Raw genomic sequence first — 144,179 nt, 5'->3', positions numbered from 1 at the left:
TGCCGCCCACTGCATCACACATAGCGCCATGAAACCGCTTGGTAAAAGAGCGCTGAATAAATGTTTTTAAATTCAAATTTAAATTCAAATACTAATGCTCCGAGTATTTGAGAAAATGTCAGGAACCACACCCCACTGCCCTCGCATGCTGTGCATATGGGGTCTATAGCTCACGGTCACTGCTTGCAAGCATAAGGTTCGCTAGCGCACCTTAATCTCTGCATTAATATAGCTTTGCCTGACTTGATGGTGTTTGTTGCTTTGGTACACATTTATCATAATGTTTTCCTTTATTGTAAAAGAGACATTTTTGGGGGAGGTTTCAGTACAAAGAAACTATTGGGTCTCCAGAGGTGCCGAAGCACATTTCCCAATCATATGCAGATATAATGAGCGTTATAGGAACTTAGGCCTTCGCAGTGGTCAACTACATTTCCAAAAGGCACATATATATATATATATATATATATATATATATATATATATATATATATATATTCACTGAAAAAAACCATAGGTTATAGGCCATATATAGTTAGGAATTAGCATTTACAAAACCATGAAAATTCACTGAAAAAACCATTGGTTATAGACCATATATAGTTAGGAATTAGCATTTACAAAACCTTATTTTACTCACACAAAACCATTGAAATTCGCATATAGTTAGTTGCACTAACTATATATCGCGCACCCGCAATCCACTGCTGATCTTGTCACATATTACATCATTCATGACATGGTCAGTGACATCACTGATGACATCACTGATGACATCTCAAATGACATCACTGATGACATCACTGATGACATCTCAAATGACATCACTGATGACATCACTGATGACATCTCAAATGACATCCCTGATGACATCACTGATGACATCTCATTTGACATTACTGATCACATCACTGATGACATCATTCATGTGATAATACGATGAACCTCTTCAGACTCTAATATAACCTTAGATACACTCAGTGTAAACAGACACTCACAGACTGTCACTCATCCATGGAGTTACTCACACACCTAGTCAGTCATGCAAAGAATCAATCACACCTCAATTTCCTCAACTATACAGTTATACACACCTTACTTATTCAAACATATACTAACACATATTTACTCTCTTATACAATCCCTGATACAAGTTAACAATGATCCATACAGCCACTCACACATTCACTGGCTCTTATGCACAGTTATTTATATATGTCAACTCTCACATGTACTGTGTTTTACATATGTACTTACTTTGACATGTAGCACTGAGATATCCATTCACTCACCAATACACTCATGCACACAGTCAACCGCCCATACAGCTGTTTACACATGCACTTTTGAACCCATACATCTAGTGAATCAACTGCTCACACATCTATGCACAGAGTCATACACCTCCCAGCCACCCACACACACACTCAGTCTCCCATACAAATACTTGGGCAACCAATCAATAACCCATATAGTTACTCATATAGCTACTGATCAACACATGCAGCAGTTTACAGAACAACAGACATAATGATGCACAAATTAAGACAGTTTAGTCACTAACCCATGCACTCAGTGAGACACATTTAATCACTCACTCATACAGTCAGTCATGCACCTACTAAATCCTTCATCCAGACACTTATACATCCACTCATTCTTCAATATGTAAGACATATTTTAACTTTACAGAAACATACAGTCACTGGATGTTGTCGTCAGTGATGTCATCAGTGATGTCATTTGAGATGTCATCAGTGATGTCACTGACCATGTCATGAATGATGTAATATGTGACATGATCAGCAGTGGATTGCGGGTGCGCGATATATAGTTAGTGCAACTAACTATATATGCGAATTTCAATGGTTTTGTGTGAGTAAAATAAGGTTTTGTAAATGCTCATTCCTAACTATATATGGTCTATAACCTATGGTTTTTTCAGTGAATTTTCAAGGTTTTGTAAATGCTGATTCCTAACTATATATGGTCTATAACCTATGGTTTTTTCAGTGAATTTCAATGGTTTTTTAATAGCAAATATCAAAAGCTGTAAAATGTATTCTTCTTTTAAAGGAAAAATATATTTTATATGTATTTAATATAATTTTTTTATGTATATAAATTTTTTGAGGGAACGAATTTATCAACTATCATGCTGAAGAAGATTGTGGGGAAAAAAAACAAAGAGGAGGACTAAGAGGAAAGAACAATTTTAGACTCTTCATTGGTACCTACATGTTGGTACTTACATCACCCACACAACACAACAGCTCTATTCAGAGTTACCCTACCTCAAAGCACTCTAAAATACTATTTTACTATTTCCCTTGGTTTTCCCCTTGTTACGCTTTCCGGAACGCTACCCGGTGCGCGGACCGGGCGCTAACCGTGCGAAAATTTGAAAAAGAAAGTTGTTTTTTTTTACATATATGGGCCTCCTCAGCCACCCTCAGAAAACCTAGGGGGTCAGGATATGTCTCCCGTGCCCCCTTATACCCATTCCCAACATTGTTTATCCTCCATCTTGTGACTAAATTAGTCCGAAACACAAGATGGCGGACTCACGTTACGCTACCGGTGAGCTACCCGGTTCGCTACCCGGTTTGCGTACCGGGTAGCGCTTCCACCGCGAAAAATCGAAAAAAAAATGTATTTTATTTTTTTGCCCCGCGGGGCCCTTTAATAGCCCCCACATCAATCCTAGGGGGTCAGGAGGGGTCTACCTTGCCCCTTTCATTCATTTCCCCCTTTGTTTATTTCCACCTCTTGTCTCTCGATCCTACTGAGAGACAAGATGGCGGCCGCTCCGGACTGTTTAGAATGTTGAGAGTCACCGGAGAGCCAATCCGCTTCTCCTCGCGAAGTTCCATTACGCGTCTGGTACGCGAATCGGGGCGCTAACCGGGACGCTGTCACAGATATATATATTTTTTTGAAAGTTAATTTCTCAAAATCCACTGGAGCACATATCTTGAGACCTAGCAGAGGCACATCGGGCAAACAGTCTCTACAATTTTGCCAAGTTTCATAGAAATCCATTCAGCCGTTCGAGCTAAAAGTGAGTCCAACCGCCCTATGGAAAACTCAATGCTAAAAACACGTTTTGGGACCCCCCTTTTTTCTCGGACCCCACTTGACGAAACCCCCCCAAACTTTCAGGAGACGCTCAGAAACAATATGTGCCATTTTCCTGAAAATTTCAGCCAATTCCGTCCATCAACGCCAAAGTTATTCAACATAGAATTTTCAGAAATCCCTATTCAAAAAAATCCTAACTATGTATACCTACTGGCGACCGCCAGTAGGTAATATATATATATATATATTTTTTTTTTTTTCACGAAAACAACTTTACCATCAAAGAAGTTGACTCGAGCCCAGATCCTTTTAGCGTGCAGTTTATTTTTCACACAGAATGTCAATCAACACCCGACGCGTTTCGGTGCAGCCGCACCTTGGTCACGGGTAACGGTGTTTACTCGCATCACAGTTTTTAAAGTAAAGTAACATGTAAACATAAACGTAGGACTACTCGTCCTTACCCCAGTGTTTGCTATACCACTGTATGGTGGCCATATTTAAATGTGTAGCTGGCCACAGGCGTAATATACATCGTATATAAATAAAACTGTTTAAGGACAACTCAAAAAATTCTTGTAACATTTAAATCAATTTGTTACATGTGGGTGCCCAAAAGCGTTCCAGATTTTACCAAGTCACTAGTTCCCAAAATTTTGCCCATGTGGGCGAATGTACCAATGCTCAGATACATATAACGTGACAATTCCGCCCCAGTGGGCATAACAATTTCGTACGCTGGATTTAGCTCCAGTGGGCATGAATGCCTCATTACATTCTCATTACAGTGTCCTTGAACTCAAAAAGTTTTTCAAATCAACAAATGTATAGTCCTGTGATTCCATCCAATCAAATCAGCAGCAACCAGTGGTTTTACATCCTCCCTGTGCGGCGACATATGTGTCTCCTACAAACATAAAAAATATAATCACTTTAAAATATACACAAATAATTAGACATCCAAGACAGCTTCAAATTCATGTTTTTAAGGGATTCCATCACTAGAGTATTTACAGTACGGTGAATGCATTACATGGGCTCCTAAATTAAGTGGACAGCTAGCTCCTCATCCTTATTCAACCCCAGAGGTTGCACAGTGTCATATTTGATTATGAACCTTGATTCAAACTGTCGTAATTGTCTTAGTCTATCGCCACCTCGTTCTGATGGTGGGACCCTGTCCAGAGCACAAAACTTGAATACACTTAGATTCTTTCCATGAAAGTCTTTAAAATGTTTGGCTATGGGATAATTTTTGTCCTCATTAGTTATGGCCCTCATGTGTTCTAGTACACGTTTTTTACAGGGATGTTTTGTACTTCCAATATATGTCAATGGACATGGACACCGAATTGCATAGACACAGTAGTCAGATTTGCACGTCAGATGTTTTTGGATCCTGAAAGGTTTGTTATTTTTGGACAGAGTTATTTCCTTCCTATTGACACTGTTCTTACAGGCTTTGCATGAGCGACAGGTAAAGAAACCTTCTACCCTCCTGGTATCTTCTTTATCCTTTACCATGTTGCTGCAGAGCACATCTTTCAAAGCTGGACACTTCCTGTAGGTAATCATAGGTTGATTCCCCACAGCATTTTTTAGTGTTTCGTCCAACTGGAGTACATGCCAAAATTTTTTCAGACTTTTTCTGACCTGCCATGTTTGGTCAGAATATGTGGTGATAAATCTAAGTGGTCCCTCTTCACTGTCACCTGGTGGTTTGGATACGAGAAGATCTTTCCTATTTACGTCTCTGACTTTGTTACAGGCTTGTTCGACCACTTTGGCCGAGTAGCCCCTCTCCCTGAATCTCTCCTTCATGATATTCATTTCCTTGTAATAGTCTGCGTTGGTTGCACAGTTCCTCTTCGCACGTAGCAACTCGCCAAAAGGTATACTGTGAATCAAGTTTTTGGGATGACAGCTCGACGCATGTAGTATGCTGTTGCCTGCTGTAGGCTTACGGTACAGCTTACTAATGAGTCGTCCATTATTAACTGACACCAAAACATCCAGAAATTCAATTGATTGCTTATCTATAGTACTGGTAAACTGTAGGTTGCATTCATTCTGATTCAATTCCTTGACAAATTGCAAAGCTGCATCTTTGCTGCCTTTCCACAGACAAAACACGTCGTCTATATACCTGGCCCAGAGGACCACGTTCTGGGTAAAGGCCAAGATGTTTCTGGCCACCTGCTCCTCCCACCAGCCCAGGTACAACTCCGCGTAACTGGGGGCAAAGCAGGTCCCCATCGCAGTCCCCCTGGCCTGGCAATAGACAACATGATTGAACAAGAAATAATTACTTGAGAGGCAAGCACGCATCATTGACACAAGCATATTTGTATGCATCAGATACTTCACATCCCTTTTCTTCAGAAAGTGTTGGTTCGCCCCCACACCTAGATTGTGAAGTATACATGTATAAAGGCTGTTGACATCTAATGTCATAAGCCACATGTCTTTCTCCCACTGTATGGGTTCGATAATTCTCAAAAAATCACGTGTATCTTGCAGATACAATGGTAATTGTTCCACATAGGGTCTTACAAAGTGGTCTATGTATTTGGACGTGTTCTCATATGTACTGCCAATGGCGGAAACAATGGGTCTCCCTGGGGGTACTGTAGTGTTCTTATGTAACTTGGGTAAAAGATATAAAACCGCAAGTTTCGGGTGGTCATACTTCAGAAATTTATATTCCTCTTCTGATAAGAGTTTGTCATTCTTCCACTCATGTAACTGTTTTTGATAATCTAGATTATTTCTTTCATAAGCAGATCTAGAGCTTATTGTATAATTGTCCTTGTCATTAAGCTGTCTTTTGCCCTCAGCAAGGTACATTTCAGTGGGCCATACAACAACATTCCCGCCCTTGTCAGACATTTTTAATACAATGTTGTTGTTGTTTTTAAGATCAACCATGGCCCATCCAGCGTACGAAATTGTTATGCCCACTGGGGCGGAATTGTCACGTTATATGTATCTGAGCATTGGTACATTCGCCCACTTGGGCAAAATTTTGGGAACTAGTGACTTGGTAAAATCTGGAACGCTTTTGGGCACCCACATGTAACAAATTGATTTAAATGTTACAAGAATTTTTTGAGTTGTCCTTAAACAGTTTTATTTATATACGATGTATATTACGCCTGTGGCCAGCTACACATTTAAATATGGCCGCCATACAGTGGTATAGCAAACACTGGTGTGAGGACGAGTAGTCCTACGTTTATGTTTACATGTTACTTTACTTTAAAAACTGTGATGCGAGTAAACACCGTTACCCGTGACCAAGGTGCGGCTGCACCGAAATGCGTCGGGTGTTGATTGACATTCTGTGTGAAAAATAAACTGCATGCTAAAAGGATCTGGGCTCGAGTCAACTTCTTTGATGGTAAAGTTGTTTTCGTGAAAAATTACGAGGGTCGCCTCCTCACTCGAGCCCACCGCCGTGTGAGGCTGGGAGATTGGCGGACATCTGTTGATCAAATATATATATATATATATATATATATATATATATATATATATATATATATATATTTTTTTTTTTGTTTTCTCACCAAGGATGCGGCACTCAGCGTTTGTAAGTTTTAAACAGCTTGTACTTTATTTCTCCAGCTCGGACCAACGTGTTTCAGCCATCACAGGCTTTGTTCACGGTAAGTGAGCTTTATTCTATGTCCACTATTTATCCCAATTTAGACAGTTATGGTGCATTATGGGACTAGTAGTTAGTTATGTTGCAATTGAAATTTGAAAATTGCAGATTGCAACGTATAATCTTAATATTTACAGTTCTTAATACACACGCTCTGCTTTACGCGCACATCATGTTTCAGGTCTCATATTATCATCATATGTAGACATTATCTCGTGTGTTGGGTGTAGTACCCATTTCCAACATAGCATTGTTCTCATTAACAATTGATAATCTCCCGACATATATCATCTCTCGCTACTCCTAGCGTGAATAACAATTCTAATGGAAATTTGTGTCAGTATATCAAATTGTCAAACATTAGTCTTTTATCTGGGTATAGTACCCTATGGTACAATGTTCAATATACAGTCTGCATATTGATTGAGTCAATGTTCTTGATTATTCCAGATGTACATAAAGTTCCTCATCGAAATTCATCCCTCTGGGCATCTTGGTTTTTAGTCTGATGATGAATTTGGATTCGCTTTGACGTAGTTTGCGTAATCTATTGCCTCCTCGTTCTCCCAGGTTGACCATGTGTATCCCAAAATACGACATTGCTTTCCAGTCTCCTTTCTGACATGATATCATGTGTTTTGCTGTCGCATAGGCCAAGTCTTTATTCTTCACTGCTCTAAGGTGCTCTAATATTCGTTTTTTTAAAGCACAAGTTGTACTTCCAATGTAACATGATCCACATTTGCACTGTATCACATAGACCACATATGTGGAGGAGCAAGTGATTTGTCCTTCAATAGGCGTTTTTTTGCCATCTGGTTCATCGTAGGCATTTTTGTTCAAGCCAATTTTGCATGCTTTACAAGCATTACATTTTCGGAATTCATTTTGTTGATCTGTTAGCCAATTATTAGTTTTAGCAGGTTTCTTGGATTTAAAATGGCTATTTACCAATTGATCCTTCAGAGATGAAGGTTTTTTTATAACTCATCTTTGGTCCAGTACCTACAATTTTTCTCAGATCCGGGTCTCCAGACATTAGATGCCAGTATTTTTGAATCTTACTCTTAATGATGCCACTCTCTTTACTGAATGTTGTCACAAATCTTGGTGCTTCATCTGACTTGTCTGTTACTCTTTTTGTAGACATAATCATAGATCTTGTTTTTAGTTCAACTTTTTTCTTGCTTTTTTCAAGTATTCTCTTACTATATCCTCTCGATCTCAGTCTTTCTGTGGTTTCCATGATTTTGTTTTCAGCATCCTGTTCTTTGGAGCAATTTCTTTTCATGCGAATGAATTCGCCATATGGGATACTAGCTAATAAAGGTTGTGGATGAAAGCTAGACCCATGGAGGATACTGTTGGTGGCTGTATGCTTCCTGAAAAGTGTAGTTTGTAATTGTTCATTTTCTACATACACCTTGATATCAAGGAAGTCAATTTCTTTTCCACTGATGGTATGAGTGAACTGTAGCCCAATATCATTTTTGCACAGCTTTTCAAAGTATACCTCAAAGTCATTTTCCGTGCCATTCCAAATTAAAAACAGGTCGTCAATATATCGAACCCACAGTATTATTTTCTCCAGATCTGTTTGGTTTGTGGGATCCCATGCAATGGTTTTCTCCCACCACCCCATAGTCACATTAGGGTAGTTGGGTGAAAATGAAATCCCCATTGCAGTTCCACATTCTTGTTTGTACAATTGACTGTCAAAAAAGAATACGTTGTTCGTTAAACATAACTCAATCATATTCATCAGCATCTCTGTGTGTCTACGTTCTCCAATGTTCCGCTGCTTTAGAAAATAGCTGCATGCCCCTAAGCCAATGTCATGTTTTATCGAAGTATACAGTGAAACTGCATCAATTGTAATCAATAGGTAGTTCTCATTCCATGCAATATCATTCAGTATCCTTAAAAAGTCCCCAGTGTCTTTGATGTACGAACTCATACTTTTTGCAATAGGTGCTAGGAAGAGATCTACGTATTGTGAAATGTTTTCGTAGAGGCTTTGACATGATGCCACAATTGGTCTGCCAGGTGGATTTATAAGAGTTTTATGAATTTTCGGCAGAAAATAAATTGTGGGGATTACTGGGTGCTCATTCATTAGAAATTTCTTTTCTTCTTCATCTAGTAATCCGTCTTGTTGCCATTTGTGTATCAATCCATTTAGTGCAGCTTCATTTGATTAATCGGATTCGTTTGTAATTTGGAGTAATTGTCTCGGTTGTCCAGTTGTCTTTTGGCTTCTTGTACATAGTCTGTGGTGTTCATTAGGACGATGTTTCCCCCTTTGTCCGCCGGCTTTATCGTGAGGTTGATGTCATCATTCAAAGTTTTGATAGCTTGTCTTTCTCTTTGAGTGAGATTTTCTCTTTTGTTTCCTTTTCTTTTTACCGTGAGTTTTTCAATCTCCTCAACTACGGCTTCTGAGAACATATCAATCCTGTTGCCAGGAGACAAAATAGGACAAAATCTTGATTTTCTCTTTAGACCGCTTTTGACTCTTCGGTCAGTTCTGATGTTTAAATCTTCTAACAGCTGTGTACCCGAGATTTCAGATGTTTCTGATGTTTCTGGTTCATAGAGGAGTCCGAAAATATTCTGGAGATCAGGTAATTCTTCAATCTGCCAGTTCGGATTTGTGTCTGATGATTCTCCATTCTCTGTGTTCAACATCACTTTAGGGCGCTTTGCATGAAATTTCGCCAATTTGAGTTTGCGAATATATTTGTATAGGTCTATTCTAGTTTCTGTTGGGTTGAAGTGTTTTTCGGGGCAAAATGAAAGACCTTTATTTAACAGTGTTTTTTCTTCTTCTGTTAGTCTATGCTCCGATAAATTTATTATCAGGTTTTCTATTTCCGATTTCTCAGAGGATATGTCTTTTTCTCCTTTTCTTTTGGCTCGTCTGGTTTTCCTTGTGGTCCCGTAGCGGGGTTTTTTCCTCTTCCTCTAGGCTGGTATGATCCTCTTCCGCGGCCTCCTCCTCTGGACATGGATTTGTCCATGTTCCACAGGAGGACCTCGTCTAAAAAATCGAAACCCTGGATACTTGCTCCACTGTCAGAACCTCCGTCTTCACTTAGTTCAGATCCACTGACACTGGCTGGTGCATTAGGTACGGCTTGACGTTGATAGTTCTTTTTAAGATGATCAAATCTTCTTGCAAATGTAAGAATTCTTCCTACTGAATAGTCTTTTTCATCTCTTTTGAATTTTCGCTCTTTGCGTTCCTCTATTTCAGTTTCATATTTTTCAAGTCTGTCGTCCATCTCTTTCCTCATTTTAGTTGCTTCATCCTTATTTATTTGTTGTTTTATATTTTCTTCTAGTTCATTTATCTTGACAGTAATGTCATCTATGTCAATTTTGGCGTGTTTGATTAGGATTCGCATCATATTCAATGAGCATGCAGTGTTGTTTTCTAGCCATTCCATAATTAGTTCTTTTTTTGTTTCAGGATGTGTCGGCATGGTGAAGATTCGGAGTCCTCTGGGAATTCTCTTAACTTCAATATACTTTTCAAGAGCAAGTACCTCCCAACTTTTGTTGATTTCTTTTTTATACAGTTTTTCAATTTGGTTAAACATTTGTTTTCCAGTACTCATTTGGGTCGTATTCGCCGTACTCGATGTTTGTGGCACATTGCTTTCTTTTGAGGAACTTTGGAATATCAAATTTGCCTTATCTGCGCGTTTCGCTACTCGCGCTTCCATTTTCAATGTTTATTTTCTTTTCTAAAGAGCGTTTGTATATATTTGGTTTGTTCCGTTGCATAAACGTATCTTCTCACAACCGAGCATAAGGAGTTTATAGCAGATCGCAGTTGTGTTTTCAAACAAACATTTCTCCCCTCCGCAGGCCCTTTCGAAGACGCCGTACAGTTACGGCTCGGCTTCACTTATTGGTCTGCAAGGGACACATCGCTCGACACAGCTCTTTTGTCAATGGCAGACATTGCCACTCACCTCCGGGAGACTCCCTCTTTGGCGGCGTCCTCCGACCCCGTTTTCGAGACGCTCAACCTTCGGTGACAATTCCAGAGTTTTTTTCTCCACGCTGTGAGGGCGGGCGCACCAGAGCCACTTGAATTCTCCACCAAAGCGATCCTCAGGCTCTATGCGCTCAACTGTGGGTGCTCTGCAAAGGGGCTGGATCAGGGCCCAATCAACAATTTTCTCACCAAGGATGCGGCACTCAGCGTTTGTAAGTTTTCAACAGCTTGTACTTTATTTCTCCAGCTCGGACCAACGCATTTCAGCCATCACAGGCTTTGTTCACGGTAAGTGAGCTTTTTTCTATGTCCACTATTTATCCCAATTTAGACAGTTATGGTGCATTATGGGACTAGTAGTTAGTTATGTTACAATTGAAATTTGCAAATTGCAGATTGCAACGTATAATCTTAATATTTACAGTTCTTAATACACACGCTCTGCTTTACGCGCACATCATGTTTCAGGTCTCATATTATCATCATATGTAGACATTATCTCGTGTGTTGGGTGTAGTACCCATTTCCAACATAGCATTGTTCTCATTACCAATTGATAATCTCCCGACATATATCATCTCTCGCTACTCCTAGCGTGAATAACAATTCTAATGGAGATTTGTGTCAGTATATCAAATTGTCAAACATTAGTTGAGGAGATTGAAAAACTCACGGTAAAAAGAAAAGGAAACAAAAGAGAAAATCTCACGCAAAGAGAAAGACAAGCTATCAAAACTTTGAATGATGACATCAACCTCACGATAAAGCCGGCGGACAAAGGGGGAAATATCGTCCTAATGAACACCACAGACTATGTACAAGAAGCCAAAAGACAACTGGACAACCGAGACAATTACTCCAAATTACAAACGAATCCGATTAATCAAATGACGCTGCAACTAAATGGATTGATACACAAATGGCAACAAGACGGATTACTAGATGAAGAAGAAAAGAAATTTCTAATGAATGAGCACCCAGTAATCCCCACAATTTATTTTCTGCCGAAAATTCATAAAACTCTTATAAATCCACCTGGCAGACCAATTGTGGCATCATGTCAAAGCCTCTACGAAAACATTTCACAATACGTAGATCTCTTCCTAGCACCTATTGCAAAAAGTATGAGTTTGTACATCAAAGACACTGGGGACTTTTTAAGGATACTGAATGATATTGCATGGAATGAGAACTACCTATTGATTACGATTGATGCAGTTTCACTGTATACTTCGATAAAACATGACATTGGCTTAGGGGCATGCAGCTATTTTCTAAAGCAGCGGAACATTGGAGAACGTAGACACACAGAGATGCTGATGAATATGATTGAGTTATGTTTAACGAACAACGTATTCTTATTTGACTGTCAATTGTACAAACAAGAGTGTGGAACTGCAATGGGGATTTCATTTTCACCCAACTACGCTAATGTGACTATGGGGTGGTGGAAGAAAACCATTGCATGGGATCCCACAAACCAAACAGATCTGGAGAAAATAATACTGTGGGTTCGATATATTGACGACCTGTTTTTAATTTGGAATGGCACGGAAAATGACTTTGAGGTATACTTTGAAAAGCTGTGCAAAAATGATATTGGGCTACAGTTCACTCATACCATCAGTGGAAAAGAAATTGACTTCCTTGATATCAAGGTGTATGTAGAAAATGAACAATTACAAACTACACTTTTCAGGAAGCATACAGCCACCAACAGTTTCCTCCATGGGTCTAGCTTTCATCCACAACCTTTATTAGCTAGTATCCCGTATGGCGAATTCATTCGCATGAAAAGAAATTGCTCCAAAGAACAGGATGCTGAAAACAAAATCATGGAAACCACAGAAAGACTGAGATCGAGAGGATATAGTAAGAGAATACTTGAAAAAAGCAAGAAAAAAGTTGAACTAAAAACAAGATCTATGATTATGTCTACAAAAAGAGTAACAGACAAGTCAGATGAAGCACCAAGATTTGTGACAACATTCAGTAAAGAGAGTGGCATCATTAAGAGTATGATTCAAAAATACTGGCATCTAATCTCTGGAGACCCGGATCTGAGAAAAATTGTAGGTACTGGACCAAAGATGAGTTATAAAAAACCTTCATCTCTGAAGGATCAATTGGTAAATAGCCATTTTAAATCCAAGAAACCTGCTAAAACTAATAATTGGCTAACAGATCAACGAAATGGATTCCGAAAATGTAATGCTTGTAAAGCATGCAAAATTGGCTTGAACAAAAATGCCTACGATGAACCAGATGACAAAAAAACGCCTATTGAAGGACAAATCACTTGCTCCTCCACATATGTGGTCTATGTGATACAGTGCAAATGTGGATCATGTTACATTGGAAGTACAACTTGTGCTTTAAAAAAACGAATATTAGAGCACATTAGAGCAGTGAAGAATAAAGACTTGGCCTATGCGACAGCAAAACACATGATATCATGTCAGAAAGGAGACTGGAAAGCAATGTCGTATTTTGGGATACACATGGTCAACCTGGGAGAACGAGGAGGCAATAGATTACGCAAACTACGTCAAATCGAATCCAAATTCATCATCAGACTAAAAACCAAGATGCCCAGAGGGATGAATTTCGATGAGGAACTTTATGTACATCTGGAATAATCAAGACATTGACTCAATCAATATGCAGACTGTATATTGAACATTGTACCATAGGGTACTATACCCAGATAAAAGACTAATGTTTGACAATTTGATATACTGACACAAATCTCCATTAGAATTGTTATTCACGCTAGGAGTAGCGAGAGATGATATATGTCGGGAGATTATCAATTGTTAATGAGAACAATTCTATGTTGGAAATGGGTACTACACCCAACACACGTGATAATGACTACATATGATGATAATATGAGACCTGAAACATGATGTGCGCGTAAAGCAGAGCGTGTGTATTAAGAACTGTAAATATTAAGATTATACGTTGCAATCTGCAATTTGCAAATTTCAATTGTAACATAACTAACTACTAGTCCCATAATGCACCATAACTGTCTAAATTGGGATAAATAGTGGACATAGAAAAAAGCTCACTTACCGTGAACAAAGCCTGTGATGGCTGAAACGCGTTGGTCCGAGCTGGAGAAATAAAGTACAAGCTGTTTAAAACTTACAAACACTGAGTGCCACATCCTTGGGGAGAAAATTGTTGATTGGGCCCTGATCCGGCCCCTTTGCAGAGCACCCACAGTTGAGCGCATAGAGCCTGAGGATCGCTTTGGTGGAGAATATATATATATATATTCTGTAGCAAAAGCCCTTGAGCTTATATTGGAAAAATAGCCTTTACCATCTTGGGTGATTTTAACTTTCACCTAGATGAGACCAACTCAAAGGACACAATCTCTCTTGTTGAAACCCTCAAAGCATTTGACCTCATCCAGCATGTGAAAAGTTCCACTCACAAGGCAGGACATATTCTTGATGGACTATTCTCTAATGATGACAGGGTTTAAACCGGTTCTCCAATACAGGTGGTTTGGTCTGATCACTCTGCTGTGCCATTTGAACTTCGCATTCCTGTCACCTGCACCACCAATCAGACAACCCCTCCTTTTATTCTCAGGAGAAACCTAAGGAATCTCTCTGATGAGGCCCTTGCCCCTTTGATCTCCACTCCGGAACTTTTAGCTGTTAGTGATGCAGCAGAGGCAGCCCAAACTCTGACTGACTCCATCTCTAACGCAGTGGAACATCTTGCTCCCTCATCCTTGTGCTATGTAGCATGCCGGAAACCTACGGCACCTTGGTTCTCCGATCAGCTGAGACTGCTGAGACGTGGCTGCAGGAGTAGTGAGAGAAAATGGAGGAAATCCTGGGATATAGAGGACAGAGAGGCTCACAAATCTGCATTACGGGCTTATAAACAGCGAGTGATAATTGAGAAACAGGAATATTTTTCTAATCTGACCAGCTCTCTCTCTTCTTCAAGGGAGCTTTTTAAAATTGCTGACACCTTATGCTCCTTGCAACTCCCCGATCCCGTAGTCAGCTCTCAACAACTTTGCAATGATATTTCTGATTTCTTTCATAAAAAAAATACACGATATACATGTCTCTCTTGAAGCCCACTGTCTTGCTCTTGATCGAAACACTCCTCCTTTCATATCCAATCTTGATTCGCTAGGCCATGATCCTGCCTGCCTACTCACGACTTTTCCTTCTTTATCCCTTGAATCACTGAACTCACTACTGGATAGGACTAAATCGGCCTCCCCCCTCGATCCGATACCACTTAAAAAACTGAAAGAGTGCAGAAATTGCCTTCTTCCCTCCATGCTTGAGGTTCTAAACAAGGCTATCACTCAAGGATCTTTTCCTCCGATATGGAAGAAGGCAATTGTGAAACCTCTGCTTAAGAAGCCGTCTCTTGATCCGGCCATGCTGAAAAATTTCAGGCCAATCTCCCTCCTTCCAGCGCCCGCGAAGATGCTCGAGACACATCTGAACTTCCATCTGTCCGCCTTCCTCGATTCTTCTGAATACCTTGACAACACCCAACATGGTTTCAGAAAACACCACAGCACAGAGTCCGCCCTTACCTATGTGGTCGACAACATCCGACGCAAGGTGGACTCTGGCCAAACCACGGTTCTGGTTCTGTTAGACCTCACGGCCGCGTTCGACACCCTGTCCCCTGCCATTCTGTCATCTCGGCTGAGGGAAGCTGGTGTCACAGGACCGGCCCTGAGCCTCCTAAACTCCTTTTTGACTGGAAGGGAACAGAGAGTGATGCTTGGGAACCACCTCTCCCCTGCCAAGTCTTTGCAATGTGGGGTGCCACAAGGGTCGGCCTTAAGCCCGACCCTGTTCAACATCTATGTGGCCCCCCTTGCAAGACTAGTTTAAATCTCAGGGGATGGAGGTGGTATCCTACGCAGATGATACCCAGATTATGGTATCTCTAGCTCACACCTCCGTGAGTACATCGGCCGCTAGTTTCAGGGTATGCATGCAGTGCGTGGCAGACTGGATGACTATAAACTCCCTTAAACTAAATGGCGAAAAAACGGAGGTGTTGATCTTTGGGAAGAATCAAAATCTATGGTCGAGTGAGTGGTGGCCTTCTTCTCTTGGCATCTGCCCCACTCCCTCTCCATCTGCCAGAAATCTTGGAGTGGTATTTGACACCTCGCTCTCAATGTCCCTTCAAGTCAACAGGACCGTGGCCACTTGCTGTGGTGTGATCCGGGTACTCAATAAAATCCGTGGGTACCTGTCCCCCCAGGCGCGGAAACAGGTTGCAGTCGCCCTGGTAGGCTCGAGGCTGGATTATTGCAACTCCCTATACATGGAAGCCAACAAAGGTCTGATTCACCGTCTACAGATTCTTCAGAACGCTGCAGCGCGTTTTGTTTTGGATCTTCCTAAAGCCTCTTCTGCCACCTTAGCCAGGAAGGAGCTTCATTGGCTCCCTGTGCAGCACAGAATCGCCTTCAAAATTCTATGCCTGACTCACAGAGCATTGATGGATGGTCCTGCTAGTGCTATTGGTTCCCTTCTTTTCCATTACGTCCCCACAAGAAGTCTTCGCTCTGCGGGACTCTGCCAACTGGTTGTCCCCCGTGTTAAACTTGCCAGATGGGGAGCCAGAGCCTTCTCCGTGGTTGCTCCGCAGCTGTGGAACTCCATCCCCACGGAAATAAAAACTCTCCCCTCCATCGACTCTTTTAAAAAGGCTCTAAAAACCTACTTCTTTAAGAAGGCCTACTTATGACAGAATAGGACTCGGTAGGGTGTAAGCTTCTGTATTTGATTTAGGCGCCTTGACGCCCACTGGGCAAAGTTTGCGCGATATAAGAAACCCCTCATTCATTCATTCATTCAGAGGGCACACGATGCTCACTCCGGCGCTGCTGGCCTCGCAGTAGCTTGGCTGCTGAAAACCCTTTTTAAAATGATTACCATCCAGGGCGTTTCGAGGCTTGGAACGCCCCGTAGTCATGGAAAAGCTTCACTAAGGGAAAGGCGACTCTGTGCCTTGTATTCGTTTTTATTTTGACGAATAGAAACACCCAGACTGGGTGTGGCTTCATAGATAACTCCAGGAATGCTGGTACATATAGTTCATGTTGCACAAAGTAAATTCAAACCTTAAGTAGGCTCCGTCCCTCAGTGTTCATTTGCGCTTATTAACATCCTTGAGTAGAAAAAGAGTTCTGCAGCCTCGCATATATATATATATATATATATATATATATATATATAACCTACTGGCGGTCGCCAGTAGGTATATATAGTTAGGATTTTTTCTCTATGGAACTTTTGAAAATTCTATGTCTAATAACTTTGGCTTTTGTGGACGGAATCGGCTGAAATTTTCAGGAAAATGGCACATTTTGTTTCTGAGGAGCCCCTGAAAATTTGGGGGCGTTTCGTCAAGGGGGGGCCGAGAAAAAAGGGGGTCCCAAAACGCGTTTTTCCCATTCATTTTTCCATAGGGCGTTTGGCCTCACTTTTAACTCGAACGGCTGAATGGATTTGCACGAAACTTGGCAAAATTGTAGGGACTGTTAGCCCGATGTGCCTTTGCTGGGTCTCAATATATGTGCTCCAGTGGATTTTGAGAAATTAACATTTAAAAAAACAGATATATCTGTGACAGCGTCCCGGGTAGCGCACCAGTTCGCGTACTTTTCGCGTAACGGAGCTTTGCGAAGCGAAGCTGATTGGCTCTCCGGTGTCTGTCAACATTCTAAACAGTCCTGAGCGGCCGCCATCTTGTCTCTCGGTAGGATCGAGAGACAAGAGGAACCCAAAACGAAGGGGAAAATGACCATAAGGGGGCATAGTAGATCCTCCCTGACCCCCTAGGTTCGATGTGGAGGCTTTAAAAGGGCCCCGCGGGGCAAAAAGAAAAAGAAAAAATCGTTTTTTTCGTGGGGTGTGCCCGGTACGCGCACTGGAAAGCGGTCCGGGGAGCGTACTATAAGGAAACAAGAATGATTGACTTCTAGAATTCTAGAAATTTTTCATAAAGGGAAGGTAGTTCTTAAAAGAACTTTTTTATTATTTTTGTTGTTTTTTATTTTTTTAATTATTTTTCTGAACACTTTTTATACTTTTTTTGTATTTTTTGAACGGTTTTATATTTTTTTGGGTTTTTTTCAGGGGAAAGAACGAAAAAAAGGGATTAGAAACGGCTCAACAGGAGCAACAACAAAAAAATCACTTTCTGGGGCGTTTTGAGCACTTGTGATTTTCAAATGCTCTGTTCATTAATGGAAAGCTCATTTCGCCATAACAAAGCAAACCCCCACAATAAATGCACACCAGCTTGATATGTTGAAAATTAGTTTGAATAGCGGGGACCATCTCTCTCGCCTCTGGTCCCGAAAGACTTTTATGGGATGAGGTGTGGCCACAAGAGTTGGTGGATTTTCACTTAGGTTACGCACCTCCACCATACTATAATTTATAGGATGCCACCTTTGCATGTGGCGATGCATTGTATAGTTTCCAAAGCTATACTTTTTATCCGTGCCTCGAGACAGAGGTTCTTTACATATCAGACATGTAACATAACGTGCATTCACTTTTTTTTGGCCTGCAGGAAATGAAAAAAACTGCCAAATAAAATTGGCCTTGCGGTGTGATTTCCGGGGCTCTTCAGGGAAAAATTTTATTTGATGTACATCTTGTTCTTCTTCTTCCTCCTCTTCTTCAGGGTTGGGAATAAACTGGGGAGGCGGTCCATCCTTCCTAGGAGGTTGTGATGGTGGTGGGGGTCCACCAGCTGCAGCTACAATTGAAGCCATCTTCCAATAATGAAAATAGTTCTTACTCTCACAAAGTTGAAAGTCAGAGTGAGAAAAATAGAAGGGGGCTTTCATCATTTTGGAAAAAAAAATGTTCTAAACCAATGAAAAGTGTAATTTTTAGGTCACATGACCTAGCTTTACATCATTCAGAAATAAAAAATGAAATCAACCAATAAAAAGTGTTATTTTCAAGTCACATGACCCGTTATGCTTACGTTACGCGTCCCGTAACGCGACCCGGATCGCTTCCGAGTAGCTGCGCTTCGCGCCTTGGTTTGCGTTCCAGAACGCTTCCGGGTGCGCTAACGCGGCGCGTCATAAGACGTATTACGCGGTAACGCAATACGTCGCGCTTACGCGACGCCTCACGATATCGTTTTCTAACGCGGTGGTTGCGCTAATGGAACGTTTACCGGTTCGCCGAGTGGGTCGCGGAACCTTATTAAGCTAACAAATAAATATAAAGATAATATTACAAAAATATAAAATATATTTTTGAATTAGAATAAGAATACATTTTACATCTTTTGATATTTGCTATTAAAAAACCATTGAAATTCACTGAAAAAACCATAGGTTATAGACCATATATAGTTAGGAATTAGCATTTACAAAACCTTGAAAATTCACTGAAAAAACCATAGGTTATAGACCATATATAGTTAGGGATTAGCATTTTCAAAACCTTAATTTACTCACACAAAACCATTGAAATTCGCATATATAGTTAGTTGCACTAACTATATATCGCGCACCCGCAATCCACTGCTGATGATGTCACATATTACATCATTCATGACATGGTCAGTGACATCACTGATGACATCAATGATGACATCTCAAATGACATCACTGATGACATCACTGATGACAACATCCAGTGACTGTATGTTTCTGTAAAGTTAAAATATGTCTTACATATTGAAGAATGAGTGGATGTATAAGTGTCTGGATGAAGGATTTAGTAGGTGCATGACTGACTGTATGAGTGAGTGATTAAATGTGTCTCACTGAGTGCATGGGTTAGTGACTAAACTGTCTTAATTTGTGCATCATTATGTCTGTTGTTCTGTAAACTGCTGCATGTGTTGATCAGTAGCTATATGAGTAACTATATGGGTTATTGATTGGTTGCTGAAGTATTTGTATGGGAGACTGAGTGTGTGTGGGTGGCTGGGAGGTGTATGGCTCTGTGCATAGATGTGTTTGCAGTTGATTCACTAGATGTCTGGGTTCAAAAGTGCATGTGGAAACAGCTGTATGGGCGGTTGACTGTGTGCATGAGTGTATTGGTGAGTGAATGGATATCTCAGTGCTACATGTCAAAGTAAGTACATATGTAAAACACAGTACATGTGAGAGTTGACATATATAAATAACTGTGCATAAGAGCCAGTGAATGTGTGAGTGGCTGTATGGATCATTGTGAACTTGTATCAGGGATTGTATAAGAGAGTAAATATGTGTTAGTATATGTTTGAATAAGTAAGGTGTGTATAACTGTATAGTTGAGGAAATGGAGGTGTGATTGATTCTTTGCATGACTGACTAGGTGTGTGAGTAACTCCATGGATGAGTGACAGTCTGTGAGTGTCTGTTTACACTAAGTGTATCTAAGGTTATATTAGAGTCTGAAGAGGTTCATAGTATTATCACATGAATGATATCATCAGTGATGTGATCAGTAATGTCAAATGAGATGTCATCAGTGATGTCATCAGTGATGTCATTTGAGATGTCATCAATGATGTCATCAGTGATGTCACTGACCATGTCATGAATGATGTAATATGTGACATCATCAGCAGTGGATTGCGGGTGCGCGATATATAGTTAGTGCAACTAACTATATATGCGAATTTCAATGTTTTTGTGCGAGTAAATTAAGGTTTTGAAAATGCTAATCCCTAACTATATATGGTCTATAACCTATGGTTTTTTCAGTGAATATATATATATATATATAAACATCTATACACAGCATGGCAGGAAGTTGGAGTCATTTGCTATTCAAACACACCTCACACTTGTTTGCACCACAGGGCTTCCTGCTCTTTGGTGCATTGTATCCTGACAATTATATTCTGGTTTTCCTAGTTCCAGACCTTTCATATATCTTTAAATTGCTTGTGGTTTGAAAGCTTGGTTGACAGTAGACTGTTGCACTAACAGGAATTCACTTTTCCGAGGATTGATGCATATAGGGTAGGAAAGAAAAGCAGGGAGTTTATGGATGGAAATTTTTAATATTTATTAAAATCTTAATCGCTACCATTGTAATTGGAAACTGATAAAAGTAAAAAGGGGAAGGACTCAAACTCACCTCCGGGATAATTCTTTACAGACTTAGTGGAATGGCAGAGGGAAATATGACATCTCTTTCTTAATGTAATAACTGCAATTTCACTATTGCTTCTTGCTTCTCAAATTTGCTTGAAAATGCACCATTTACCCACTCTTTTTCAAAATTTTCTCAGGGGAGAAGCTTAAGACGTTCGGGCTCGCTCGCTGCACTCGCTCGCTGCGGTGCACTCTGACAAAGTTTACGCCTAACCACTTTCAAATGTCACCAGCCACCACTGACACCTTGGACAGTAAAGACCGGAGAGTAGCAGAGACTGCAGTGGTTCATGGTGGCATGGGGCATGCTGCAATAGGACACTGCACATGGTGGAGTGTGTGAATGTTCTTCCACACCATAGATCCTTGTATCCTCAGAGTATGCATACCGGAATGGGGTCTCACAGGGAGGGTGATGCTTGTATCGTAGTAGTACAGACATTCCATGACATGGGCTCCAGCCAGCTCCACCTGGTGATGGCGTAGGAGTAATGGGATTTTTTTTAGAACAGAGAAAGCTGTTGAAGTGCACCGCAGTAGACGAGTAACATGAAGTTTGCAGTGCAGTAGTAAAACGCAAAGTGTGTTCTAGCCGGAGGGTAACACAAAGCAAATTGCATCAAAGGAGTAAGTAACTTCGAGTACATCTCGGTAATGGAGTTATTTGAAAAACTTTGCACCAGGGGCCTAACAGACCTGCTAATACATACGGCCCCACCGTGTGTCACAGGTTATGAGCTCTGCTCATGGTCTCCTAGTGAGGAGCTGAAATCACACACTCTGTGTTAACGTGAGTGTGAACCCCCTGTGCAGTGTGATCTTCCAGTTAATGTTTGGAGGCTGGGGACAGCTGACGTCCATAAAAGGGGGTGCAAGCTTCTCAGGACATTAACAGCAGCCTCTGAAGCTTTCAATTTGAGGTGGGGTCGGGGATACGTTCCAAACCCAGCCCCCTCCATTATCCCACCTGCTCATACCTCATTAAAGTAATGGGCTTAAGGTCCCGCCCCACCACAAGCTTGACCCCTCTAAGTTTAGTAACATAAGGATGTGTGTTGCAGTGGGGGTATAACAAGAAAAACGCTTTTAGTGGCGGGCAGCTCTGGCTTGAAGTTAGTTTGACCGGTGCGGCCGCACTGGGCACTGACCTCAGGGGTGGGCGTTCTGTTTAGCTATATCTTATGATTGTAGAGATGAGGGTGACTTTTGCCCAGTGTTAGTGAGACAATCAGAGGTGGCCGGCAGGTGGCATTGGGCCGCCAAAAGTGATTGTTGCACCTGATGACACCAGTGCTAAAGCCGGCCCTGGTAGCGGGTTAATGATGTGAAATGCATTGCAAGAGTGGAGCTTAATGGAAATTTATGGAGCTGCTTCAACGTAAAAAAAAACGCTTTTAAGTAATGGAGTAACATGAAATGTAGCATTTAAGAATCAAGTTTGCAACTTACAATAAATGCCCTACTCTTGTAAACTACTGCACGAACAAGTCACATACCGAACGGATTGATTCACAAGCTATCAATTTCTCTTGAGGGCTCCTGGAAATGACAGTTTCTTGAAATTCCTATATTCAAGGAATGTGCGCTGAACTGACCATGGAGAAACAGAAAGGACGTGGAAAGACAAATGCTTCTCCAGAAATCTGCTGAGACAGCTTCTACCAAATGCTGTTGTAAGAGAAAATGAAGCAAGGGCGCATCTGTGAAAATACCTACATCCAACTGCCTTATATTTCTCCAGCGTATAAATTAGGTAAGTGTGAAACTGCTCACGATGTCCTGGAGGCGTGTTCACAACAGTGAAAAAATGGAATGCTGCAATTTCACTTGTGTTTCAAAAACAGCAGTATATTTTTTCCGGGTTGCTCTTGCATCCTTTGCTGCTCAACACAACAAAATGTCTTTCAAAATAACTGCTCAAAATACCACCGACTGCGTGGCTGCTCCTCCTGAAGTAGCTATAGACAGGCCCCACCAGGCCCGGGCCTTGTTCAAAGCCGGTGGAAAGCAGGCAACTTAAATCTTCTATTGATGCATCTACCCTGCTGAAAGGCACGAGCACGCACTTTGTAGCTAAAGTTAAGGGGCTGGAGAGTTGGGGAGGACGACACATAGGAACGCGTCACTACACCAAGGTATTTCAACTGCAGCTAGCAGGGTATTTCGAAATGTTTTACTTGTGCAGGGCATTGTAATGTGGAATGTCGGTAACGTTCTGGTATGTATGTCTGTGGTGCAGCGAAATGTACTCAATCATGTCATTGTGTTCTTGAGGATGGAGTGAAGGAGAACTCTTCAGTCTGTCTACCACCCTGTGGCCTACATAGAGCCGCATGTTTACCACCCGAGATGTACCGTTCTACACACAGCCGAGGAGTGCAGCTGCGTCTGTCACACCTCATGGATGGCCTGTTACATGTGCGTCAAATTGGTCTAAAGCCCCAAACTCCCTTGGTGTGACATGTAGGTAACAACTGGAGTCTGAATCAGACGGGTCCAAGTACAAAAGCGTGTGCGGTGATTGGTATTCTGGGGCCTAGTGTACAGCATTGTTGGAGATTGTTTGGACCGCAGGTGGGGGCCAGGACTTCAAGCCCCAGCTAACAACGCGGCTTGCACGCCGTGGTCGCATTCTGCCACACCAGGAGGCACGTAAAAGCAGCCTAGGGCTCCCGCAGCGTGGGATCAGGGGCAGCTCTAGGCTCATGGTGGCCCTGGGCAGGGAGTGTAGGTAGGGGGCCAAGGAAGAGGGGGTCAGGCGGGGCGGAGCCCTCCGGAAGCTCAGGAAGGTGTTTTAATAAAACATCCAGAAAAGGAGTTAGATGACCAGTACCTGCGGCAGCTCCTACCCTTCCGAATTCGTCTCAGAACGATAAAATTTAGGAGGAGGAGACAGATTGCTTCTTCCTCTGACGCTACGAAAGCCTGCTGAGCCGCTTTTCTCATTTGTTTCGAATAACCAGATTTGTGTACTCGAATTATCTTCATTTTGCTTGCAATGTTCTATACGCCTGCACCAGTGGGCCAGCAGTGGGTAGGGAAAAAAAGAAGCCAATCAGGAACCAGGATGAACGCAGGCGCGGAGGCCAGTGAAGAGGGGGGGTCAGGGTGTTAGGAAGTGGAACAGAGCCGGAGGCCACCAAATCCCTGCAAGGGGCCGCCACGCAAATATGTATCCATCCTCAGAGGATTATTATATTAACGATATATATATTGGCGTGGTGGCCCCTGGGGTTTGGAGGCCCTGCGCAGGTGCACAGCTTGCACATGCCTAAGGCCGCCCCTGGTGGGATGCGTTTTAGCTTGCCCGGGCCAAGGGCGGGCCCGTTTGCGCCCATCCGTGGCTGATCATAGCCGGACTGGGCCTACCCTATTGGCTGGCTATTTTTTCGAAGCAGAGGCAGAACACGCAACAGAGTATTTGCATTTTTTGCCAAGGAGCAATGCTACAGGTCAGTAAAAACTGGAACATCTAACCTTTGGTAAGTACTAGCTTTATTGTTCAGTTGTTGTAATTGTGGAGGTCTAGGAAGATATCTACATCGTGTTCTACCCTGTCCTAGAAGTATCTTACTTAGCCAGGGGGTCCTTGTTTTCTTAAGTAATTGTGGAGGTCCCCTTGCTCAGAAATGGTCCATATCGATGCTAGGATTCTTCTGTATCTACCTAAGAGGGAAATAGAAAAGCTGCTATTAATGAACCTCTGACTTAAATAAAAGGGCTAATATTGACTCGTATCTAGTGAAAGGGGTCGGGCCATTTGTAAGGAGATTGACAAAGCGGAGAGGACGCTTTCGATGGGTTCAGTCGGGCCCTCAGTGTCTGGACTTTTGCCTGTTGACGTAGCAATGTGACAATTATGAGTCCCTGGATAATTACCCTGGTGCTCTCACAGGCTTTTGCTACAGGGGCTGCAATGCCAGGGGGAGGTGAGCAATGTCCCAATACCCCTGCACCAAGAACCGAGTGAGGGGCCAAGGGGAACCCACAAAAAAGGCATGGAGCCAGAGGTTTCCCCAGTTCCTAGGAGATTGCACAAAGCAAAGCCGAGAAATGAGCCCTTACGGAGAGTGGATGAACTAAAACAATCAATTAGCCTAACAGACATGGGGGAATTTTGAAACACCTTGAGGGAAATAGTTACGAATTTGTTGACAGACCTGCTCTCGAAGCTTTGGGACAAATTGGACAAAGTGTTAGCAAACTCCAGAGAAACATCTAGTAAAGTGGAGAGTATGTTGAAGATCATCCCGAAAGGTGCCTCCCCTCCAAGTGCCCAGTCACAGGCAGCATGTCCCTGTTTGCCCGTGCAAAATAACGCAGAAAGTAGACCTCCACATAATAACCGACCGCTAGGAAACGAGTCTCAAAGGCATGTAATGGCCCAGTGTAAGGCAGTTGGCAATAGGCCTAACCCTCAAACACTTGGCATGGATAAAGAAGTTAGGGGTGATGGGGACCAATATTCCTCTTCACAGTGAGGGCTTGTTCTGATAATATAAAGGAAGTCTTCCAGTAATTGCTGCCATCGGAATGTTGTCCCTATACTATGCTTCTGAGTGATATTCAAAGCATTGGATCAGGCATTGAGGAATCTACAGTCAATTTGATTAATAAGGTGTCACATTGGTTAGGGAAACATAGCAGATTCGATGTGATAGATGATATGATTCTCACATCTTGATGGCAAGAAGTGTTTCTTGGATTGGACACTCCAGGAAATCCTTCAAGGGTGATGCTGTGATTGTCAATTTCAGATTCACAAAATTGGCATCTAACATCCTGCGACATTCTGCTGAGTTCCCTTTTTATGCACCAGGAATCACGCCACTCCCACTGGGAGTCTTTTATAGACCAAGCTCTATAGCAGAAGCAAATAACAACACCCCTGAGGTAAAGGGGTATTTACATACCTGGGAGGGACTGGAGTTGTCACCAAATATCTATGCACCCATGTCGGACCTTAATGCTCTGGACTGATGGGTTGACTGAACACAGCCTTGCACAGACAACATTGACTGATTTACAAACGCAGGTTGTCTCGCTTAGTGAGTCCCGGCAGAGAGTGAATGTTGTTCACCCTCTCGACTATCTCAATGTGAACTGATAAACAGGTTACCAGGGGGAAGCGATTACATCAGCTATTCTAGCGAATACCCAAGGGGGGAGAGAGGTTTTTATGATCTCATATGGAATATGGAAGGTTTAGCTTCAAAATTTGAAGATGAAAGATGGATCCAATTTCCCATAAGATCATTTGTCTGCAAGAGACTTGGGAGGTGGAAAATAAATTCTTTTTAGAAAGGTACAAGACGTTCTTCCTTCCAGTGGAAGGGTCGATGGTTTAGCTATATTTATTGCACTGGAGCTCAGCGGGTCAGTAAAACATTTGCAGCTAGATTCATCAAGCATTGTTGCGAGCGCAAACGGTGCGAATCGCTAAATTCGGCCGTTTGCGCCCGCAAAAATGGCATTTGGAATTCATCAATGGGTCATGAACTCGCAATTTGAAAAATCGCAAATAATTGCGATTTTTCATATTGCGATCGCATTTAAGGAATCTCAATTTGAGATTCCTTAAATGCTATTCATGAACCTTAGAAAAATTGCGAATTCGCTATTTTTTGCCGCTATTTACAGCGAAGTCTGACCTCGTGGTAAATAGTGAAAACTGAGAAAAATGCACTTTTGTGTCACTTTTTTGAATCCCGTTTTGCAAGTCCTTAATAGGGATTCCTTAATAATCGCTATTAAGGACTCGTAAAACGGGACAATGATGAATCTGGCTGTAGGCCTGGAATATTTCAGTGTCACAATGCTTAAAGCTTGTGATCGGTAGAATGTTGCGGTTCACAATAATTAATTTTTATAATGCCAAAAATAGGAATTGTGGCCCACCAAGTTTGCAGGAGCTAGCTGGGCTCCTGGAACATCTTCATGGGGATGATCTTCCACAGGAAAACCTCATTTTGTTAGGTGACTTTAATTGTCATCTGTGTTCAGACATTGGACAAAGTAAGAGGGATACCCCCATATTCCCAACAGCAGATGAGTGGCATATGGAGCATTCCTCAGATGGCCGTGTTTTAAATGGCGGTTTAAATGCCCATGATTTAATGTTTACTTTACAAAATGCAATAAAGCTCTCTGATAAACTCTATCCCCCCTTTACAAAGGAATGGGTAGTGTCACTACTATCGATTTTATTTTTGTCTCATCATCGATGAGTTCAATCATATAATTCTTTATGGCTTTACACAGCCCCTTCAGTGATCACAATCCTTTGATTTTTGGGGCTGAGGTTACAGGGTCCTAAGTTAGCACTAGGTAGCAGGATGGCAGGGACAATTTCGCCAACCAAACAGGGGAGGCGCCTGCGGTGGTCTCAGATGGATATTTATGTTTTTAGCATAGCTTTCTTCAAATCAAGACAACAGGAGATTTTGAACTAACTAGATATATCATCTTCTGAGGAGGATGTCATTAGTTCTTTTGTTGATATTGCAAAGTTAGTGACTGTTCTTTTAACTGCCCCAGAGGCCACTCTTCATTTGAACAATCCAAAATGGTTTGATAGCAGGTGCTCTCAGTCGCTGAGGAACCTCAAAGCAGCTATGAAAGAGATTCCGCGCAACAGATAGAAGCCACCCGCCGCAACAATTATAAAAAAGCACTTAGGAAACGGAGGTCTTCAATACAGAAACAGGCCTGGGATGAGTTGGTTCAAGCTGGCGAATTAAAAGATAGGTCTCTTTTTTAAAAAGTCATCAACAGACCTTGTTTCTCAGAACAAGATAAACTGACCACTGGTCATCATATCACCCAGGACCAGTGGAAGAATCATTTCCGGGTGTTTTATAACTATGGAGAAGATGATTAACATAACAAGGATGTGGTGTTCCTCCCAGGTGACTCCCAGATCAACATTCTTCTAGAAGAGGTAAAAATTGACATAGAGGGACTGTCCCAGAATAAAGCCCCTGGCCCAGATGGGATCCCTCCAGACCTGTTTTGGAATAATATAGATGTGTGGGCTCCAATCCTGACAAGGGTCCTTAATGTTGCAGCACGATCTGACATCCTCCAGTCATGGTCCACTGCTATATATTGTCCCTATACACAAAAATGGTGATAGAGATGACCCACAGTGTTATCGACCCATATCCCTGATAGATTCTACTATAAAGGTTATGGGCCGAATCTTATTAAATAGACTAACCGAATGGGTAGACAGAAACCAAGTTATTTTGTAGGTCAAATATGGCTTCCGAATAGGCAAATCTACAGAGGGCCAATGCCTGAACCTCTACTTGCTGATATCAAAATATACAATCGCCAAAGCAGGCACCCTATATCTAGATTTCATAGATCTCCCTGCAGTATTTGATAGAGTGAACTACAGGAAACTGTGGTCGCTATTAGATGAATTAGGTGTGGATTGAGCACTAATAATAATAAACGTTTGATGACTTTATATGCCCATATCTCAGCTGCAGTCCGATTCACACAAGAGGGGGGACTCACTGAATATTTTAAATGCTCAAGAGGTGTCCGCCAAGTCTGTATTCTTGCTCCTTTTTTATTTACACTATACATCAATGGACTAGAATCTGTCCTAATATCACTGAAGGTGGATACTCCGACAATAGGCAGTAGACCAGTACCAGTTCTGTTGTATGCAGATGACATGGTGCTTATAGCACATACCCTAAGGGAGTTGCAAGTCTTAATTGATGGGTTTGTTTCCTTCATGAATAGGCTGGATTTGTCCCCCAATTTTACCAAGTCATCTGGGATGGAAGTAGGTTGTCGAGGGAACAGCACACCATTTCACAAAGCCGGTACTACTAGTTTAGCCAAAGTCTCAGCCTTTACATACCTCAATGTTTTATTTGACACTAAATTAAATTGGAATAACCTGAAGGTAAAGAAGGTAACAGATATTAAGAAAGCCCTGTGAGCTATTGCAAATTATGCACAATGTTGCCTGGGGTTATTTTAAAACTATATCAGTCATTCTGTATCTCTAAGGGTTTATACGGGAGCGAGATCTGGGGTTACAAGACAGTTGTTGAATTACAGACCACGCATAATAAATTCCTGAGACACCTATTAAAGTTCCTCAGGGTACTCCGGCATACTCAGTTCATGAGGAACTCGAGGTAAGGTATCTCACTGATTTAGTGGCATTCAAACCCCTGCTTTGCTGGGTGAATATTTGGTCCAATGAGGAGGCTCCTTTAATAAAGCAGTAATTCAGGATTGCCTCTCATTAAATCATGCTTTTAAAATTCCTTGGCTAAGATATATCAAGGAAACATTCTGGGCGATAGGTAGGTCAGATTTTTTTGTGAATTATAATGCGGTGAAGAGAGAGGGTACAAAATGAATTAATGACCTGTTCTTTAAAAAAGCTAGTGCTGAGAGAGAAGAAAAGGAACTGATTAAGCCGTTGATTAGAGCACATGCATTAGTTAAAACAGTGCTGGGAACAGAGTTTTATCTTACCCTCGTAACTAGTGCACACATTGTTTTTTAATTACCCGTTTTAGATTTAATGTTTCATTGTTGGACTTGGCCCTTCTGGCAGGTTCACCCCTGAAACTTTCTGCTTATGAATGTGAATTGGTGGAGAGACTTTTGGTTTCTGCTCACTTTCACTGTGTCCCAGTGGAAAGTGCGTGCGCACTCTGAGTGCATGTGGTGAGATAGGCCTGCCCTCCCATAGGAATGCATGCGGAATGTATGTGTCCCTGGTAGTTCCTGATGCGTGGGGTGTACAGGCTTGAGTCTGGTATGTGCGGACTCGTGTGATTGAATGCTGCGAAATAATGTATGCGGCGTGTGTGTGTCTAGTGTGGAAGTGCCACTTCTAGACATGGGTGTGCCTGTGTAGTGAGTGTGCTGACACGTGATTGGCTGGAGCCTGGCTCCAGGAAGTCTGGATGGGTCTGCCCAGGAGTGAGTGGAGAGATCAGCATGAGTGATGTGAGGGAGGGCTACACCTGGTTCCTGAATGGGGCTGGGCTTTCCCCACACAATGCTGGCTCCGCCCCCTGTGGTGCGTCTAATGACCCTAGCCTCCCTAGTGAATCAAAGGGGTGGTTGAGCCATCAAGGGTGCTCCAAAACCAGCTGCGACTGGTTTCTCCCCCACCCTGCACACACAGACAAAGGATTTATTAGTATAAAAAGGGGCTGTGTCCCCTTGCAAGTGGTTCTCTGCCAGGATCCTGAGGGGACTGCTGCTGTTGCTGGGCAGGAGGACCGCCACTTGGATTGCCTCCCTGCCTGGAGGCTCAGTGAGCTGGCTCTGGGCCCAGCCTAGCCCCCCGCCTTGCTGTATTCCTGGAAGGACTTTCTGCTGGACTATGGCACCCCTCCAGTGCCTGGGAGCGCTGGTACTTTGTCCTAAAGCGCTTGGGAGCGCTGGCTTTATCTCTAGTGCCAGGAATCGCTTTATCTGTGCCTATAGCGCTTAGGAGCGCTTTATTGTCCAGCAGCGCCTGGGAGCGCTGTTCATCGTCTTAGAGCGCTTGGGAGCGCTTTTGTAAGGCAAGTGCCCACCCTGCATTTTGCTGCTCTAGCGGCTGCCCACGCCGCATATTTGTTTGATTTATTCAAATTATCGGGAGCTTACCCCGGATTGTGCCACCAGCCGCTTTTTCCGGGCCGCCGCACTGCCTGCGACGACCCGGAAGTGCCCTCCAGAGACCCGGAAGCGGAGTGAACTGCCCAATTGCAGCGCGTCCAGAAGCCCCGGAAGCCGAAGAAGGCCCGCCCCCGGGCTATAGAGACCGGCGGGATCGTCCCGGTGACCCTGGAAACCGGAAGACCCAGGCGGGTGCCTACTCCGCACTGGGACGCGCTGGAGGAGAGGTCCGGAGCCTCGAAGGCTCCACGCAGAAGTCGGCATCTCCCAGCGGGGCTCCCGAGACGGAGGGAGAGCCCCGCAGCCCAGGAGCCGAGAGGAGACGCCGCCTACTAATCCACTGGTGAGTACAGGCGTCCCTCCTCCGCTCCGTGAAGCGCGCCCTCGTCTGCAGAGCCACAAAGGGCTCCAGGTACCATTACTGCTAGAGGGGGCGTCGGGGCACATTGCCGGTGCCCGACCCCCTCCTGCTAAGTCCTACCTTTGTTTTTGGGGGCATAAGTGTATTTCGAGTCCCCCACGAGGGACTCCAACAACGGGGCAAGTGGTCTTAGAGCCCCGAGGCTCCAAAAGTCGGCATGTCATTGTGAAGAGCCCTGAGAGGCTCTTGGGGGCCATAGTTGCTTCGAGCCCCCAGGAGGGGGGCTCCAACGCGGGGCATATTCTTAATTGGAGCCAGAGAGGCTTGTAGCGGCATCACGTTGTTTTCGAGCCTAAGAGAGGCTCGTGGGGGCAGATTGGTTTCATTTGAGCCCTGAGAGGCTCTAGGGGACATTTCCTTTGTTCAGAGCCTGGGAGGCTCCAACGCTGGCCCCATCAATTGCTACACAGCTGCCCAGCACTTAGTGGGCAGCTGCCACTTTTAGGCCCCTGACTTTGGGACACAGGGCGTCCTAGCCCCAACAAGGCCAGTTGGCCTAGGGACAGTCACAGGTGGTGACTTATGTGAGTTGGCGCAATTGTTCTTTAATACACCACTGAATGTGTTATTTATGCATCATGTGTTTTCCTTCCCTACACCTCTGAATGTATGTTATGCATCATGTGTTATGTGCTTATACCCCTACAGATATTGTGATACTTAGGTGGTTGTTCTTGCTAGTACAGGTGGTGCTAGTGAGGTCCTGGTTCCCTGCGTGACCTGTTCCCAAGGTGGTTAGGGTTGCGTAGGTGGTACTTACCTGGTTACCCAATAGTTACTGGTTGTGTGCTAATTTGTGCTACAGTGATTTTCTATGCTATGTTCCAAGTGATATTCCAAGTGCTAGTTCTAAAAGTGCTGATTCCTGACAGTGGTCCATGTGGCCCTGTCTTGTGCATATCCCCTGTAAATTCTGCCCGTGCCTGTTGGCACATTGTAAAGTGTGTGTTTTCATCTAATGTGTTTTGGTGTAATACAAAGGCTATTTTTATATATAACCTTGTGTGGAGTTTCCTTTGTGGTGGGCCTTGGGTGTTGTTGCTGGGTACGCGCGCAAACACTTAACCTACATAGCCTCCAAGTTTAGCCTTGCTGCTTGCGCCACGTTACCTAGAGGGTGAGCAGGGGTTATCTTGGCTTGTAACTCCCTTGCCCTGACTTAGGAGTGGTGGTCTCTGACTGACTTTGGCGCAAGCCCTGGCCAGCCAGGGATCCCATATCTAACATTGGTGGCAAGTGGTGCGGATCCGGATTTGTGTTTGCGTTGTACCACAGTGGCAACTGGCCGCACTACAAAACTCTGCATTTTAGATGACCACATTTTGGGGATTATTGTTTTTTTGAAGTTCCATTATTTCTTCTCCTAAGAGTGTCATTTTCAAATAGTGTCCAGTGCATTTGTTCCCCCGCCCCGCGCCCAGAGTTTGGTACCTGTGTCACGTGTGGTCAGGTTGAGAAATCAGGGGTGGTAGAAACTGCATTACCAGTCCGAGGGGGGGGGGTTTGTGTGGATGAATGGGGTGTGTTGCCTTGGACAAATGAGTGTGAGTTCTCTTTGATAGGGAGCTTGCTGAAGACTTTGAATTGTGTACTCTTACTTCAGACTGTTAGGTCCCCTGTGTTGCACGTGTCTGTGAGCATCCTGCCAAGATGGAATCTTCTTTTAACCTCTGTGGCCTGTTTAGGTACAGTATGCATGAGTTGGTGCAGTTTTGTGAGGAGGGAGACATCACAGTGAATGAGTCAGACACCCAGTCCAAGCTTAGGCATAACCTGATCCTATGGCAGACGGATGACTGGGAATGTGAGCACAGTGAGAAAGAGAGGACCTGGGCCGCACGCCCTGAGGGTGGTGGGTCTGAGGGGAGCCCTGAAGAGTCTGAAGCAGAGGATGAGGATGACAGTGAATGGGCACCAGCAGAGAGCAAGGACCCCATAGATAGGCAGTCCCTTGCTGGGTCCAGTGTCCGATGCAGCACCCCATCCCTTTCCCTGTCCCCAGAGGAGTGGTTGGATAGGAGGGAAGAGAGGGAGCACCAGCTGGCTATGGAGAAGCTCAGGTTAGAGCATGCCAGAGAGATGGCGCAGCTGGGTGTGCAGGAGCGGATGGCGGAGGCTGAGAGGGCCTTTTCCAGAGAGATATTAGCTCAGGAGGGTAGATTGTCCCCTGAGCGCAGTTTTAATTTTCTGGATTCACCAGTGAGGGTTGAGTCCAGTGGTGGCAGCTATTTAAATCCCAGTATAGAAAGTCCCACTCCCAGTTCCCCAAGTATGGTACCTGTTTCCCGAGAAGAGGAGCATCGGTTGAAGTTCAGGAACCTTAGGAAACCACCTCACCAGTCTTGGGAAGATTTTGAGGATGACTGTTGTGGGGCACTGTCTGATTGGGTAGAAGGTCCCACGGAGTGTGATTGGGGCTTATTGTTCGAGATGATTGTCAAAGAGCACCTGCTCAGTGGTTGTTCGCTAGAATTGCGCCAACACCTGTTAGGGTGTGGATTGTCTACACCATGTGGGCTTGCAAGTGAAGCAGACCGCTGGGAAAGTGCCAGAGGTTCTGTAGAGTCCTTGGAGAGTGAGTCCAACAGCAGTGGTACAGGTATCTTCCAGCCCAGCGTGGTGGAAGAGGCTCAGTGTAGCCCAGCTAGGTCCCAGTATAGTGAGAGGGGTCGAGAGGCTGACTACCTGGCTCAGTGGAGCAGGAGTCAGTGGGTGGCTGAGAGTCCCCAGATGCCCAAAGCCCTATCTCAGAACCTGGGTGGTTTCTTGAGGGAACACCAGGTTGGGGACCTAGGCTGTCCTGTTAGTACACTTGAGGAGGATCTCCTAGTGTCTAGGGAACCTGGAGCATCTGTAACTAGAGCTCCAGGGGTTCCAGTGTCCGGCAGTGCTACTCCAGGAGGGAGGACACAGAAGTCCGAAGTGAGTAGTGATTGGGGGATGAGTTTCCCAGTGGATGCACCAGTGGACCAGGGACTAGCCAGTTGGGCTAGATCTTCTTGGGGGGACCCGGGTGGCGCCACTTCTGTTCTGGGGGATCTTCACGCACTGTCAGGTGGACAGGGGTCGGGAGATCCGCGCCAGACAGACAGTCACACGACACATGGGTCATGTGTCAGCCTCAGGGGGATGGTGTGTGAGTCCCCAGAAGTCCTGGAGTGCCAGGCAATTATCCCACCTAGGGGTTTAGACCGAAGGGTGGGAGACCAGGTTCAGGATCGGCCTGACCTGAAGGGTGGGGCATCTGTAACCAGCGTCCTGGCCAGTGCTTCTTCCAGGGGAACCCCTCCAGTTGGGAGGGTGCAGACCTCTGGAAGGGGGTGCAGAGGGTGGGAAAGCCCACCCCTGACCCCGGTGCAACCTGAGGGGTTAAACCCTGGGTTGGAATGGCGTGCTAGGTGTACCCCTCGCAGGAGGAGGAGGAACCCTCGAAGAAGAGGTAGGGGGAGGAGAGCCTTCCCTGAGACTCCTGGTCCGCCTGAGGTTGTAGACCCTAGGCTGGAGAACCAGTGGCAGTATAGCCCTGTCTTGCAGACAGGAAGAGTGGAGAGTGGCCACTATGTGCCTCGGGTAACTACCCCCCACTCTGCGAATAGGCAGGAACCAGTGGCACCTGGGTGGCCTAGGGCCTGGTCCTGGCCGAGGACAGCTGGAGAGTACCAGTGGGGTAGCCCAGTTAGTCCCTCCAGTAGTTTTAGAAAGAACCCCAGGGGTTCACCATGGCGTAGAACAGGAGGGTGTCCCTACAGTTGCCGGCCCGCGTCCGTGTTCTATCGCCCCAAGCAGGGAAGTCCAACACGGTGGTGATTGTTCTCCCCTGCGTTTTGGCTGGAAGGGGGTTGTGTTGGACTTGGCCCTTCTGGCAGGTTCACCCCTAAAACTTTTTGCTTATGAATGTGAATTGGTGGAGTGATTTTTGGTTTCTGCGCATTTTCACTGTGTCCCAGTGGAAAGTGCGTGCGCACTCTGAGTGCATGTGGTGAGATAGGCCTGCCCTCCCATAGGAATGCATGGGGAATGTATGTGTCCTTGGTAGTTCCTGATGCGTGGGGTGTACAGGCTCGAGTCTGGTATGTGCGGACTGGTGTGATTGAATGCTGCGAAATGATGAATGTGGCGTGTGTCTGTCTAGTGTGGAAGTGCCACTTCTAGACATGGGCGTACGTGTGTAGTGAGTGTGCTGACACATGATTGGCTGGAGCCTGGCTCCAGGAAGTCTGGATGGGTCTGCCCAGGAGTGAGTGGAGAAACCAGCATGAGTGATGTGAGGGAGGGCTGCACCTGGTTCCTGAATGGGGCTGGGCTTTCCCCACACAATGCTGGCTCCGCCCCCTGTGGTGCGTCTAATGACCCTAGCCTCCCTAGTGAATGAAAGGAGTGGTTGAGCCATCAAGGGTGCTCCAAAACCAGCTGCGACTGGTTTCTCCCCCACCCTGCACACACAGACAAAGGATTTATTAGTATAAAAAGGGGCTGTGTCCCCTTGCAAGGGGTTCTCTGCCAGGATCCTGAGGGGACTGCTGCTGTTGCTGGGCAGGAGGACCGCCACTTGGATTGCCTTCCTGCCTTGAGGCCCAGTGAGCTGGCTCTGGGCCCAGCCTTGCCCCCCCCCCCCCTGCCTTGCTGTGTTCCTGGAAGGACTTTCTGCTGGACTGTGGCACCCCTCCAGCGCCTGGGAGCGCTGGTACTTTGTCCTAAAGCGCTTGGGAGCGCTGGCTTCATCTCTAGCGCCAGGAATCGCTTTATCTGTGCCTATAGCGCTTGGGAGCGCTTTATTGTCCAGCGGCACCTGGGAGCGCTGTTCATCGTCTTAGAGCGCTTGGGAGCACTTTTGTAAGGCAGGTGCCCACCCTGCATTTTGCTGCTCTAGCGGCTGCCCACGCCGCATATTTGTTTGATTTATTTAAATTATCGGGAGCTTACCCCGGATTGTGCCACCAGCAGCTTTTTCGGGGCCGCCGCACTGCCTGCGACGACCCGAAGGTGCCCTCCAGAGACCCGGAAGCAGAGTGAACCGCCCAAATGCAGCGCGTCCAGAAGCCCCGGAAGCAGAGGAAGGCCCGCCCCGGGCCAAAGAGACCGGCGGGATCGTCCCGGTGTCCCTGGAAACCGGAAGACCCAGGTGGGTGCCTACTCCGCACTGGGACGCGCTGGAGGAGAGGTCCGGAGCCTCGGAGGCTCCACGCAGAAGTCGGCATCTCCCAGCGGGGCTCCCGAGATGGAGGGAGAGCCCCGCAGCCCAGGAGCTGAGAGGAGACGCCGCCTACTAATCCGCTGGTGAATACGGGCGTCCCTTCTCCGCTCCGTGAAGTGCTCCCTTGTCTGCAGAGCCACAAGGGGCTCCAGGGGCCATTACTGCTAGAGGGGGCGTCGGGGCACGTTGCCGGTGCCCGCCCCCCTCCTGCTAAGTCCTACCTTTGTTTTTGGGGGCATAAGTGTATTTCGAGTCCCCCACGAGGGACTCCAACGACGGGGCAAGTGGTCTTAGAGCCCAGAGGCTCCAAAAGGCGGCATGTCATTGTGAAGAGCCCTGAGAGGCTCTTGGGGGCCATAGTTGCTTCGAGTCCCCAGGAGGGGGGCTCCAAAGTGGGGCATATGCTTCATTGGAGCCAGAGAGGCTCGTAGCGGCATCACGTTGTTTTCGAGCCTAAGAGAGGCTCGTGGGGGCAGATTGGTTTCATTTGATCCCTGAGAGGCTTTAGGGGACATTTCCTTTGTTCAGAGCCTGGGAGGCTCCAACGCTGGCCCCATCAATTGCTACACAGCTGCCCAGCACTTTGTGGGCAGCTGCCACGTTTAGGCCCCTGACTTTGGGACACAGGGCGTCCTAGTCCCAACAAGGCCAGTTGGCCTAGGGACAGTCACAGGTGGTGACTTATGTGAGTTGGCGTAATTGTTCTTTAATACACCGCTGAATATGTTGTTTATGCATCATGTGTTTTCCTTCCCTACACCTCTGAATGTATGTTATGCATCATGTGTTATGTGCTTATACCCCTACAGGTATTGTGATACTTAGGTGGTTGTTCTTGCTAGTACAGGTGGTGCTAGTGAGGTCCTGGTTCCCTGCGTGACCTGTTCCTAAGGTGGTTAGGGTTGCGTAGGTGGTACTTACCTGGTTACCAGTAGTTACTGGTTGTGTGCTAATTTGTGCTACAGTGATTTTCTATGCTATGTTCTAAGTGATATTCCAAGTGCTAGTTCTAAAAGTGCTGATTCCTGACAGTGGTCCATGTGGCCCTGTCTTGTGCATATCCCCTGTAAATTCTGCCCGTGCCTGTTGGCACATTGTAAAGTGTGTGTTTTCATCTAATGTGTTTTGGTGTAATACAAAGGCTATTTTTATATATAACCTTGTGTGGAGTTTCCTTTGTGGTGGGCCTTGGGTGTTGTTGCTGGGTGCGCGCCCAAACACTTAACCTACATAGCCTCCAAGTTTAGCCTTGCTGCTCGCGCTCATTACCTAGAGAGTGAGCAGGGGTTATCTTGGCGTGTAACTCCCTTGCCCTGCCCTGACTTAGGAGTGGTGGTCTCTGACTGACTTTGGCGCAAGCCCTGGCCAGCCAGGGATCCCATTTCTAACATTCATCATTTAGTGACCTGGCTATGTTGTTCGAGCCAAGGACAGATGGCCCTGTGGCTGAGACAATAAGTCTCCTCAGGATATTTTAAAGTGTGTCTTTTTATGCAAATATTCTACGTACTCAAGGCGAATGTATCTTAAACCGTATTTAAAAGAAATGGGATTTAGACAGGCCCGGAAAACCTCTAGGAAAACCAGATATGATTGAATCTGAGGGAGGATTTGTGAACGGTTTTATGATGACAGAGTACATAGGGATTTGACAAGCATTTATACCTGTGTACATGTCAGATTTTTTTTTTAATGAGGATTGTGTATCGTCCGATGTCACTTTAATATAATTTATTATAATTAAATATGTTTCCTCCTAATGAATGTGATATTGTTTTAATGTATTGTATCTTTTATGGCTGTGTTCTTTGCTGAATAAATATTGTTTAATAATACAGCACTAATGATTAAGGGTAAAAGAAGTTGTTAACTAAACACAGCATGTCTCGAAGAGACAGCGCAATTTCTGCCTAGGTAAGACCTAAAAAAACATCCTCAGCTGTTTCTAACTAGACCCATTTCCCTCTCCCTGCTCCCTTTGCTTACAGTGGTCCTTATGGAAACTTCATAAATTATGATTGCTAATTTTCCAAGGACTTCTGTGGCCAGCCCCTTCATGTGTTATTAAACTTATAGGGCTGAACTACACCACAGTCTTACCTGCTTCACTGATTCAAGCCTCCACTCAGAATGACACATGATTCAGGTAGTATGCTATGTGAATTGGGTTTGCTTTATTTCATATATGTGTTTTTTTCTGTGCAACAGGCAGAAGTGACACAGGTGCATTAACATTTGGCAAGTACATATGATATTTTTGTCTCGCCTTCTTTACCGGGCTTAACTTTAAGACTTAAATCTGACTTTAACAAGGCAGCCAGTAAGCGCAGTGACGCTTTCATCTGGGAAGTTTAGACTTTAGAAATGGCATGGCATTAACTGGACCTTGAACAACGTCGACAATTTTGATTCTCTTGGGATCCCAGATGCAGCTTTCCTCCAGACCACTCGGTACCATGCCGCAGTTGGGTGGTACCCAGGCTGTGTCGTACCCATGTTGGTGCCACGTTAGCTGTAAGGGGTGGCCCTGCCTGTCAATCTTCTTCACTTTGCCGACACGGACTTTGAGCTTCAGAACGACCCTCTCATTAGCAGGTAAATTCAGTGGATATGCTTGTGCTTTTCTTATGTCCCGGCTAACGTAGACTCCGCGGCCGAGCATGCCGCCTTGAGAGGGCGTGAAACCATTGTTGAGGATGGAAAATGCTGCGGGCACTGATGTTCCATGGTACATGACGAACTCCTCTCCTCCTTTACTTCTTCTGGACCGGGACAGCAGTGGTACGGATTCATCTTGCGTGTTTAAACCTTCTAAATGATGTGAGGGACCGTCCTTCAAGTCCTCGGTAAGAGCAGCCGAGAAAAGCACTGCAGAGATTAAAAGAGAAGACAGGTTTCAGGAGTTTGACAAAGACACATCTCAAAATATGACATTTTGGCCGAAACCAGGGCTTACAATTGTGATAGTTGCTGGCACAATTATCACAGCGAGATTATCACAGAAAGATGATATTTTCTTAGTTTTTAATATTGGCATAGTACTGCATTACTACAGGCAACTATAGAAGCTGTGGGACATGGATGTACAACAGTCTCTAGTTTCAGTCACCAATCCATGCCACAGTGCCCACAGGGCTGAACATGATGCAAATTTCCTTTTGTCACCAATACTTTGGCTGGTTCTGTGTGGTTGAAGGCAGTGAAGCTGAGGGTTTAAACTATCATACATATATATCATCTCTGAGGTGTCGAGCAACACTTTGGAGTAAATGTTTAGTACCTTGAGGTCAGAGCACAGAATTATTCTCTCCACACATTTGCCATAAAAAGAAGGGGGCAATAATTGTATGCTATTGTAATACATGTTTGATAAAAGGTATCCCGTACTAAGAATGATCAGCATTCTAAGATGGCATTCTCCCCTGCTGCAGTCTCTTTTGGGGTGCATTACCAGGATAGAAGGCACAGTCCTCATTTCCCAGCCATGATCATTCCTTTAACTCTACTTTCACCTTTCTCTTCTTCTCGTCTCTCCCTCAATTTACCTTCCATTTGCTCGCAAGAGGAGAAAGACAATGGCTATGACTGTTGTGTGAGTGCATTGGAAGTGTTCGAAACAGCTAAAGTTGGCCACATATGTGCAGAATGATGATTTACTGTCTCTTTTACTGTGTGTGCTGCCCCTTAGAGAAAGGTTAAATATACAAACAAGTGATGGGTGGAATGCTTGAATCTGATACAGACTTCTATCCACAGATTCCTTACCTTGGAATAATTCCCCAGGCGATTAATTTTTTTTTTCATAAGCAGTACTTCTGCATACCCGTAGGTGACATTGTTCTGCTCTGCTTGGAGTCATTGACGCCGGAAGTGAGGTGCGGGGTTCCTATATAGGTGCCACCCCAGGAAGCACTAAGGAAGCAGGTGCCAGCTAAAAAAATATTCTGTGACACATTAATCAGCCCCAAATTAATTCAGGTCACTTGAGGCAGGGAAGGTGTGCTTTGCTTTGCCGAAAATAATGTACACTGGACAACCAGAGGGTGCGGTGATGAAACAGAGGGTGGCATGGGTGGGCCAGAGGGTGGCATGAGTAGTCAGAGAGTGGCAGTGGTGACAGAGAGTGGCAGTGATGAAGAAGAGTGTCCCAAACAGGCTGGACACGTAGAAACAACAAGTTCGCAAAACTTGCGACCCGACAGGCAAGTTTGCGTTTGCGAAATTGTACAAAACCCTCGCGAACTGGCAGAAACCCGCGCGAACACAAAAAAAAAAAAATTTGCGAGAATTCGCGGATTTTGCGGATTGCGAGTTCGCAAATCCGCAAAATTCGCGAACGCGAGATTCGCAAAATTCGCCCATGCTTATTTTTGACTGACCATTTTTCACCCTTTTGTGTAGCTTTTTAGGACTTTGTCTCCTGACGTGCAGGATGTCTACCAGAAAGGAAGGTTTTAAGCCATGAGGTGCCTGTCATTGACAGAGGTTGGTGAGGGACCCACATTTGGTCTGTCTATGGCATCTTGAGCATGACCATGACGCAAAGACATGCGATGACTGCTGCGCCATGCACCCCAAGGCACTGAGGAAGTGGTCCCTCAAACTCCCCACCCCCGACGGCGATCGACTCGGAGATGCTCCAGGCCTCAATCACGAGGGAGGTCCTGAGATGGCTTGCGGAGAGGGACCGGATGATTGTTGTCCTACTTCAAGTCGGCGGGGAAGTCAAGTTCCACAAAAAGAAGAAGAAATCGAAGCGGTCTTCGACTTTACTGCGCAAATCTTCGTAGCAGTTGCCGAGCCATCAGCACTTGAGGCCTAGCTCTGAAGTTGAGCCTGTACCTGGGCCGTCTCTCTACCTTGCTGACTTTCCAGGAGCCGGAGGGTCCTCCGTCCTACTTTAGGAATTTTTTGAGGCCATGCACCTTTCTTATTGGGGAACCCTACCAGTCTGGTGCGCCCTCGAGCCCCACGGGTCTGGGAGGGTCCCCTACTCATCTTCCGCCAGCGGGTTTGCCCTCTGCAGCAGTTGGGCCCCAAGGATCCATTGACAGATCTGGAACAGCGCCAGTCGAGTGACCTCAACCTTACCCAGCACTCGCTCCAGTGCTGACAATCCTGGCCATAGACTTCCAGTGGGGGCACAGCCACATCATCATTATCGGCCCCAATATGGAGACGGAAGGGCATTGTCTGATGCCAGCTCCAGCCCGGACTGGAGGCAGACTCCCCAAATCGGAATCAGTGGCTTATTTTTATGACAGGCCAGGAGTGGTTGATGAATGAGAGGGGTCATCAGGACCTTATGGATACCAGTTGGAAGAACCAGAGGACAACTGTTAAAAGGATTTAGTGGATGACAATGGACTGGACACCTCCCCAGATGCTGACCTGACCTCTCCCTCTACCGAGGCTATGGTGGAGGGTGCCTCAATCACAATCGTGGTGCGATCGGAAGCTAGACCGTAGGCTACTTTCAGTGATAGTCAAGACTTGACGGATGTGCTTCAGCCGGGATTTGCTCCCAACGATCCATTCCCCTTGGGCCAATACTCCCATGCCATCTGGGACTGGGTTGCGCAAGTGCTAGCCATGGTCTCAGAGGAGGGCCGAGCCATACTCTCTCAAGCAATTACTGTTGGGAAAAAAGGCAAGATGGCGCCCACGCGAGTGGACGTGTAGGCTGCTTGCTCCCTGCCTAACCCGCAGTCCGAGGCATACGCGGGAGGAAACTACAGGCGAGAGAGGAAAGGCTGCTGAAGTTTAAACACTTTTCCTCGCAAGTATTCACTAATAGAAAGTGCTTGCGGTAGTGGCCAGAGGTGGAGGTGCTGTGCCGTACCGCGGAGGGTGAATACGCCGTGAGCTTTGCCTAGGCCGCTGCCTCTGTGGAGCGTTGGAGTGGTGGAGCGTTGTGCCGTGCCGTGGAGGATTTCATCACAGGTGACTGAGCCGGATGGTGCAGCCGAGTGGTGATTGGAGTCACACGAGCGAACTTCAGCTGGGAGGGAAAAACGCTGACTGTTCGCTTTCCTGAATCACTTTTTTCGAACTGCAGTCTTGTTTGTGTGGCAAGTTGGCGTTTAGGCGACATGCCTCCCAAAGGAGCAAGGGGGAAGGCACGAACACCGGAGGAGCAAGTGGAGAATGGTGCCCCCTCAGAGGTGAGCAGAAAGGTGGCTACTCCTCAGACTAACACTAAAAATGTTAAAATCCAATAGGACAATACCAAAGTAAAAATAGGGGCAGGGGGTGTCGAAAAAAACAAGACAATACCAGCAATCTTCTCAGGTGTTAAGGATAAATCCAAAGGGGTCAAAAATCTGTCTAATGCGGCAATAGAACAAGCTACCCTAACCAGTACAACTGCTAGAGATGTAGGGATAGATGTGTCGGCAGTGGTAGATAAAGGGCTACAGAGTAATAATGCTGTAAATGCTCCAAAAGAAAAGGTGTGTTCTAAACCGGCTGTGATAGCTGAAGAAAATTCTCTTTCTTTTCTACCAACAACTATTAATGTAGACGCTCATTCTAAACAACCAAACAGCGACGAGGGGGACTCTGATGATAATGCACTTCAGACTCAGGTAGCTGGGCGGGAAGTTCAAAACACACAACAGGATGCGGAATCCAGAGACTTCTATTCCCTGTCGGAACAATCATTATCTTCATCTTGTGAGGACCTAGTTTCACAGTACGCTCAGCATATGAGCATGGAGGGGGGGAGCCCTTGTAGCAGTATCTTCAGGGATGAGTCGGTGGATATTGTGGAAAATAGTCCAGCTACGGTCCGCAAAAACATGGAAAAAAAAACAGACAAGGGGGAACATGCCATCCAGCATCAATCCCAGGAGGGTATCCCTGAGGTAATGGATGGTGGCGTATCTTTATCATTGATTTACGAATCTATAATGTCCCTACAGGATGAGACAAGGGAAGAAAGTCAGAGGGTTCAAACTCTTTGCCGCAAACTGCAGAATTCTGTGCGCAGATTAGTAAAATCACAGGCTGACTCTGCATCCAGATTTATTGATGCTGAGACCCGCATCTCAAATTTAGAGGACGAAGTTGGGCAACAGAAAGCTGTGAGAGATTCTCTGCAGGCGATTAAAGAGGATACGCAATGTAAATTTGCGGATTTTGAAAATAGAGCATGAAAAAATAACTTGAGGGTGTTACAAGTTCCAGAAGGAAAAGAGGGTCAGGACCCTCGTAAATTTGTAGTCGATTTATTTAAAAACGCTTTTCTTGAACTAAGTAAATGGGATTGGGACAGAGAAATTGAAAGGGCCCATTGTTTCCCTTTCAAAAATCGAGCGCGCACCGGACAATCTGTTGGAGCTTCAGGTGGTCAAAACATGGACAGACCCAGAGTTCTGCTAATTTCGTTCAACAGCTTCTTGGCCTACGAGGATGTTTTTAAACTTGCTCGCCCAGACAAGCGGAGAACTGGCTCAGGTTTTGAATTCTTCGTTAGACCCGATTTTTGTAAATATACTATGGAAACCCATTGGCAACTTCGCCAATTAATTACACTGATTCAAGCTAAAGGGGCGCAAGTTTATTTAATGAACCCCGCAAAATTCAAGATAATATATCAAGACCGTACTCAATTTTTTTCTACAGCGGGTCCTTCTACAGAGTTTTTGAACAGCATTTGAACTGTATTTAGTAGAATTTTTGGTTATGTGATTGACATGGTTAATTGGTCAAATGTTTGAAAAATGTTTCAGGGCTATATAATTTGCAATGCTGTTTATCAAATTTAGTCCTCTCTAGCCGTTTCTTTCACTTCCTTATTTAGGAGACTAGCAGCATGGTTGAAGATCATTACCTGTTTAGTTGATTTTCTTCTCCCTTTAGTGAATGAAGATTAGTCATGTTGCAGGCCTGTGGGCAAACGCAGGGAAGCTGGCAGCTGGCATCTGCAGGACCATAAGTCCTGAAGCCTTGTTAATGGGAAGGAGGGGGAGGGCGAGGGGGTTTTGGGTTTTTCGGTATGTGGGAGGTAGGGGAGGTCACGGTGGTGGGGAAAAAGTGGCTGGAAAATTCACAGTTTCAGCAAATAATAAAAATATTGAGGTAACTAAAAAGGTAATAAAAGCAACACATGTTTTTCTTTTTGCTGGGTACAAATGTATTGTTCAGTTGAGGGCGATTTTATGGGAATCCGCTATGTGGCTTGATGGCGGCTAGAGATATCCGAATATGTTCTATTAATGTCTCTGGCTTAAATAACATTAACAAAAGAAAGAGGGTAGCGTCTGAATTGACTTATATTCACCCTGACATTGTCTGTGTCCAAGAGACACATTTGCCATGGAGTAAACCTCATTTGTTAACAGACTTGGGGTTTTCTGTTCTGGCCTCTTCGCAACAATCAGTTACAATCCGGGGGGTGGCCATTTTAGAAAACAAAAACATGTTTTCCGTTCGCCGAACATTAGCAGATAAATTTGGCCGTTATAGTCAAACTTGGTGGGGGGCTCAGTATCTTTACTTTGTGTAATATTTATGGGTCCAACCTAGATGACCCTGTAATTATGGACGAACTACATACAGAGCTCGCAACGTGGCCCACCCCCTTAATTATATGTGGTGATATGAATATAAATCTTAGTAATCACAATTTTATGGGAGGGCCAAATAGCTATACAGGTCGTAAACCACAGGTGTTTAAAGCTCTGCTCAATATACTGAAGGATTATGGCTTAGTTGATGTATGGAGTACACTATGTTCAACTGATCCTGGTTATATGTTTTACTCCTTCCCCCATAAAAAGAAAGTGTGCTTAGACTATTTCTTTACGGGTATGGCATATTTGGCCAGGGCGAGAATGCAGATTTTTCCTAAAATTGCATCTGATCACTCTCCCATTCTATTAACACTTCCTGGTTGGGGAAATATCAGAGAGTGTAAAAAAAATTCTTTTGACCGAAAGCAGTGTGTGAATGATAATTTTAAGGAACATATGTCGGGTTGGATAAAGGAATTTTTTTAAACCAACAGGGGTTCTGCTAGTATTACCATTGTTTGGAATACCTTTAAAGCTTGTTTCAGGGAGGTGGTTCTAAGCTTTGGGCTACGCCATCAAAAAAAACTTAAAAGAGAGATGAAGAGGTATTATCGTGAGCTACAGCAGGCTGAGGAGAAATTGACTCAGGGTATTGTGAATCAGGGCATTATTTTTGACTTAGAGGATGAGGTTGCTAGAAAAAGGGCCAAAATAATGGGGGTTTGGGATGAGGAGATTGCAAGAAAGTATCTGACCCAGTGGAAAATATGTCATGAATATGGAGAATCTGTTGGAAGAAGCTTAGCTCTTAAATTACGGATGAACGAAGCTAGCCGCAATATTGCAGCATTAAAGGATAATGAAGGGGTCTCAAGGTCGGACCCAGAGGAGATTTTGGCTATTTTTCAACAATTTTATACTAAACTATATACTAGTCAACAAGTGAGGCCTGTGGAAATCATACCAAATGTGTTAGGTGAGTTGCCTAAATTAGACGTAGAAACGGTATACATTTTGGAAGCCCCAATAATGATGGAAGAATTAGAAAATGCAGATCAGACACCCTTCTCACTTGGAAATCACAGACACCCTCCTTTTGTGCTGCTGTGATCCTCAACCTGAGTGGGGAAATCAGCTGACTCCTCCTTGCAGATTGCCCACAGCTGCAGTCCGTTGTCTGAAGACTGCAGCCCCCAGAATGCATCTTGGTGGTGAGTACCAAAGGCGGAGTCCGTGCTCAATAAGCGCTGGAATATCGGGAAAAAGGGGGGGGTTTAAAATGTTGAAGGTGAGTCCATGGTCCTCAGGCTTCCTCGGGTCCCCATAACATTCTAGCTTTTCAGTCCAAATGTCCATCGGGAAGGGGAAGTGGTCGGAATTTACCCGACCCTTCGTGCAGTCACGAACTGCTGAGCAGCCGCCCCTGTGTAGTTTTAGCTTAGGAGGCGGGCCTGAACCATTCCGATACCTCGGAGCAAAAAAAACAGCTACAAGAGCAGATCCAGTGATGTTCAGGCCAGCTTGCAGAACAGGGCCACTGTACCGCGTCTCTGGCTGACGCGTAAAATATCCACCCAACCTCCACCGATTAGAAGAAGCAGAGACCACTCAGGGGAATCCTTGAGAAGCTCTTTATTGGACCAACAGGGAAATTTACACTACATTAACTGAAACAGTAGGGAAAATGTTAGATAGCGTAGGGGATAAAATTACTATTCCCTCTCCAGGTAGTGCAACAGTAGGGAAAGTGTTGTTTAGCGGAGAGGAATAATTTACTATTCCCACTCCAGCAAGTGCAACAATCACGAAAGTGTTGGATAGCAATTATTCCCACTCCACGGAGTGCAACAGTAGGGAAAGTGTTGGTTAGCAGAGGAGATAAAATTACTTTTCCCACTCCAGCAAGTGCAACAGTAGGGAAAATGTTGAATTGCGGAGGGGAATAATTTACTATTAAGCAAATAAAAGGAGATGAGAGATCGAGTGCTGAACATTGCAAACACTCACCCCCCAGTCACATGTCTGGGTTGGACTGTAAGCAAGCATCCTAGGACCGGTTTTGGGGGTAACACCCCTCATTAGCCAGGCTAGCTTGAATCCAGTGACAAAGTGAGCAAGGGACCCACGTCTGGGCATACCCTGCCAACTTAGGGCAAATAAAGCAAACGCAAATGGAGATGATGGACTGGGTGGTGAACATTGCAAACACTCACCCCCAGTCACAGATCTGGGTTGAATCCATCATCATTCTTTAGCTCACTTTGCCATCCCAGCTCAGACATAGCTATATGCAAATCAGTCTTGACCCTGTGCCTCATGGGAACAGTCCAGCCCAAACTGCCAAGCCATGTCTTCCCTGGACCGGAAACAGGCATCCTGGGACCTGTTTCGGGGTATCACCCAGGCTAGCTTGAATACAGTGGCAAAGTGAGCAAGGAACCCTGCCAATTTAGGGCAAATAATGCAAATGCAAAGGAGATGATGGACGGAGTGCTGAACATTGCAAACACTCACCCTCATCATAATATGGCTGGCGTTGCCTGCTAGGCACTGTCACCATATTAGTGCCCCAGCTCCGCCCGGCCGGCGAACATAACGATTGCCGACCGGCTGAAAAGCAGCAAACTCACTTTGCATCAGCCATGATACCCACCGCCATCAAGGTATGGCGGGGTATTCTTCGTTATGATGGCGTAACGGTCGCCACCGACGGCTCAGCGGTTACGATCATTACACCATCGTAATGACACCCTTCAGCTTGTGTCTGATGTTGAATGTTACAAAATGCTAATAGCAGTTTTAATTTAAATATATAGCTACCCCTGACAAAGGGCTGTCCAGCCCGAAAAGCATTTGGAAAAAGGGAAAATAAATGCCCAGAATGGATTTTGCATCCCACGTGCTACAGAAACAGACCTGGACAGGCATAACTGTGGCATTTGAAGAAATTGGGTATTATGCAGCTTTTACGTGAAAGGAAAGAGTAAAGAGAAAGTTATGGAGTGAAAGAAGGATTCAATGGGTTAAAATGGATTATTTAATTGTGAATGAAGTCTGTGAAATATATTTTGAATTGGCTGTGTGATTGATGAATGGAGCAACACGTCACTCCAAAGGTTATGAAGAAAGAACCTTTACCAGGTGAGGCATTACCTAAGGTCACCTCAGTTTCAACCCAGTTATATGCAAATAAGTCTTGGCACTGCTCCAATGGGAACTGTCCAGCCCGAACTGCCAAGCCAGGTTCTCCTTGAACCCGAACACAAGCAACCAATGACTGGTTTCACCCTTGTTATGGGCTCATCAACCAGGTTAAGCTTTGTTCCAGTGACATAGTGTCTTCAAGAACCACGTCTGGACATACTTGTCCCACTTAAGGCAGCACACTAAAGTATACAAAAAATTCATTAATCTCAGCCACCGGCAATCACTCTGGGCAGCATCACTGTCCATAAATATTTTGCACTCCACGACACCTCAGTTTGGACCCAGCTGTATGCAAATCAGTCTTGACCTTGAACCCAGCCAGGTCCTCCTTGAACCGGTTCAAGGTTGCTTGTATTCTTGTTCAGGTATGACCAGAATTGGCAGTTTGGGCTAGACTCTTACCATTTTAGCAGGGTGATTTGCATATGGCTGGTTCTAAACTGAGTAGACATCGTGGGCGAAAAAGCATGGATTGGGATGCAGCCCAAGCGATTGCCAGTGGCAGACATTATTTCAAGAATTCCACCCATCACTTTGTTGTTGTCCTAGAGAAAGGTGATATGGTATTGGCAACTTTGTGGCTTTATTGTGGCCAGCCAATAATAGTAACATAAGACATGTGACCATAGCACTTGAAATTGCAGTTTGAACTGCCGAAAATCCTATACATAGATAAGTCTCTTTCATCACCTGGCAATCTTGTGAGACATAAGAAATTCAAGCACTGCTCTGTCGGTTTTGACTATTCAATTCCTGAGCATGTTGAAATCTGTTAACTGTCTCTTTAGTTCTTTTTCCCTACCCTGTCCCTCCCCTCCTCTTTCCATATCTGGCTGTTAAGTAAGAGAAAGGAGAGGGGCAGGGGAGAGGAGTAGGACAGAGAAGTAAAGAGAATGGTGTATTGAGGGGTAAAGTCGAGGAGGAAAATGAGTTGGCAAAAAAGACTAGGTTGAGAGAGAGGTGAGATAGGGATAGATATAATTTAAAAAATGAACAGCGATATAGTCTGAAAGAAATATACAGATAGGTTGGAAGAGGCAAGCAAAAAAGAGTGGTAATAAGAAAATGGTGCAGTGAGTGGGAATAGAGGGGGGAAAGGAGTTAACGACAAAGAGTAGGTTGTGAGAGAGGTCAGGCAGGGATAGATATAATATAAAGAATGAACAGCAAGATACTCGGAAAGAAAGGTACAGATAGGGTGGAAAAGACAAGCAGAGAAAGAGTTGTAACGAGACAGATATTGTTTTAGAATTAGGTACAGAAGTAGAAAAAGCTAGACACAGTGACAAGGAAATGTAGAGAGAGTGTTAGGGTATATAGTACACGGGGTGAGGTTAGAAAGAGGTAAAATAGAAAGACATCGGAGTTAGACAGGTAGAAGCAGAGAAAGGCAGAGACAATCATGAAGATAGAGGAAAGGTTGAGAGAGGAATGTAGACAGTTTAAAAGTAAAGCGAGAGTGCTGAGCTAGAGATAGTGGAAAAATTAGAAGTGAGATACAGAAAACAAGACAGATAGCGTGAGTAGTCAGGGAGAGAAAGGTAGAGAGGGGTGAAGGGTAAACAGAGAGATGAGAGGGAATCCACACCACCATGTTCAAAACCTAGGGTTGACCACCCATATTTGCTTTCCAGCTGATTTCAATCTGAACTCAATTTTGCATCTTTTGAAGACAGGCAGCACATATTCCTAGGGGAAGACTGATGATGGAAGGCTTTTTGTATGTTTTCCTTGAATTCTCTGATACATAGAATTCTTCAAAAGATCAGCGATAGTCCAAGTGCTCTATGATTCTGGTGGTTCCAGTCTTCCCTCACTGGTTTAGTACTCTGATGTATTCGACCGATACCCCAGGGAAGAGACTTCCTATTGGGGAAAGAATGTAGCCTTTGACACCTCTTCCTATCTGGGAAGTTTGAATGGACTGAATGCAAAGCTAAAGCCCATGAGATTCCGGCTAGGCAATTTTCAATTTTGTAGTGACGCTCCTGCCTGGAAAAAAACAGGTAACACAATGTTATGCCGACTCTGTAATTATAACAGAGAAGACATCTATCTCATAATTTGCATTTGCCCAGCCTTAATGAAGGAACGTAGAAGCCTATTAAGACAGGATTTTAATCATTATGCTATACGTACACGCCGCCAAGCAGTAATTGCTTGCCTGCGGGAGAGAATTTACAATATACCAGAAGATTCCTAAAGTTTATAGGCATTGCAGAGGGATAGTTATCTAAATGTGCATAGTAAATTTTTTTTTTTAATCTTTCCTACTATTCAATCTAACACTCAGTCAGGAGGGGTAGTTAAGCACTGTAAGACACTTTGGGCAACATTACTATGGCGGGCGGACTTTGTCCGCCTGCCACCACAACGGCAAATGGGACCGCCTGCAAAAGGTGCGGCGGTCCAGCAATGGCAATTAGGATGCCACCGTGGCAGTGGCATCCCGCATATATTGCATTGTGGCGGGCAGTGCTGTACGCAGCACCAGCCACAATGCAATATATGCATGTTGTGCATTGGCATGCACAACGTGACAGGTACTGCGTGGTGCCTGCCACCTTGTGTATGCCAATGTTGGGGGGTACCATGGGTACCCCCCAAGTGCATTCCCCCACACCCCCGGGGGCCTGCTACGGGCCCCAAAAGTAAACACTGCATGCCTTTCAATGGCGGTGTCTCCGCCATGGAAAGGCATTAAACCACCAACATCATAATATGGATTGCAGGCACTGTCACCCTATTGCAGGCCTTTTCCGCCCGGTAGGCAAACGTGAGGATTGCCTGCCGGCAGAAAAGCAGTGGATGGTCTTTCCGTCTGCCACGGTACCCCCACCATGCTAATGAGGCGGGGTTAAAAAGGCCGTCCATTGGGGTGTTTTGGTGGGCGGATCGCCACCGCCCCACCGGCTGTGGTGATCCACCCGCCATGCTAAAGGGCCCCTAAGCTGTGTCCTTATTATAAGAACATCTAGAATATGTGAAACAATTACGGTTCAGTACTGTCAAGTATAGAGATTTTTTAAAAAGATATAATGTTATGTTATGTTATTTACTTTTCTATAGAGCACAAACGACCGGGAGGCATCTCGGCGCTTACCTAGTAAAGTGAGGGTGAAGTCCGGTACATTAGATGGATATATTAAAAAGGAAAATTTTCTGTGTTTCCTAAAAACAATGTAGGAAGTACATTTTCCCAGGGCAATGGGAAGCTGGTTCCAGTATCGCGGGTCGAGGTATGAAAAAGCTCTTCTCCCCAGTACGGCTTAAACAGATACGAGGAACCTTTAACAAAGCCAAAGAGTTAGATCTTAGGTTTCAGCCCGAAACCTGCTTTATACATTTCTTCTGCAGGTAAAGGGGGCCTTTGCCATTCACAGCATTAAAGGTGAGGCAGCAGATATTAGAGAAGGAATGCTTCTTTATTGGTAACCAGTGCAGCTGTTTCAGCAAGGGAGCCGAGGAAGAGCCTGGGGGACGGTTTAAGATCATCCTAGCCGCCGTATTTTGAATTGCCTGCAATTTGGCAAGCAATGTCTCATCCACTTCCGGCAACATTGCATTCCTGTAATCTAGGTGACTTGTCACCATCGCTTGATCCAAGGTACTTCGATAATCAATTGGCAGGTAGGGAAGTATCCTGTGTAAGAGGCGAAGGTTGTAATAGCAGGAACTAATCATGGCCGCCACATGATCCTTCATGGTTAGTGTTGAATCAAGTTTCAGTCCGAGGTTTTTCACAGCTTGTGCTGGGATGGGAGCAGTTCCCAGCTGGTCAGGCCACCACTCTTGAGTCCAGATGGTTGACACTTTGACCATAAGCATAATCTCAGTCTTACTGGGATTCAATTGGAGGCAGTTCTCTGTCGTCCAATTAGAAATTGCAAGCATGCCTGCTGAAAATCGGATTTTCTCATCCTCCAAGTCGGAGCCGATTGAAAACATCAGCTGAGTATCATCAGCATAAGAGATGATTTTGAATCCAAACTGTTTGCCAATTTTTGCTTGGGGGACCATATAAATATTAAATAATATAGGACTTAGGCAGGAACCCTGTGGGACGTCCTTGTCCAAGCAAGATTTCTGCGAAAGATAGGGTCCTAGCATTGTCCTTTGCCATCTATCGGAGAGGAAGTTTCTCAGCTATTTCAGGGCTGAACCTCGGATACCACATAGATATAGTCTCTCCGCAAGCAAAGTATGAGAGATGGTATCAAATGCAGCGGCAAGATCTAGGAGGATCAAACAACAAATCCCCGCCATCTATTTTCTGCCTCAAGGAGTCAGTAACTGCAAGGATGGCAGTCTCAGTGCTGAAGCCTGGCCAAAATCCCGACTGAGAGGGGTCTAAGATTGTATTAGACTCGAGGAATGCATTCAGCTGTCTGTTTATGATGATTTTCAGGTGCTTAGCCAACAAGGGTAAAAGAGATATAATGCTTTTTAAAACCTTGCAATGGGCAATGGGCAAGTTCAATTCACTTATCAGGGGCTAATTAACATTGCTAACATCAGGAATGTAGTGAAAGATTTAGTGTTCAGCAATGCCAAGCCTAGAAGTTTGTCTATAACAGAAATATGGTATTTTAAAGCTTATAGTGGGAAGCTCGATTTACTTTAAACCAGGGGCTAATAACACCGGGAATATCGTGAAATAATTAAGGCACTTTAAGCAAAGTGGAAATAAGAGGTGGAACATGTTTTTCTGGGAATGCACTTTAATAGGCTGTCTCCTAGCGGGCGTCTTCTTCATTTTAACTTAATGTATTAGTGGTTATAATATAGGAAGTATTTACATTTTAACTATGTTGTAATAAGTCATTTAACTGCAATATTATGTATAAAAAGTGTGCAAATGTGACTATTGCTAGTTTTTTAATTTACTGAACAATAAACTAAATTAAACTTCCTATCATTGCTTAGATTAAGGGTATATTGTTTCTTATGAGTTCACCTTACAATACTTTTGCTTTTCTGCAGAGAACTTGGAGGTTCTGGCTGCTGACAGGAAATCCTCAGTGTCCTTTTCATGCTTCCTGGTTGATCAGTAGTGCATGTGGTTACTGGGAAGGGCTAAGTTGCAGCTACTGGGGCCCACTGGAACAGGCCTGGATAATGTCTATCCTTGACTATCAAAGACAGCTGAAGGATCTAATGTTCCTAACACATGCCACCCAGGTATCTCAGAGAGCTATGTTGGTGTCTAAGTGGAATACCCTACATGCAGGGTTGGACTGGTCTCAAGGGCAATCAGGCAGTGCCCGACTTACTGGTCTGGCAAGTCAGTATCTGAGTTGTGTTTTTTGGCTGTTTGTGGGCAGATTATTGGTCTGCTGAGCTGGTTTCAACTGCTGATTTCCTTGATATTAAATCAAACATTGCCCACAACAAGCTCAAATACATATAGTCTTCCATACCGTGCAAAACATTTAGACTGCTTGTCTTTACAAGTTCAAAACTGCCCCAAATTGAAATCATGGACCACTTTTTTAGCTTTCTAATTTGCTAGTGTGGGTCACTTTTATTTTGGTGATTGGGCCTATTTTCTATCCCAGTCCGACTCTGCCACATGCACTGTGCTAAAACCATGATATTTCGTCTTCTACCCACATCAATGCAACGTTTAGCTGGGAAGTTCTGGAAAACATCTCTGCTTAAGCCCCTTTCAATTGTTGTAGAATTTGCCCACAGGTTGAGAAAGGGAACAAACCAGGACATGGATGAAAACGTTACCTTTATGGCGGTGCTGTTGCTCTTGGTCTGTAAGCTTTTGTCATTATCAAAGTCCTCTTCCCGACCCACTCAGTCATAAGTCAGAAAATACACATCAAATGGCTCATTTTGAAATGATATGGAACTGGCGAAGTTGCGCTTGCTCCTAAGGATGGGGGTGTTGCGTGAACGTCACGCTAATGCATAGGCAGTATTTGCATACTAAGTTGTGTATGTGTGTGAGAGGTGGTGTGCATTTGTCTTTCCAACCAGGACCATATTATGGCAACATGGTGGTTATCCTTTGCATATTGTGGGCAGTTTTCATATCTGCAGTGGCCTATTGTTGCCTATGGCACAACCGTGGTTTTTCATGATCATGTCTGGCATGATTGGGGCAGTTACAGCTTTTCTTATATTGGTGGCTATTCTTCACATATTATAGTATCCTTGGAAGATGATGCTCAGATCCTCAAAAATGCTCCCCGAGCATAGTGTTGGTAAGTCTTGACACATTTTGTGAACTCGTTGCATGGTGAAGCTCATCCATGACATACTGAAATGCTTGGTATAACAAGGATCGATCTTTGCGTATTGAGGGCCTTTCTTTCATGATTTTGCAGTTACTTCACATTATACTGTTCCTAGCACAAATGTGGTTATTTGTGGCCTTCTTTGGCAATTTCTCACATGATAAGGACATGGCATGGCATAATAGTGGCATTTAGAGCCATATTAAAGGCGGTGTAGAGCTCATTACTGGTATGATGTTGGGCTTGGTATAATGCTGTTTATTCTTGGCATATTTCTGGTATTTACAACATAATGCTTGGCAATCTTAGCATATTATGGGCATGCTTGAAATGATGGAGCCCACTCCTGATCTTTTGGGGGCCTTAAATGATATTTGGTGGGAATCTTTGGCACTATGGAATGAAATTCTGGCATCTGGTTCAATCTGGCTAATGGTGCCTGTAGAAGACATTTTGGGGGGCATGCTTGACATACTGTAGCCATTCTGTCATAAGAATAGTGGAAAACCAGGTCATTTGATTGGTACTGCATGTAAGGCAGAATATGACGATGAATAGATCATTATTGGTCCACTGAAGGGGAAAACAATCTCCCACATACACAAAATCCAAACAAACAATGGCCCAGACAGGAATGTGATACTTTGGTCTGTATGGGAGTCATTCATAGGGACATTAGAATAGGTTAATTGGCATGAAAGCAAGATAGTAGCTCATACACAAGCACTATCTGTCAGCCTTAGGCTTGTCCAAATTAAATTCATGATAGAATCTACTATATAGCAGAGAGGCTCAGGAAAGGTGGGTACATATATCGCTCCATTAAGTCAAAGATGTCACGGAGAGGGGATTTCCTCCATGTAACTTGGTCATGTACGCAAATACAGATATATTGGTCTTCCATCACACAAATCCTTAAGGAGATAGCACTGGTATTCGTGACATGAAAGAGGGGGTTATATCTTTAAGCACATGAGATGACTAAAAGGGATTGAGTGTCTTATTGCCAAAAGAGATATTGCTACATACTGGAGAACACAGGTAGCACCATCAATGCAAGAACGGCAATAAAGCATGGGCAGATGGACCATACTGAAGAAATCAATACACTAGACAAGAGGTTGTCCAGAGAGGAATACCAAAATATGGGAGCCATGGATCGAATATTCTGGCCTTGATATTTGAAATTCATGTATTCTCTTTTGCTGACTACATGCGAAGAAATTACAGCTGATACAATGAAAAAAATAAAATTACCTTCATGGTGGCTCTATTACTTATAAACCTCTGATTATGCCTGACATATGAGAGGAGCACCTGAAAGGGCTTCTTTAGCTGTTATTCGTGGTCTAACTATCATTTCCTCTGCAATTCTTTCTCAGGCATGAGATACTATGTCCTGATGATGATCCCAGTACTGTTCTTACGGGATCGAAACGTTGTTGACTCTCTTAGGACTGCAAACACAACTCAATTTGTTATTTATGTGTAACGGTGTCACTTTAAATTTTTTCTTGTTTTATCTTTTGTATAGCATTCAAGCTTTTGTCCTGCGTGAGCCTTTGTTTTGTTTTTGTGCTATATATATTACGTTAGACGCAGGGTTGTGTCCCACTTTATTTGTGCCTGGAATTGAAATATTATTAAAATAACCCTGTCCAGCTGGGCAGCTTTAATACAGTACTGATTCAGAGTCTATTTTCATTCCCTCTCCCATTTATTCTCCTTGTCGGGGACAACTGTGTTTGTAACTAACCATCCCCCCATCACATATCTGGGTTAAATCTATTGTTTCTTTGCTCACCATGCCACCCCAGTTTGGACCCAGCCATATGCAAATCAGTATTGACCCTGCTCTCCATGGGAACAGTCCAGCCCGAACTGACAGGCCAGGTGATGATGATGATAAATTTATAAAGCGCAACTAATACCCTGAGGTGTCCAGGCGCTGCCCTCAAACATACAGATCTAGGTGGAATAGATCAGGACTCACACTTTAAAAAGCCAGGTTTTTAGGCCCCTTCTGAATTTCAGCAGATTGGTTTCTTTTTTTAGTGAGGTTGGTAGAGAATTTCAGAGTTTGGCTGCAGTAACAGTGAAACACCTGCCACCCCACTTGGCCCTGCTTACTCTAGGGACAACAAGGTTTCCATGCTCAGCTGACCTAAGGGATCTTGCTGGAGGGGAAGCTTGCCATCTGCTCTGGCTCAAGTTTTTTCAGAGCTTTAAAAGTTATGAAGAGCGATATAAACTGGATCTGTTTTGTAACCAGCAGCCAGTGCAGTTGGGACAGGGCTTTGGAGGCAGAATTGAATCTGGTGATCCCTAGGAGCACTCTTGCTGCTGAATATTTTACAATATGTAGCTTTTGGATACAACATTCTGAAATGCTGGTAAAAGGGCATTGTCGTAATCCAATCTAGATGATATGAGCGTGGATACTATGGTTTTTCTAAGATCAATAGGGACTGAGGGGAGTACTTTCCTCAAACTTTTGAGGATGAAGAAACAGGTGGAAGTGATGTAATTAGCATGTGCTTCAAAAGATAATTTTTTGTCCACGATAACTCCTACGTTTTTGGCTTTACACACTAGTGTTGGCAGAGGGCCGAGTTGAGCAGGCCACCAAATATACGTCCAGATAGAGGGGTGTTTCGAAATTTAAAAAACCTCAGTTTTAGTGGAGTTTAGCTTTAGACAGTTGTCCGTCATCCAGTTTCCTTTGTGACTCATACAGTTATGGAATCTTGTGGCAGTAGAGCTAGACGAACCAATCACAGAGACAATTATCTGCATATTGTCTGCGTACGATAGTAACTCAAAGCCATAGATTTTAATCAATTTAGCCAGGCGGATGACATAGAGATTGAATAGCATTGGACTCAGGGAAGATCCCTGAGGGACACTGCAAGGTAATGAAAAGGAGTGTGAAACATAGTCTCCCAATGCTACCACTTGAGATTGCTCAGACAGAAAGGTACAAAGCAGGGAGAGCTCATTATCCCTGATCCCGAGAGAAGCTAGACGATTCATCAGCAGCTCATGGTTGACCGTATCAAACGCTGCTGATAAGTCCAGGAGGATCAGGGTAGCACTCCCGCACCATCCATACTCTGTGAGGGCTCCTCAGTGGCAGCAATGAGAGTCAACTCCCTACTGTAGTGAGCACAAAATCCAAATTGGGATGAGTCGTCCATAATTGCATTCTCATTAACAAAGGAAGATAGTTCCATGTGAATGGCTTTTTCTATCACCTTTGAGGGAAAGAGGAGTCTGCATATAGGTCTGTAGTTAAGGGTGTCCTTAGCCACCAAAGTTTTTTTTTATAGAGGCAATATAGAAGCTTTCTTCCACTCCATTGGAAAGCGCCTTAGTATGAGCATGGATTTGAAGATAGCCATGAGAGAGATAGCTATGGTTTCCAGAGAAAGGTGTAGAATTCTTGGAGGGCAGGGATCCGAAAGAGATCCTGATTTGATTGAAACAATTATTTTTGATGTCTGCTCTACTGTCAAGGTGGTAAATGGTGAAAGGATTGGAGTTACCGATCCTGCTGTGGGTTGTATTTTGTTCTGTTGAGCAGGAGTCTGTGCCGAGCACTTATCCTGGAGAACATAGGTGTCAAAGACAGGCTTGACCTTATGCTGAAATGATTCAGCTAGGGAATTGCAAAACTGCTGACTTGCATTGAGATCCTGCAGTGCTGGAAGTTTGGACATCTTTTGACTGTGTTGAATAGGGCTTTAGGACATCCATTGGCTGCTTTATTTTCTCAGTAAATTGGAAAATAGGGGCCTTTTCCTGAAGGATAAGGTTCTTATATACTTGGAGGGTCATTTTACATTCTGTTTTGGTGTGTGAGTTGCCATCAACTGTTCATTTTCTCTCTAGTCCACAGTATAGTTGTTTCTGGGCTCTGGAAGTATCCTTGAACCAGGATTCTGAGGGAGAGCACCTGGATCGCCGATGATTGCTTGGAGGAACTAATTGCAGCATTGCAGAGTCAAGCCAGGAGAGGTAGTTTGCCACCGCTTTATCTGGTTCAGCAGAAATAGACGGCAGAGTTTGCAGAAGAAGAGAATTAACCTGTTTAGCCTCTATTTTTTTCTGGGGGCGACTAATGAAAGACACTTCAGGATATTTGAGAGGAACCTTTCGTGGAAGTGATATTTTGAAAAGGACTGCATCATGATCAGACCAAGTAAGAGATCTGATCCATCTTAGATGTGGATTATCAGAGAAAATCTCTTCCAGACAGTCCTCTTTGGACCAGAAAACAAGCATCCTGGGGCCGGTTTCGGGGTTTCACCCCTCATAAGCCAGGCTAGCTTGAATCCAGTGGAACAGCAAGTATGGGACACACATCTGGGCATACCCTTACCACTAAGGGTGACTATAGCAGTACAAAAAGATGATGGTTGGAATACTGAACATTGTCAAACATTCACTCCAGTCACAGATCTGGTTTAAATCCATCATTTCTTGCTTACCATGTCACCCTAGTTCGAACCCAGTCCTATGCAAACCAGTCTTGACCCTACAACCCATGAGAACAGTCCAGCCCGAATTTCCAGGCATCAGTGATGTCAACAGTGATGTCACTGACCATGTCACGAGTGATGTAACATGTGAGTTCATAAGAACTGCATTGCCGGGCGGCGTAAGTTATAGTTAGCTCAGAGAACTGTAACTGCTGGATTTCAATGGATTGAAATCTGAGCCTAACTATAATGACATTTTATTCTTTTGTATTCTCAGTGAATTTCTAAGGTTTTTTAATTCTATTACCTAACTATAACACCCCTGTAACCTTTGTTTTTTCAGTGAATTTCCAAGGTTTTTTAATGTTATGTCCTAACTGTAACAGTAGCCTTTGAGAGTGGGTGTGGGAGTGACTGTATAGGTCGGCGAGTGGGTATTTGAGTGGATGTATAGGTTGGTGACTGGGTATGTGAGTAATGTATGGATCTGTGAGTGGGTGTGTGAGTCATTTTGAGGGTGTGTGTGTGGATTTGTGAGATTATAAGTGGGTGTGAGTGGCTGTATGGATCTACAAGTGAGCACATCAGTAGCTGTGTGAGGTATAAATGGGTTTGTGAGTGGCTGTATGGATCTGCGAGGTGATGCGTGAGTGACTGCATAGGTCTGGGAGTGGGTGTGTAAGTGGCTGCATGGGTTAGTGACTGACTGTGTAAGTCCTGCATGGGTGTGTGAGTAGCTGTATGGGTCTGTGAGTTGCCTACTACGAAGGTAGACATGGAAAGGCCAAACAGGCAATGCTTCCTGGTGATTTTGCACTTTTGCATACTCATAGTCATTTAAAGGGAGAACCATGGGCTCTGCTCTCAACAGGAGAGGCCAAGAAAGAACCAACTTGTCACAATCATTACAGATTGCACTCCGATGGATCAACGATGCATTCACCTTCAGTGAGAATTTCAGATTGTTTTTCAATGTAGAATTCTGAGAACAACGCACTTGCTTTGACTTCGCCGAGCCCAGGAAGTTAGGATCATTTTCCTTTACAGAAGTGGCGCTGTAACTGGGGCACCTGCTATGTTCATATTTGTAAGGGCTTCCCGTTGAGGTTTAACCCGTTGACTCCTTCGAACGTTCCGTGCCAGTGCGGAACGTTTGAAGAAACGGGTGGGGCCTCGTCGGCCAACGGACGTGCGCAGCACTACCAAGGTAGTGCCCGTGATGACCGTTGGCCGACAGCAGCAGCCAACGGGTTAATGTCTGTGAAATGAGCATCAGGGCCAGAACAGAACCTCATCTGCCCTTTGAACCGCTTTGAACAAAATGCCTTCACTACTAGAGTAGTTTCTACTGGTTAATTAGAAAGCACATTATCATGGGCTAAATGTCTAGTGCGTATTCTACACCACAGTTGCATAATTGACAATGAGGAAATGTCTTCAACAACCTTTTGTGCATTTTAGCAATGTGACTGTTCCTCGTGCGTCTTCATCCAGAAATCTGTGATAAGATGAATGTTCCTATAGATACGACAACAAGACTAGAAAGAGGTGAATCTCCACCAAGCAGGGGTACTTCTTCTTATATATATGAAGCAAGTGCTTCTTTGTTTGGTGGAGATGTTTAAAATTCGTCCGCATCAAGAACGCTTTACAAACACTGGAAATGCACTGGGGGGCCTTTTAGTAAGCTGTCATCATCTTGGCAAAAGACAGGAAGACTTTCTGCATACTTGTAAGGTGGAAGGTGAGGCCAAACGAGTGAAGCTTCCAGGTGTTTTTGCACATTTGCCCACTTGTAGTAATATAATGGGGGGTGCTGGCCCCGGGACCTGGCCCACCCAGGGACTTATCATTAAACAAGCACTGGAGGCCATGCTTGCTTTTTTTTTTATTTTCGCCACAAATTTGTGAATCTGCTGCGATTTTCACTACACATTTTGTAAACAAATAGCACCAGGCCTAGGGGTCAGAGTATTCTTACTGTGTCACCTTTTCTTTTTTTTATGTTTTTCTTTGGCACTCGGCTGAGTCCGAGTCCCAAGATGGATACCAACACTTCCTGGTGGAAGTGTTGATAGCCAATCTGATCGCTGCATGACATCGGGAGGCTAAACAGAGGGTTCACGCCCATAGGTATATGCCTTTGTTTTCCCTTTAATATCTCAAAAACTACTGAACAGATTTACACCAAATCTCAAAAACCATGCTTTCTAGACCAAAATCTAGCTTTCTGCCAAATTTGGTGTAATTCTGTTCAGAGATTCTGGCTGTAGTCCTATCTAAAATCTCTATTAAAATTTACAAAGGGAAAACATGTTTTGGGCCCCCTTTTTTCTCTTGCCCCCTCATTTGATGACTCAGTTCAAAACATACAAGACTGCATCTGAACTCAGGTGCATACCAGTTTTGAAAATATCATGATGATTAGTGAAACAGCACCAAAGTTATTGTCAAAGCAAAAATGCTTTTACTATGGAAACTAGGTCCTAACTATAACTACCTGCTGCCAACCACCAGTATTTAGTATATAAAACCCTTTTGTGAATGTCTCGAAGCTAAAGAAAACTGCAGTTCAGAACAAAGCTACCAGAGAGTGAAATGTGAGAGGAAAAAAAGACTACTGGCCAGAGGCTACCCCGCAGGGTCATAAAACCAGTGAGTACACAAGCTGACAAATTTAAAAGAGAGCAATCATTGTTTTGATCTCCCGCCGTTAAGTGTCAACCTGGCATAGAACCCATTCTGTTAATTACTTAACATACTAGCAATGCAAGGAAACTAAAAAAGATTCTAAAAAAAGGATGGGATATTTTGGCGCAGGATCACATCTTAAGTAATCAAATTGGAAGTATCCCAACAGTGACCTATCAGAAGAACCATTCTTTGAAGGATATGTTGGTACACAGCCATGTAACGCCTAAAGCAACCTATTGGCTCAAACAGGGTAAGGGCTTCCATCGCTAAGGCCAATGTAAAGCTTATAAAAATAGCACCAACGCCCAAGAGATTACCTTACAAAGACTGAATAGGAAAAGGCACATTCCCAAACTGATTACTTGCAAAACTGATTTCGTGGTATGTCGTTACATGTCATTGTGACAAATGTTATATTGGTTCAACAACATTCCTAGTCAAGAAACGTATACTAAGCATTGGACAGCAATCACTAATAATGACCAAACGTACATCGCTGCCAAACATTTCAATGAGGTACACTTTGAGGACTGGACGAAACCCAACCTTTTGGCATCAATCCAGTACCTAAACACTCGAAAGGTGGAAGCAAAGTGACCACGTTGCGCAGACTTGAATCAAGATTAATTTTACTAGTTGGTTGCATCAGCCTGATGGGGATAAATGTCGATGAGAAATTACACTTCCATCTGTAATAGGGGTAACTGAGATAGGTTCCCGCAATAGATTCAGCCGGGTGCATGTTTTATTCTTTAATTTGTTTTGTTTTTTCTGATTTTATTTGTGGTATGATGTCAGAAACGTAAGAGTTAATGAAGTGACTGGCTCCCTTGAGGTTTTGTTGTTATGTCGTATTTTAATGTTTTCTTATTTTCCTCACTAAAATTTGTGAGCAAGGGAGGAGAGTTCCCGAAACGCGTCGAGTGTTTGTTGCCTTTAATACTGAAATAAAGTCTATTTTTCCACCAAGAAGTGTTCGTGTGTTTCTGAAGGACAAATACGTCAGAAATTGGAATTGACTTGCAGGCTCGCAACCTACACACGAACCACATTCGCCAAGCGGCTTGAGCATAGCGGAGCTTGGCGGCTGCCGAGCCATTGGAGTATATATATATATATATATATATATTGAACAATGTTCCTGTTTGCCAGTGCACGGCGAGGGAAAACCAGGTGAAGACCTCAGAATAGCCTCCAACACTCGCAGCAGTCAGGACACGATAAGCAATTTTCAAGTGAAGAGCAGAGTGAAAATTTATTCACAAAGAAAATAGGGACTTAATGTCAATACATGACGCGTTTCGCTCCACGAAGGAGCTTGGTCACATGATATAGCTATATATATATATATATATATATATATATATATATATATATATATATATATATATATATATATATATCCTACTGGCGGTCGCCAGTAGGTATATATAGTTAGGACCTAGTTACCATAGGAAATTCCGAACATTCTATTGGGAATAACTTTGGCGCTGATTGAGGGATCTGCCTGTAATTTTCCTTAAATTTGCCTCGCTGCGCTCCGCTCCTTCCCTGAAGGTTTCGGGGGGATTCGTCAAGCGGGGGCCGAGAAAAAGGGGGGTCCCAAAACGTGTTTTCCCCATGTTAATTTCCATAGGGACATTCTGACAAGGCTACAGCTCGAACGGCTGAACGGAATTATACCAGACTTTGGAAAATGGTAGGGACTGATATGCAGCAGTGCCTTTTGTATGTTTGGTGTAAATCCCACCAGTAGTTCTTGAGAAAATTGAATTTGAAATTTTTCAAATGGCATTTTCTATGGGACCTTTAGACACGGCTACAGCCCGAACGGCTGAACGGAATTACACCAAACTTGGCAAAATGGTAGGGACAGGTATGCAGTAGTGTCTTTTCTATATTTGGTGAAAATCCCTCCAGTAGTTGTTGAGAAAAGGAATTTGAGCAAATTATATATCTATATGCGCTCAACATTCTATTGGGAATAACTTTGGTACCGATTGAGGAATCTGTGTGTAATTTTCCAGAATTTTGGCCAGCTCCACTCCGCTCCTTCCCTGAAAGTTTCTGGGGGATTCGTCAAGCGGGGGTCGAAAGGGGGGTCCCAAAATGTGTTTTCCCCATGTTAATTTCCATAGGGACCTTTAGACACGGCTACAGCCCGAACGGCTGAATGGAATTACACCAAACTTGGCAAAATGGTAGGTCCTGGTATGCAGATGTGCCTTTGCTATGTAATAATTATTTTTTTTGTACTTGGTGGTCCTTCTGGGACCCCCTGAGAAGGGCTAGTGGGTCAGGGGGTCTCAACCCTGCCCCCTTTTCGCGTTTTCCACTCTTGTTTTGTGCTCTCTTGTGCCTCACTTCCCCTGAGAAACAAGATGGCTGCTCTGGTGGTCCCAGAAGGATAATAACATATATAAACGTTATCCGCTAATAGAATTAGCATTAACAAAACCTTTGAAATTTATTGAAAAAAATATAGGTTTCGCGCCTGATAGAGTTAGGAATTAGCATTTAAAAAACCTTGCAAATTCACTTAAAAAACCGTAGGTTTCAGGACTTATATAGTTAGGAATTAGCATTTAAAAAACCTTGCAAATTCACTTAAAAAACCATAGGTTTCAGGCCTTATATAATTTGGAATTAGCATTTTAAAAACCTTGCAAATTCCCTTAAAAAACCATAGGTTTCAGGCCTTATAGAGTTAGGAATTAGCATTTTAAAAACCTTGCAAATTCACTTAAAAAACCATAGGTTTCAGGCCTTATATAGTTAGGAATTAGCATTTAAAAAACTATTCAAATTGCTCCTATTATAGTTAGTTGTACTAACTTTATTTCGCGCACCCGCAATCCACTGCTGATGTTATCACATATTACATCATTCATGACATGGTCAGTGACATCACTGATGACATCTCAAATGACATCACTGATGACATCTCATTTGACATCACTGATCACATCACTGATGATATCATTCATGTGATAATACGATGCACCTCCTCACACTCTAATATAACCTTTGATACACCCAGTGTTAAATACAGACTACCATTCTTGAAACCATTGACACACCAATACCAGTAACTACATACGCACTCACTGATTCCTAGGTCTACACACACATTCAATCATTCACCCATAGAATCACTCATACATACAGTCACTCATCAATACAACACTATCATATGCACTCATACACCTATACAGACACTCACACACTGCCACTCATCCATGGAGTTACTCACACACCTAGTCAGTCATGCAAAGAATCAATCACACTTCCATTCCCTCAACTATACAGTTATACACACAACACCTTACTTATTCAAACATATACTAACCCATACTTACTCTCTTATACAATCACTGATACAAGTACACAATGATCCATATAGCCACTCGCCCATTCACTGGTCTCATGTATAGTCATTTAAATATGCCAACTCTCACATGCACTGTGTTTTACATATGTACTTACTTGCACATGTAGCACTGAGATATCCATTCACTCACCAACACACCCATGCACACAGTCAACCGCCCATATAGCTGTTTCCACATGCACTCTTGAACTCATACACCTAGTGAATCAACTGCTCACACATCTATGCACAGAGTCACACACCTCCCAGCCACCCACACACACACTCAGTCTCCCATTCAAATACTTGGGCAACCAATCAATAACCCATATAGCCACTCATATAGCTACTGATCAACACATGCAGCAGCTTACACAACAGACATACTGATGCACACATTCAGACAGTTTAGTCACTAACCCATGCATTTAGTAAGACACATTTAATCACTCACTCATACAGTCAGTCACACACCTACTAAATCCTTCATCCAGACACTTATACATCCACTCATTCTTCAATATGTAAAACATATTTAAACTTTACAGAAACACACAGTCACTGGATGATGTCATCAGTGATGTCAAATGAGATGTCATCAGTGATGTCATCAGTGATGCCATTTGAGATGTCATCAGTGATGTCACTGACCATGTCATGAATGATGTAATATGTGACATCATCAGCAGTGGATTGCGGTTGCGCGAAATATAGTTAGTACAACTAACTATATAGGAGCAATTTCAATGGTTTTTTAAATGCCAATTCCTAAGTATAGAAGGCCGGAAACCTATGGTTTTTTCAGTGAATATATATATATATATATATATATATATATATATATATATATATATATATATATATATATATATATATATATATATATATATATATATATATATATATATATATATATATATATATATATATATATATATATATATATATATATTCACTGAAAAAACCATAGGTTTCACACCAGTTATAGTTAGGAATTAGCATTTAAAAAACCTATTAAATTCCCTGAAAAAACCATAGGTTTCACACCAGTTATAGTTAGGAATTAGTATTTAAAAAATCTATTAAATTGACTGAAAAAACCATAGGTTTCACACCAGTTATAGTTACCTGCAAATTTTACTGACATAAAACCATTGAAATTCCCACGTTATAGTTAGTTGGACTCACTGTAACTTGCGCGTGTAATGCACTGCTGATGACATCACATATTACATCACTCATGACATGGTCAGTGACATCACTCATGACATCACTGATGACACCATCCAGTGAATGTGTGTCTTTCTGAAAAATAAATATGTTTTATATATGTATAAGTAAAGGTCGATGGAAGAATACATGTTTAAATAAGTGTCTTAATGGATGTTTCTTTAAAAAAAAAATTGATTGGTTAACTGGCTTATTAAGTGTATCTTAGTGAATACATATATTAGCGAGTATTGTTTAAATATTTAAATGTTTGTATCAGTGTTTCATTTTGTGTATAATTGGCTGCATGGGTTGGTAACTGACTCACTGTGTATGAGTTTTGAAGACAGCATATGTGCAGGACTGTATGGGTGGATGAGTGTGTATATGTGTGTGTTAGTGAGTGAATGACTGTCACACTAGTAACTACATTTGTTCTAATGTAGTATATGTGAGTATTGATGTATATAAGTGAGTATATGTGAGAGTGAGAGATTGAAAGAGTTCTTGTTTAAATAAGTATGTGTTTCTATAAGTGATTGTTTAAGAGAGTAAGTATGTGTAAGTTTCCTTAGAAGTAAGGTGGTAGTGTGTGTATAGCTGTATAAGTAAATAAATGGATGTTCAATAGTTTATTTGCATCATGTGTGAGTATGTGTGTGAGTAACTTTTTGGTGACTGTCGGTGTGTAACAGGATGTATAGGTGTACCACTACATATGATGAGTGAGTATATGTATGAGTGACTATATAGAACTATTGATGAATGAGTGGATGTGTATATAGATGGTGATAATACTGAATTGGTTGTAACTGGTATGGATATCTCTTTTTTTTCTAAAATTTTAGTTTCTTTTTTGACTATGTGTTTCAAGGGTTACATTACACTGAAAGGAGGTCTGTTACTCTGTCACAGGGATGGTGTCATCAGTGATGTCATGAGTGATGTCACTGACCATTTCATGAGTGATGTAATATGTGACGTCATCAGCAGTGCATTACACGCGCAAGTTATAGTGAGTCCAACTAACTATAACGTGGGAATTTCAATGGTTTTATATCAGTACAATTTCCAGGTAACTATAACTGGTGTGAAACCTATGGTTTTTTCAGTGAATTTAATAGGTTTTTTAAATGCTAATTCCTAACTATAACTGGTGTGAAACCTATGGTTTTTTCAGTGAATTTCATAGGTTTTTTAAATGCTAATTCCTAACTATATATAGGGCCTCAAACCTATGTAACTGTGCATGAGAGCCAGTGAATGTGTGAGTGGCTGTATGGATCATTGTGAACTTGTATCAGCGATTGTATAAGAGTAAATATGTGTTAGTATAGGTTTGAAAAAGTAAGGTGTGTATAACTGTATAGTTGAGGAAATGGAGGTGAGTGATTCTTTGCATGACTGACTAGGTGTTTGAGTAACTCCATGGATGAGTAACAGTGTGTGAGTGTCTGTATACACTGAGTGTATCTAAGGTTATATTAGAGTCTGAAGAGGTTCATCGTATTAGCACAAGAATGATGTCATCAGTAATGTGATCAATGATGTCAAATGAGATGTCATCAGTGATGTCAACAGTGATGTCATTTGAGATGTCATCAGTGATGTCATCAGTGATGTCATTTGAGATGTCATCAGTGATTTCATCAGTAATGTCACTGACCATGTCATAAATGATGTAATATGTGACATCATCAGCAGTGGATTGCGGGTGCGCGAAATATATAGTTAGTGCAACTAACTATATATAGGAATTTCATTGGTTTTGTATGATTAAAATATTCACCTAACTATATATGATCTCAAACCTATGGTTTTCTTCTGTGAATTTCAATGGTTTTTTAATAGCAAATATCAATAGCTGTAAAACAGATACTTCATTAAAATGAATAATGTATTTTATATTTATTTAATACAATTTTTTTATGTTGAATTTTTTTTATTTTTTTATTTTTGCCACGGTGCGCTTCCGTTACGCGCACCGGGCAGTGCACCGGTTAGCGCAACTCTGTTTAGCGCCCCGGTGCGCGTAACGGTGAGCGCCCCGTCAGCGCAATTGCCGCGAACGAAAACAACATTGTGACGCGCCGCGTAAGCGCGACGTATCGCGTAACCGCGTGATGCGTTCTTTCGGCGCGCTGCGTAAACGCACCCGGAAGCGCTCCGTGGCGCGACCCGGAGCGCGAAACGTAAGCGCGCCGGAGCGCGTAACGTAAGCGCGTCGGGACATGTGACCTGAAAATAACACTTTTCATTGGTTCTCAACTTTTTTTTTCTCCAAATGATGAAAGCCCCCTCCTTTATTCCTCATTCTTACTTTCTTCTTTGAGAGAGCAAGAGCTATTTGTGAGCAGAGAAATGGCTTCAGTAGTAGCTGCAGCCGGTGCATCCCCACCACCACCACCCCCACCCAGAAAGGAAGGTCCACCACCACAGATCCTTCCAGGAGTTGAAGAAGAGGAGGAAGAAGATGATGAGGAGGAACAGCCTAGGAGATTCTTGCGGGAAGAACCTAGGGAAAGGCATGTGGAAGTGCATTTTAAATGGGAGTACTTCTCCATCCCTGCTGGGCAAAAAAAAGTGAATGCCCCACATGTCACCTGTTTGATTTGCAACAAAGTCCTCTCCAGGGGCAACCCAAATAAAAAGTATTCCTTTGGGAATTATACAATGATCCCCCACATGGAGAGGTGGCATCCTAACAATTTGGCACAGGCTGAGGTACGGGACATGCTTCAGAAGAACAGAGATACTCAGGCCAGCACCTCCACAGGTGAAATTTCGGTTGCAGCACCAGAAGGGCGCGAAATGATGCCAAACATCCAAATTAAATTTGGTGGATTAAAGATGGTCTGCATTTATTGTGGAAAGACCATCTGCTTCGGGCAACTAAGTATTTCCCTCATTAATGATGCTGTAGACAACCACCACTGCAGCAAGAAAAGAAAGCAGTAGCTTTTTTTATTTTTTGCTCCTGTTGAGCCACTGTTAATTCCCAGTTTTTAGTTTCTTCCCTTAAAAAATATAAAATAGTTCATAAAAACCAAAAAAAAAAAATGTTCAGAAAAACAAAAAAAATATAAAACAACAAAAATAAAAAATAAAGTTCTTTTCAGAACTACCTTCCAATAATAAAAATTTGCTATCATTTTTTAAACTCTTACATACTTTTTTCACTTTCGTACGCTCCCCAGTGCACGTACCGGGCGCTCCCCCGCAAAAATCGAAAAAAAATTTAATTTTTTGTTTGCCCCGCGGGGCCCTTTTATTGCCCCCACATCAAACCTAGGGGGTCAGGGAGGGGCTACTCTGCCCCCTTATGGTCATTTCCCCCTTTGTTTTTGCCCCCTCTTGTGTCTCAATCCTACCGAGACACAAGATGGCGGCCGCTCCGGACTGTTTCGAATGTTTACAGACACCCGAGAGCAAATCAGCTTTCCGCACGCAAGTCGCGTAGCACGCTGGTTAGCGCCCCGGTGCGCGTACCTGGGCGCGCTTACAGATCTATATTTTTTTGAACCTAAATTACTCAAAAACCACTGGAGCACCTATCTTGAGACATAGCAAAGGCACATCGGGCTACCAGTCCCTACAATTTGGCCAAGTTTGGTGCAAATCCATTCAGCTATTCGGGCTAAATGTGAGGTCGACCGCCCTATGGAAATTAACATGGGGAAAACACGTTTTGGGACCCCCCTTTTATCTCGCCCCCGCTTGACGAATCCCCCCCAAACTTTCAGGGAAGGACCGGAGCGCCGCAAGGCCATTTTGAGGAAATTTTCAGGCAGATTGGTCAACCGGCGCCAAGTTATTCCAAATAGAATTTTGAGATTTAACATTGAAAAAAATCCTAACTATAACTACCTACTGGCGACCGCCAGTAGGTAATATATATATATATATATATATATATATATATATATATATATATATATATATATACAAGCTTCCGAGGACCGGTTTCTGGCATTCCAGCCGTCTTCAGCCCGGCTTGCTTGAATCCAGTGGCAAAGTGAATGAATGAATGAATGAATGTTGGATTTATAGAGCGCGTGGTTACCCTGGAGCGTCCCAGCGCTGTACCACTGGGGAACCCGTCCTGGCTTTCCCTGTGAGATGGTCCCTTTACTGGGCATCCCCAAGGTGCAGCCAGGCATCCCCGGCGGTGATGGGGCCGGAGTGGAGATTAAGCAAGCTATTGCCCAGAGTTGCAGCGAGGGACCCCATGGTTAGAGTGGCACCGAGGCGAGATTTATCAGGCCCGCTGACATTGGTCCTGCACCCGGCCGCGTCGGGAATTGAACCCTAGTCCCGGGCCGACCTCTGCCTCTGGGTCTGCCGCCTCTAACCATTGAGCCACACTTCTGGATTCAAGCAAGCCGGGCTGAAGACGGCTGGAATGCCAGAAACCGGTCCTCGGAAGCTTGTTTCCGGTCCAGGGAAGGCATGGCTTGGCAGTTCGGACTGGACTGTTCCCATGAGGCACAGGGTCAGACTGATTTGCATATAGCCATGTCTGAACTAGGGTGGCAGAGTGGGCTAAAGAACGGTGATGGATCAAACCCAGATCTTTTGACTGGGTGTGAGTGTTTGATTGGTTCAGATGCTCCGTGCATCACCACCCCCCATTGTACCACAAATAAAAAAGCCTTCAGGTTTGGAGGTTAAGCATGTCACCTTCCCAGTTGTGACATAGCTCGGGCTTAGGGTGTTCTGTAGGAATAACCCCCTTCTGTAATTATTGAAGGCTTGCTGGTAAGGAAATTTGCTAAACCAGTTACTTCTGCAAAGAAGGCACAAGTTTTTTCTCAAGATACTGAGTATTTTATTGCTATTAGCAGTGTATTGGGTCACAAACCTGACTGGGCTTTTGGCTGTAACCCCTATGCTTCTTTTTGGGTTATCCTTAAGCGTGGCCTCCATGTATGTGTGTTGTATCCTTGTTATAGCTCTATCCAACACCTACTTCTCATATCCTTTTTTCAGGAATCTATTTCTATATTCTATGCTATTGGTTAGATATGTTTCATCCTCACTGCAGTTCCTTCTGATTCATGTCATCTTCCCATAGGGGATATTATTGATGACAGAGCGTGAGTGTGCACTAGAAGTGTGCAGTACACCATTACAGGCTGTTTCTTTCCTGTACAGTGTACTTTGCATGAGTCCATTCTTGACATAAAAATGTATGCCCAGAAAGTTTATTTTCTTCTTGCGAAAAGTCATAGACAGCTTGACATTGTACTCATTACTGTTGAGATAAGTGAAGTACTGGTGTAATTGTACTTCAGATCCAGACCACAGGTAAATAGTGTCATTGATGTACCTCCCCCAGAACACAATATGTTCAATCCAGGGGGAGGCACCTCTGCTCCAGGCATGCTCTCTCTCATACCACCCCATAAAGAGGCATGCATAAGAGGGAGCAAACCTAGAACCCATGGCTGTCCATTGAATCTGCTGGAACCAACACATGTCATGAAGGAAGAAGTCGTTGGTGAGAATGATGTCCATCATTTGTACAATCATTTCGCTAAGCTCATATTTGTCAGCAGTTTCCTTATCTAAGGAGGACTGTACAGCTATGATTCCATTTTTTTTGTGAATGCAGATGTATAGACTTTCAACATCAAAAGTAACGAACATGAGTTCATCAGAGCAATGGAAATTCTTCAATTTAACTAAGTTGTCTTTACTATTCATGATATACGAGGGCAGATTAAGAACATGTTTTTGGAGCCTTAGATCCACAAACTCAGAAAGTCTTTTAGTGGTTGAGCCCACCCCCGAGATGATGGGACGACCTAGTGGAAAGTGTCCCCTCTTGTGAATTTTTGCCAAAATGTAAAAACAGCTGGATTCATTGCTCAATTGTCAATTGATTTCATTCATGTAATCGCAATGGTTCATGACCACAACATTACCACCTTCATCTGCCTCCCAAATGACTATGTTTTTGTCTAGACTCGGCCTATAAAGTGCCTATCTTTCTTTGGGGGTAATGTTGTGTCGAATAGGTGGTGCAAATTTACTGGGTATTTCCACTTTTTATAGATCCTCAGTCATTTTCTAATAATAGATATCAATGTTATGATGGTAAGCCATGGCCGGTACAAATTTAGATTTAGGCCTAGGTCCACTATTCATGTTCAGATTCAGGGGAATGTTAAGTTCTTCCAACAAAGATGGCATATCATAATCCCCATCCTCACCCAGGAGAGTAAACACTGTACGTTGTGCATTTCTCCGATTGTATGGGTCGCAGAGCTAGGCCTCATAGGAGGCTCAATGCTCCCAAAGATTCCGCCTAAGAAGTAGTCCCTAAGCTTTAGTGTTCTGACAAATTCATACAAATCAATATGGACATCAGTGCTATCTCCACTTTGGGTGGGGCAGAAATTTAAAACCATACTCAAAACTTTCATTTAATCTTTATACAAGATTTTATTGGATAAATTAACAATTGTCAAATCACTGTCATCATTTTCCTTGACATTACAACACATTGCATTACATATCACATTGTCACAGACTTTTTGGATCGTGTTACAACATTCGCTTTGTCCACTGTACCTCCTTTGGAAGCTCCCCTTGGACCTCCTACCTCCCCTTTGGGTTTTGGCTGGTCCCTTTTTTTTGTTGTGGCCTGTTGCTTATGCGCAACTTTGCTTGCTTATTCTGGAATGAAGAGGCACCTTCCCCTAAAGGGGAATTTCAAAGGTTTCAAAGTTTTTTTAAATGCTAATTTATATCTTTAATGTCCCTGAAACCTATGGTTTTTTCAGTGAATTTCAAAGGTTTTTTAAATGCTAATTATTAACTATGCCTACATAGGTAGGACATGTGCAGAAAGAGGAAGAAATGTGCAGAATGAAGCAAGAGAAATGCAGTAAGAGGCAACAGAAGTCAATAAAGAGGAAGAAAAGTGCAGAGAAAAGCAAGAGATGTGCAGAAAGAACCAACAATGTTGCAGAAAGAGGCCTTGTTGCAAAGTCATCCTGTGCCTGGGGCACCCCCCAACATTTTGCTGACTGGTACTGGTGGTAACTGACTCTGACTGACCCTGGGCTCTGCCTAACTAGGCCCGAAGCCAGTGCTATGCTGAAAGACACTTAGAATTCAGTGAAAACACCTGCGTACACTAGGTTACACTGTGGGTTGGGGTACCCCTGTGAATGGCATGACCTCCCCTGTAAGACCCTAGTACATAATAGGGCAGGGGGATTAAAGCTACCTCTAAGTCTATAGCATATAATAGGGCATGGCAGTTTAGAGGCCAGCAGCACTTTTCTGCACTTGCATGTGTGCACTGCTGAGCCTGAGGTCATTTTAAAAGTAACCCTGTGTGTGCAGAATGAGGCAAGAGAGGTGCAAAAAGAAGCATGAGAGGTGTAGAAAGAAGCAATAGCAGTGCAGAAAGAAGCAAGACAAGTGCAGAAAGATGCAAGAGAGATGGAGAAATAGCGAAGACAGGTACAGAAAGAGGCAATAGGGATGCAGAAAATTGCAAAAGAAGTACAGAAAGAAGCAAGAGCAGTGCAGAAAGAACCAACAGGGGTGCAAAAAGAGGCAAGAGGGGTGCAGAAACAAGCAAGAGAGTGCAGAAAGAGGCAAGAGAATTGCTGAAAGAAGCAGCAGAAGAGTAGAAAGAAGCAAGAGAAGTACAGAAAGAGGCATGTGAGGTGCAGAAAGAGGCAAGAAAGGTTCAGAAAATTACAAGACAACTGTAAAACGAGGCAAGAGGGATGCAAAAAAGGGAAGAAGGGTACAGACAGAAACAAAAGTGCAGAAAGAAGGAACAGAGGTTTCCTGCTCTTGCTTCCAAGAGGCAAAGCAATGTTTGCTATAACCGGGCAGGAGCTGTGCTCCCGTCCTGCCATAGCAAACAGCAATGTCCCGGGGGTAGGCACCCTGGAACATTGCAAGTGCCCGCCCTGAGGGGTGGTGTCCACAGGGCCATCAAGCGCTCCAGGAGGGGGACCGCATGGCTTCTCTCCCAACTGATGTAAGCCCCGGGGAGGTGGTGGTCCCCGGGGCAAAGGTTCATGCATACTATTTGGCATAGGTTTTGTATATGAAGCGTATCCTTATAGTACAAAATACTATGCCAATGCATACTTGTGTGTGTGCTGTACAGTGCCGCACACATGCAATCTGGGAAATGTTTGGAGAAAAAAAAACATTTCTCCTTTTTAACGCCCACATAGATGCGACTTTATTTTCAGTTGCAACTCCCTGTCTATCATTGTTAGTAAACAAGGCTTCACGTCAAAAACCATGGGTGGTGGCATAGGAACAGCCATGTACCCATGGAACACCCCACTTGATGCAAAGCAATGCAGAGCAGCAGAGGCACCAGTTTGCTTTATTTTAGAGAAACTTTCCAGTGCTGTCAGGGGCTGCATCACCTCACTCATCCATTGTGAGTTTCCATCCACACAAAGCAGTCCAAAGATAGATCAGTCCTGAACACACAGACTCCCTCCACACTTACCCTACTGTGCCAGAAAGTAAATCCAAATTCAAAACTTTGCTCTGCTTTGCGTGACTTTGAGTAGTGCAAAGCTTTGAAAATCTGGCCCTGCATTTTGGCTGGTGGAATGTGGTGGATAGAAGTTGTAAGTTGTGTGGGTCATACTGGCAGTCTGTAAAATCAGTGCTGCAACGACTGACCATGCACCCAGAAGTGTGCATGCCACGCTTGCCTTCCTTCCCAGAAAACAGTCCCAAAGATAGGTGAGGGCACTACTTAACTCAGACCCTATTCATGTCAGAGTCTACCTACTTCTTTGCATCTTAGACATGTATTTCTTTACAATAGTAAATAATGTTTCAAGTATAGGCATTCTGATATTTAGACAATCAAGTTACTCATGTAATGTATGAAATTTGAAAATTCAGACAAAACATTTAACACTGTAGTAATGATTCAAGCAGAGTTCAAGAGATTCCATCCTGAATTTGGTTGGTTAGTACCACTTGGTGCTGAGCCTTTTTTCATGGCTTGCCAGCTTTCTGTTTTGTCACTACTGCTGGAAACGCGTGACAGGTGTAAACTTTCCACTCGTTTGCCCTTTAACCCCTGTGCCATTGAGTAGAAGGATTGCTATTTGGGCTTGTGAGATTTTTCAAGTGCTTTTATCTGTGGCATGTGGTTGTCAGATTTGTAATACTTTTTTCAGCCTGCCGAACCAATGCTGTTGATCAGACTTTCATTGAAAGGAGCAGGATGGGAAATGATGTGAAAAGGATAGTATATACATTTTGATTGAGATGTGGGCCTATGAGATTGCATAAACATTGTTTTAACTGTAATATAGCTATTGCTCTTACGATAATATATACGGAATTGTGCTCAACGCTTCACGGTTTTACCACCACTTTTCAAATACTTCTTAAGGAGTTTAAATCCCTATAGCTGCATGGATGGATAAGGCCAGTCAACAAACTTGAAAATTATTAGAAAATGTAATGCTCCTTCATAACACCGATATTTGCGGTCAGGTATATATAAATTATACTGTAAAATTTACCATTGTGAACTTTTTGTTCCTTGCATTGTTTTGAGCGATTTTCGTGGAGAACAACTCTCTATGTCCTTAAAAGAAAAATCTGGCTTTTTTGCTTTGCTGTCTACACAGAAACAAGTATTAATGCCCCCCCAATGGAAATGTTCGCCAATGGGCACTAATTGAAGGCAGTTCTGGATGGTACTAGTGTTGAAGACACACTAATGGCAATGATCTACTCATTTCTCTGAAGTACTTTGAGCCCTGCCCTTCTTTGTTTTACAAACTAAGGACTGATAGCCATAGAAATGTAGTCATTTGGCGACCTGGAATAAGGCATTTCTGCAGCATCGCTTCAGGCAACTCCAGCTGTATTTTGGGAGACAGCATTGTAAACCATCTTCCACAGAGCCAATCCTTACACAAGATTGGATGGTTTGTGTTTCAATCTCAATTGCCTCACAAATGTTTGTTGCTTTCAACATCAACACATTGTCATTCTTCAGAAGCAGTTCAAACAGAACCACTGGCCATATTATCAAGCACGGTGATAACATTATCGCTGCTTTAGCGACAAGAAACTGCCGCTAAATCGGGGATAAGGGGCCTGATAATATGCCATATAGAATTCCAATAGAAGCCCAGGTTCTGGTGTGAAGGACACCAAACCTGGGCTTCTATTGGAAATCTATAGGGCATATTAACAAGCCCTTTATCGCTGCTCTAGCAGCAGTTTCCTGCCGCTACTGTGGCGATCATGTTATCGCCCGTTCTTATGATATGGCTCAACATTTTTAAAGAAAACTAGTTGTCACTAGACAGTGGTCACTAGAAAACTGAAGATGAAATGTGAAATATACAACAATGTTATTGACAGACTACTATAAACAAGCAAAGGCAATGCTAATCGGTCTTGGTTGTATGTAAAGGTAACCGAGACCTATTGGCATTGCCAATGTTTGTTTAAGTATTGTTGCCAAAAGCGAGTTCCCTTTCCATTAAAAAAGATTCCACCCAGAGTGGTAAAGGAGAACAAAACAATGTTGCATATGTCCTCCAGTCCCTGTATCATCCAGCTACTGATTCCTTCACCAGCTTTACCAGAAGACTCCAGTCCTCCAGTTCCTCTGGCTTGGACATGTCCAAAAAAGAGAGTGGGGCTCTGGACGATCAGGTAATGGACCTTAATAGGGCCTGCAAAAGGGTCAAAACACCACCAATTGTGATTACATTTTCATACCATGCTGTCATGCTCACCCAGATCCAATAAGCTCTTTGTGGTATTGTATTAATGTTGCATATGAAAAGGGACATGCACGTCCAGGTTTTGAGACAGTGTGAGCCCATTCAGCCCGCCGCATAAGGGTCTTAGCCTTGAGCTCCTTGGGCTATTCTTTTAACTTCACAGTGATCTCATAATGGGGGAAGTAATGCCATAACACAGGCAGATTGCTAGGTGGCATGACTACAGGGGAGAAAGGTACACATGCAGCCAGATTGGACCTTGGGGCTTACCGAAGAGCGTGGCAATCACTACCACAAGCAGCTTCATCTTCGTGTGTGCCTGATTCTTCTGGTACAATATTGCTTCCTTGAAAAATCTGTAAAAATAAGAAAGATAAAGAGGATATTTTACTCCAGGAGACAGTGGTTAGGGCAGTTGGGTTGCATGTCTACCTTACAATGTAGGAAAGCCCGAAAATATGGGCAATCCTCACACCCGAGGTGACTGTGTGGCCTAGAAGAGCCCTCACAGCAGAAAAGAACACTTGAACTTCAGCAATGGAGAAAGACACCCCTATCTGGGGTTCAGAGTGTGCACTTGTTATACAATTCTTTCCCCATTCAGAATATTTTTATTAATGCACATTGTCTGTTTTCCTCCCTGCTATTAATTTCCTTCGTGGCCCTCCATTCCTTACTAGTCAGCCAAGCATTTCTTACAGAAAACTCCATTTGCTTTTAAGTGCTAAGGTCCTAAGTAGAAGATCCAGAGAAGACATGTCATCCTTGAATGAAAAGCAGGCGCAGGCAGGATTAAAGTTGGGATGGAAAATGGTCCAGGATCAACAATGTTAGTTGGGTCACGGCGACTGGTGCTACAGCCCATAGCACCCCGTCGCATTGACGCAACTAACATCGTCGATACTGGACTTAGGGACTTGCATCTGTGGACCCTGCTGGTCCCGGTCTAAGGTTCACATCAATCCAGTAAGTACACCAGAGAGTCCACAATCCCTATGGAAGTAGAGTCGGGGAAGAGTCTACTGGCAACTAAAGGGCAGAGCTACAAAGCTCTTTTGTAGTCACAAACCCTTCAATTCCCAAAACCACAGGGCTTGTGGCCGCAAACGTTTTTTTGTTTTTTTTTATGTAGAAAAGCAATTTTATGAGTTGGAAAATTCATAATATCTAATGAAAATCTTTGCAACCCTTTTAGATTTGTAAATGCAAGGGGCACGAAAGAATGTTCCACACCTATTTGTGATTTGGAAAGGTATGCTTCTATTGTTTGGGACCACAAAGGGTGATGCAAATCGTTGATCAGTAACTGATCTCCAAGTTGAGATGGATACTAATTCACAAAGATTAGTAGATTCGCTTCTCCTTGAGGAAAAGTGTTGACGGTGCACATGAGAAACATTTGTTTATAAAGTAGCACTTGCCCCTTTAATGAACACAGACTGCTTTTAGAAAATATTTCCTATTTCGGAAAGCAAATTAAGGGGCAGATGTCTGCTGCCCAAAAAAGTGCGTCCCAACTAGTGATGGACCTAATTAATATTCATCAGGCAGGTTTTTCTGGCCTATGTGAATGCACCGTTTGTGATGTGCTTTATTTGTACATAGGACCCACCACGATTTGCACCTCCCTGATTTATAAATTGGAACAGTACATCGGGCTATAAGGATTTAGGAGACAGGCCATTGGTGCCAAAACTAGCAGATGGGGGTCCAGTTGTGCCAAGGAATCCCTCAGGTCTTTAAGAGGAAGACGAGGCAGCAGTGCCATCCACTCCTTGTTGTAGTAAGCCTCAGGGTCAGGGTGAGCTCCTTTCAACAGGACTGGTGCTTCCGGGCGTCCAAGGAAGGCACATTGAATGGAACTGCTTCTTTTTGTTGCTCTTGTGTTTCAAAAGCTTGGGGTCTGTCTAAAGGGGAAGGCGGCCTGCGTCCTGGGCTGCTTCTTGCTCACTGACTTGCACAATACAGAAATCAGACTCAACTACAACGGCAGAGCAGTCGGGAGTAGGGAGTGGGGAGTGCGCAGGCAGGCTGCAACTGTGACGGATGCAAAAAGAACAATTGTTGGACAGAACTGTGGGCCTTATTTATGAGGCTGTGCTTCACTTTTACGCCGCCGGTGAGTCACTTTTTGTAACGCCCAGTGGCGTAAAAAATGTGCCTTGTTGCATCGTATTTACAAAGTGACGCATCTAGGTAGATGCATCACTTTGTAAACCCCTGCACCACATTATACCTGCCCAGGTATAAAGTATGCAGGGGGGAGGTGTCCTGATGCAAGAAAGGGTCATAGAAGTGACAAAGTGAAATCTATAAGATTTTACTGCGCCACTTCTAGGACGCAAATGCGTCAATATCTTATGTCTGCCTCACAGCAGGCGTAAGGCCGACACAGGCCATTTCACATGGGGCTTGCCCCATGTAAAAGGACACATTGCTGGAGTTGCGTCACTTTTGTGACACATTCCAGCAATGCGTCACTTTTGCGCCATACAGATACATCAGAAATACTGACGTACCTGTAACTCCTTGCGATATGATGCATTATACTGTAACTATGACTCATCAATCATGTCGCAAGGAGGGCGCACTGAGAAGTCACGCATCGACGCTTTCACCCAGAGATGCGTAACTTCTCGGCCCATAAACTGTAACAGAGACCACCCACAGGAGCAGTTACCCTCAACTTTGAAGCCTTCAGAGTCACCAGGTGGGGGAGACCTACAACCTCATTTCATCTTCCCCGGTCTGGTGACTTAGTGAACTAATGCGTCCACTGCAGGGTCTTGTGTTCGACATCATAGTCATAGGTTAAAATCCTGGTGGGTCCAGTCAGTCTTTCATCCTTCTGAAGTCGATAAAATGAGTACCATTGAGCTGGGTAACAATAAACATGTTTTATTCAGCACCAAGATGCCCACAGGTGAACGTGCGCTTTACAAATCCATGTTATTTTATGTTATGTTTAGGGCCCCAATCACATGATGTTAAGGGGCTTGCAGCGCTAGCAGGGGGGAAGAGTGGTTTGACCACTTGGTGCAACAGTGTCTTAAGGTCTCCACATCCAGGTGCGGAACTAAGCTTGACAGTGCAATGAAGACTCCACACCAGTCAATTTTGACCCCAAGTGACCGTTGCCTGTTAGTATTCATGTTTTTTTCTAGACCACGACAACAAGTTCGGGCTGGAACTAAATATCAAACATGAGGGACAGGTGGTACTTTCCCCTTACACAGGGTTCTCGCATCCTCTGCTTTGAGCCAGTAAGGGTGACACCTACGAGAGGGCCCTCATTGGGATTTATTTATTTATAAAGTTTCATATAGCTCGAACATGATCCCGAGGGATATCGGAGCGCTTTACAATTGTGGGGATGCTTTGCTACCTAAGGAGGAGGAAGGACACTCAATACAACACCCTTCACTTTCCTCCTGACCCCTCGCCCTGATGACGGAATCCAACATATCTTAAGGAGATCAGAGCACACAATTATTCTGCTTGCAAGCCAGGCACTTCGAGGTGGGCACTGTACCAATGGTTGCAAAAAATAGCACAGTTGTGCATCGGATTGTGTTTCCCCAGGCACGAGGCGCAGGAGCTATAAAAGCAGATGGAACTATGCGCATGGCTTAAAAAAGAGTAAATAAGGTACCTGGAAGAAGTTGGAGGTGTACCGAAAGAACAGCAAAAAAGAGCTCAGCCCTGCATAGGAAAAAGGTGATTTTAATCCACACCATGTAGGGAAAAAAGAAAGTGGAGAGAACTCATGGGGCAGATTTACAATTACTGGTGCATCCCTGCATATCGGCAGGGATGCGCCAGTAATTGTGCACCGCATCTCCGCCACCTTTGGTGCGCCGCATTTACAATGCGGCGCACCATGGGGCAAAACGGCACAGATGTGTCATGCATCTGTGCCGTAAAAGTGGCGCATTGCTGGAGTTGCGTCGCAAGCGCGACGCAGCTCCAGCAATGATCAGGGGGGCCCTATGCGCACAATCCTGCGTCAATCCTTATGCCTGCTTCAAGCAGGCATAGGGTTTTGACGCAGCATGGGCCCAAAAGTGACTGAGTGGAATCTTGTAGATTTCACTCAGCCACTTTTGGGAGGCGTTCCTGCCCTGGAATGCCTCCCCCTGCGATGGTACGCCTCTTCTTGCGCAGGGCTTTACAACGTGACACATCTGGGAGATGCGTCACGTTGTAAATACACCGCACCACAGCCCATCTTTTGCGCCGCAGCTGCATCACAAAAGTGAAGCAACGGCAGCGTCAAAGCGGCGCAAGGGGCTTGTAAATCTGCCCCCATATGCGCTGAGGGTCTGGTTCCCAAAGGTAAAACTACACTGTTGAATACGTTTATTATTATTTTTTGCTATTCACAATCTACAAGTTAATCATAATTGTATGGTTGTGGAGGCTCTATAGTTGGGGCGAGAACCACACACATCAAATGATAGGACATGCCTATCTCTTTATGTGCTGAGTCTCCATCACGTGTGCCCAGTCTCTGCAGTTGTAAAATTACTATTAGTAAAATTAAACTTGTACTTAGCGAATGGCAAAATGCAACAAGCGGTCAGCCTCTGTTTATAACTCGACAAAAAAAGATTTTAGTGGTGGAATTGGTACATCCGACTACACTCAAACAAAAAAAGGAAGAAGATGTTCAATTGTGTAGGTGAGGTAAGTAGCCATTTTGAGATTCACTGCCACAAAGTAATAGATAGGCAAAACTTCTTCTCTTTAAAGAAAAGCGACCAGCACCCAGGTTGAGGAAACTGCAGCACATGCTTCAGGGGCGAGGAAAGAAAGGAGGACAGCATGAAGCCTCCTGTCCCATAGAATAGGGAAATAAAAACCCACTCACGTCGGCAGTAAAAAATAAAAATCGTACAAAATACCTTACCGAAGAAATATTGGCTTGTGTCTAGCCCCACAAAGGCATCATTCTGAGAGTTGTTGTAATTCTTACTTCTACCTGGATTTTTCGGCTAACTGGAAAGTTCAGCGCAAGGCGAGGAATTACCATGGAACATGGAACTGACTCCAGAATTACCAATTCTGCTGGCAATTTCCCATTTCTTAGTGGGCCTGGATGGGCCAACTTCTATTCGGCTGGATTTTCTCCACCACTGGAGACCACTGCAGTCAACAGTACGCCCTGGGTTATCAGTAATTCCGAGGGGATTGTGAAAATCCATCCAATTTCCTGGGCTACTTATAATGAGGGCCCAGGGTAATATTTAAGACCCTGAAGAGAAACAGTGGAGTAATGTGCCTATAGTTAGCAAGACGAAAGGAATTAACGGTGTTTTCTGAAGAAATGGATTGTATTTATTTTAAAATAGGTGCCACCTTTCAGCAGCAGACGAAGAGCACATGAGTAGAAGATAATGAGGGGAACAAACAAACGAAAAATTAAATCGAACATATATCAGAGGAGGAAGATTTAGGACTAGTGAAGGCGAGAAAAGGTAAAAGAGTATCTTTTAAATGGAACAGTGTTTGCGAAAAGTCTAATATTACTTAACTTATGCGGGTCCTTGGCACATGCACTCATAGGGACTTCTTTTTATCATCAAACTTTGACTCAGAGCAGGAGAGAGAAAGGCAGAAAAGGTAGAAAGATGAAGGGAGGGGAAGAAAAGGAAATCAGCAATATAGTAAAAAAGGAGGGATGAAAATCTATAAGAGATAGATAAACAGAGAGGAAGAGTAAAGAGGTGAACGCCAGTGGCATGTGATAACATAAATAATAATCAGCCTTGGTATGCATCACACCCAGGGGCATATTTACGAGAGGCTTGCGTTGCGTTTGCAACACCCAACATGATACATGCTAAACACAAACCTCTAAATCAGATGTTTAAGCAATGCAAAGCCACTTTGCAGGGCTCTGAGTGGCTTTTTAAATCGGGAATAACACAATGCAGCGCAAATCTCTGCGTTGCGTTACTCTGCCCTGGGAAGACATATGGGGGCAGATTTACAATAACTGGCGCATCCCTAGGCATGCGCCAGTTATTGTGCGCCGCAGCTCTGCCACCCATGGGGTGCCGCATTTTACAATGCGGCGCACCATGGGGCAAAAACGGCACAGATGCGTGACGCATCTGTGCCATAAAGGCAGCGAATTGCGGGAGTTGCGTCGCAAGCGTGACGCAGCTCCAGCAAGGCTCGGGGGTTCCCTATCTGTCCAATGCTGCGTCAAGCTTTACGCCTGCTGCAAGCAGGCTCAGGGTTTTGACGCAGCATTGGCCTAAAAGTGACTGAGGGAAATCTTGTAGATTTCACTCAGCTTTTTTTAACAGGTGTTCCTGCGCAGGAACCCCCCCCCCCCCCCCCCCCCCCCCCTGCGCTGGAACGCCTCCTTATGGCGCAGGGCTTTACAACGTGATGCATCTCCCAGATGGGTCACGTTGTAAATACCCCACACCATGGCGCATCATTTGCGCCGGCGCTGCGTCACAAAAGTGACTCAACACCGGCGTAAAAGAGGCGCAAGGGGCTTGTAAATCTGCCCCTCCATGTTTGTTGCATGTTGCAAGAATATGTCAACCTGGGAATGTGCCAAGATCCTAAGCCTTCCCTGGGAATGCGTAAGAAGGAGAAATATTTCTGTTTCTCCCTCTTTGCTTGGTAAAAGGCAGAACGTGGCAGGAAGAGCTCAAAAAGACATTGCCTGTAAAAAAAATTAAAAACAATTGAGATGGAATTCAGTGAGACATAGAAGGACAGAAGGCTGTGGCAAAATGATGTCAGGCAGCCGATGCAAGGCTGGTAGCAGGAATAGGGACAACGCTCACCTGAAAGCCAGAGCCTCGAGAGAAGATCTGCCACCAGTTCAGTGGTATTCCATGGGGAGCTTTATAGGCAGAACCCAGCCCAAGATGGAATGTTACATAAACCACTGTTGCTTACACATTCGAATTTTCTTGGATGTTAGCCTAAGCAATACATTAATTATAAAGAAATGTTTAGCTGGCAATAGATGATAAATGTACACATAGTCACTTTATCGCACTGATAAAGTTCCAGTAATCGTGCCTACAGAATTAGTTTCAGTGCGTCCGTTCATGGTTTACATATCTTTTTTTCTACAGGTTGCTTAAACTTTTAGGGCATGACAAGATTTGTGTGGTAATTCTACAATTTCTGCAAGAAGTGCTAAATCTGGAGGAGAATCCGGCGATGGAAACTCTTCGGGCAGATTTACAAGCCCCTTGCGCCCCTTTTACGCCGCCGCTGTGTCACTTTTGTGACACAGCTGCGGCGCAAAAGAAGCGCCATGGTGCGGGGTACTTACAACGTGATGCATCTGGGAGATGCGTCACGTTGTAAAGCCCTGCGCCAGAAGGAGGCATTCCTGCGCGGGGGGGCGTTCCGGCGCAGGAACGCCTCCTAAAAGTGGCTGATTGAAATCTACAAGATTTCACTCAGTCACTTTTGGGCCCATGCTGCATCAAAACCCTGTTCCTGCTTGAAGCAGGCGTAAGGATTGACGCAGCAATAACAAGATAGGGCACCCAGAGCTTTGCTTGCGCCGCTTTTACGACACAGATGCGTCACGCATCTGTGACGTTTTTGCCCATTGGTGCGCCGCATTGTAAATGCGGCGCATCAATAGTGGCGGAGGCATGGCGCACAATAAGTGGCGCATCCCTGCTGATATGCAGGGCTGCGCCACTTATTGTAAATCTGTCCCTTCAATTTTAAGGATAGTTTGCTGCGACGGTTCCACCACTGCATGCTGTCATGTAATGTTAGGCTGTAGTAGTCACGTAAAGCCCTCTAGCACCTGTAAGGTCTGTTGGCTTTAGGGAGCTTGCCAGATGCAAATGGCTAGACTTAAAAATTAATTAGACCCACTGGCAGAAGTAAAGATGTTTAAGTTTCTTCCTAGACAGCAGCAGAGGTGTACGTTTGCACAGCTCCAAAGGAACTAAAAAAGATCTTCCACCAAGGGGGAAAGTCCTAAAGCATGGAACTTAAAGGCTGATAGAGCGCTAAGAGCAGAAAGAAAAGGAAAGAGTGGAAAGGGGCGACCACTCGGTCCCCCCGAACGTATGGATGGGTGCCCCGATCCCCCCGGGAAACCATTTTGGGCGGGAGGGGTGGCTCGGCTGGTATGCCCAAAGTGGCGTAGCCGGGGCGCGCCCTTTCCCGCCCAGGAGGGGTTGTCCTAGACACCCGCACGGAAGACCGCGCCCAGTAGGCGTACCTAAGGAGGGTCCCCGCCCTCCCGCAGACGGATAAATAGAGCGGGAATCCGAAGAAGCGTCCTCTTGTTCCTGTGCTCTGAAGGCTGCACCACTCGTTGCTCGTGAGCCCTCGACGGAACAAGCGGCAATTTTGAGAACTTGTAATCTTGTTGTTTCTCTTTCAGTTATCTGGAGTGCGAAGGATCTGGGACCTCGTTGATCGACTAGAGCGGAGTAAACGAAGCTATGGCCGGCAAGAAAGCGGGAAAGCTCCGAACTGGAGAAGGTACTGCGCACCTTGTCGAACCGAATGGCGATCATGGACCGAAAACTCAGTAAAGTTGATTCGATCGGTCGAGGTTTGGCCGAAGTTAAAAAGCAGTTAGCGGCCCAGAACAACCCCCCAGGCCGTCCTAAGAAGGTAATAGGCCCGGCCTTGCCGGGAGTCGTCCCTGAGGGTAGGGGGAAGCGTATTAAGAGGAGGGCGGTTTCCGGGGAGGATCCTGTTCCTGAGGTGCCCCCAGCCACCCCCATCACACCGGCGGACAGCCCGGTACCAAGTCCAGATATAGGTCTACCAATCCCGGTTGTAATTACCCCTGTTAATGATGATCAGATGCCCCCGGAACTGGCCATCCAGTTAGCGGCAGTGTTACCCTGGCTCAAGAAGAAAGCGGGAAGGGCAGTAGCCGCGGGGGACCCGGCCGAGGAGGCTAGACTAATAATCGCGCAGTTACGGCAGTCGAGAGAAGCCGGGATGGCGAATGTTCCTTTTGTTCCCCCACAGGTGGTGCCAGGAGTACCTACGGTTAGCCGGGAAAAGGCAGCAGACACGACGGTTGAACCCGGTAAGCACCCATTGCCAATGGCAGGGGAAGGTTCATTACCTTCAAGGCGCGAAAGGGTGGCCCAGCACATCCCTGCGGCCACAAAGGAAATGATATGGGGGGAAAAATATGTGAATATGTTTTCATTGTTGACTGAACATCGCGAGATGGAATATGCAAAATCCCAGAAAGATTTATGGCACCCCAGTGTATGGCGGGCCAAGATGGCGAAATTTAGGGTCGATGAGACCGTAACTAACTGGATAAAGGCCTTTTCGATATTTACGGCAGTCATGGGTGAACGAAAGCCAGAAGTAATGACCGAGTTGTCCTGTTACCAGAATAGGATTATGGATTTTTATACCATGTATGGGGGGGACGAGTGGAAAGGATATGACATGAAATTCCGAAAAGCGAAAGAGTTTGATGCAACTTTAACCTGGGACTGCCTCAACTCGGTGTCATGGCACAAGCAGCTCTTGCCTGGTGCGGCGGGTACGTCCTCGCCGGGCGGGAGCGGGCCGGGGTCAGTTCGTCAAAAGCCTGCGTTGCCCTTTCGAGCAAGTGCCGGTGGGGAATTTCAGCCCAAGACCGGCGGAAATGGCGGCAAGTGGGGGGTTTGTTGGGGCTTCAATAGAGGCAACTGTAACAGGCCCCAGGGAACATGTAGGTTCAGGCATGCGTGTGCGGGCTGTGGGAACTCCTCACACCCGGAGAGTAGCTGTAGATCAAAGAACAGCGGAACGGGAGGAAAAGGGGGGTCTAAGCAAGAGTGAGGTGATGCTTGGGAACCGATTGCCTACACCTATCGATATCATGGCTTTGACTCCTTGGTTGAACAAATACCCTGATCATGCATCCGCCGGGGTTTTGAGGAATGGATTCCTTTATGGCTTCAACATCCCAGCGGGGATTTTCGGGGGGACTCCTTTTGTAAAAACCAGTTATCTGTCCAACATAACCCAAGCGTAGCAGCAAAGAAAATTTCCAAAGAAGTCAGCTTGGGGCGGGTGGCGGGACCTTTTCAATGCCCGCCGGTGGCGGATTTCGTGTGTTCACCGCTAGGAGTGGTTCCAAAGAAAGCCCCAGGGGAGTTTAGACTCATTCATAACTTGTCTGCCCCAAGGGGTTCCTCGGTGAACGAAGCCATTAACCCGGATATTTGTTCGGTTCGGTACGCGTCGTTCGACGATGCCGTTACCATATTAAATCATCTGGGCCCCGGAGCGCTGATGGCAAAATCAGACATCGAATCGGCATTTAGGTTGCTCCTGGTACACCCGCGGGACCAGCGCTTGCTAGGTTTTGCGTTTCAAGGTAGTTATTACATGGATAAATGCATGCCTATGGGTTGCTCCATTTCTTGTGCCTATTTTGAAATGTTCAGCTGTTTTTTAGAGTGGGCATTCACACAGACCACAGGGCATAGGCACGTTATGCACTATCTAGATGACTTCCTGTTCTTGGGAGCGGCCGGCAATACGAAATGTGCGCAGGTGCTGAAGGACTTCTGCATCCTCATGCGGGAGTTCGGAGTCCCATTGGCACCAGGTAAGATGGTTGGACCATCTACTTCACTGGAGTTTCTGGGAATTGAGCTCGATTCTGTGGAAGGATGCTTCCGTTTACCAATGGAAAAGGTGGCCAAGTTTAGGGCTTCCTTGACGCAATGCCTGGGCAAGGAGAAAGTGACCCTGCACCAGTTACAGCAAACAGTGGGTCAGCTTAACTTTGCCTTAAGGGTGATACCAATGGCCCGCCCCTTCTCACGCTCTATTGCACAAGCTATGGTTGGCCTCAAGGAGGGACACCACCGTACGAGACTGTCGGCAGAGGTTCGCCAGGATATGCGCATTTGGTTGGCATTTCTGGCGGACTTCAACGGTCAAGTTGTGTGGAACAAACCACCAGCATCATCGGATGAACTAGGTTTGTGGACCGATTCAGCTGGGAGCGTGGGATTTGGCGCCATCTTTGGTAACCGATGGTCGGCGCAAGTATGGCCGACGTGGTGGCACTCCAGCGGTCTGACAGCTAACATTGGGTTCTTGGAGCTATTTCCCATTTGGGTTGCACTGATGGCATGCCCAGACGACTTTAGGGACCGCTCGGTGGTGTTTTGGTCTGACAATATGACTGTGGTTGAGTGCATTAATCAGCAGGCAGCCCGCTGCAAGTGGATCTTGAGATTGTTAAAAGAAATTGTTTTACGTTGCATGAAATTGAATGTACAGTTCAGGGCAAAACATGTGCCAGGTGTACTGAATAATGCAGCTGATGCACTCTCTCGTTCACAAATGCAGGCTTTCAGGGGCTATCTACCCACAGCGGACCTAGTGGCGGCACCGTTCCCCGAAGCGCTATGGCTAATCGGTGCCCCGGATTACAAGACCTCGTGGCAGCCAGCTTAGCTCCCAGGACAAGGAAGGCTTACGAAGGAGCGTTTCGTTCCTACTGCACATTTTTGGGTCCGACAGGGAGACAGAGCTGGGGTCAGGAGGAATCCTTCATGGGGTTCCTGGTAGCGCTGCACAGAGAAGGCCGATCAGCGGCAACGGCCAATAGACATAGGGCGGCCATTTCGTTCATGGCACAGCTGCACGGCATAAGTGACCCGGCGGGTTCCTTTTAGGTTAGGAAGGCACTCCGCGGCTGGCAACGCCTCGAGGGTCGCAAGCAGGATATGAGGCGCCCGATTGGCTTAGACAGATTGTCTCTGCTTTTAGCAAAGCTGGATGAGACGTGCTCCTCCCCTTTCGAAGCAGTTCTGTTCCGGGCAGCTTTCGCCTTGGCATTCCATGGGGCTATGCGGGTAAGCGAACTCGTGGCAAGGAACAAGAAGGATATGGAGGGAGGCTTGTGCAGGGATCACGTACAAATAAGGGGTGATTCGATGGTAATCTCGATAGCCAGGTCCAAGACAGACCAGGAAGCTATGGGAGATAGTGTTGTCGTGCAGCGCGCACGCAGGTCCCCCACTTGTCCGATAAAGTGTTTAGAGGAATACTTGGCACAGAGGACGGCTACATGGGGGGGAGCCTGCTTAGGCACAATGATGGCACCCCACTGACGAGATTTCAGTTTCAGAGGGTGCTAGCACTGACAATCGCTGCTGCGGGCATGGACCCGTGCGGTTTTGGGACCCACTCATTTAGGATAGGGGCTGCTACTGAGGCTACTGCCCCGGGTCAGAGTGCGGAGGAGGTGAAACAGCTTGGCCGTTGGTCCTCAAATTGCTTCAAAAGGTATGTGCGATTGCACATGTTGTAAAAGTCAATTGACATGCACTCACGCTTCTTGTCTTTTGTTTGAATGACAGTTTCGCAAGCCTGTCACGCGGGGCGGAATTGGAAGTCGACCCAACATCAGGAGACCAGCGGTCGAGGATCACCGACTGGAGAGAGAGTGGTGTGGGTCGTGGGCCACTCATACGTGAGGCGCGCCGGGGACGTATTCAAGGCAGGTGACGCGATTCACACATTTGGGGAATACGGGTACAGAATGACCTTCCATGGGAAGGGCGGCCTCTGTTTTGACCAATTTCAATCGTTTTTGGAGGGTCTTTTAGGGCGGCAAAGGTCACCGCCATCTGTAGTCATAGTACACCTGGGGGGCAATGACTTAGTGAAGCTGGGAAGACGAGTGTTATTAGAACACATCCTGTCGGCAGTTAGCTGGTTGGCTAAGAAACTCCCGGGGTGCACGATTGCCTGGTCCCACATGATCCCCAGGAAGATTTGGCGGGGGGTCTTTCAGTGTCAGCGTTGAACCACTCAGTGAAGAGGGTCAACAATAAAATTGGGAAATTGTTTCGCTCCGCGCAGTTGCATAGCATTCCTCACGGGTGTATTCGGGGTGATCACATGTATCTGAATGATGGGGTTCACCTGTCCAGGGAGGGGAATGATTTACTCATAGGAGACTTCATAGCATGGTTAAGGGGTTTGAGAAAGCATGAACTTTAGGAGGAGTGGGGGGTCCGGATAGTCGGTCAACTATCCGGCCTGTGGCGGTAAGGTCATGATCGGTGAGCAGTAATTTCAAGGTCCCTAGAGGGGGGCGCCACCCAGAATGGATGGGAGCGCCCGGGGGGAGGCGGCCATTGGCCCCTTCCACGGGGAGGCGGCACCCACTAAGGATGGGTCGCCTAGGGGGAGACGGCCATAGGCCCCTCCCAGGGGGGAGGCGGCTAGATGCCCCTCCTACGAATTTCCCGGGGGCCGGATATCTGCTCCGGCGGAAGAGAGTGTGGGGATGGGGGGGAGTCCACGCTGTCCTTCCTACAGATACCTCACACGGGAACTCGGACGACCTTTAAGATGGCGTCGAGTGAAAGGGGGCCCCCACGACAAGGGAAGTTACAGTTGGCAATGAGGGTAAAGTCCTCTGCGCATGCGCCACTCACACCGTGAGGGCGGGATTTTGGTAGTAGGGATCTGACACCGGTTAAGACCTTGCCGTTGGCCCTTAATGCTAGGATGTACAATTTTAATTTAGAATGTATGCATTTTCAGGATGCTAGACTCGGCTAGGAAACCTTTGTATTAGAGATCTGTTAAGGTTAGCCAAAGAACATGTCTTCATCAAAATGTAATAAAAGTAAAATTGTACATAATTCATGAAACTTTTATTTAATGTTTTAAATTTTGTTTAACATTTTAATAAATACGGCCGGGGGGGCTAACTCCCCCCGTCGTCCAAAAGTTCAAACCTGTGTCTGTCTTCTCCCATTGGGAATTGGTGTTGGGAGGGGGTGGCGGGCATCCCGGCCATATGGAAAGGGGCGACCACTCGGTCCCCCCAAACGTATGGATGGGTGCCCCGATCCCCCCGGGAAACCTTTTTGGGCGGGAGGCGTGGCTCGGCTGGTATGCCCAAAGTGGCGTAGCCGGGGCGCGCCCTTTCCCGCCCAGGAGGGGTTGTCCTAGACACCCGCACGGAAGACCGCGCCCAGTAGGCGTACCTAAGGAGGGTCCCCGCCCTCCCGCAGATGGATAAATAGAGCGGGAATCCGAAGAAGCGTCCTCTTGTTCCTGTGCTCTGAAGGCTGCACCACTCGTTGCTCGTGAGCCCTCGACGGAACAAGCGGCAATTTTGACCCACCCACCAGCCCCTATTGCAATGTTTGTTTGAATAAAGTTGTGGATGATATTAAAGAGATGCAGTCTCGTCTTCAGTAATTATATATGCCTTGGATTAAAAGATGTGTATAGGCCTTTTTTCCTTTGTAGAAAAGTAAGGGAGTGTTTCATATAATGATGTTGCTTCTGCTTTTAGGACATTTTTCCCTTTGTAGAAAGGTAAAGTTGATGACTCGTCAAGGCTATGTCAGAATTTTTTCTTCCCTTAGTAGATAAAACAACTGTCGTATTTAATTTTGGTTGGGCGGTAAGGTCATGATCAGTGAGCAGTAATTTCAAGGTCCCTAGAGGGGGGCGCCACCCAGAATGGATGGGAGCGCCCGGGGGGAGGCGGCCATTGGCCCCTTCCACGGGGAGGCGGCACCCACTAAGGATGGGTCGCCTAGGGGGAAACGGCCATAGGCCCCTCCCAGGGGGGAGGCGGCTAGATGCCCCTCCTATGAATTTCCCGGGGGCCGGATATCCGCTCCGGCGGAAGAGAGTGTGGGGATGGGGGGAAGTCCACGCTGTCCTTCCTACAGATACCTCACACGGGAACTCGGACGACCTTTAAGATGGCGTCGAGTGAAAGGGGGCCCCCACGACAAGGGAAGTTACAGTTGGCAATGAGGGTAAAGTCCTCTGCGCATGCGCCACTCACACCGTGAGGGCGGGATTTTGGTAGTAGGGATCTGACACCGGTTAAGACCTTGCCGTTGGCCCTTAATGCTAGGATGTACAATTTTAATTTAGAATGTATGCATTTTCAGGATGCTAGACTCGGCTAGGAAACCTTTGTATTAGAGATCTGTTAAGGTTAGCCAAAGAACATGTCTTCATCAAAATGTAATAAAAGTAAAATTGTACATAATTCATGAAACTTTTATTTAATGTTTTAAATTTTGTTTCATATTTTAATAAATACGGCCGGGGGGGTAACTCCCCCCCGCCTTCCAAAAGTTCAAACCTGTGTCTGTCTTCTCCCATTGGGAATTGGTGTTGGGAGGGGGTGGCGGGCATCCCGGCCATATGTTTCGATTAGGTTTGATTTTACAAAATTTGAATAACTGCCTTCTATGTTATGTTATGTTATGTTAGAAAAATGTATAGAGCGGTAAGAGCGCACATACACCAACGGGTTTCTTGGCTCTGTGACAACCTGGAAGGAAAGGAGAGAGGGCGCAGCCTAATCAAAAGGTTGCTTAAAACAGCCAGGCCTTCAAAGGCTTCCTGAACCTCAGAAAGGTAGGTTCCAGTCTTACCAAGGAAGGGAGAGAGTTACATAAGAAGAAGCTCATGCTCTCTTCTGTATTTGGAGTGATGATACAATCATAGGGTTTTAAAGAATGCTCCAGCATGTATTGGTAGACAGAGAAGCAAATGTAGGAATTGCTTAGCTGAACTGAAATGCTTCGGTTACCATTCTGCCTGTCTGTTTGTGTGAGATTTGTGGCTCACTGGATAGAGCAGGCAGACCTGGAAGCAGGGGTCAGCCTGGGACCAGGGTTCAATTCCCGGCTCGGCGGGGTCATGAGTCCTAAAATGTCCATGGACTCGACAATTCTCGCTCTGGTGCCTACTCGATTCACGGGTTCACACTCTGCGACTCTGGGCAATAGCTTGCTTAATCTCCACAATGGCCCCTCGTGGTGGGATGCCTGGCTTTCACCTTGTGGATACCCTGCCGGGGTTATCTCACAGGGGAATACCAGGACAGGTTCCCTAAGCAAGCGCTTAGAAACCGCTTGGTGATTTGTGCTATATAAATTCCTATAAAAAATAAATAAATTCCTTTACATTTGATTTTGATGCATGAATAATCTGAAATGCCAAAGTAGAATGCAGTGGTCTAACGTTTAGAGAGGCTTCAGCACTTTGCAGACCCCGCAAGGTCAGCTAGGAAAAAATCTTATGTAGCTTTCCCATCGGATAGGTGCAAGTTTACTTTCTACTGGATTTGGGTGAACAAATTTGGGAGAGGTGTGGCACAGTGGCCAGAGCGTCTGTCTCCAGTGCGCGAGGCTCACGGTTTTATACCTGGCGGCAGCTCAGCACCATGTGACTGTGGGAAATAGCTCACTTAATCTCCCCAACGCCTTGAAACCTTAAAGGGTGATCTGTTTGGGCTTTACAAATATGGATGATTATTATTATAACATATAGGGATTACAGTTAATCTTGTAGCCTAACTGTTTAACACTAACAGAGGTAATAGGACAGAGCCAAGTTCCACAGGCCTAAGTGAGTGTTGCAATAGGGTTATGCTTCCATCAACAAACAAGATCTCATCTTTTCAACTTCAGTTTCAACTTATGCTTTTTTATCTACTTGACATCAAGCATTCATTGACAAAGCTCCCATCCCATCACCCATGCAACGACAACAGAGCCTGCACTGCAGTTGGGTATATGTAGAGTAGCTATAAACAAAAGGGTCAAATGTAAATGTACAGGAATTTATATAGCACAAATCACCAAGCGGTTTCTAAGCGCTTGCTGAGGGAACCCATCCTGGTATTCCCCTGTGAGATATCCGCAAGGTGAAAGCCAGGCATCTCGCCACAAGGGGCCGTTGTGGAGATTAAGCAAGCTATTGCCCAGAGTCGCAGAGTGTGAACCCGTGAATCGAGTAGGCACCGGAGCGAGAATTGTCAAGTCCATGGACAATTTAGGACTCAAGACCCCGCCAAGCTGGGAATTGAACCCTGGTCCTGTGCTGACCTCTGCTTCCAGGTCTGCCTCCTCTAACCAGTGAGCCACACTTCTCCACAGAGGTTTGAAAATGGAGAGATATACATGTTAAAGAGGTACAGTGAAAGAGCTGAATCATGTGGCACACAATGGGCGAAGTGAAAGACATGCAAGGTCCAAGAACTACTTTGGATGTGCAGTTGGACAGAAAATATGAAAACCAGCTCTGCAATGCTCTGCCTAGACTTATTTCACCAAAGCAGTTGTACAGCAGCCCATGATTGAAAGTGACATTTACTGCTGATAGACATAACAAAATAACAGGGTTGAAACTATCCTCGTTCACCATAAGACAAAGGTATTCTACTGCAGCAACAATTTTGTGGTATCCAGAGTGGAATCCAGAATGGGCATCATTGGGGTGTGAGAAGTTTTCAAAAAAGGTACGTAGTTGTGTTGCTACTTGCTTTTCTATGATTTTAGATCCAAAAGGTATAAGTAAGAACGATAAGCAGTTCAATAGAGGCATAGGGCCTGCTATACAAAGTTTGCTAGAGGTGTAGGGCCAGAGGTACAAAGCCATTCAGTGGACGTAAACACTGCAGTTTGCTACCTGGCTTTTGGAATGTAGGAAACCCAATTTTGATTCAGTATCAGGTTGCCAAACCACAAAATGGGTTCAGAAGGGCATAACGAACCGCTATTTGGAAGGGGAGTGTTTAGAGCACTCCTTTCAAGTACTGATTGGTCTGGTATGTATACATGTTTTTTGACTGATATCAAGTCGCAAAATATAGAAATGTTACTGACTCTCAACAAGAGGTGGTAAAATATTCACAAAAGGGAAGGGGTTCTTCGCCTTTGAGAAGGAAAAGAAATGACTGAAAAACTGTTTGGGTAGGGCTCTAATGGTGAGAAAGACTTAGCCTGAGTAACGGTGTGAAACTGATGGTAGAAACTTTGGAAATAAAAAAAAGGTGGAAGTTCTTTTCAAAAAGGCAAGGGAGATGGGACAGATGTAGTGAAACTTGATGTTGCCACAAGTATATCAGCAATTTTGAACACCACTTACTGGGAACTACCTAAAGCCTATTGCAATAATTGCAATGTACCTTCCTCAGTTCAGACTTCTACACCTGAAGACATTTTTTATAATCGTTTTTGGGTCTAAGTTGTAGTCATGGCAACAGTGCTTTTTTTACTTGTCTTGCTAAGTGTATTGATTTCAACTAATCCTCAGAAAACTAGAATACTGTGGTTTGTTTAGCATAAGTAGACCGCAATATGGGAGATAAGTGGACACAAGAGCATCATTAAATTCATTGCAATAAGCTAAGTAGCTGAGAGATCAATTGACAGTTTCAAGTTCTGAGAAAGAAACGTTTGGACGAAGCAAAGAACTAGATCATCTTCCTATTCCTTCCTTATGGTGTTAAAAGGCATTGCAGGCCAAATGACAAAATTTGAAAGGAAGATCTCAATCTCAGCCAAGACATGATCAGACAAAGGGATGCATGTTGACTAAGAGTTGAGCCCTGCAGGGACTCAAATAGGACTTAGAATGCATCCTGCCTCCTAGGTTGGGTCAGTGAATGAGTTAGGGCAAGGTAATTTTAAGAAACACATTGACAGTTTTTTTGCTTACAGATCAGGGTCAAGACTCTTTTATGAAGTAGAGAATGAAAGGTTCTTGGCAAATTTCCACTGCGATGGAGTTCTAGACCGTAGGCTATAGCAATCTTGGTTTTTCTACCTGTCTTATCTTGTTCTTCAGTGTTATGGATACTGTGAGAAGGTGGCTTGGTATATGCTGTCCACTAATTAAAGTGGGCACCTTGTACCAATCCACACAACGTTATGATGTTTGAGGTCAAAGATAACCTTATTTAAAGCTATCCTAGAGGTAGCTATGGAGAGCAGCCTTCAGGCTTAATCTTGAAGGAATGTAAGCAACTTGTTTTACCAGAATATCACCTCCTGAATGATTAAATGAAGGAGAACCACACAGTAGTTATATAAAAATATGTATTTATTAATATAACACTCTCTACTATCCTCTACATGAGGATAGAACACAAAGCACACAATACGAATTCAATAGAACAGGTGTAAGTAGCACAATACACGGTGGACTCCAGGGGGAGACCAAACCATATACTAAAATAGTGGTATAACAGTCATGACTGAGATCAAGACAAGGTCTACTGCACATAGAATCGCTGGAACCTCAAGGAACCACCCAAGGTGAGTAGACAGAGACCCCACGGAGGCCGGGTGCAGTGTCGGAAAGTTGCGGTTACACTTTTAAGGTTTAAGGACCCTTCCAGGAGGATTTCGAGCGGATCCTTTGGAACTTAGGAGTTTGAAGAGCCACCCCACCTGTGGATACTGTAGTATCAGAGTCAGCTATCCCAGGAGAGCCAGGTGCATAGGTTTGAAGTGGCGTCGGAAACTCTCGTCATTCTCAATGGAAGGCTGTGAAGAAGTACTGCTGCCGTGAAGGTGAAAAGGGTCCGGTGGAATCCAAGCCTGTATTCTGGAAGGAAAGAACCTGAAAGCAGATGGGACAGAGTCTGTGTCACTACAGAGTGACCAGGAGCTCGGGAGACGAATGACCACCGATGTCGTGTGCTTCAGATGCGAAGAAGGGATGCTTGACTCTGCAACCATGAGGACCAGGAGATATTGAGGACAACCAGGAGCTGGGGGAGAGCTGTCCCATGAAGGATGTAGAGTGCTGAGGGGTTGGTGTCCAGCGGGAGCACCAACAAGCCTTGGCAAAAGCAACCCACACAGGAAGGTCACACAGGTTACAGTGTGAACCAGCAAGGTCCAGGAGACTCACCAAGCAATGGGGATTCAGGGCACGTCTGGAACAACCAGGAAAACCCATGAGAAATCAATATGACCCTCAGGAGGACCCACAGGCTGAATGACCAGGAGTCACAAGGGGACCTCAAGCAAGATTACAAAGCACCAGCCCACGAAGCACACGGTATGAGGAGGCCGGAGTTCTCTGATGCAAATACTGCTCAGGGTCAGGACTACATGGAGTTCAATGCACAAGCTCGGGAATTGTCAACAAGCATATGCACTTGCAAATGGACGCTGTGCACAGGGGTTCTTGTTACGCAGCCCCCACAAGGGATACTGGCCTCAAACTCGTTGAGAGGGCAGATCGACCTCAGGGACTCTCAGGAACCCACCTACTGTGTTCCTAAAATCTTAGGAGTCTGCAGGAGCTCAGGAGCAGCAGACCGATCAGTTGCAGTTCGGGGCCTGCGAAGCAGGGGAGTGACTCCTTCACTCCAAGGGAAATTCTTCTGTTGTCTTAAGTGCACCACAGGTCTTGCATGGAGCCTGTATGGAGCAAAGGCACAAACTAAAGTTAGGACGGAAAGGGGGTGAAGTCGAGCCCAGTCGAGGTCCAGTGAGGTTCAGGTGTCCAGACGGTCGAAGGTCAGTGTTTTCTTCTTGGTAGAATCTTGTCCACGTAAAATCTAATGTCCTGTAGCCAGGTAACCCATTTTATACCCACAGGAGAGGGTTTGACAGATTCAGGGGACCCTCTGAGGGGAGGGGCAGGGCAGAAGGGTGGCTACACTTTTTGCACCAGAGCCAATGGCTCCCAGAACTGGTTTGAACTGGACTATGCACAGAGACACCAAATGTGGCCCAAGTGCAGACTTTCAGGCACTCTCAGAGTGTACCCACCAAGCCCCAATACACTAAATCCTGTCTGGAAAGTGGTCACACCTCCCTGTGACAGGATGCCTATTATGCTGCCCTCCTCTGCTCGAGTTTGGCTCAGCAGCCGGAGGGCAGAAATGTGTCTCTGGTCGGCAGCATCCATTTTGTGCTGTCCGGGTCGAGAAGGCTGGCACCAGTAAGAACCAGTGACCCCACAAAGCTTGCTTGAGAAGGGTGGAATCATACCTCCCACACCAGTTATTGGTGTGGAGGTATGATTCCAAGATGTTTGATACTAATCTCAATATGTTTCTATGCAGCCGTTTTTTTTGAGATAGCATTTAATGCAAGGTTATATTGCCCCTCTACCTATATGTCCTGCTGAGTCACAAACAACCTGGGAGAATGGTCGCCGAAGGCTGCAGAGAGACTCTGCTCATGCAGGGGCACCCTCTCACATAAAACCACGCACCCTGCCTTCAGGATTGTTAAGGCCTGCTATAGGGGTGACTTTTAAGTGTAGTGACAATCAGATATAGTGAACCTATATATAATGTAAGTGGTGCAAGTACCATCTTACACAGGCTGCAGAAGCAGATCTCGAGTTCCATTTTGCATGACCTCTCATGGGTGGCATAATACATGCTTCAGCCCATGGGAGGTCTTTGGGGTACCTATGCCCTGGGTACATGTGTACTATATACTAGGGTTTGACAAGGGTACCCCAGTATCCAATCTGGAGTGTACCTAAGTACATAACACAACCAATTTAGGGAGAAAGCAGATAGAATGGGGTCCTGATTAGCAGGATTCCAGTCAGACTAGTCAAAAACCAGCAAAATACCAGGACAACTTTCTTGAGCCTTACAGCACAAAATAGAGGCTGCCAGCCACAGACATAAGTCAATCCTCCTGCTGCTGACCCAAGCTCGAGCAGGGGAAGGCAGCACAATAGGCATCCTGTCACAGGGAGGTGTGACCACCTCCCAGACTGAATTCAGTGTATTGGGGCTGGGTGGGTGCACTGTCTCAGTGCCAGAAAGTCTGGCTCAGGGGCACACTTGGTGTCCCTGTGCATAGTCCAGCTCAAACCAGTTCTGGTGCGAAACTGGACAAAGGACATGGGAGTAGCCTCCCCCCTGTCCTGTCCCTCACAGAGGAGGGTCCCTGAATCTGTACAACCCTTTCCCGTAGGTATAAAATGGGTTACCTGGCTACAGGAAATTAGATTTTTAATTGGACACGATTCTGCAAGAAGAAACCACTACGCTTCAACCATCTGGACATGCTGGACTGCGCTGGACCTCCATTCGGCCCAATTTCGTCTTCTTTTTTCGTTCCAAGTCTCTCCAGTGTCCGCGATCCATACATTCTCCATGCAGGACCCTTTGGAGCTCCAAAGACAACAGAGGAATCTCCCTTGGAGTGAAGGAGTGACTTCCTTGCAACGCAGGCACCGTAACGCAACTGTCCGGTTTGGTGACCCTGAGCTCCTGCGGACTGCGAAGGCTCCAGCAACACAGGAGGTGGGTTTCCGAAGGTCAAGCTACTCTCTTACCGAGTTTGAGTGCTCCCACTGGATGCCGGACGCCGACCCCTCAGCACTCGACATCCTCTGTGGGATAGCTTGAATCTTCGCTCCTGGTCATCCTAGATGTCTCCTGGTCCCCGTGGCTGAAGAGTCAAGATCCCCATCAAGGCATCTGAAGCACCTGACATCGGTGGGCATTTGTCCACCAAGACCCTGGTCACTTGAAGGTGCCCAGACTCTGTCCCCTCTGCTTTCAAGTTCTTCTCGACTAGATTCCATGTTTGGATTCCATCGGACTCTTTTCTTACTTCCAGCAGCAGCATTTCTTTGTCGACTTCCATAGAGAACGACAAGGGTTTCTGACGCCCCTTCACACCTCTGCACCCGGCTCCTCTGGGATAGATAACTCTGGTACAAAGGTATCCGCAAGTGGGGTGGCTCTCCAAACTCTTAAGTTTCAAGTGTTGTCTTCGTAATCTGCTGGAAAGTCATCTGTAGGGTCCCTACTTACTCACCTTGGGTGGTTCCTTGTGGTCCCAGAAATTCTACACCTCTAGACTAGGTCTAGTACCGAGTCGTCTTTCTCATAAAAACTTATTTAGTATATAGTTTGATCTCCCCCGGGAGCCCACTGTGTATTGTGCTACTTACAATTGATTCTTTGCAACAGCATTATTTGAATTGTGTTTTATCCTCATGTAGAGGATACTAGAGAGTGCTATATATAATAACTACATATTTTTATAACTACCCTGTGGTTTCCCTTTCATTTAACCAATACTATAAGATTGCATTCTGGTAAAGCAAGGTGCTAAACAGTCCTTCAAAACTTAGCCTGAAGGCTGCTCTCCAAAGCCACCACTAGGCTAGGTTTCATAAAGCTTATCTTTAACCTAATCACCATAAGGGTTGTTTGGACTGGTACAAGGTGCCCACTTTAATTAGTGGACAGCATATACCAGGCCAACTTCTCATATTTGTGTGCAGCGGTTGGGATTCAAGCCTGCATTGTTTTACCAGAAAAATCCTTGTATTGATTAACTGAAAAACCACTAGTATGCAGAAACATATAATACTAGCTTAAGATAGTAAGTTCTATTGAACTTGGGGTTGGGTAAGTCAAGGGTCTAGCACACCCTTTCTCCAACCTGAGAAAGTTTTGTTCCCACTAGGTTAGGTAGGTGCCTATACCACAGCACACTTACTTATGTCTTCTAATGGGAATGCCACTGGTGGCATCCTGCCTGCTAAAATATGATGGCTTTACATTCACTGAAATAAAAGCCATGTCTATCTAGGAATCTGAAGAAAGGGAGAAGTGCCAACACTCAACATCTCATTGATGCATTACTACTTGATGACATTAGGAAGACTCTTGGGTCAGATGCGCAGGATAGAGTGGGTGGTACAGGGGAAGAAGATAGGTCAGGAGGGGACACCTTCTATGACCTAGACTCAAACCCTAGACAGGATGATCAAAATGATCCATTCATGAACAACTCAGACCCCCAGGAGGAAGAAGAAGAGGGTCATGAAGACAATAGCTTTATTCTTACAGGGAGAGGGCAGTGTTTACCAAGGAGATCTAGATCTCCCTCTGCTGAGTCAGATCATTCTAGACATTCTGTAGGGACCTCTGTTTCTAGAAAGAGGGACAACTCTTATGACAGGGAGTGCCAATTTCTAGAGCTTAAGAAAGCAACGCTTAGGCTCAGGCAACAGCATTTGGTACTGGATAAAGAGTCCCTAGAAGTCCAGAAAGCTAGAAAGTAATTGGGACTACAGTCCCGTGGTGGCAGCAATAGTGTCCCTAGGGATAGGGAACACACCTTTGATCATAAAAACCTGAGCAAGATTGTCCCTCCCCTCTGTATGCAGGGGATGCCATCCAGAAATGGATAGCTGCTTTGGAGAGGGCCTGTAAAGTACAGAAGGTCCCTCAAGAGCAGTGGGCAGCTATCTTGTGGCTCTCCTTTGCTGACAAAGGTAGAGCTAAGCTCCTTGCTGTTAGAGAAGAGGATGCTGAAAACTATTCAGTCCCAAAGAGTGCTCTCATTGAAGGGTTTGACTTAACCACTGAACAGTACAGGATTAAGTTCAGAGACATCCAAAAGACACAGACTCAGGACTGGGTAGACTTTGTTGATTGTGCCATTAAGACTCTGGAAGGCTGGTTACTTAGTAGCAAGGTGAATGATTTCAAGGGATTGTACAACTTGATTATGAGGGAGCAGATTCTTAATAATTGCCAAAACCAGTTGATGCATCAATACCTGGTGGATTCGGATCTGGCTTCTCCCTAAGAATTGGGAAAGATGGCAGATAAGTGGGTCAGAACCAGGGAAAAGCAAAAAACTCAGACCAATGGCGGTGACCAGAAGAAACAAGACTCTAAGAACTCAGATAAGGGTGGCTACAAAAATAAAGTTTAAATATCTTCATCAGGGCCCCAAAAACCTGCATCTGGGGGGGGGGGGGGTCACAATCCAAAAAGGGGAAAGGCAAAAAGAAACCTTGGTGTTAAATATGTAAGGAAAAAACCCATTGGACAAAAGATGCCAATTGTCCAAGGACCAAGCATTCTACTCCTACTACCACTGCCCCTAAGGCAACTGCTCCCTCAGCACAGTTTCAAGTGATGGCACTCCGAACAAGGGGATAGTATGGTTAACCTTGGGCTATGAGGTGGGTTCTGGCCTAGTCAGAACTCCAGCTCAGGCTGTACTAGTCTGTGATGGTGGCATGGATATTGCTTCCTTATTTGTTAGTCCCAGTAACCTGTGCAAATACAGACAACAGCCTTTAATAAATGGTAGGAGGCCATGGCATACAGGGACACAGAAGCAAGTGTCACAATGGTGACAAAAGATCTTGTGCACCCTGACCAGATAATACTTGGTGAAATGTACCAAGTGATCAATGCTAGCAATGTCAGGATGGACCATTCCTTGGCAGTTGTTAATTTCACCTGGGGAGGGGTAACTGGCCCTAAGAAGGTTGTGGTAAGTTCAGACCTCCCTGTTGAATGCTTGTTGGGCAATGATTTGGAAACTTCAGCCTGGGCTGAAGTGGAACTCAGGACTCATGCAACAATGTTGGGCATGACTGCAGATGTGTTTGCTGTGACTAGGTCACAGGCCAAACAGAAAGCCCCTGAACAGGCCCTGGGTCCTGAAAAGATGGACCAGATGCCTTCCAAGAAGAGGAGCAGGAGGGGTAAGGCTGTGTCTTCCTCCCATGCTCAGAGTGAGGGTCAGTCTTTTGATGAAGATGACTCCAGTCCTGTTGAAGAAACTGTCTCAGATGAACTTAGACCTGACCAGGTTGAGTTTTTGGGGACAGGGGGACCTTCTAGGGCAGATCTGAGCCAGGAGCAGCCAACTTGCCCCTCTCTTGAACCCCTCAGACAGCAAGCTGCTGCTAAGGCTGCAAGGAATGTCAGTGGGTCCCGCAGGATCTATTGGGATGAGGGACTCCTATATTCAGAGGTTAGAGACCCCAAGCCTGGTGCCACAAGGAGGTTGGTTATTCCACTGAAGTTTAGGGGCTTCCTACTCACCCTAGCACATGACATTCTCCTGGCAGGACACTTAGGCCAAAGCAAGACTTGGGACAGGTTTGTCCCTTGCTTTCACTGGCCTCATATGTCAGAGGACATAAAGGAGTTTTTTCGCTTCTGTATCACTTGCCAAGCCAGTGGTAAGGCAGGTGGTACTACAAAGGCCCCCCTGATACCACTGCCTGTGGTGGGGGTTCCCTTTGAGAGGGTTGGGATTGATATCATTGGTCCCATGAACCCTCCAACAGTATCTGGACATTCTTATATCCTGGTGGTGGTGGACCATGCTACCAGGTATCCAGGTATCCAGCAGCTATCTCCCTTAGGACCACCACAGCACCTGTGGTGGCAAGGGCCCTCCTGGGGATTTTCTCCAGGGTGGATTTTCCTAAGGAGGTCCTAACAGACAGAGGTATAAACTTTATGTCTAGTTACATAACTGCAATGTGGAAAGAGTGTGGTGTAAACTGCAAGTTTACTACACCCTATCATCCTCAATGCAATGGGTTGGTTGAAACGTTCAACAACACCCCAGAAAAGCTCAGGCGAAAATGGGATGTTCTATTGCCCTGCCTTCTCTTTCCCTACACAGAGGTACCACAGAAGGGGGTTGACTACAGCCCTTTTGAACTTTTGTTTGGTCAAAAAGTTAGAGATCCACTGTGTTTTGTGAAGGAGGGATGGGAGTTACCTCTCAAACTCCCAAACAAGACATTGAGGACGATGTCCTTGGTCTCCACTCCAGGATGGCCTAGTATATGAAGAAAGCAAAACCAAAGAGGATGATGGACAGAGTGTTGAACATTGCAAGCACTCACCCTCAGTCAACTGATCTGGGTTTAATCCATCATCATTCTTTAGCTCACTCCGCCACCCCAGTTCAGACATGGCCATATGCAAATCAGTCTGACCCTGTGCCTCATGGGAACAGTCCAGTCCGAACTGCCAAGCCATGTCTTCCCTGGACCGGAAACAAGCATCCTGGGACTGGTTTCTGGCTAATCAGCCGTCATCAGCCAGGTTTGCTTGAATCCGGTGGCAAAGTGAGCAAGGGACCCATGTCTGGGCATACCCTGCCAACGTAGGGTGAACAAAGCAAAACCAAAGGGGATGATGGATGGAGTGTTGACCATTGCAAGCACTCACCTCCATTCAACTGATCTGGGTTTAATCCATCATCATTCTTTAGCTCACTCTGCCACCCCAGTTCAGACATGTCCATATGTAAATCAGTCTGACCCTGTTTCCGTCCATCAATTGTGTGTCTTTTAGTATATGAAGAAGGCATCCAAAAATCTTGGAATTGTAAAAGGCCTGGCATGACCAAAAGGCTGTCTTGACTGTTTACCAGCCAAGACAGAATGTGTGGGTGTTGGAGCCTGTAGCCCCACCAGCTCTCTAAGAGAGATGTAGTAGACCCCACACCATACTTGAGCAAAAGGGAGAGGTCACCTACTTGGTGGACCTTGGAACTTCCAGGAGCCCCCCCCCCCCGGGGAGCTCCATGTGAACAGGCTCAAGCCTATGTAGACAGGGCAGTCATGGGCTTGCTCATGGCTACTGTTGAGGGACAGGAGGAAGTAAGTGACCCACTACCTCACCTCCTCTCACAGAACTCTGATGATAGCTCAGTAGGTGGTATAGATTTGGCCAGCAGCCTCACTAAGCAGCAACAGTCTGATAGCAGGAAGGTCCTCAATCAATATAGGCACATTTTCTCACTGCCTCCAAGTCAGGCCACCTGGTGTACTTATGAAGTGCCAAACCAAGAAGGAGAAGCGTAGAGGTACTGACAGAATCACCCTCCAAAGCGAGACTTTTTTAACCACAGAGATTCTATCAAGAAAAGTGAAAAGTGATGGTTTTTACATTTTTAACCGTTTCTAAAAAGGTGCTAGGCTCTCTCTTACACATGGAAAGATGGGAGCACAATGTGCTTGTTAAAATACCCCTCACACACTAAAAAACCGTTAGTGTCATGCTTCATCATAGGGGTCTTCCCGCCCCTATAACGGGACGGGGCGTGCTACGACCAGACGGAATACGCGTGGGGTAGTGTGGTAGCAGCTAATGCTCTACCACACAACCCCTTCTTAATGTTCCCAGCTAGAGAAGTTAATAAAATTGTTTTTTTCTACTAAGCCAGGGAATTTTTAACCCTTTTCCATTTTTTTCACTTTTTGCACACTCACTAGTGTTAGGTCCCTACACTCTCACTGATACCCATGCACCTACACATAGCCTCTGTCACATCTTAGTGCTCCCGCGTATTCCGTCTGGTCGTAGCACGCCCCGTCCCGTTATAGGGGCGGGAAGACCCCTATGATGAAGCATGACATTAACGGTTTTTAGTGTGTGAGGGGTATTTTAACAAGCACATTGTGCTCCCATCTTTCCATGTGTAAGAGAGAGCCTAGCACCTTTTTAGAAACGGTTAAAAATTAAAAAACCATCACTTTTCACTTTTCTTGATAGAATCTCTGTGGTTAAAAAAGTACTTATGAAGTGGACACAGGTGACAGCCTACATGTAAAGAACAAAAGTTAAAGACAACCTGACCATGTCAGGTACTGCATCAGGACTGGGGTCCAAAAGATGTTAGAATTGGGAGTCATTGAGACCTCAGATAACCCTTGGGCTAGTCCAGTGGTCTTGGTACTAAAACCTCACACCAAAGATGGCAAGAGAGAGATGAGGTTTTGTATTGATGACAGGCGACTCAATGCAATCACTAGGACTTATGGTCATCCTATTCCAAGGGCAGTTGAACTTATAGATACTTTGGCCTCAGCCACGTTCCTGAGTACATTTAAGCTTACAGCTGGCTACTGGCAAATCAGACTAGCTGAGGAGGCCAAGCTAAAAACAGCATTCTCAACCCCTAGTGGGCATTACCAATTTGTGGTGATGCCTTTTGGCTTGAAGAATGCACCTGCCACATTTCAAATGTTGGTGATCAAAGTTCTCACAGGCCTGGAAGACTATAGTGAAGCTTATCTAGATGATATTGCTGTCGTTAGTTCCACCTGGGAGGATCACCTAGTCTACCTGAGAATTGTTTTAGAGGCATTGCAAAAGGCAGGCCACACTATCAAGGCTACTAAGTGCCAGATAGGGCAGAGTCAGGTTGTGTACCTGGGCCACCTTGTAGGTGGGAGCCAGGTTCAACCATTGCAGAGCAAAATCCAGACCATTATGAAATGGGCTGCTCGAACTACCCAGACTCAGGTCAGAGCTTTCTTGGGGCTGACTCGGTACTACAGAAGATTTGAAAAGGATTATGGGTCCATAGTGACTCCCTTGAATGATCTCGCCCCCTTGCTTTTTACTCTTTTTATCAGCGAAGTGGATACTGCTTTAAAGGCGATAGCGGCCGACGCCCCAAAAGCTAACGATCTCGACGTCCCGGTATTACTATACGGCGATGACGCTGTGTTATTGTCTAGGACCCCCATAGGCCTGCAACGTTTGATGGATAGGTTTTCACTCTTCATCAGGGACAGAAAACTACTTATTAATAAGTCCAAAACCTATATCATGGCATGCGGGGCAGGGCGTGTGAAACCCCATTCATATTTTATCGATGGGCACAAGGTCCAACAAGTGGATAATTTTTGCTATCTTGGCATCACTTTTTCAAAGAACTGTAGCTGGACAAGCGAGCTTACTAATGTGCGGGCCAAGATGGCTAAAAGTGCCAACGGGCTGTTTGAATTTGCCACCAAACTAGGGGACAAACGGATTAGAGACATGTTAAAGATCTATCAATCAAGATGTCTCTCCATTGCCCTCTATGGGGCCGGGGCTTGGGGATTTGTCTTGGTCGGGAGCCTACAAGTGGAGGAAAATCTCTTTTTAAAGAGACTTTTGTGTCTGCCTAAATCTGCCTCCAACGATCGAGCCCACAGAGAGCTTGGAATCCACTACCTGTCCGATCTGATTTCTTTAAGGCCATTAATGTTATGGCGTTCGATCTGGCAGAAAGAGGAGACAGCCCTAAATAGAGCTATTATCAGTGACTGTCTCTCTCTTGATAACCATCTTAAGATTCCGTGGATAAAATGTATTATTAGTAGCTATCAAGAAATCTATGGCTTCAACATAAAAGTGGATAGATATGCTGCCTCAGGGTTATCCAAAGTCGAAATGAAGAATGTTTTAATGAAGCATAAGTCAGAGAGGCGGATTAGCAATAGTGGCAAATTATCTACCTGTGTGTTCTATAGCAGATTCAGTGAGAGTGTGGGTTATCAATTATATCTGAGCCAAGTGACTAGAGCCTCCCACCGGTTTGTTTTAATGAGACTGAGGTTTGGGATTGTGCACAACCTGGTGGCCTTCCCTTCCCCTAATATGCACCCAGCTGTTCCGTGCCCTTGAGAGAACAACTCAGCACAAAGCACTCTGCACTTTTTACTGCTATGTAAACTATATAGAAATTTTCGCATAGCCTTTTTAAAGCCTGTTTTTGTCAAGTTTGGTGTTGGTACTGTACATTAATCCATGAGGCTGCTTTTTAACATGCATCATCCAGATGTTTGCTTTTTTACTGCCACTTTATTTCTCTAATCAATTAATGCAAGGAAAAGTATGATTTTTTAATTATTTATTTCTGCTCTTGTAATTTTTACCATGATCTTGTATTTGTTACTGTAAGTTGTTATGGAAATAATAATGTGCTTTTATGGACATTGCTTTTATGTACCGAATAAAGCCTTATGAAATGAAATGACTCCCTTGAATGATCTCACATTAAAAAGAATGCCCAAGAAAAAGTCAGTGGACACTTAGCTGTCACAAGGCATTTGATGATCTCAAGCAGGCCATGTGCACTGCTCCCAATCTGCAAAGTCCCGATTATTCCAAATAATTCATTGTTCAAACTGATGCATCTGGGTTGGGGGTAGGGGTTGTGTTATCCTAATTGAATGCAGAGGGTCGGGATCAGCCAGTAGCTTTTACTAGCAGAAGGCTGACCCCAGAGATATGTTGGTCAGCTATTGAGAGGAAAGCCTTTGCTGTGGTTTGGGCTCTGGAGAAGTTGAGCTATACTTGTTTGGAACTCATTTCATTGTTCAGACTGAACACAAGCCCCTTTTGTGGCTAAAACTGATGAAGGGTGAAAACCCCAAACTTTTGAGGTGGTCCATTTCCCTACGGGGGATCGACTATGCAGTGGAACATAGACCTAGGAGAAACCATGCCAATGCAGATGGACTCTCCAGATATTTCCACTTAGAACATGAAGACTCAACTGGGCAAGGTTAGTCTCATCTCCTTTCATTTGGGGGGGGGGGGGGTTGTGTAGGAAAGTAGGATTTGCTTCTTATGGTTACCCCCACTTTTTCCTTTTTGCACCCACTGTTTTGACTAGTCTGGCTGGGATCCTGCTATTTAGGACCTCAGTCTATCTGCTTTCTCCCTCAAATTGATATGTATGTACTTTGGTACATCTCCAGATTGGATACTGGGGTATCAGTAGGAAGATAAGATCTGACTGCATGGTTACCCCCACTTTTGCCCTGGTGTTTTGTTGGTTTTTGACTAGTCTGACTGGGATCCTGCTAATCAGGACATCAGTCTATCTGCTTTCTTCCTAAATTCGTTGTGTTATGTACTTAGGTACACTCCAGATTGGATACTGGGGTACCCTTATAAGACCCTAGTAAATGGTACACATGTACCCAGGACATATGTACCCCAGAGGCCTCCAATGGGCTGAACCATGAAATTATGCCACCCCTGGGAGGCCATGCACAATGGAACCTCAGGTCTGCTATTGCAGGCTGTGTAAGTTGGTGCTTGCACCACTTACGAGAGATATAGGTTCACTATATCTATATATATCACTACACTAAAAACTTGTAAGTCACCCCTATAGCAGGCCTTATAAATCCTGAAGGCAGAGTGCTGGGTTTTACGTGAGAGGGTGCTCCTGCATGAGCATGGCCCCTCTGCAGCCTTCTCAGGCTATTCTCTCTCACTGTGTGTGATACTACCAGACATGTAGGTAGGGGTGCATTATAACTTCGTGGTAAATGCTATCACAAAAACGACTTCAACGAAGTATGGTGTGCTTAGTGTCAAACACTTTGGAATCATACCTCCACACCAGTAACTGGTATGGGAGGTATGATTCCTCCCCTCAGAACTGAGGTTCTGGGGGTACCTAAGTCTACCGGTACCAACTTTCATGAGCCTTACAGCACAAAATAGATGCTGCCAGCCACAGACACAAGTCAGCCTTCCTATTGCTGAGCCAAGCTCGGCAGGGGAAGGCAGCACAATAGGCATCCTGTCACAGGGAGGTGTGACCACCTCCCCACTGGATTCAGTGTATTGGGGCTGGGTGGGTGCACTGTCTCCGTGCCAGAAAGACTGGCACAGGGGCACACTTGGTGTCCCTGTGCATAGTCCAGCTCAAACCAGTTTTGGGAGCCATTTGCTCCTGCTCTGACCGAAACTGGACAAAGACATGGGAGTAGCCTCCCCCCTGTCATGTCTCTCCCATAGGAGGGTCCCTGGAATCTGTCCAACCCTCTCCCGTTGGTATAAAATAGGTTACCTGGCTACAGGACACTTGATTTTATGTGGACAAGATTCTGCAAGTAGAAACAACTCATGTTCGACTTTCTGGACACGATGGACTACGCTGGATCTCCATTGGGCTCAACCTTGTCTTCCATTTTCGTTCAAAATCTCCCCAGTGTTCGTGATCCATACAGGCTCCGTGCAGGACCCTGTGGACATCCAAAGACAACAGAAGAATCTCCCTTGGAGTGAAGGAGTCACCCTGCTGCAACGCAGGCACCATAACGCAACTGTCCAGTTTGCTGACCCTGAGCTCCTGTGGACTCCGAAGGCTCCGGCAACACAGGAGGTGGGTTTTTGAAGGTACCTATGGTCGAGCTGCCTTCTTACCGAGTTCGAGTGCTCCCGCCGGATGCCGGACACCAACCCCTCAGCACTTGACATCCTTTGTGGTATAGCTCAAATCCGGCTCCTGGTCATCCTAAACATCTCCTGGTCCCCGTGGCTAAAGAGTCAAAATCCTCGTCATTGCACCTGAAGCACCTGACATCGGTGGGCATTTGTCAACAGAGCCCCTGGTCACTCCAAGGTGACCCAGACTCTGTCCCTTCTGCTTTCAGGTTCTTCTCAACTAGACTCCATGTTTGGATTCCATCTGACACTTTTCTTACTTCCAGCAGCAGCATTTCTTTGTTGACTTCCATAGAGAACAACAAGGGTTTCCAACGCCACTTTGCACCTATCCACCCGGCTCCTTAGTAATAGGTACCTCTGGTACAAAGGTATCCATGGGGGGGGAGCGGGTGGCTCTCTAAACTCTTAAATTCCAAGTGTTGACTTCGTAATTTGCTCGGAATGGTCCTTAATCTTACCCACGACTTACCCATTGAATTGTATGGAGCATGTGGTCTTGTTTTCACTCTGCACCTGTCCTCTGTGGGGTCCCTACTTACTCACCTTGAGTGGTTTCTTGGGGTCCCAGAAATTCGACACCTTCTATACTAGGTCTAGTCCTTAGTCGTGGTTCTCATACTACTTATTTAGTATATGGTTTGGTCTCCCCCGGGAGCCCACTGTGTATTGTGTTACTTATGTTTGGTTCTTTGCAACTGCATTATTTGAATTGTGTTTTATCCTCATGTAGAGGATACTAGATAGTGTTATATATATAATAAATACGTATTTTTATAACTAGTGTGTGGTTTTCCTTTCATTGCATTCTAGTAAAATAAGGTGCTTAACATTCCTTCAAGACTTAGCCTGAAGGCTGCTCTCCATAGCTACCACTAGGTAGCTTTCTATAAAGGTTATCTTTAACCTAATCACCATAAGGGTTGTTTGGACTTGTACAGGGTGCCCACTTCAATTAGGGGACGGCATATACCAGGCCAACTTCTCACAGTGATCATCAGGAGAACTAAAGGGAATGGTACAACAAGGAACTAAAGACACCAAATTGAAGGAAAAGAGAAGATGTTGGCCAAGAAAAACAGAGCCTTTAAGGTTTTTATTGTGGATATTTAGGGAGAAAAACTGCACAGAAGAATAAAATATAGAAGGTGTCCTATCAAGGATGGCAGTGATGCTTGGTATGGTATTGTGAAGCAGGCTGTACCAGTGAGTCACCCAAAAAGCAAATGAAAAGCTGGGAAAAGAAGATGTTAAGATATTTAAAGAAGGAAACTTTTTGCTGTTCCAGAGCCTACAGTTTGGAAAGATAGAGCATTAGGTAGCTCTGAGTAGACTTACTGAAAAACAGTGGTGAGAAGAGAAGCGCTGGATTTCTAGCATTGTAATGGTGTACTGGGAAAGCAGAAAAACAGCACACAGAAAAAGTGTTGGAATGAGGAGTTTCGGGGTCCAGGAGAGATATTTAATCCATTTCTCATGCTCAGAGATGAGAATTTAACAGTGGTTGTGAAATTGACTGGTACTTCATCTGTTTTGAGAGACATTTTTTCATGTTTAGTGAAGAGCATGTCACAGAGACATTGACGTTGGGGAGTATTTTTCATTGGGAACAGAGGAGCGCTGCGGGGTACCAAAACTCCCAATACCCGGAATAAACACAAAGACTCTTCTTGGCAATGCAAAGACCATATTTACTAACTGTCAAGACATATAGAAAAACACAATGGGCTGCACCTCAGTCCTGTCCAGGCTATCGCTAGGGTTTTTCTCAAATGCCTGTTCACAGACGGGCCTTTTTATACAAATCAATACAATACTTTATTACACATAGTAAATAATAGTTCACCTACAAGTTACAGATTTAAGATGGAAAAGCTCAAAGACCTGTGACCTCATAACCCTGAATTCCTGAACTAATTTCAATTTGTCAATATACTTCTGACAATGTTTAATAACAGAGCAATTTTTTGCCTTTGAATGCGTATGTGTTTCATGGTAGATGCAATTTACTTGAAGTGTGTGCTGACAGAATTGTGTGCTTGAGACCTTTGTGTGCTCAGAACGTAGGGGCATATTTACAAGCCCCTATTGCTACCACAACATCACTTTTCAGGATGTTGTAGTGGCGATAGGGACTTCGCCTTATTTGCACAGCAGCGTTAAGCTGCTTAATGTGGCTTAATGCTGCCTTGTAGTTTAGTCTGCCCTGTTCCCATGATGCACTGGGCCAGGGACAGACTGATTTGCATATAGCCAGGTTTTGAGCTAGGATGGTGCAGTGAGCTAAATAACGGTGATGGATCAAGCCCTCATCTTTGGACTGGGTAAGAGTGGTCTGCTTAATTCAGACACTCTGTTCATCACCACCCCCTTTTCTGAATCGTTTATGGCCACTATAGGTGTGGCAGGGTATACTCAGACATGAGTCCCTTGCTCACTGCACCATCAGGATTCAAGCAAGCCGGGCCGACGACGGCTGAAATGCCAGAAACCGGTCCCTGGAAGCTTGTCTCCTTTCTGGTGAAGAATTGGCTTGGTAATTTAGTCTGCCCTGTTCCCATGATGCACTGGGCCAGGGACAGACTGATTTGCATATAGCCATGTTCTGAGCTAGGATGGTGTAGTGAGCTAAATAAAAGTGATGGATCAAGCCCTGAACTTTGGACTGGGTAAGAGTGGTCTGCTTAATTCAGACACTCTGTTCATCACCACCCCCTTTTCTGAATCGTTTTTGGCCACTATAGATGTGGCAGGGTATACTCAGACATGAGTCCCTTGCTCACTGCACCATCAGGATTCAAGCAAGCCGGGCCGACGACGGCTGAAATGCCAGAAACCGGTCCCCGGAAGCTTGTCTCCTTTCCGGTGAAGAATTGGCTTGGTAGTTTAGTCTGCCCTGTTCCCATGATGCACTGGGCCAGGGACAGACTGATTTGCATATAGCCAGGTTCTGAGCTGGGATGGTGCAGTGAGCTAAATAACGGTGATGGATCAAGCCCTGATCTTTGGACTGGGTAAGAGTGGTCTGCTTAATTCAGACACTCTGTTCATCACCACCCCCTTTTCTGAATCGTTTTTGGCCACTATAGGTGTGGCAGGGTATACTCATACATGAGTCCCTTGCTCACTGCACCATCAGGATTCAAGCAAGCCGGGCCAACGACGGCTGAAATGCCAGAAACCGGTCCCCGGAAGCTTGTCTCCTTTCTGGTGAAGAATTGGCTTGGTAGTTTAGTCTACCCTGTTCCCATGATGCACTGGGCCAGGGACAGACTGATTTGCATATAGCCAGGTTCTGAGCTGGGATGGTGCAGTGAGCTAAATAACGGTGATGGATCAAGCCCTGATCTTTGGACTGGCTAAGAGTGGTCTGCTTAATTCAGACACTCTGTTCATCACCACCCCCTTTTCTGAATCGGCCTTGTAAATAAGGCACGCTTTCATGCTATACTTCGCGTGAAAGGGGAGGGCAGTGGGTGTTGCTGTGGGTGTTCCACCGCAACACCCATTGATTTTGGCACTGCCCCATATTAACAAGGGTGGCATAAATATGGGGCGGTGCCAAAAGTAAGACTAGGGAAAACCTGGTTTTACGCTGGCGACATTTTTGCTGTTTCCATGTGTGCTGCGTTGTGCAGCACACGTGGAAACAGCAAAATGCCAATGATTGTTTATGTGCAGAAACGTGCAAATTTCCTTGATGCCATTTATACTGATGCCCCTGTTTTAGCTGGAAGGAAAACTCCCATTTTCATGTTTGCGGATGACATGCTGATAATCTCCAAAACACCAAGTGGATTGCAGTATGCCCTTAACCGCTACTAAGAGTTTTGTCTTTTAGAGGCCTTAAAATCAATGCCGCAAAGACAAAACTTATGGCATTTAACCAGCATAGATCTTTCAGGGGGAACATAATGATGGATGGGCTTCCCCTGGAATAGATGGATGCTTTTGTCTATCTTGGCATCAAACTTCACAAGGACTTGAGGTGCAAGCCTCATATTGAGGTTATGGCACTAAAGCATCGACAGCTAGCTGGTACCCTTAGAAAGGAAGTTAAAACCTCTTTGACGAAGCCCATTAGCCCGGCCCAACAAATATACGATAGTAAAGTGGTGAGCTCAGTCCTTTTTGGGGTGGAACTGTGGGGCTTAGAAAACTTGAATCAGCTCACTCTAGCATGGAACGCGTATTTACGCGCAAATACTAGCCTCCCACAGAGCATACCCACCCTTCCTCTAAGGAATGATCTGGGTAGGAAAGCTCTAAAGGACTATGCTAGGCTTCGCCCAATTCTATGCTGGTGAAGACTATGGGCTACGCAGAAACTGTCAGTACACAGTGAGGGCTTAAGGGATGTTATTAAATCAGATCAATTTCACAAAATTAGCTGGCTGCGAGATCTGGGTGACACGTTCTATAAAATGGGCCTATCACACTTGTGGGATCTCCCCTTTATCTCGACATTCCATTCGAAAAATATTCTTAAAGACATTTATTGGGAAATGGTCGTACATGAAGAAATCAGACCCCATGACCCCTCCTCACTCACAGGGCTCTTCCTTCAAATCAAACCACTCCCGAGCCATGAGCTATGCTGGGATATAATTACAAAGCCTTTGGATCGGAAACTCTACTTCCAATTTAGATCGGGCACTTTGCTGTTGAAGTCTTTCTCATCCAAATGGTCTGTCACCAAGGATAATATATGCCCTTCCGGCGTTAAACAATCATATTCCCATGTGCTCTTTGCTTGCCCTGCTTACAAGGCCGACATATGTTGACGGTAACAGTGGTGATGGGATATTAATTTCCCTTATTTCCACAGTTGATTTTAATCACAAAGTGGCATGTCTAGTAAAGAAACAGTTTTAGAATGCCACATTGGTTTTAACACATCTATATCACCGATTGATTCTTAATTAGAAGTGCCTCTCTGACTCCAGGTGTAGACCCGCTCTCCATCAAACGAAGGGTTTGGAAAGCGAGGATTGTCCTACGATGAAGCATGACACCCGGTGGTATGTGAGGACAATCCGTTAAAATGTTTTGTATGCCCAACACTTGTACTGAGTAGCAATGGGAGAGATACATCACATATCTCTATAATTTGCAAAATTCTCAGGGAACTTATTTTGTGTACATATGGAAACATCACTGTCATGAATATCGATTTGAAGGTCAGTAATATTGAATTTTAAAATACAGAAATCAATATCATTTGCAAAAATCTAGTTATTTAAAATATATTTTTTCAATTAGTTATGTATTTAAATATTTATTTTAAATGTATGTGAAGTAATTTTTTGTAAAAGTGTTGTTTATGTTTTTAATATATTGTTCAATTTTTAGTAGCTGTTAAATTTAATGTAATAAACTGTTTTGTTTTTTTAGTTCCGTAGCAGGTTGTGGGTTTATCGGGGAATAGGGTGGGATGTACGTTAATTATAATAAACTAATGATTATTTTCCATTTAATAATATTTATTTAGTTGATCTTTAATAGTGTTAATCGTGATTTGAAATTTTTGGGGGGTAAATTTTATGTTTGGGTTAGTTGGGCTAATAGGGGTATAAAGTGGCAAATGATTTATTTTTAATTACATAATAATCAGTTGTTAAATAATATTAATTAATTTATAATTCATTATGTTAATTCTGTAATTTTTGTTAGGTGTGGGGTGTGGGATTATAGGGGTAAAAGATGGAACATAATTTATTTTGAATTCATTCATAATTAGTTGATATTTAATGTTAATTAATGAATTGATAATTAATTATGTGCATTGTTTAATACATTTTTTAGGGGTAGGTTTTTAGTTTATAGGGGTAAAGGGTGGAGAGTAAATTAATTTAAATTTGTTTATAATTTGGTATTAAATACTATTAGTTATTTAATTGAAAATTAACTTTAATAGTGTGAATCATTTTTTTAAAGTGTAATTTTAGTGCGAGTTGTGGTTATTAAAGAGGTAAAGGGTGGGAAGATAATTAGGTTTAATGATTTATAATTTGGTTTCTAATTAATATTATTTTTTTCATCGATAATTAATTATATCAATTGTGCAAATACATTTTTTTTAGTTTAGAAAGCTTTATTGACTAAAATAAACAATGTAAACCAGTATTGCAATACAGAAATCATTAAAACATATCAACAGGTTATACAATATATGTGAATGACAAAAGATCCCCGAGGGAAATTAGAATCTGCACCAAGAGAAAATGCATTTTAAGGGTATTTTGTGATGAGAAAAGAGAGGGAAGAAAGAGAAGAAGGGGGAAGGAAAGAAGAAGAGAAAGGAAAAGAAAAAGACAATTGAGCACATATGTAATTAAGAAATTCATGAAACTTGTCTGTAAAGGAAATTAGTCAATGGTGACCATAACAAGTCTTTTTTGATTAAAAGAGGTACAGTATTAGCAAAAGCACGATCAAGTCTATGATGATGACACAACAGATTCCACCAAGCATTATAAGAGATCTTCAAAGTGTCTTTCCAATTTGTTGTGATTATCTGCAAAGAAATAGCTATGTACAAAGCTATACATTTACGAACAATGCATTGAACATTCCAAATAGGAGAGGAGCCACCCAGAAAAATGTGAACGATATCAAAGGGGTGGTTTGTACTTAAAATATCATTCAGCTTGAGCCAAATATGAGACCAAAGGGATTTAACCAATGGACAATAAAAAAAAACATATATAGAATATCACTATCAGCACATGAACAGGACCAACATTTCTTAGAATCAGAGGCTTTACATTTAAATAAAGCAGAGGGAGTAAAGAAGAGCCTATTTTAAAAAAAATATAAAGTCTGTGTGGTACTGGCAGAACGGGAAACAGTGTGAATTTTAGACCAAATAGAGTCCCAAACTGAACAGGAAAATTCCTGCAATAAATCCTTTTCCCAGATAAGTTCAAGTTTTGATTTGAACCAATCTGTAGTGGGGCGGGAAATTAATTTGTAAATAGCAGCAGCTTTGAAAGGAGTGGTGAAGTCAGGTCGAGGGGAATCTGATGGGACAGTGGTGGATAAGGAACTGTTCTGGGAAATGAAAGAGGATAGGGCTTGCTTAAGCAGGGGATATTGGGAAGAGTATTTATTGGACAATTGAAAGGATGAACGGATATCAGAGAAATCCCTCAAATTACCATCTTTAAGAAGACTATCATTAAGAAAAACGCCTTTATCAATCCACTCTTTCCAAAAAAAGCGCTTTATTGTTAATCTTTAAGGATTTGTTGTACCAAATCGGGGTGAGAGAATGAAATTGAACTTGTGATAAAAAGGAGCGAAAAAGAGATGTGGAAAGTGCTTTTGAGTGTTTGAATGTGGGTGTGAGAAAACGCTTAGGAGGTTGAGATAAGCGAATGGCAGTAAGAAAAGAGAAAGGTGAAAGTTGCGCTAGTTCTAATGTGCTCCAAGCTGTCACAGGAAAAGGGGAGGAATCTACTAAGAAAGGCCATATTTGTTTTAGGGTAAAGGCAGAGTGAAAGCGAGAAAGGTTAGGAAAATTAACCTCACCCATGTCCTTAGGTTGTTGGAGACGAGAAAGAGAAATCATTGCTTTGCGATTATTCCATAAAAATTTGATAAGAGTGTGATTAAAAAGAGTAAAAAAGTAGAGAGGGAGAGAAATGGGAAGCATTGAAAGATAAAAATTAACAATAGGGAGAAACATCATTTTAATAGTGGCTAATCTCCCCCACCACGATAAAAATAAGGGAGACCATCGGTCTATGAGTGAAGAGAGCTTAGTGAGAATATCAGTATGATTAATTTTAATAGTGTCTTTGATATTGTTAGTGTATAGGATGCCTAAACATTTGATATTTTTGGGATTCCATGTGGGGGAGACAAAATGTATTAAGGGGTAAGACTTCAGATTTGTCTATATTCAATGTGTAGCCTGAGACTAAAGAGTATTCTTGTAATAAAGAGAAGAGTGCAGGTAAAGAAGTGACTGGATTAGAAATATAAAGTAAAATATCGTCTGCGTATGCTGTGAATTTGATATCGTTTTTCCTATATACAAAACCAGTGTAAAGATGTTGAGCGTCAAATTTTTTCTAGGAAAGGTTCTAAAGCTAAAATAAAAAGAAGGGGGGACAAGGGACAACCTTGCCTGGTAGCTCTATGAAGAGGAAAGTAGGAAGATTGAGAACCATTAACCCAAATGGAAGTAGAGGGGGCGGAATATAATAAGTGAATATAATTAATGATGTGGGGACTAAAACCATGCCACCTAAGTGTACCGAACATAAAATCCCAACTAACCCTAACAAATGCCTTTTTAGCATCCAAAGTAATGGCTGCAACAGGGAAATCCATCTTTGAAGCAAGGTGAATGATATTAAGTAGGGTTCTCGAATTATCAGTAATAGATCTACCCTTGATAAACCCAGATTGATGGATATTAATAAGATTGGGAATAATCTACCCCTTCCTCAGCCCAAATTGACTCCTTTTTTCAAGCTATTCCCAAATCCCCTGTAACTCACGCAGATCTCTCCTCTCTCAATATGCCTATTTCTGAAAAAGAAATACTCCATGCTATTACTCTTCTTCCTAAGGATAAATCGCCTGGTCAAGATGACTTCACTGTTTGCTTCTACTTTCTTTTTAAAACTATTATCTTACCACACCTATTTTCTTTGATTAATAAGTTTCTTACTATGGGGGAATCCAAAGGTTCTTTTACACAGGCGATGTTATGTTTACTCCCCAAGAAAGATAAAGATCCATCTCTTTGTAAAAATTATCGGCCCATTTCATTGATAAACACAGATTGCAAATTATATGCTAAAATTTTAGCCATTCGCATAAATAAAGTTCTGGAGTATATAAAGACGAGTAATATTGGACGAAGCAGTCAAGAATCTTGTCATCAGAGGAATGTCGATGCCCATGGACATCCGTAATAACATTGATTTGGGATTTTTGTTTTTTGATTTTGAGATAATTCGCAAGGGATTTTCCTGCTTTATTGCGTCCACCATAAATTTTCGCATTAAATTTAAGGAGATTATTACAAACAGAATCCCATGAGAATTTATTATATTGTATTTTCGCTTGAATGAGGGATGAAAAAGTATCAGGAGAATTAATAGTGAAGAAAAGATGTTCAAGCTCTTTAATTTGTTTAAGAATGTGAGAAGACTGAGAAAGGGCTTTTTTCTTCTTCCTTGAGACGAAGTCTATAATGAAGCCCCTGACAGAAGCCTTAAAAGCATCCCAAATGAAATTAAATTGAGACGCAGAATTAAAGTTATTGTGGAAAAATGCCTCCATGAAAAGAGTGAAGTACTCAGTAAACTGGGGGTAAAGGAGGAGGGAATTATTGAAGCGTCAACGCCGAGAAATGGGAGTGGGCGAGGGATAATCAATATCAAGTATGACAGGGGCATGGTCTGAAATTAGGATAGAACCAATTTCTGAGCTGGTCATGAATTGGAAGGTATGTTGAGTGAGGAAAATATAGTCTATGCGAGAGTGGGATGCATGTACAGGAGAAAAAAAGGAGAATTCTAAGGTATCAGGGTGTGAGATCCTCCAGGAATCAATTAGGCCTCTGGAGGAGATGGCTTTGTAAAAGGATTTTTGCATCTTATTGATACATATATGGCATGAGATTTCCGATCTAAAAAGGGGTCCATGAGCTGATTGCAATTGCCACCAACAATAAAATCATAACTTACATGAGAGGAAAGAAACATGGAAAAATTGTTCCAAAAAATTAGATCTACCCCAGTGGGGCCATAAACATTGCAGAAAGATAACTTTGTATTATTAACAATAACATCTAAAAACAACCATCTTCCATGAGAATCTTGGAGCTCGGTTTTTTTTTATGTAAAATTTTTTGGAGCTCAGTTTTTAACTGGATAGATAACGATTTATGAAATAGAATAATAACACAATTTTTGTTATTCTCTGCCGGAGAGCAGAACGCTTCACTCACCAATTGCTTGCGCAGTGAAGACAAATCTTTAAGCGTAAGGTGAGTTTCTTGTAATAGTGCAACTTGACATTTCAATCTTTCTAGGTGAGATAAAACACGTTGTTTCTTAACAGGGTTGTGAATACCTTTAACATTCCAAGAAATGGCACGGAGGCCATTCATCTTTGAAGATTGCAGAAGAATAGGCCAAAGGACAGAGGGAAGGCTTTGAGGAGTAGAGGAGTTGTAGATAGAAAGAATAGGGGTTGGAAATGTAGGAATATCTGAAAAAAGTTAATGAGGAAAAAATATAGCCCTATGACCTCCATATAGAGAGAAACAAGAGCAAATTGAGGAAGTAATAGAGAATCACAAGTAAGATGAAAAAAGGAAAAGAATGCTAAATAGCGTAAATGGGAAAGAGATTGCCAGGAAGAAAATGATGAAAGTGATAAAGAGAAAGACATCTAGAGAACAGAAAGGAAAGGGAAAAAAAGGAAAAGAGAAGAGGTCAAGTTGAGAAAATAGGGAAAAAAGGGGAACAGAATCCCCCGAGAAATGAAGTCAAACAAAGGATGACAAAAAGCAGAGTGGCTTTAGTCATAGATAACACTTTACCAAGAGACATTACTGTGGGAGGGGGGCAGCGAAGAACAAGACAGCCGCAAGAGCAAGAGACAAGGAAACAAAAAGGGTTCCAACAAAATAATGATGACAAGGCAAAAGAAGTAATAGGAAGTCCAAAGACTAACGGTAACCAAATAAGACAAATGAAAGAAACTTACCACACAATGAGGAAGGAATGGCAGTGGAATACAGACACTGGGATGACACATATATGAGGTGTATAAATAAGACTGCAGAGGGGTGACCTGTGAAACAAGGAAGAGGAAAAAACTGAGAGATCATTTCAACAAAATACAAAATATGAGGGGAAAGATTAGACAGCACAAGACAACAAGCAAGTAACAGAACAACTAAGGTTTGCTCAGTTCCATAAGTTCTTCTTTGTGAGTATGGATGAACTTCCGAAGGTCAGTGGGATCTTCAAAGCTAAAGGTCCTTTCTTTATAATTTACTTTGAAAAAACAAGGATGAATTAGGCCATAGCGAGCGTTCATGGATCTCAGCGCAGGTCTTAAGTCCAAGAATTCTTTTTGTCGAGCCGCAGTTGGTTTAGTAACATCTTGAGTAAAGAAGACTTTGTGACCAGACCAGAGCATCTGCTTATGCTGTTTGGCGGAATGGAGAATCGTCATATATCTGAATAAAGGAGAAAGTATGCAATAATGCCTCTGGGCTTAGAAGTAGACGATGAATTCTTTGGTCCAAGACGATGGGGTCTTTGAATATTGACATCCATGTGTTTAGGGAGGCCAACAATTTGAAGGATGTTACAGTTCAGCGAAGGGTTATCAGTGTTCAGAATTTAGATGGTGCACAACAGTTAGTGGTTGAGTAGTCACGAAAGGGTAATACTGGTTGGTGCTGCTTGTTCAGAGAAAACCCTGAGAACTCTGAAACCAAAGGGTGAAGAAGCTAACCCTTATGATAAGTAAAATGACCATTCAAGCGCACACAACGATTGTAACAATATGAGTAATCAAGGTATCCTTAAAACACTTTACCTTGATTACTCATATTGTTACAATTGTTGTGTGCGTTTGATTGGTCATTTAACAATTTGAAGGACTTGAGTCTTTAAGAATTGGATGATGTCCGACCCTTCAGAACCCTCCGGAATACCACAAATGCGCAGGTTATTGCGCCTATTTCGGTTTTCCAAATCTTCTGAGGTCTTTTTAAGCTGATCAACTTCCTTAGTAAGGCGAGCAACCTTGGCTACAACATCCTGAGCGTCGCTAACTTTTTTGGTTCTACATCTGTAAGTCTTGTATCAAGACTGGACCATTTTTCGTCCAGCCTCTGAAGAGTTGTGGCTGTATCTGTCATGAAGGGGCGGATGAGGGGCAATTCCTCCACGATGTCCTCTAAGGTAATAGGCAGCTGAGATTTGGACGGGGACGGAGGATCTTTCTTAATGCGTTTCACAGAAGAAGATGCGGCAGGATCCTTATAAGTACCAGAAGAAGTACTGTGTGCATTGGTTGGAAGCGAGGATTCCATCATGAAGGAGTTAACCAGAGAGATTGATGCAAAAATAAAAAATTGAAGCACAATAGGAGCAATTGTTGAAAACGCTGAATAATGTTGATGAAAAAAGGGTCATAAAGAAGCAGTGGTCAGCTGAACCCTATAGTGCCAGAGATAAGGAAGTCCAGTCAGGGCGGAACCAGAAACGTTACAAATAAGAGCCCAAAGTTAGCATATTGAAAGTCCAGTGAAAACACAATGAAAGTGGTTACCAGACAGTAAATGAGCAGTTCCAGCCGCAAAAGCTAACATGTAAGTTGGCGTATCTTATTTTAAGCACTACGCAGATGAAATTAGGACCCTTTCTGCCAGAGGTAATTTGGAAAATTCACAATGTGCATTGAAGATAAATCCAGCCCAAAATATCAGAAGAAGAAGAAAAAAAAATTAAGGCATGACACAAGGTTGCAGCAAGAGAAAGGGGAAACAAAAAACGCTGAGTAGAAAAGAAAAAACAAACTGGCAGCCGCCAGTCACAGGAACAAAATTAATGATAAAAAACGCTCCAAAAAGGCATTCTGAAGTAGAAAAACTTGCTCACTGGCCCCGGAACCATTCCGACGGCGAAATCAGCCGTTTTTGTGAAGGAATGCTGCCACGGAGTCTGCCCTTCGTAAACAAGCGCTGCTCGTCAGGACGGAGCTCTTCAAGTTGCGGCCATCTTGATTTGCCGCACCGCGCGCTCCGTGCAAATACATTTTATTATAAAGATATTAGATGTGGGCTGTCGGTTTTGTAGGGGTATGGGTCTGGGTAGGAAGTAAATTAATTAAGCAATTAATTATTTTTTAATTAATATTAATTATTAATGTAATAATTAGTTATATTAGTTGTGTAAATAAATTGTTGTTAAATGTTCTGAGCGTGTTGTGTGCTTTGTGGGGATTTTATGGGAAGTACATTAATGATAAATCATTAATTAATAATAAAATGTATTTAATGAAAACCAGTTTGTTGAAGAATATTTATATTAATAGTTTAAAGATTTTTTATGTGCAGATTGTGATATTTGTGGTGTTATAGGGAGGAAAGTATCTAAACTAAATGTATGTAATAATGAATGTCTTAATAAATAATTTCTAAATACAAATATTTATTCGTATGAAAATTATCTTTGTATTTTATTTCTAAAAATATTTCTAGGTATTTGTGATAGGTATTTAAGATTGTGATATGTTTTTATTTCTTTAAAATGTCTAATATTAAATATATTAGTATTTTATTTTTCAATATATTTAAATATTTTTTCATTTACTTTGTTTTTAGAATAATTTTAATTAGTTGAAGATATGTTTTTGTTATTAATGTTGAACATACTGGAGTGTGAATAGTAAATTTTACCTCTCCGTTTTCCAACACTTTCTCTACTGTTGCACTTATTGGAGTGGGAATAGTAAATTTGACCCCTCCGCAATCCAACACTTTCCCTACTGTTGTACTGACTGGAGTGTGAATAGTACATTTCTCCCCTCCGCTATCCAACACTTTTTCTACTGTTACACTCATTTGGAGTGGGAATAGTAAAGTTATCTCTTTGCACTCCAACAGTTTTGCTGCTGTTGCACTGGCTGGAATGGGTACAGTAAATATTACTTACCCGCAATCCAATGCTTTCACTACTGTTGCATTTATTGGAGGGAGGTTTGTAATTTTAACCAGTTTTTTTATTTTTGCATTGTGTGATATGGGAGTAGTACATTTTTTATATATTTATTTTAATAGTTTGTGTAGTTCAGTTCAGTTCAAAATAAAGTTTATTTGGACTAATCAGTCCTTAAACATATAAAATCATCATAAATACAACTCCTAAAAATCACACATTTTACATTACAAAAGTCCTCCTAAAATTCCTGTTTTAAATCCTTGCTTCTTACTTCAATCCATATAACATATCTAATATCATAAGACAAGGCAAGCATTTCATTGCTAGACCCATTTCTGGTTTTCATTTAGCTTTTTGAATGACCTTCCCCCAAGCACCTGCTATAAATACATTATCATACAGTTCCAGATTAAAACCATTAAATCTTCCTTAGAACCCTGTATCATAACTCATATGTTGCGAACTGGCAGACATTTTTGTGCTAAACACATTTCAAAATGTCTTTAGCTTTTTGAATAAACCTCCCCAGAGCACAGGCTATATCCAATTTACTCATTTCAATTAAAAGTTCTGCTGCCTGTGCCCTAATATTTATGCTGTACTTTTTAAGGATTTGACGTTAGATCTCTTTCCGTACATCTAAAACCATTTGCCAATCCAATAAAATATGTAAAATATCGCACGTTGTCCCCAGGGTACAATTACATTTCCTATTGCCATCTATCATTGCTCTTTTTACCCCATTGTACGCATAGCAAGGGTTGACACTAATTCTCAGCCTTGGTACTTCTCTTCTCAGCCATCGGCAGGGTAATCTATCAATCTAGGGGAAATGAGAGTCATTTTGCCACGAAGGAGCCATAAAACATACCAAATTTTTTCCAAGAGGTACTCCTGGTCCTGGGATTGAAATATTTCTTTTACCAGTTCCCTCCTCTAAACCTCAATTTGTAATGCCAAGGGGCTAATCTTAAGCCTCGTCATTCTACAAGCTTTAATAAGACTTTCTCTCACCCCTTTTGCCCATGTTAGATCACTCTTCAGTATCTCGTTTCTGCACCATTGCGAAACTTTATAATCATCACCTGATCCCTGGCGCTGCAAAAATCTTACCCGGGCCATGCATGCCGTTATACTCCATGAGGTGATACCTGTTTCTAGCCTCACTGCCTGCACAATTGAGTACTTGGGTAGTGATAATAGATTTTTCAGGGCTTTTCCCTCCTCCGTGTCCCATCAGTTTTTATCACTCAAGTATATTAGTTCGGCTCCATAAAGGAATTGAGGTGGGACAATGGCTTTATAAGCTTTTAGAACCGGTCTATCCGACTTTACCCCATATACTCCGTTAAATTGTTTTAGATCGCTAACCGAGGCTGATGTCCTCAATTTTAATGCTTCTAGATGAAAACCAGCTAAACTTTTTTTTTCTTCTTCCCAAACTTAAAATCTTTGCTTTATCCATGTTCACTACAGGTTTTTTGAGCCCACAGTATTCATTAAAACTATTTAACTTTCTTTGTAGCCCAATCTCAGTTTAGTCTAATATTACCAAATCTTCCGCACTTAATAGACACGATATATGTCTCCCATCTACCTTTTGGTTGGCCCCCCTTTCATTACCTAGGACCGAGGGTAGGTCTGCAATGAATAGGGAAAAAAGTACAAGGGCCAAGACACACCCCTGTCGCAGCCCATTACCAATTTGGATTTTCTGGGATAGACTCCCCTCTGTGTCTAAGATTATCTGCGCCCAGTTAGAAGTGTGTAGCACTGGTATTAATCCTAATAAATCTCTTGGGATGTCATAACCGATCAGCATCTCCCACAGCTTCTCACGGTCCACTAGATGGAATGCTGCACGGAAGTCCACGAAGCAGCAGTACAAACTTCACCCTCTGCTTGATGGACTTCCGGGCAATGGACTAGACACAAAGCAGTGGTCCACCGTTGAATGTCCCTCCTTAAATTCCCCCTGTTCCGTAGGCACAACCTGAGTTACTTCTGTCCACTCCATAAAGTCTCTCCAAGATAATTTTGTCAAAAACTTTTCACCTATATCTAAAAAGATAAATTAATCTGTTATTCTTCGGGGTCTTTATGTCTCCTTATTTGTGGATGGGTCTTGTAATTGCCCCTCTGCAGTTTTCTGGTATAATGCCTGTGTTAAGAATCCCCAGGAACATTTTTGAAAAGAAGTCTGCCCACCACTCTGACCTATTTGTTTATGATCACTGTGGGGAGATTATCTGGGCCAGCAGCTCGAGTCAGAGTTAGGTTAGATATAATTTTTTTAACATTGATGGCGGAGAAATGATCCTTCATTTCCTCTCTCACTCCAGGCCATAATTTTAAGTTTGATCACTCTGTTTCTTTCCAATTTCCATACATTTCCCCCATGTATGTAACCCAATCGTCTTCTGGTACCACACAGTTCAAGCAACCCAAAGATTTACCCAAGCTTTCTTGGACTAACTTCCAGAAGTTGTTCATATCTTTAGATTCTATAGCTGTTAGCAATTTAACACCGCAACTCTCTTTGTAGGATCTTTTTTTATTCCTTACAATCATTTTATATATTCTCCTTTGTTTCTGGAGTTTGTGGAACAATTCTACATTATACTTTGCCCTAAGTCTTCTTTCCTATTGTCTGATACTTGCTTTAGCTTTACGACATTCTTCGCCCAACCTTTTCCTCTCTTTACTTTGTGATCATTTTTTCCTCCCACACCCTGGTTTTCTATATTTGATTTTTACTCTTAGGTATTCCACCGGTTGACTAATCTGCCCGCCATAGCCCCCGGATATGGGACCGCCTGCAATGCATGCGGCGGTCCCGCAACTACAATTAGGTTGCGCCCGCCACACTGGCGGGCGCATCCTTTATTTTTGACATTGCGGCGCCCGCCGCAATGCCAAAAATGCAAGTTGTGCATTTAAATGCACAACGTGACAGGCACCGCGCGGTGCCTGTCACGTTGTACATTGAAATGCAGGGGGGGTACCACCACGGAAAGACAAAAGCCAGCATGTATCTTAATATGGATGGCGGTGTCTACCAGACACAGCCACCATATTAACAGCTTTTCGGTCTGGAAACCGATCTTTCCGTCTGCCAGGGTCCCCCCGCCATATTACTATGGCGGGGGGGACCCCGGCAGACTGAAAGACCGTCCGCCAGTTTTCCGCCATTGACCGGGTGGAAAAGCTGTTAATATGGTGGGAAGGGAGTAAAATGTCGGGCGGATGGCCACTGCCATGCGGGCGGTGGCGATCCGCCCGACATACTAATGCTCCCCATAGTATTTTCAAACCAAGTACTATCATATGTATTTGGGATAATTTCCACCAGGAGCGTCTGCTGAACAGCTGCAAATTATTCGATAGATTCCTTAGATATACAGGTTGTGAGACGCCTTGGGTAATCAACACGGACCTGTAGCACTGTGTCTCTTTGTTTTTTCTTTATCCCAAATACTTCTGTCCTCAAAGGGTAATGATTACTACCTTCCACACTTGCCACCTCAAAGTGCTTGATTAGATCAAAATTCCAGGCCTGTAAAAACACATAGTCTATTTGGCAGGGTTGCTGGCCTAGCTTAAAGGTATGCTTTGCTGGTCTATCTGCCTCCAATCTGCCATTCACACAGACCATGCCCATAGCACACAGCATTTGACCAAAAGCCAGGTCTTGAGCTGACATAAGCCCCTCAGGAATATAGCATCCTTTATTTTATTGAAAGCCAGCAATTGCTTGCACCATGAGTCAATCCTATGTGGATTTAACTTGTGGTTGAAATCATCCAGCACAAACAATACATCTTTCTGAAAATTGTCAGATAAAGATAAAATTATTCTTTTAACATGTTTTCCATTTCAACCTTATAATTGTTCTCTTCCCCCCTCTGGATGTATACATTTACAATAACTATACCTTCAAATCGAGGGTCATGATTCACTAACAGCACGCTGCATCCTATTGCCCATTTGCATTTTACATCCAAAAGTATCACCTTCCTGGAAATCTTAGTTGAGTAGCTTGGTATAAATTGTAGTGGGAACAGCATATGTATTATATTTTATTTTATGTCGATATAATTTATATTATTATGTTTTTTTTATTTAAAATTATAATGTTTTTCATTATTAATATGTTTAATGTGTAAAACAATTTGCTAATTTAAAGAATTTTAAGATGTTTATTTTTTTATTTATTTCTAATGGTTTGTTTTTTAAAGATTTTATGTTAATGGTGTATGCATATATGCACTTTTTTATATTGTTATAAAATTATAATAACATTAAAATTATTAGTTTAATAACTTTTTTGTAGGTAGATATCAATTCAATTCAATAAAGCTTTATTTGATTTCTTGAATGAGAAAATCATAAAAGCAGACACAAAAAATTTAACTTGAGTATCAGATCATAACATTTGAAAAACAATAGAATATACAGATTCGGAAATTGAATACATGAGTAGACAGCGGTCCATTCTACTAATCACGCTCAAAGTGAACTCACATCAAAATAGTTTTTCTACGTTTAAAAATATATTTTTTTAAACGCAGTTATAGAGCTAGTAAAAAGTTAATTCTCTAAAGGTTGCATGACCAATAATGCAGGATAAAATTGTCTAAGGCAGAGTGTTCTTAAAATCCGGAGAATTCACCTCCTTCTCTGCAGGGAATACAATTTACAAAGAAAGAATACATGCAGTGTTGACTGTTGAGATAAGTCATCACGTGGGCATTTACACATTTGTCTTGACCAGTCATTCAAATTAGGAAAACAAATTGATCTGTGTATGATGCCTAATCTGAATCGAGTTATCAGGAATCTTTTGTAGCCACCTGCGGTGTTCCTTAAGTACGACTGAATATTGTGTGTGGTCAGCGTGAGCTGGTGTGCTTGTACAGTTAATTTTGCCAATTCTGTGGCAGTTCTATTTGTTACCAATAAGGACAGGCATCTACTTTTAAGATCTTTCCTTGCAATTGCACTCATGGTGTTGGGATCATTATAATATTCTGGATAACCAAGATTAGTTGTAAAAATTGTTATATAGTTTAAGGGGCCCCTTGTAATCTACAGCTGTCATTCAAGATTTGGCGATTACTTAGTGTATCCTCGGTGGTCGAGATCCTAAGCCACAATAAGACTGGCTGAATTTGTATAATGTCCGCTATATATGCAATGCCTAGTTCTGTGTGGCAGATATGAGTGGAAGAACTATCTGGGACGTCCAGCAAAAATCTGAAAAATGTGTTCTCAACAAGCTGTAGAGAATTAATATCAACATGGCCCCAGATACCAGCACCATAGATGGCGATTGACACACCCTTTGGGCCCCATTAGGATGGCGGGCGAACGTCCGCCTGCCATCCCTGCGGAGCTGGTACCGTTTGCCATAGGTGTGCTGGTCCCGCCGGCCGTATAAGGATGTGGCGGCCAAACAGGCGGGCACATTCTTGTAGGTTAACATTGTGGATGGTGCTGCTGGCTGCAACACTGTACGCAATGTTAAATTACAATGTTTCGCATTGCGATCCTCAACGTGGCAGGCACCGCGCGGTGCCTGCCATCTTGAGTATGGCAATGTAGCGGGGTACCATAGGTAACCCCCAAGTGCAGCCACCCACCCCCGGGGGCCCGCAACGGGCCCAGTGGCAAAACATTGCATGATTTTCCATGGCCGGTTGAAGCTGGCATCCTAATCTGGTTGACGGTGCCTTCTAGGCACCTCCACCATTTTGGGCTCCCTTGACCGTCCACCAGGAAATTGGGACGATTGCTGGTGGTGAGCGGTCTTTGCTTCCACGGCGGACACATTCATGTTCCCACCGCCATCCTAATCTGGCGAAGGGAAATATCCATTCGAAAGGCGGTCCTTCCGCCATCGTAATAGGCCCCTTTGGCTTGTAAATTTGCATTAATTCTACTGTAGATATATGTAAATATATATTCATTATTATATGTGTTTAACTTTTGTTAATTGCGTTTATTTTTGAACTGTGTGTTCAACATGTGTGGGACATTTAGACCTAATAGTGTGCAACACAGGCTGTTTGATGGCAACTTTCCTGAACGTAAGGAAATAAAAACACAGTCTTGCACCAATCTGTAGCATTGTGTCATCATTTCTCACCTAGAAATAGTTCTGTGTGATCTCATCTCGCCTCTGGCGCCCGGCAGCCATGCCAATAAAACCGGCTGGCCTGAATCTTGGAGCTGGCCCCTCCTTATCTGATGATTCCGAATCTGTGAGCTCCACTGGGGTGCCTTTCCTGGTGGTAATGTTGTGCAACATGGCACACGCAACAGCTCTTTAGTATTCTGTAGGTCCTCTCAATGGTACAGCGGGTGGCTGTATGGACACTGTTGTACCTCCGCTCCACAGCAGTGGCAGGATTCAGGTACGGATTCAGTTTGTAGTCACGGACAGCATACGCACTGTCACCTGTAGGGTGGGAAGAATCCGGTTAAACACTGTCCTGCCACTGCTGAGCTTCACTGGTGTGTCCTTGTTACCAATATGTTTACCTAGTAAGTGGCCATCAGCAAACTCACCATTTGTGAGTCGTCGGTGAATCCTAATGTGGCGGACGATGAATGAGTTGTGGGTGCTGCCTGGGTATTTCGCTACAGTGTCAGTGATGATATGCTTGGCATTGCACGCTACCTGTGTGTTCAGGGAATGGTAGGACTTGCGATTCCAGAACTCATACCCGTTCTGTGAGGGGGGGATATAGCGACATGGGTCCCATCTATACAGCCAATGTCGTGGGGGAATTGTGCAATCTGATAGAACTCCTGCTTGGTTTGGTCTAGTGCCTGTTGTGTGCAGGGGAATTGGATGTGGTGATGCAGCCTCTTTACCATTTCATCAAGGAACACATGGAAGAAGCGCAACAGCGCACTCTGAGAGACTTCTCTTGCTGTGGCTATCACCCCCTGGAAACTCCCTGATGCTAGTAGGTGCAGTGAGTACAAGACCGGTACTGTGTGTGGGGTGTTCAAGTATGGGTTTGAGCTCCACTATTAAGTCCAGGATGCTGTCTTCATCCAGCCTGTAGTTCACATGGATCTCCTCTACAATCCGTTGGAAGAGGGTGATGCACGGTCTGAAGATCCTTTCCTGGCATCTCCTTCTCTGTGCAGCAGCTCTGATTTACAGCCTCCAAGCTATCACATACAGCCCAGCCATTGTGGAAAAGGCCTGTTGCATTGTGAGCCTCTTTAAATAGGTTGCACCTGGTTACCACCTGCTCAGACTTGGTTTTAATTGCGATTTGCAAACCTGCGAATCTCGGGAATTCTCAATTTGTGATTTTTTCATGCATTTTGTTTTGCAAATTCGCAATTTGAGATTCCTTCTTTGGGATTTTTGCTATTTGCATGGCTGAGATAGCGATTCCACGAATTTAGATTTCTTGCAAAATTGCTAATCGCTAATTTTGCGATTAGCAATTTCGTGATCGATATGGCTCTCATACTTAGGGAATCTCTGTTTTTTTATAGTAAACACCTTTTTTTTGCGATTCGCAGTGTTTACGATTGCAAAACAGCTTCATACATATGGCCCATAGTTTCTTATTATTATTCGATTATGCATAATACTTAATAGACATTATTCATTGTCTTTCTATTTATTACAAGTGGACATTAATTTCCTATTTATACATTCTCACTATTTCATACTTCTCTGTTATTCAAAACCTTCTTACTATATTTAGGAGTTATGGATCTTCAACTAGGGTGCCTGCTATGTTTATATTTTTAAGTGCTTCCCTTTGATGTTTAAATTCTGTGAAATGAGCAGCAGGCCCAGAATGGAACCTCACATGTCCACAGTTTTGCACAAAATGTCTATCCAACAGGAGCACTTTCTACTGGTTAATTAGTAAATGCTAACTTATTGGTTGAATATCTAGTAGTATATATTCTACACTACATTTGCGTAAAGGACCATGGGGTAATGTCTCCAGTGACCTTGTGCACGTGTAAATTTGGCACTGTGATTGTTTCTCATGTCTTCATACAGAAATCAATGACAAAATGAATCTTTGTATAGAGAAGATTACAAGGCTAGAAAACAGAGCTGAATCTCCACCAAACATGCGTGCTGCCTCTTAATTGTATGAAGTAAGCGCTTCTTTGCTGGAGATGTCCTCATATTCCTTTGCATCAAGAGCGCCCCATCAAAACCAGTGGGGAAAAAGAGGTGGGGTGCAAGGCCTCCCTTCCAGAGTCTATTATGGCCCTGGGACCCCATCTCCCTGGGCTCACCCTATTTGAAGGCGGGTGCCCCTGTGCCCACCCTGGGCACCCATAAAACACATGTTGGGGACCTCAGGGAGAGTCCCATTGTTCCCACAGCCACAGGAGCATCCTGAATTGTTCCCTCCCTTAGGGAGAAGCTAAATATGCTTTTCTCTCCAGCCGGAAGCAATCTGTTGATCTGATTCCCTGTCTGCATCAGCGTGGACAGGGAAACAGAATACAAGTCTGCTCCCAGCCCGCTGGAAGCTGACTTTGTGTTTGCTCCTGTTTGGTGTGAGTATTAAAAATGCTACCGCCAGGCAGGAGCAAACACAAGTTTCCTAGCCCGTGTTGGTGCGGGCAGGGAAACCAGTGTCTCTGGGATGGTTTCCCCAGGACATAGTATGTGAGTTGCCCTGGGGAATGGGGTCCTGGGGCCATTTAATGCTCAGGTCCCCCCTCCCTTTTTGCAAAAGTGATGGCCCTGGTAGATGGGGTCCTCTGGGCCTTTTAAAGTTTTGGGAAGGTGGGCCGCGCGTACCCCCTCCCCTTAAAAACTAAATTGAGCCACAGAGAATGGGGTAACTAGGGCCAATACCGCTCCATATTTATTAAATTAGGCCCCGGGGAAAAAGTCACCAGGGCCAAAGATGGTTCAGGGAGAAGCCATGTCCCCTCCATCAATTAAAGAATGGGGGCTCCATTTTTTTCCTATCCCACAGGAGTGGGATATATCTCCTTCCACCCAGTTCCATCAATAGCACAGTGCATTTTTAAATTGCTAATGTTGATCCCAAACTGTGAGGTAAAATCAAACAGTATAAACTGTTACTCACAGATAGTTGTTCATCATATAAATATATTGTACATATCACTGTATCTCATCAGCCGTTTCATGAGATGGTGCCGCCATTGTTATCCTTGCATGTTACAGCGTTATTGCGACTTATCTCCTTTTTGAATCCACAGGACGAAAACTATTTCTTCTTGTGTGACCCTTACCCACAGTCTCTCAGCAATCCTGGTTCTCACAGTTTGGGAATAACATTAACAACTTGAAAATGCAAAGCGCTATTGACTTTGGTATGCCTTAGACAATCTGAAGAAAGACTGGGCACATGGATAATGAGGTTTTTTTCTTGGACACCTTTAAAAGCACAGAATGTGATTATACACATCTGCCTATGATTAAGGCTCAAGTAAGAAGACAAAACGCATGATTGAAAAAGTAATGTTTTAAGTGACATTTTTGCTTAACTATAATATCACTTTAGCCTTTGCTTTTTGCTATGAATTTCAGAGTTTTTTTAACATAAAGTATGGTATCATTACCAGACTTAACTATAATGTCACTTTACTCTTTGCATTTTTTCAGGGAATAAATGAGTTTTGTTAAAGTAAAGTAACAGTATAAAGATATCTCATTTTAAGTAAGGTAGACCTACTGACTTTGTAAAAGAGTTCGCACACCAAAATATAAAAAGCGGGCCTATTGGCTGTAGAAAGGAGTCACCACATCAACCTCTATAAAGCGGACCTACTAGCTTTGTCAAGAAGTCACCACAAAAATGTATCTATAGCCATATTCCAAAGTAATCTTTATAAATACACATATGGCAATGCATAGTAATTATTATCTCAAAAATATTTAAAGTAAAGCTTTTTTATTCCATAGAACTTTAAATGTGCAAATGGGTCTTTTCTTAAACATTATTCAGGTCACAAAATGCAGCCATACGACCAGCCATATGAGGTCCCGCACTCCAACTGAAGAGCGTACCGCTCCAGCTTAGAGGGTTTTAAGAATAATTATAACTTCTCCTAGGGCCCTGCATTTAAAGATGCTGGAGACTTACAGTATTTATTTAATTCCTGGAGAGGTGTGGACTGCTGTTCTCATTGTAGCACCCCTACAAAACTTGTATAACATGTTGGTGGTGATCTGGCCAGATTGGGGCACAACAAAACAGAGAAAAATAGTAAACAAGCCATTTAAAATGCATTGAGGGGCGCTCCTGGCCGGGAGCAGTGAATAATAAATAATCGGCTTCAGTCACTCATTTATTAATACGTTTTTCTTGTTATTTTTTGTGTGTTCCATTTCTACCCCTCAGCCTTAAATGGCTATGGGAGGTTGGCTAAGGGAGGGAGTCAAACACCCCCCTTCACATTAAAGCATCATTGCCTTAGGAGACAGGGATCCTGGGGCCTTGAATGGCTCAGGGAGAGGGCCTGCACGCCCCTCCCAAAAACAAAAACTTTGCATGACCCCTTGAGCCCCAGCCCACCATGGGGGGTAGTTATTTATAAAAAGCTAGAGCCCCCCATCCTTTTTTATTTTACCCCAGATCTGCCACTCCTCTGCGGCTCTGCTGTAAAATGTTTATAAAAATTAAATTTTGGGCACCAGGGGGTCCCCATTGGGACGCCGGCACCACCAGTCCTAGGGGTTCAGGGTAGCCTTCCCCGGCCCCCTATATTTGTTTTTTTATTGTGGTTTTTAGGACCAGGGACTGAGTCCCTGAGTCCTAAAATGGTTGCCAGAACATCTTTGTTGACGTTGGCAACAGCCAATCAGATCTTATCATTACATCTGTTGCTTCTGCCGTACTATCACGTCTCTATATATACATACATTTTTACCCTTAATTTCTCTAAAGGAGCTGAATCACAAAAAGCATGATTTCTCAGTAAAGATCTAGCTTTCTGTCAAATTTGGTGTAAATCTGTTCAGCCATTTTTTCTATATCCATTTTAAATTTTACCTATAGATATGGCATTGAGAAAAAGCATTTTGGGACCTTCCTTTTTCTCAAACTTCACATGACAGATCACCTCGAAACTTTCCAGGAAGCAGCTGAGATGAATAAACTGTTTTTGGAAAGTTTAATAATGAGTTGGCAAACAGAGCCAGTAAAAGTACATGAAGGTGAAGGATATGTTATGTAGAGTAACTGTACTAATAAACACATATTTATTACTACAGTCCCAAGGTCAAATTTCAGTTTACCACCATGGTATGGCAAAGTTACCATGACAAAAACACTTTTTACTGCCTCACAGATTTCAAGTAACAATTACATTAGACAGGAAAACAACTCTTCCAATGGGAGTCATTATCTCGTGAGTATGCTGCACAAATGTGACCCTTTGTTTTCTGGTTTTGGTTAAATACCCTTTGTTGAAGCAAATACACATGAAACAGTCATTGGCGTAAACCTAATAAACATGTCTGCAGAATATAGTATAGTATTTATTACCAGTGTTGAGGGAGGATAGTAGCATGGCTTCCCTGTCTCAGCTCAGCATGGTCTGTCCTCTCACTCAGCAATGGTCATAAAACACTATCTGCTGCCTCATATAATACATGTACCAATTACTTTAGACAGAGGAGCTTCTCCTTTTGTGGTCACAAGGTGTCCTAAATGAGATTTTAAATGCACAAATGTAACCTTTGCATTCTGGTTTTAGTTAAATAAGTATGGTTAAAAAAACATGAATACAATTTCAAGACATAAATTATATATGCAGATGTGCAGAGTGTAACATGCCCATAGATTCCTGAAAGAGCCTGACACAGGCTCTGCTAAATACTGGGGGTAGGAAGGCGGCTCTTTATGTAGCTTATTAAAACAAGACACACTGTGCAAAGAGTCTGGGTATTGTCTTCTGAGTGGACGGAGGCTTTCCCTAGCAATTCCAAGGTACTCTTTTAGGGGATAATGTGGCCGAGCAGCCTTAGGCTTATCAGAGAGGTGTGTGAGACATCTGCAAATGTACACAATAGTCAAAAAATGATGTTTACGACTCAATAAGGAGATTCACACCAATTTATAATAATAACATGTGCCTTTGTATATGTTTAGTCACCAGAATTAATGCAATCAGTTAAGTACGTTTTTTTTAAGAGAAATACTTTTGCATTTGAAAAGTTGACACTTAGGGATCGCCACCGCCGATCCACCCGCCATCGCAACTTGATTTTCCCCCGTCATATTATCATGGCGGGGGTATTCGGTCTGCCGCTTGACGCCAGTCGGCAATCGGTACGATTGCCGGCCAGGCGGAGCTGGGACATAATATGGTGGTGGTGCCTGGAAGGCACCGCCATCATATTTTGATGCCTGGTTGAAAAGGCCTTTCCATGGCGGGCGGCGCCGCCATGGAAAGGCTGGCGGGGATGTGCTTTGGGGGCCCGTTGCAGGCCCCGAGGGGGGTTGGGGGGTGCACTCGGGGGGTACCCACTGCACAAGGTGGCAGGAACCGTGCAGTGCCTGCCACATTGTGCATGGGAATGAGCAACATGTCAATTTGGCATTGCGGCGGTAGCTGCTATAAGCAGCACCTGCCGCAATGTCAAAGATGCAGACTAATCAGCGGTGCGGCACCGCCGCACGTATGGCAGCCGGTCCCAGCACCACAAGGATGGCGGGCGGACTGAAGTCCACCCGCCATCCTAATGGGCTCCATTGTAGCCCTATGGAAGGAGAAACAAATATGGCATACAAGTTATTTGCAGCAACTCACAAGACCAACCACCTGGATTTGAGGTGAGTATCGGGCAAAGTCCAAGGCAGAACCAGCAGGTCACCTCCAGCAGCGCCTGTCCGGATCTGTAGACCTGTCCCAAACGTCAGGACTGGTTGAACCAAAATCCACGGGAGCGAAGATGTAGTCTCCTCACTCCAATAGGGTATAGCCACCTCCGACCACTGAGACAAACAGAGGATGCACTGATACCCTCAAGGAGTGGGGAGACAAGAATGGACCACCAGGGCGTCTTTCAGGAGAGATTAGTTGAAGGCGAACAACCCTGCAGATGGGCGAGAGAATTAGGAGAAAGTAGATTAATCAGAGGTAAATGGTCATGCAATATAAAAGTACGGTCGTATTGTATGCTAACCCAGACTTACCAGCAGCTGACGGTGAATTGCTTAAGTACAGGCACCTTGACAAAGTGGTACTCTGCCACTAACACCTTGTGTAAGGACACTGTGTCCAAGTTGCAGGTTTCTTGGATATGTGAGAGGTACCTTAGTAGACTTGGTGATGAAGCTTCTTCGAAGAAAGGAGTGTTGTTGGTTTATCGACATAGTATTAAAGATGACTGTCTCTCCAGAAGAAAAACACAAAAGGACTCTTAAAATCCGAAATGCAGAAAGTAATCTTCCAGAGCAAAGAAGGCTTTAAGCAAATCCTTTATGTAAGGCAGGTCTCTGGGATAAATAGAAGTTATTAAGTCATTGACACAAAATTAAGGTTTAGTGCTATCCATCACAATCATTAATTGATTCTCTAGTAAGTGCCTGCATAAAAGGGTTACCTAGCCTTGGTAACAATTCTGTGATTACTCCGCATGCATCAGTAAAATAATAATAAAAAAAAAAAACTTTAACGCTCCAAAAACTGCAGTAGAACACAACTCGCGTTAACACAAAAGAGGAAATATACGCCTCGAGTCCAAGGCGGAAGGAAGTAGAGTCAGAAAAACACACTCGCGTTTGGGATTTATCCACGTAATGACGAATGCGAGCAGAACCCGAGGAGAGAGTCCACAAAGGCAGTATCTAAAAAAAAGGCTGCTAATAAAAAAATTAAGCGGGAATGGAGGCAGGAGAAGGTCGCTCCAAGAATGAAGGCAGGCGAAGGTCGTTCTAGGAATGAAGGCAGGCGAAGATCGCTCCAGGAATGATAAAGACTAATTTCAGAGGAGAGCAGAACTCGAAAAAGCAATGGCACCGAAGTCCAACGCAGACACTCGAACAAACAGAAAAAGGGGCGTGGTCCTATGCAGGGAAAGAAGCCAAGCACCTGATGACATGAGCTGCTTGCCTATATGCTTAAACAGGTCAGCTGATCGCCAGTAGAGCAGTCTGGGAAAGCATATAAAACTGTGAGCCCTTCCAAGGTATTCTGGGACTGGTAGTTTTTTATGGCCTAACAGAAAAGGGGAGGGTACAAGAGGCTCGATGGCTGACAGCGCGAGGGGAGATGGGTGCATTGGTGCAAAACAGTGTCAGGTGCACTAGGCAAGTAGATGAGGATCGGTCATCGTGGAGTGATGCTGCAGTGTTGGACCAGGAGACATGTCCGGTGAAGCCAACAGGAGGGGCTCAGGCCTCACGATGCTCCAGTACAAGGTGACACCTTTGGTCCTCTTCTTCGGGGCCAGGGGTGGTGGTGCAGAGGTTTATTTAGGCATCTGGTTTACCTTGCCCTCACACACCCTTTCAGGTGTCATGCTTCATCATCTGGGCTGCTCCGTGTTGAGTCGGTGGGCATTAATATCCAACAAATGGATTCCCCCTGTAGATCCCAGTGAGACACAGTGGGTCCCAGTTCTCGAGTGACTTTCACAACCCCTCCTAGAGGAGCAGCACTACAATCCTTTTAGACGTCTTGTTCGGGCACCTGTTTGTGCTGGACCTCCCACTTCTGATAAGTAGAAATAGCCCCCCCCCAGTCCATCCCCCACTTTGAATATAATCAGGTTTTCCTTACCAGAAGCAGTCGCATTAGATGGGGACTGCTAACAGATGTTGTAGGCGGTGTCCGAAAGTCTACAACGGGGCAAGCCCAGGTGGGACTCGAGTAAGGAGTGTCGGGAGATCATGTTAGTACCATTGGCCCACTTCAATTTGGGCAAGGAGGATTGGGTGCAGTGGTGCTTCCCGGTGATGGGTTTTCAAAAGGGGGCGATTTGATCTCCTGTGAGAGAAACCAGATTTGTATACCAAAGGCAGAGGCCTTTTTGAAGCTCACCTGCCTTGGAATATTAAACTGCAGGTCATTCGGTGGGATGATGTGAAAACACCCCTTGCCCAAGCAGGCCTAGTTTCTGGCCACCCACGAGCAAAGGCCTTCACCCTTTGGGGTCAGACACTTGTCTCTGGTCACAGGCTGCGAAGGCCAGTCAGTCAGCAACAGGGCCTGGTAGATTTTCAAAGGGTACCTCCAAGGTGCCCTCTGTGTGCATGTATTACTAAATCCGACTTTGGAATCAGTGTGTGTTTATTAATACGGGATGCTGAATGCCAGACATCCATGTTTTCCGTGAAGCCATCACATAGCTGGGGTAATAGTTTTCAGCATATGCTTTATAAATGGCTTTCCAGATCACTTGTACTGGCAGTAATGGGTCTGACCAGCACAGGGGAATGTTCCCTCATGCAGTCATGCCCTCACATGTAGTGGAGTGCACCCTACCTTAGGGCAGTAAGACCTGTGGTAGGGGGTCTTACTTATACTGCATGCAGAGGGTGCCTTGTGTTTTCAATTTTGTCCGCACCAAGACACAAAGCCTGCAGTGGAAGTTTGCGTATGTTTGGAGAGGGACCCTCAGAGTGACACAATTCATGCTGCCAACCTTAGGGACCCTCTTTAGTACCTCAGGCCATAGGCACCAGGGGCACTATTTACTAGGAACTTTCAGAGGCTATTTAAGGTATTTCCAACTGGGAAAAACAATTTTACAGTTTGGGGAAAAGAGATCTGACATGGGGCCTGGTTAGCAGTAACCCGGTGCACTTCCAGTCGAAATCACATCAAATGGCATGCAAAAAATAGGGGTGACCTTGTTGAAAACTGCGCTTTCCTACATAACTCCCTCCCAAACGAAAGAGGATGAGATTAACCTTACCCAAGAAAGTCTGCTTCTTCTAAGTGGAAGAACCTGGAAAGGCCATCTGCATTGGCATGGTCAGTCCCAGGTCTGTTTTAAACCGTAATGTCTATACCCTGTAGAGAGATGAACCACCTTAACAGTTTGGAGTTTTCACCTTTTATTTGCATTGACCATCTGGGAGGCCTGTGGTTGGTTTGAACAAGGAAGTGTGTGCCAATCAAGTATGGCCTCAACATCTTCAGGGACCAAATCACAGCAAAGGATTCCCTCTCAATGGGACTCCAATGCTGCTCTCTGGGGAGTAACCTCCTGCTAATTAAAGCAACATCATCATTGGTTTGGTGTAGGACCGCTCCTATCCCATGTTCAGAGGCATCTGTCTGCACTAAGACCTGCTTTGAATAATCAGGACCTTTTAGAATGGGCGCTGAACACTTTGCTTTTTTCAGAGTGTCAAAAACCTTTTGACAGCTCACTGTCCAGTTTACTTGCTTTGGCATTTTCTTGGAGGTCTTTTTCATGAGAGGGGTCACAATAGACCTATACCACTTCACGAACCTCCAGTAATACCCAATCAAGCCAAGGAATGCCTTGACTTGAGACTGGACGGTTGGAGCAACCCAGTCAAGAATTGTCTGGATCTTGGGTTGTAAGGGTTCAACTTGGCCTTCACCCACCCGGTGACCCAAGTGTACAACAGAGCCCTGACCTATCCAGCACATGCTTGTCTTGATGGTGATGCCTGCATCTCGCAGAGCCTCAAAGACCTTATTACAGTGGATCAAGTGATCCTGCCAGGTGGAGCTAAAGATAGCAATATCGTCAAGATATGCCACACTAAATTACTCTAGCCCAGCAAGGACTTTGTTCACCACCCATTGGAAGGTGGCAGGGTCATTCTTTAGTCCAGAGAGCATAACACTGAACTGATAATGCCCATCTGGGGTTTCAGAATACTGATTTCACTTGCGCTAATGGGGTCACACCACTCTACCAGTACCCTGATGTCAAATCAAATGTACTGAGAAACTTAACTGCCCCTAACCTGTCAATCAATTTGTCAACCCTAGGAATTGGGTATGAATCTGTCTAAGTTACTGCATTGAGGCCCTATAGTCCACACAAAACCTCAGCTCTGTTTTACCGCCCTTGGTTTGATGTTTGGGTTTTAAGACAACTGGGCTCACCTACAGGTTTTTAGAGGGTTCAATGACTCCCAATTTCAGCATCTTGCTTACTTCAGCTTTGATGCTCTCTTTGACATGGTCAGACTACCTGTAGATGTTATTTTTGACAGTGTCCACATCATGGGGCCGATTCCGATCCTGGAAAAAAACCGTCCGTACGATTTGTATCCGGAGCCCTTCCCATACGAATCGTGCCCGTCCGTCTGAGTCGCGTAGTACGATCCGCATTCCGTGAATCCGTCCGAATCGGCACGATACGTACGTATTACTAGGCTGAAGCCGTGAACCGTAGGACTCGTAAAGATGCCGTACGACCCGACGAGTACGATCCGGACCGGGGAATCAGGACGCGTTTCGTACGGTCCACGTCAGGTAAGGGCGATTCGTACGGAAAAGCGCACAATCACACACACCCTGTATGGTGCATACCCCCCCATGATCGCAGGGGTACGGCACATACCCCTGCGATCATGGGGGGTATGCGCCGTACCCCGTGATCGCAGGGTGTACGCACACCCAGCGCACATGAGGTATGGTGCATACACCCTGAGATCGCAGGGTATGGCGCGTACCCCCCATGATCGCATAGACACGCGCCGTACCCCTGCCATCATGGGGGGTAGGCGCCGTACCCGGGAGGGCCGTTCCGTACCTGTTTCAGTGCGAACTCTGTTTTTACGGCTGTTTACAGCTCTCGTAGGTAAAGGGTCGTAGAGTGCGCACCCGACACGAATCGTACTTGCCAGGTCGGAAAAAGCAGCCGCGATCCGTACAGATGTCGCGTACAGTGGGTTCCGAGGGAGAATCGAGTCGTACGGTCTTTGTACGATTCGTACGGAATCCTGCTCCTAGTACGAATCATACTTCGTCGTACGTACGGGGGACGTTGCAAGGTATGATTCGACCGGGAAAAACGCTCCGTACGGCTAATCGGAGTGCTTTTTCCAGGATCGGAATCGGCCCCCATGTGTACAGCAGCTCTTCTGACTAGGGGTCGAAGAGAAAAGTTTAGGATACTGTTGCAGGACCTGCCTGAAGTCAGCCTACTATTGTGCAGAGAGGGTGTCCGAAAAGTCGGTATGCAGTCATAATATCGAAATTTAAATATTGATATACCAAAATATCGATGTTTAAATCTCGATATGACAGAATATCAACCTGTTCTTTATGTTAGTATATGTGTTAAAAGTATAGCTTATTTTTTAATGAATGTTAGATTTTTTTTTAAATAATCAATTTTATGTTAATTAATATTTGCATAGTTTAGTTCTGTAGCAGGTTGTGGGTTTATAAGGGAATAGGGTGGGAAGTAATATAATAATAATATGTTTATTAATAATTGTTTAGAAGTTATTAATTAAAAAAAAAATATATATATATTGTGTTTTAGTTAGGTAGCGGGTTGTGGGTTTATAGGGAAATAGGGTGGGAAGTAATTTAATTGAAGGTAATTAAATAATAATTGTATTAATTACTATTTTTGAATTTAATAATTTATATTGTTAATTGTGTTAATTAATTATTAATTGGTTATTAATAATTAATACTTAACTGGTAAATAGGTTAGTTGTGTAATTGTTTTAGGAGCAGGTTGTGGGTTGATAGGGGAGTAGGATGGGAAGTAATTTTATTATAATGAATTAATTAAATATTTTTATTTGTATTAATATATTTTTATTTTTATTAATATTGTATATTGTTAATTGTGTTGGGAAAATGTTATTAATTAGACATTAATTATTCATAATTAATTGGTATATATACTAATTGTGTAATTGTTTTAGGGGCGGGTTGTGGGTTGATAGGGGAGTAAGGTGGGTAGTAATTTGAATATCAATAATTAATTATTATTTGTAATAATTAATATTTATGTAATTAATATTTCACATTGTTAAGTGTGTTCAAATGTTTTATAAACGAGTTATTACTTGTATATTAATTATTGATAACTAATTGGTAAACATGTTAATTGCGGGAAAAAATTAGGAGCGGATTGTGTGTGAATAGGGGAGTAGGGTGGGAAGTAACTCAATTATAATAACATTTGTATTAATTTTTATATATAATATTTTATCAAAGTTATGTGATAGTGTTAATTGTGTGAACTAATTTATTTTTGATGGTTTTTAAATTGGTTGTTAACTGTTATTAGTTAATTCATTAGTTGTTAATTAATGTTGTTAATTGTGTAATATTTAACAATATTGGTGGTGTCATATATAGGGTAAATGGTGGGAGGTAAATTATTTTTGAAAAACTAATTATTTGGTAATTTATATTAATTATTTTATAATAAATGATTCCCCTCCGCCATCTAACACTTTTCCTACTGTTGTATTTTCTGGAGTGGGAATAGTAAATTATTCCCCTACACTATCCAACACTTTCCCTACTGTTACACTTGGTGGAGGGGAAATAGTAAATTATTCCCACCCGCTATCCAACACTTTCCCTACTGTTGCACTTGCTGGAGTGGAATTATATATCTTTTTACCTCCCCGCTATCCAACACTTTCCCTACTGTTGCCATTACTGGAGTGGGAATAGTAATTTTGACCCCTCTGCTATCCAACCCTTTCCCTACTGTACCTTTCGTTGGAGTGGGAATAGTAATTTCTACCCACCCACTATCCAACACTTTCCCTACTGTTGCACTCACTGGAGTGGGAATACTAATTTTTATCCACCCGCTATACAACACTCTCCCTACTGTTGCACTCACTGGAGTGCGAATAGTAATTTTTACCCCTGCTATGCAACACTTTCCCTACTGGTGAACTCGCTGGTGTGGGAATAGTAATTTTTACCCACCTGCTATCCAACACTTTCTCTACTGTTGTACTTGCTGGAATGTGAATAGTAATTTTTACCCACCCGCTATCCAACACTTTCCCTACTGTTGCACTTGCTGGAGTGGGAATGGTAATTTTTACCCCTTCCCCCCGCTATCCAACAATTTCCCTACTGGTGCACTCGCTGGAGTGGGCATAGTAATTTTTACCCACCTGCTAACCAACACTTTCCCTACTGTTGCACTTGCTGGAGTGGGAATAGTAATTTTTACCCATCCTCAATCCAACACTTTCCCTACTGTTACACTTGTTGGAGTAGGAATATACATTTTTATCTCCCGCTATCCAACACTTTCCCTACTGTTGCACTCACTGGAGTGGGAATAGTAATTTTTGCCCACCCGCTATCCATCACTTTTACTACTGGTGCCCTTAGTGGAATCGGAATAGTAATTTTTACCCAGCCACTATCCAACACTTTCCCTACTGTTGCAATTACTGGAGTGGGACTAGTAATTTTAACCCCTCTGCTATCCAACACTTGCCCTACTGTTACACTCTGTGGAGTGGGAATAGTAAATTATTCCCCTCCCCTATCCAACACTTTCCCTACTGTTGCAATTGCTGGAGTGGGAATGCTAAATTATTCCCCTTTGCTATCCAACAATTTCCCTACTGTTGCACTCTCTGCAGTGGGAATTGTAATTTTATCCCTTACGCTATCCAACATTTTATTTACTGTTATATGTTACAAATAAGTATTAATTTAAATATTTGTATTATATATATATTATTTGTATATTTATATGACAGGTTTTTGTATATATATATATATATATATATATATATATATATATATATATATATATATATATATATATATATATATATATATATATATATATATATATACCACAAGTTTGACAAAAATAAGCCCGCGCCTTCTTTTGATGGCGGACCTCGACGGGGTTTCCTCTCACCCCAATAAATCCACAGAAACGCCGTCTCCAACAGTTCATAAGACAACAAGTCGAGGCCCAATTTACATTTAAAGTGAATTTATTCAAGCGATCACACCCAACGCGTTTCGCAGCCTTAGCCGCTTGCTCACGAGTGAAAGTTTGTGTTTAAACAATAAAGATATATACAAAAAGGAAACTTTGTCATGTGACTTAAACATAAACAGTGAAACCAGACTCTCGACATTTTAACATTTCTTCATGTTAAATGATACAATTATTATCTTTCATTGTGTCACAGTTGATAATATAAACATATCTATTCCAGTATTCAGTTCTCAATTTAACTTTGCCATTTAAGAGATTTAACACGATATCGGCACAATCGGCACTACTTGTCCCACAATGCATTTCTTCGGGCAAGTCAAAAATTGCAACTCATT

General features: G+C 43.9%; 1 protein-coding gene across 1 annotated transcript; it reads right to left on the bottom strand.

The window, feature by feature from the left end:
- Window positions 1–38,361: 38,361 nt before the first annotated feature.
- LOC147691760 (uncharacterized) lies at window positions 38,362–83,518 on the bottom strand. Its single transcript, XM_086938051.1, has 3 exons — window positions 83,453–83,518; window positions 76,914–76,999; window positions 38,362–39,029 (listed from the first exon to the last, which is right to left on the bottom strand). Exons 2-3 carry the CDS (start codon window positions 76,948–76,950, stop codon window positions 38,500–38,502), a joined length of 567 nt encoding a protein of 188 aa, XP_086794177.1. The 5' UTR covers window positions 76,951–76,999; window positions 83,453–83,518; the 3' UTR covers window positions 38,362–38,499.
- Window positions 83,519–144,179: the final 60,661 nt, after the last annotated feature.

The sequence above is a fragment of the Lissotriton vulgaris genome, chromosome 9 (genome assembly GCF_964263255.1).
Source record: "Lissotriton vulgaris chromosome 9, aLisVul1.2, whole genome shotgun sequence".
Classification (NCBI taxonomy): Eukaryota; Metazoa; Chordata; class Amphibia; order Caudata; family Salamandridae; genus Lissotriton; species Lissotriton vulgaris.
This window is presented reverse-complemented; position numbering and strand designations above follow the sequence as displayed.

Bases quoted from the DNA above. Each gene is read 5' to 3' on its own strand.
- LOC147691760 (XM_086938051.1), bottom strand. From the start codon at position 76,950: ATGAAGCTGCTTGTGGTAGTGATTGCCACGCTCTTCG. The intron at 39,030-76,913 runs GTAAGCCCCAAG...TAATCTCTGCAG, and splicing joins AGTGATTGCCACGCTCTTCG to TGCTTTTCTCGGCTGCTCTT.